The sequence below is a fragment of the Kogia breviceps genome, chromosome 14 (assembly GCF_026419965.1).
Source record: "Kogia breviceps isolate mKogBre1 chromosome 14, mKogBre1 haplotype 1, whole genome shotgun sequence".
Lineage (NCBI taxonomy): Eukaryota > Metazoa > Chordata > Mammalia > Artiodactyla > Physeteridae > Kogia > Kogia breviceps.
Genome location: NC_081323.1, coordinates 52,971,186 through 53,093,081, shown reverse-complemented (window position 1 = coordinate 53,093,081; position 121,896 = coordinate 52,971,186). Strand labels below are relative to the sequence as shown.

At 46.2% G+C, this 121,896-nt stretch overlaps 4 protein-coding genes across 14 annotated transcripts; 1 reads left to right on the top strand and 3 right to left on the bottom strand.

Moving 5' to 3' along the window:
- Window positions 1-478: 478 nt before the first annotated feature.
- On the bottom strand, window positions 479-41,678 carry HM13 (histocompatibility minor 13). Of its 10 annotated transcripts, none has more exons than XR_010836611.1 (15): window positions 41,349-41,649; window positions 34,167-34,265; window positions 33,700-33,828; window positions 28,538-28,620; window positions 21,864-21,952; window positions 20,162-20,247; window positions 19,944-20,069; window positions 19,058-19,115; window positions 15,842-15,925; window positions 10,737-10,773; window positions 8,034-8,136; window positions 3,677-3,762; window positions 1,760-1,962; window positions 1,040-1,202; window positions 479-918 (listed from the first exon to the last, which is right to left on the bottom strand). XR_010836611.1 is itself a non-coding variant. In XM_067013642.1 (15 exons), exons 1-15 carry the CDS (start codon window positions 41,529-41,531, stop codon window positions 913-915), a joined length of 1,479 nt encoding a protein of 492 aa, XP_066869743.1. In that variant the 5' UTR covers window positions 41,532-41,674; the 3' UTR covers window positions 479-912. The 10 variants fall into 10 exon arrangements, 6 of the variants coding, with proteins under 6 accessions (XP_066869743.1, XP_058894786.1, XP_066869744.1 ...); XM_067013642.1 differs by having other exon boundaries at window positions 1,816-1,962; window positions 41,349-41,674; XR_010836612.1 differs by lacking the exon at window positions 33,700-33,828 and having other exon boundaries at window positions 41,349-41,678.
- Window positions 41,679-65,729: 24,051 nt separating this feature from the next.
- On the bottom strand, window positions 65,730-74,264 carry REM1 (RRAD and GEM like GTPase 1). Of its 2 annotated transcripts, none has more exons than XM_059038811.2 (5): window positions 74,170-74,264; window positions 72,743-73,322; window positions 71,605-71,693; window positions 67,596-67,797; window positions 65,730-66,317 (listed from the first exon to the last, which is right to left on the bottom strand). In XM_059038811.2, the coding sequence occupies exons 2-5, from the start codon at window positions 73,080-73,082 to the stop codon at window positions 66,046-66,048; spliced, it is 903 nt and encodes a 300-aa protein (XP_058894794.1). In that variant the 5' UTR covers window positions 73,083-73,322; window positions 74,170-74,264; the 3' UTR covers window positions 65,730-66,045. The 2 variants fall into 2 exon arrangements, with proteins under 2 accessions (XP_058894794.1, XP_058894795.1); XM_059038812.2 differs by having other exon boundaries at window positions 72,743-73,293; window positions 74,170-74,263.
- A 2,841-nt stretch (window positions 74,265-77,105) lies between these two features.
- DEFB124 (defensin beta 124) lies at window positions 77,106-79,973 on the top strand. The gene is made up of 2 exons (XM_059038832.2): window positions 77,106-77,163; window positions 79,819-79,973. Exons 1-2 carry the CDS (start codon window positions 77,106-77,108, stop codon window positions 79,971-79,973), a joined length of 213 nt encoding a protein of 70 aa, XP_058894815.1.
- Window positions 79,974-97,498: 17,525 nt separating this feature from the next.
- Window positions 97,499-117,045, bottom strand: DEFB123 (defensin beta 123). The gene is made up of 2 exons (XM_059038833.2): window positions 116,921-117,045; window positions 97,499-97,716 (listed from the first exon to the last, which is right to left on the bottom strand). The coding sequence occupies exons 1-2, from the start codon at window positions 116,976-116,978 to the stop codon at window positions 97,571-97,573; spliced, it is 204 nt and encodes a 67-aa protein (XP_058894816.1). The 5' UTR covers window positions 116,979-117,045; the 3' UTR covers window positions 97,499-97,570.
- Between the last annotated feature and the right edge of the window lie 4,851 nt (window positions 117,046-121,896).

The following is a 121,896-nucleotide window of genomic DNA, read 5'->3' as shown; positions in this document are numbered from 1 at the left end:
CAGAAGACTTCTGCCAGCCTGGGAATAAAATCCAGACTCTTTCCTGGTGCTCACACGGCCGTGCCCATTTCCCTGGCTTTACAGATAATGATCCCCTTGCTGAGTCAGGTCAGCCTTTTGGTACCACGGCCTCCTCCCTGCAAACCTTTCCTCCAGTAGGTAATGAATGCATCCAGCACCTGTCCAACACCCTCACTGCCCCCAAGTATTGGGAGCAGCGTGGCAGGAAAACTGGATGTCAGGGGAGAGGGCTCGAGGGCCCCCTCTTCTGGCCAGAGGGTATCCTGGGGGTGCTGAGCTGGCATACTGGCCAGGCACCGGGTGGGCATATAAGGAGTGGCCCAGAGGTCAGGGCCTCAACACAGGTTGCGACAGTCCACAGTCCCCTTTCTTACAGGAAAGTCTCTGGGTGGGAGGGTGAGACCTAGTAAACCCACTGTAAGATACTGGGTAAGAACCTTCCAGAAGCACAGTGGGCTGCCTGGGGAATGGGATGAGTTTTTAATATGAGGCAAAAGTCAGTCCACAATACAAAAGTCTAAAAATCAGACCCACTTTTCCCACCTGGCACCTGGGGAGGGGTGGGGGCAATTGGGGGCTTCCTTGGTGGGCAGGGATGGGGAGGGGCAGAGCAAGGCCAGAGAAGGGGGAGAGGGAACCAGGCCCCGGAGGCCCCGTTGGAGGGAGCCTGCTGCCCCCTGCCCCGCTCCTGGAGCTGCCGTTCCCCTTCAGCAGGACTGCGGCCGTGCGGGCCCATGTGGGGGGACCACCCCGCCACCCCGTGTGTCTGGCCCTCACAGGGTCAGGCACCAGCCGCATCATTTCTCCTTCTTCTCCAGCCCCTTCGATGTCGAGGCCTCTGTTCCCTCTTTGGATTCTGTCGCTGCTGCTGGATCCTTAGGATTTGACTCCTCATAACTGACCAAAAGAACAAAACAACAACGACGACACATTTAGAGGAGGGAAGAGCAGAATCTTTGTGCCCCACCTCCCACCATCACGGGGAAACCCCTGGGCGCACACATCCTCGGCCCAGCACCTTCCAGGATTTGGCCCAGCCCCGCTGTGCGCCCTCCTCAGACAGGCTGTCTGCTCCGCTTTCTCTGTGCCTGGTGGTGCCAAGAGGTGGCAAGGGCAGCGGCAAACGGGAGAGGTTGGACTTGGGCTTGTGAAGACCAATTTTAAGCTTCTTGAACCTTCCACTGGAGAGAATGGGGGAAAAAAGGGGCAGCCAGGATGAGGCTACGGGAGATGCGCTGCCTCCCAGGGCACACGGCAGGAGTCAAACAGCTCAGCCCCAGGGGTGCGGGCAGGCAGGGGGCTGCTCTCCTGGCAAGTGGCAGGGTGCCACTCTCCCCGGCGGACACCCGGCTTAACTCTTACTATGGGTTCCACTTATTGAGCAAGTGAGCTCAGGCCAAGGACAATACATTTTCTTACCAGATCAACCCCACAAGGCAGGCACGTGCCCACTTACGGATGAACAGAGAGGTTTCCGAGAGAGGAAAGTGACTTGCCCAAGGCTATACGTATACAGAGAGTGGTAACAGCGTCTACTGCTGTACGACAAGGGCTGCTGACACCCACTCTCACATGAGTCCCACCGTACGGGTGAGGACACCAGGGTTCTGAGGCCCTGCTCCCCCACCCTGCGGCTGGGCACTGTGACTGCCTGGGGGTGGTGGAGGAGCTGCCTCTTGCCGCCTGCCCCTGGCAAGCCTCCCTGCCCTGTACACTGGAGCTGGGGTGTCTGCCCTACCTTGGGCCCCAGGGCAGTGGGGGGAAGTGGGCAGGTGGGCACCCGCTGGGCATTACATGGCGCTGGGATTCTGCGCGCGCCGGCGGTGAGGGCCAGCTAGCTTCTGCTGCATGGAGTCCGCCAGGCTGGCTGGGGAGCCAGAGACTGTGGGGAAGTGGGTGAGCCTCGGGGTATGAGGCAGGATTTCCGCTGAGGACTCGTAGCTGTGTGAGAGACAGACAGAGAGACAGAAAAAAGAGATGGAGAGGAAGAGACTAAGGGAGGACAGAGACTTCTCTTCCAAGGAGCAGGGAGCAGAACTGGGTCTTACTTTTATCTATCTCTGCACTTTCAGGCTCTGTGGAAAGAAGCCAGTGTTACTTGGAGAACAAAGGAAAAAAAAGATGCACCTACATAGGGGGACACTCTGCAAAAGAACTAGGATGCCCTAGATGTATACGTGCTGCTGCGGATACACCCTTGTGTGAAAGATCAAGATGCAGAATGCTCCAAGAATGCCACCATCTGCACAAGAATGTGTACACACATACGTGCTTTTAGGTGTAGAGATGTCTCTGAATGTCCAGGGACAGAGCTGGCCTCTGGGGGTGGCTGAGGTCTGAGGGGTTGTCCCTCTCATGCTCTGGAAAAATTTTTTTTTTCATGCTGTGGAATTTTGACCGATGTGCATGTGTTACCTATTTTAAAAGAAGTAAATGAATTTTTTAAAAAAAGGAGAGGGCCAATAGAAAAGTAAAACCAAAGATAAGGTGGAGAATTAGGGAGAGAGATGGGCAGAAAGAGAAGAGAGAGACCATTTGCTTTATCACCTCAATCTAAGAACCTCCTGGGGAGTGGGGGGGCGCCCATGTGGACGAACATTTAGAGAAACAAAGCACCAAGGGGTTAAAGGTAGGCACCCTCTGTCCTGGCTGGGGAGGTGACCCCAAGTGGGGGCTGGGAGCTGAGGGTGAGGGTAGGGACTGAGCTCAGGTCCCACCCCTGCCCCCAGAGCTCCCCCAGATCTGCCCCCAAGTTCACCTCCAGCCTTGCCTCAGAGTCCACAGGGCTTTGCCGGGCCAGGAGCCACGAGCAGGCAGGTTGGGAGCCTGGGGCTCCTAGGAAGGGCAGAGGCAGGTACGGGGGAGGGGTGAGTCACAGGTTCCCCTGCAGGCAGCCAGGTGCACAGAAAGCTCTGGCAGGCGCTCGAGGGACAACCGGGAGGCCAGGCAGGTGGAGCTGGGTGGAAGGCCCCTGAGTGGGCAGCTTCAGTTGCAGCTGGCAGCTATTTCTGGGTCCCTGGCGGGCGGGTCAGTGCTGCTGGGGAGCAGACACCTGTCGGAGTCATGCAGGCCTTGGGGTCAGGGAGGGGCTGATCATCGGTGTGGCGTGTGTGCGGATGGCCATGGGGAAGGGGTATATGTGCGACTGAGACAGAGAGAAGGCAGCTAGCTGTGGGTTACAGCCCCAGAGGCAACTGGATGAGGATTGACACTTGACTTCTAACAGGGCATTTCCATCACACTAGGGTCCCTTCTATTACTCACCTGTAGAAACTGAGGCCGGAGGAGGGGAAGGACATGCCTGAAGTCACATGGCAGCAGAGTCAGGAATGGGAACGCAGGGTTCCCAACAGTGGGGCAGTCTGGGGGGGAATCTACACCAGCCAGTTCCCTCTCAAGACTCAGCTGGCATCTGGGTGTGGGGGCTGCCTCGAGAGCCCCAAGGCCTTGCCCTCCCCTGGCTCCTGGCCCCCACGAGGGTTCCGCTGGTGCCCACGGGCCTGGCCCCCATGTGCTGGTGGAAAGGGCAAGGGGTGAGGCCGGTGGTGGGAACAGTGCTCCCCTGGAGACATGTACCAACAGCCCTGGCAGGCTCCACTAGCTGCCTGCAGGTGCACCTGTGCCATGCAGACTTCTGCCCCCTGCTGCCTCTTACCTGAACATCTCTGTCACTTCTCCCTTGGCCAGTGCCACCAGGACAGGAAAGCCGATGCAGGCGGGGACCAGGTACAGGAGTGCAGGCTGAGAGAGAACACAGGCTGGTGAGGCAATGATGGGCAGGGCACAGGCTCAGGGCTGTGCCCATCACCCCAACCCTCTCCCGGGTGTGACTGAGGGACACTGACTGCCTAGGTTCACAGAGCAAGTCAGTGGCTAGGCCCAAACCCAGGGCTCCTGACTCCAGACCAGGGCTGTTCTTCTCTGGGAGGGAACACAAGAAATCCAAAGAAACTCAAGTATGCAGGGCTTTAAGGGTACACATAAGTCTGGATGGCAGCATCCCAACTGCCCAGGACATCAGGTTCAAACTTGCAACCTCCTGAGTTGGTCCTATGCCCAGAGACCCTGCTTGCCTAGGTCTGGGGCTGGAAGTCTGCACTTTTAACAACGCTCCAGGAGATGCTGTTAGAATGACAATGATTACGACATAGCTGCTATGGATGGAGTACTTTCTGTGGCCTGGATTGAGGTCACCCAACTGGTCATTGGCTCCACCGGGATTCATGCCCAGGTGGTCTGGGCCCAGAGCCTGTGAGGAAACTCCTGGTGAAGCTGGGTCTGGAGGACGGGACAATTACACTTAACAGGCCCTGCTCCCAGAGTACCTACTGTGTGCACCGAGCTCAGCCTCTGGGGAGCGCTTCAGTCCAGCTCCACACCCACTGTGACCATCCTCCTTGTGTATGGAAGGAAGGCTGATGCTTTGGGAGGAGAGGGGGTAGCCCAGGCCTTGGAGGCCTAAATGGCGAACTGGAGGTTGAACTTGGGCACCCCCCAGACTCCAAAGCCATTCTTCTCCTTGCAGCATCTGAAAGCTGGACCTCATGCTACTGATAAACCCTCCGTGGCCCCCAATGCTCCCAGCAGTCTGAAGTCCCCATGAGATGTGACCCCTGCTTCCTTCTCCAACCTCACCTGCCCTGCCCTACTCTGGCCACACTGGTCTCATTTTGGTCCTCCTTGTCACCTGAAGCTACAGGACCTCTGCATGTACCGTTTCTGGGATGTTCTTCCCACCTGTACCTAGGTTCCTCCTCCATCAGACCTCAGCTCAGCTGTTACTTCTGTGGGGCAGCCTTTGCTTCCATGGAGTCAGGCCCTCTTGCTGCATACTCTCAGCCCCTCCACTCCCCCCGCAATTCTTCACAACATTCTCTGGCAACCTGGACTGAAACATCCCTGTGCCATTATAGCCTGGAGTTTCTCTCCTGTTTCGCTGTCAACTCCATGACGGCAGGCTCCACGGCTGTCTTGTTCACTGCTGTATTCCTGGTACTTAGAAGAGGGCCTGGTAAATACTAAGCCAATGGTTTCCTCACAGATGCTCACAAAATTAAGGAGGTGTTCTGGAGATAACTAGGGTGAGGGTGAAGGAGACATTATTCCAAAGGCAAAGCCAGCCCCTGGCTAGAGAACAGGGCTCCAACAGTCTCCAGAGGCTGACCATCAGACCATTTCCTGGCTCCTGGCATGGGTGAGCTGTGAACTACCCCACTTCATATACATTATCCTTGAAACTAATAACAGCCTAATCATTTGGATCTGAGTTTTACAGATGATGCTGTTGAGGTTCAGAAGGAAATGACTTGCCTGAGGTCACACAGGGTGTTAAGTGGCTGAGTTGGGATTTGAACTTGGGCAGCTGAGCTTCTTCTCCTGCATCAGGTCTTTGCTATGAGATAGGTTTTGGGCCAAGAATGACAGAAATCACAACGACAAAGGTGTGCACCAAGGCTTGTGAGAGGCAGCCAAAGCAGTACTCAGGGGAAAATGTGTAACCCTAAGTATATTTACTAGAAAGACTGGAAATAAACAATCTCAGTTTTCAAATCAGGAAGCCAGAAAAAGAATAAAATAAACACCCCCACAGTAGGAAGAAAATAATAAAGGCAAAGCAAAAATTAATGAAATAAAAATAAAACAAATACAAACTGATTAAAATTTAATTTCTGAAAAGTAGATCACTTTTATAGATGGAGACTGAAGATCAGAGGAGAAAAAAGGATCTGCCCTAAATCACACAGTTGGTCAGGATACAGACCCAGGTTCCTCTGTCTCTAAGTCCAGTATATTTTCTTCACCAAGGCCAGGCTGGGCAAAACAGAAGGCTTCCCAGGAGGAGGGTGCATAGAAGTCTGGCCCCACCATGGCCTGGCTCACTTAAGAGCTGGCAGCAACTGAGGGGCTCCTTTGGGAAGAACTGAGTTTGCTTAGTACCACAGGCATACAAACCTATTCTTTTTTTCCCTCTCAAGGCACAAGGGAACCTCTCCAAAGAAAGTCAGTGCTAAGGAGAGGATGGGATGTACAGCTCGGGGCAGTGAGCTGGGGGTCAGGACTCCTGCCTCTCCATCTTGCCTTGGCTTTGCTGTGTGACCACAGATAAATCACTTTCCTGATCATCATTAAACACCTTTCTAGGAGGCTGCTAGTCCTGGCTTGGAGTGCATTTTTGATAGAAGCCAAATGGGAACACAGAGGCAGAGGTGACTCCTACCTAGGGAACTGCTCGCACTGGGACTGCCTATGTCTTGGAGAGGGAGAAGGAGCTCAAAGAACAGGTTCCCCTTGTGTCCCAATCCCCATCCCAAAAAACATTTTCAGAGAGATGCCCATGTGGATGACTGGGGAGAACAGCTGGGCTGCTGCTGGGGAGTAGCAGAGGCCTGAGACCGGGAGTCGAGGGCTCCAGCCAGGTCTCAGCTTGACTTGCTGTGTCACCCAGGGAAGGCTCCTTTTCTCTCTCCCACAGAGAGGACCACCTCTCCCACCTCTGCCCTGAGCCTGTGTGAGAGCTCCCAATGGAGCCTTCGCTGAGTCCAGCCCAGGAAGAAGGCAAGCCTGCCACCTGGTGGCCCTCTGTGGAATAGCTCTGGGCTTGGACTCTCATGGGACTGACAGCTGGAGAAGAGACCTCCAAGGAGGCCCAAGCACTCCCTGTGCCCTCTTTGCCAAGTGCATGTCCCTCTCAGCTTGCGGAGCTTCCAAGGCCATTTGGGGCAGAAGTGAAGGAGAGGTGCTTCCCCACTGGTTCTTGGTTTCTCTATGGGCCAGGGGACCTTGGACCTTCTGTAAAACATTAGTTTCAATTTCATAGACATTGTAGATATGAAAATATTGTAAGGACTAAATGAGTTAATGAGCGAGAGGGTTTAGCACAGTGCCTGGCACAGAGTAACTGGCCAGCAGCTCTTATGATTAATTTAAATGTGGCTTCTCTGTGGCTGGTGCCCTGGGGAAGGGGGAAGGGAGGAGGAGGAGGGGAGGATGGAAGGGGTACAGTAATACTAACTGGGCCAGGCATGCTTCTGAGCACTTTACTTATATTAACTCATTTCACCCTCAGACGACCCCAAGGTGGCTACTATTATTTATCCTCATTTTCTGTTTTCACGAATCAATGAGGAATCCTGAGTATAACTTCAGCAACTTGCCCAGAGTCCTGCAAAAGCAGACGGTGGAACCTGGATTCACACCAGGGCTCCCTTAGCCTCCACTCCACACTGCCTCTCCCATGGCCGGGGGTTCAGAGCCTGGGCTTGGTCTTCACGTGACACAGGTTTGAATCCTGGCTCCACCACACACTTGCCACGTAGCACCTGAACTCCAGTTCCCTCATCTGTTCACAGGATCCTTGTGAAGTACTGAGCAGAGCCTGACACATGGGGAGTGCTCTTATTTCCAGTAGAGAGCAACCCTGTCTGCTGGCTTTCCCCTCCCCAGCTCCTCTTCTCCAGGCCACAATAACAGCTTTCAGCCCCAGTCCAGCCTGGTTCACTCTGTGGCAGCTCAGTACCCATCTAGGTGGGAGAAGGGAGCAGAGCCTGGCCTGCTTGGGGAGTAATGGAAGGGGGACCCTGACATCCTATCACTTACCTGGTGGGTGGACAATGGGCTGAGACCATCAACACCCACCTGATCCCGTTCTTCTGTCTGCTCCCACTACCGAGGCTGAGAAGCCGTGGCCACATTACAGCTCGGGCCCAGTGACACTGATATGTCCCAGGAGATGTGGGCAAAACTCTGCTGAGAGGACTCGGAGAAAGGTGTCGCCTTCCTGATGAAGGCGACAGGCATGCTGGCATCCTTCCTCCTTCTCCTCCTTGCCACCCGTGTGCATGTGCTGCCTGAAGTAGGGCAGTCACCTTGCAACGACCACAGGTGAAAAGGCCCAGAGAATCACAGACACGCTTGCTCTACACCACTGGACTGCTTGCATGTGGGACAAGTAAGTGCCCATCACTTGCAGTGAAAGCACTCCTGATACACCGAGGACAGTCAGTCGTGCTCACCTGGGCGTGCTTGAAGATGTGCATGATGAAGATGGTCAGGCCCAGGCCGAAGATGTAGGCTGCAAAGCTGGTGTAGAAGTAGGTGTGGGTGTTCTTCTTCAAGCTTCAGTGATGGTGTGGGGAGAGAGGAGGGTGAGATTGAGGCACTGCAGAGCAACAGTGAGGAGGAGGGGAGGTGCGGAAGACCCTGGAGGCTGTGTGGGGTGGCTGAGAGCTCTGGGCCAGTGGCTTGGAGGTGGGCATGCACTCTGATTCTGCCCCAGCTAAGTGTCTTTGGACCAGTCACTTTCCTCCTTTCAGCCTCAGTTTACTCATCTGCAAAATGGGAAAACCATGAGCCATCTCCCTAGTGGTTGGTGAGTTATCAAATGCTATAACCTAGGAACAGCGGCCAGGAAGCTCAGGCCAGCATAAAAATCACCTGGACAGCATGTTAAAAAAATACAGAGCTGTATGGGAGTTCCCTGGTGGTCTAGCGGTTAGGATTCTGGGCTTTCAGTGCCATGGCCGGGTTCAATCCCTGGTCGGGGAACTGAGATTCCGCAAGCCACGCAGCACGGCCAAAAAAACAAAACAAAAACAAAAAAACCCCAAAGAAACACCCCACCCCCCCAAAAAAGAAACACCCAGAGTTCTAGGTCCAAATCCCAGGGAGTTGGATCTAATAGGTCTGGGGATCTGCATAGTTTTTTAATTTTAATTTTGTAATGACTTTATTTATTTTTGGCTTTTTTCTTTTAAATTGAAGTATAGTTGATTTATAATATTGTGTTACTTTCAGGTGGAAAGCACAGCGATTCATATATATGTGTGTGTGTGTGTGTGTGTGTGTGTGTATATATATATATATATATATATATATATATATATTCTTCTTCAGATTCTCTTCCCTTACAGGTTATTATAAAATATTAAGTATAGTTCCCTGTGCTATACAGTAGGTCCTTGTTGGTTTGGCGATCTGCAATTTTTTTTTTTTTTTGCGGTACGCGGACCTGTCACTGTTGTGGCCTCTCCCGTTGCGGAGCACAGGCTCCAGACGCGCAGGCTCAGCGGCCATGGCTCACAGGCCTAGCCACTCTGCGGCATGTGGGATCTTCCCGGACCGGGGCACTAACCCGTGTCTCCTGCATCGGCAGGCGGACTCCCAACCACTGTGCCACCAGGGAAGCCCTGGGGATCTGCATTTTGAATCTGATACAGGTGGATCATGCTTTGAGGAACACTGATACAGAAAATGTACAGCTAAGTTCTTTTAAGCGCAGTGGAGCTAACAGTTCAGTAACCCGCTGTGAATACTGAATGGATGCTGATTACATGGATAGAACGCCAGTGGCTTCCTGGGCGATTCACCAAAGATCGGCTTCAGAAGAGCTGACCCGTGCAACCTGGCATTGCCATCACTTGATGCCCTTTCACAATGCCAGCTCAGGACCTTTGCCTGTGTCCAGCAACATCTGTGGAATGAATGAGTACTTCTGATGCCCTTCCCTCCTTACCCTGGCGGCTTCTGAGCCTGGAGCTGCAAGTACACTGAGACCTGTCCTGTTGTGCAGTCTGAAGGGTAACGGATTCCCTTTGGGAATGTCATGCAGATTCTGGAACCATCTCGGAAGGACTTGCTTATCCTGCAAGTCCAGGCCAGGAATGAGATCCTTCCTCTGCGGGTGCTGCCAGCTGAATCTGTATCTCTAGCAAATGGCCTGGAGACTCTTGTGGGTTGCTCTTTGTATTACCTCTGAACATCTAGGGGCAGAGCAGCTGGCACAGATGTGCTTCTACTTACAGACTGGCCAGGTCCCTTCCAAAGGCTCCACAGTGGCACTACCCAAATAACCCAGATCTATGTCACTGAGGAAAAGTTAAAGTTTCACATGCAACTTGGATTTCCATGACACTGGCACTGAGTTTCTCACTACCACTTTCAACACTATTACTGTTTTGGCAACTACTGGGCACAAGGAGATTAAGAAAAGTTCATAAACCACCTCAAAATTAAGCGCACACATAGCACGCCCTCCACTGGGAAGACTAAGCACCACCTAGTGGTGGCAGGCCCAGCTGACCAGGTGCATTAACTCAGCGTGACCTTTTCTGAGTTTAAAGGGGTGGCTCAACTTGGCCCCCTTCCCTCACCCTTGTGCTCACTTTCTACAATGGACTGAAAATGTCTGAGTAAGGAGAGGGTGCGGAACAGCTAGAGCAGCTGGGACACGGTGACCTGACCCCGGGCTGATAAAAAGCGATAATGATGACAACGGTGCCTGCAGCTGGACTTCCCTGGGAGCCGCTGAGGTCAGCCTGTGCTCAGCACTCCCTCCACATCTTCTCGGTCAGCCTCAGGCAGGAGCTTCTGTTTACTACTAACTTAAGGATGAGAAACCTTCCCTCAGAAAGGTCAGTTCACTTGCCAAGATCACATGGTGAGAAAGCTCTATGGGTACCACCAGGACCCTCTGGGTTTAAATCTCACTCTGTGATTCATAGCTCCCCCACCCTCTCCAGGCTCTTTGAACACTTAGAACCTCAAGATGCAAAACACAGATAAAATCAGAATTGCCCTGGCTGCTGTGGGGGTGGAAAGTGTGGTCCCGAGTTACCTCCTTTGGGCTCCTGGAAGCTGAAGAACCCCAGAGAACCTCCCTGCCCAGGGGAGGCCCCTCACTTGTGGAATCTGAGCATTAGGGTGCCTAAGCGGCTTACCTGATGTCAAAACGCAGCAGCAAGGCGATGAAGATTCCTGCGGGGAGAAAGCCAGGTTAGACAGTGGTAGAGGAGGAGCAGTGTAGTCAGCTAATATGCAACTGGGTCCCTACTTGTTCTCAGCCACGGAGCAATCATCAGGGGCCAAGGGTGTGGCTGACACTGCTAACTTCCAGCAGAAATCCCGTTTCTCTACCTTCAGGCCCCCTGGAACAATGAGACGGTTCCAGGATTTTGCTTTGGTCTGGGACTACGCTGACCTGGCACCTCATAGCACCACAGTGTGGCACACTGGGCCTACCCTCCCAAACATTTATAGGGTGCCTAAGCACTAGGCACCATACTCAATACAGGGGGAAGCAAAACCACTGCTCTCAGAGCCCAGCCGAGGGGGCAGGGCATGCTGATCGAATATTAACAAAAATCAATGTAAGTAATCTGAAAAGAAAAAGTAAAGCTGTCACCGTTTGCAGATGACATGATACTATACATAGAGAATTCTAAAGATGCTATCAGAAAACTACTAGAGCTAATCAATGAATTTGGTAAAGTAGCAGGATACAAAATTAATGTACAGAAATCTCTTGCATTCCTATACACTAATGATGAAAAATCTGAAAGAGAAATTAAGGAAACACTCCAATTTACCATTGCAACAAAAAGAATAAAATACCTAGGAATAAACCTACCTAAGGAGACAAAAGACCTGTATGCAGAAAACTATAAGACACTGAGGAAAGAAATTAAAGATGATACAAACAGATGGAGAGATATACAATGTTCTTGGATTGGACGAATCAACATTGTGAAAATGACTATACTACCCAAAGCAATCTACAGAGTCAATGCAATCCCTATCAAACTACCAATGGAATTTTTTGCAGAACTAGAACAAAAAATTTCACAATTTGTATGGAAACACAAAAGACCCCGAATAGCCAAAGCAATCTTGAGAAAGAAAAATGGAGCTGGAGGAATCAGGCTCCTGGACTTCAGACTATACTACAAAGCTACAGTAATCAAGACAGTATGGTACTGGCACAAAAAGAGAAATATAGATCAATGGAACAGGATAGAAAGCCCAGAGATAAACCCATGCACATATGGTCACCTTACCTTTGATAAAGGAGGCAAGAATATACAATGGAGAGAAGACAGCCTCTTCCATAAGTGGTGCTGGGAAAACTGGACAGCTACATGTAAAAGAATGAAATCAGAACACTCCCTAACACCATACACAAAAATAAACTCAAAATGGATTAAAGACCTAAACGTAGACCAGACACTACAAAACTCTCAGAGGAAAACATAGGCAGAACACTCTATGACATAAATCACAGCAAGATCCTTTTTGACCCACCTCCTAGAGAAATGGAAATATAAACAAATGGGACCTAATGAAACTTAAAAGCTTTTGCACAGCCAAGGAAAACATAAACAAGATGAAAAGACAACCCTCAGAATGGCAGAAAATATTTGCAAACCAAGCAACTGACAAAGGATTAATTTCTAAAACTTACAAGCAGCTCATGCAGCTCAGTATCAAAAAAAAAAAAAAAAAACCAAACAACCCAATCCAAAAATGGCCAGAAGACCTAAACAGACATTTCTCCAAAGAAGATATACAGATTGCCAACAAACACATGAAAGGATGCTCAATATCATGAATCATCAGAGAAATGCAAATCAAAACTACAATGAGGCATCACCTCACACCAGTTGGAATGGCCATCATCAAAAAATCTACAAACAATAAATGCTGGAGAGGGTGTGGAGAAAAGGGAACCCTCTTGCACTGTTGGTGGGAATGTAAATTGATACAGCCACTACGGAGAATAGTATGGAGGTTCCTTAGAAAACTAAAAACAGAACTACCATACGACCCAGCAATCCCACTACTGGTCATATACCCTGAGAAAACCATAATTCAAAAAGAGTCATGTACCACAATGTTCACTGCAGCTCTATTTACAACAGCCAGGACATGGAAGCAACCTAAGTGCCCATCGACAGATGAATGGATAAAGGAGATGTGGTACATATATACAATGGAATATTACTCAGCCACAAAAAGAAATGAAATTGAGTTATTTGTAGTGAGGTGGATGGACCTAGAGTCTGTCATACAGAGTGAAGTAAGTCAGAAAGAGAAAAACAAATACAGTATGCTAACACATATATATATGGAATCTAAAAAAAAAAAAGGCTCTGAAGAACCTAGGGGCAGGACAGGAATAAAGATGCAGACATAGAGAATGGACTTGAGGACACGGGGAGGGGGAAGGGTAAGCTGAGATGAAGTGAGAGAGTGGCCTGGACATATATACACTACCAAACGTAAAACAGATAGCTAGTGGGAAGCAGCCGCATAGCACAGGGAGATCAGCTCGGTGCTCTGTGAATACCTAGAGGGGTGGGAGGGATATGCACGAGGGAGGAGATATGGGGATATATGTATATGTACAGCTGATTCACTTCGTTAAACAACAGAAACTAACACACCATTGTAAAGCAATTATACTCCAATAAAGATGTTAAAAAAAAAATCAGTGTAAGACTGTGCCTGTGAAAGGGTGCTTCCTGTGTCATGGGAAGGTCTATCAGGGGATGAGACCCAGTCTGGGGGGAGGTGGGGAGGAAGGAGGGCTTCTTTGAGGAAGTGACACTTGCCAGGGAGAGGGAACAGCGTGTGCAAAGAGGAAAGAGGGCTCAGGAGGTGTGGCAGCAGTCAAGGAGCCAGTAAGGCTGCAGCCTAGAGCAGGAGATGCTGGGGATGGACCAGCCATGCAGGGCCCCATGGGTACGAGAGGAGTGGGAGTAAGGGGACACACTGGAAGAACTCTAAGTGGGAGAAGAACCTAAAAAGATTTTGAAAAAGACCCCCATGGCAGTTGCTTGGCTGGAGGGAGAAAGAATAGGAGCAAGCAGAGCACTGGGAGGTTCTGTAGGAGCTGAGGCAAGGACAGTGAACTCTGTCCACCCACTGCACTATTTGCACTTCAAAACCGAGCCCAGTCACGCTGGAAACCTGAGTCCCTGAGACACAGCCAGCCAGTCCGGCCTCTGCATGTTGCACACACGTCCATCTGTGTGCCTGTCTCCCTGACTTATCTTTGGGCTCAGACAGAGTAGGGCTGAACCTCATTCAGTTGAGAGCAGGTTCTCAGGAGCCAAAACATTCTGTGCTCATCAGAAGCACTGACTGGCAATGTGATTAATTTCAAAGAGGAAAATGAGTTAGTCCTAAGACTGGGAGTAGGGAGCTGGTGGGTGGTGAGGACAGACAAATGCTGCCGTTCTGGAAACAAAACTGGGAACCCAGTGGCCCCTGGCAGCTGAATTCTACAACTGTTCTTCAACTAATCCACGGGGCATAGCTCCCAAGAGCTTTTACTCACAATAATGCATCTGATCCTCAAAGCAACACCCCACAACCCATTCTTCCTTCAAGATCATCCCCGAGGCTCTGTGAGGGTGCACTAACTCACACTGATTGTGACTGCAGAAAAGACTCAGATACACAGGAATATGGGGATACGCAGAGATGTCCCATGCAGGCCTCAAGCCCAGAACCACCCAACAAGGACAATGGGGAAGTCTGCGGGTGCCTGTGACAGACTCTCCCCTGCAGGGCGAGACGAATGCTTTATGGGACTCAGTTGCTTCAGTCTGATGGAGCTGCTTCCCTCCTCCCAGCACCACAAGCTATGGGAACACCTGGCTTCAAGACCATGGCCCCACGGCCTTAGGCAAGTCTCTTTGAACCTCAGTTTCCTCATCAGTAACACGGAAATACCCTCTACCTCATTGGGCTGCAAGAAGTAGCAAAGATAACATATTAAAAAACACCCAGCATAGTGCTGGGCCAACAACAGGTGCCTGACAAATGATAGTTCTGGGACTATCTTATTATTGTTATTACTGTCATAAAAGCAGTTCTGATAATATAACCTTTTTTGCAGTCAGACAGACCTGGTCTGAGTCTTGGCCCTTTTGCTTCCTAGTGTGTGAATTTACCTTAAGTCCCTACATTTCTGAGCCTCAGTTTCCTCACTGGCACAAGAGAGAAAGCCTTTGCTTCACCATCATACGCATCAAAAGGAAGGTATCACAACACAAGTGCCTGTACCATCCCAGCTTACTAGCAGAATTGCTATTATGTCCTACACTGGAAAATAAATTAGCTTTTAATTGGTTCCAAACTTTCTTGTTTTAAGCAAGCACCAGGGGTGCTTCTAATCCTCTGACTCAGCCTCTGGGACTAGGGGAGTTAAGAATGCTCTTTGGATGTTCCATGGCCCTGTCACCAGGCCTGGATCTCGCAGACACACAGCATCCAAGCCTCAGCCACTTCAGCTGCCCTCAGAGAGGCAGCTCAGCTTTGCCCCCAGGTAGTTCGGGCTGCAGGCCGCCAGGGATGTATGCCCACGCTCAGACCTTCACACGGGGCACCTGTCCCTGTATCCACAGGTACGCTGACTAGCACCCACACAACGAAATGGGCTCAAAAGCCAGCTCGTGCAGTCGAGCAGGTGCGTGCCACCTGTGCCTCTGCTAAGACTGCAGACAAAGGAGCCCAGAGCCATGGTGCCCCGTGTCCACGCACAGTGCATGTTCTCCCTGGAGCCCTCCCAGCACTGGGGAGAGGAGGACCAAGGGGACTGTGGCACTTCTAGCACATTTGTGTTACCCAAAAACATTGGGAAGGGGTGTGTACACGTGCAAGTGTGTGATGGGATCAGATTCCTTTAACACTGCCACAGTATGTCCCTTTTTAGAGTGTATTTCAGTCTGTCATATACATTTATTTCTGTAGTTCTTGAGTAATGTCTGCTCACCGAGTCCGAAGCTCCGTGAGGGGCAGTCTTGCTCACCACTGTCCCTCCAGTGCCCAGCCCATGGCCTGGCCCCGGACCGGCACCCTACAATGTGTGCTGAGGTGGACCCCTTCACCAGACCCCCGGGCAGGGGGCGGGGGGATCTCCCAGCCTAATCCTTTCTCCTTCCCTCTCCTGGTGGGTAAGGCTGTGTTTCACAGGACTCCTCCTTGTCCAGGGAAGCCCCCTCCACCCTTTGCACTGTGGCCCCCACCTCAGCCTGGTCACCTGGAATGACGATGTCTCCGAGTCCCAGCATGGCAAAATTGTCCGCTTCCAGGCCCTTCTCCAGCAGATCCTGGGGAAACACCACTGCAGGGGGAGGCAGGGATGCGAGGAGGTGGTGAGAGCCCAGCTCACTCTGACTCCTAGCCCTCCACCTCTGGTGTATGGAACTTACACACCTGCATTTCTGGGTGGGGGGGATGGGAAGGGGGAGCTGAGAGGATGTTGAAGGGCTGAAGGGCAATGTCTCCACGTGGAATCACAGCTGGTTAGAGCAGGGAAGAATCTAGGATCATCTAGGCTAAAGGTTTAATGCCTTTATTCACCTGCAACTCATGGGTCATACAATTTCAATACCCTTTTATAGCTAGAACTCTGGTTAAATGGGATTGACCCTAACGCCTAGTATATAAAAGATGAAACAGCCCACACGGTGCTGGCATCTAATAGGCTTTGCATCTCACTGCAGCTGGGGTGTGGACAGACCCTTGTTCTGAAGCAGGGAGAGCTTGGGCTACAGGCTGTTTCTGTATCTGCTGAGGGTGAAGAGGCCACATACCTATGAATTCCTTGCTTAGAGCCCCTTACTCAGAAATCCTGCTGGCCAGCTTGTTTGGATAAGTACAGATTGAGAGAAATGCCTCCCTGTATGTCCAGTTATGGCAAGAGGCAGCTGTAGCTGGATTTCATCCATAGGGGCCTGGAGCAGAGAGCAGTTATGTGTGGGCTTCAGGGTCAGACTGTGTGGGTCTGAATCCTGGCTCTGCTGTGTGACTGCACAGTTTACTTAACTGCTCTGGGTCTTGGTTGTCTCACCTATAAAATGGGTATAACAGCTGAACTGACCCCACAGGGATGTGGTGAGGATTAGGTGATTTGCACACATTGTTAACTGCTACATCACGCCTTCTTTACTAACCCAGTCCTGCTTTTGTGTGGGGCCGCCCTCCCAGGGGATGAATCAAGTGTGGCATAAGGCTACGACAATCAGGACAATCTGGTCCCCAAAATTCCTGACTTCCCTTGCAGCTAGGAGTGGTCATGTGACCCAGCTCTGGCCAATGGTATGTATGCAGAGGTATGTATGCAGAGGTAAGCTGGGGGTTCTGGGCAAGCTTGTGTTTCCCTAATGAATTGTACAGAGGCCCTTCCTTGCCTGCTTCTTCCTGCCTTGAATGCACAATCAGTGATTTACAGCTCTCCTCATTTGATCCTCCCAAACCTGGTACCATTCAATTCTGAGTGGCAGATGTGGAAACCAGGGCCCAGGGTGGTGAAGTCTCTTCCCTCGGGCCACGTAGCCAGCGAATGTCACATCTGGGATTCAAGTCCAGGCCTCCTGACTTCAGCATCTGTCCACTTAACTACTCTTGTTAGACTGCCTCTGAGCTCTACTCCTAGCAGTGAAGGGCAACGGACTTTCTCCCCAAGCCAGAAAACCAAATTTCAAGCACCAGAAACCAGAGATGACTGTCATTTCCCTGTTCAGAGTCTTCCAATGGCTCATCCACTGCCTACTGGGCAGTGTCCAGGCTCCTTGACATGCCATCCTTGGCTTCCCCGTATCTGGTCTCTTTTCTGCTGCTCCCCTAAACTCAGCCACATTCCCTCCCCGATTCTCTGCTCCCTCCATGCATTTTCCTAATTGTAGCCCTTGGCTGTACTCTCTCTTTCAAATGCCCTTACTGCCCCTGTGTGCTTGGTTAACACATATTCATCCTTTGTGACCCAGGAAAGCTTTCCTGACACCTTGGCTGGGTGCATCCATCACAGCACGTAGGGCATAGCTGCTCTTCTTTCTGGCTTGCCCAGCATCTGTTCTCTTGCTCTGAAGAACTGCCCTCACCTTACACCCTTGGTTCTGGGAGGCTGCTGATTCAAATACTCTGCCCTCAGGCACTGGAGAGGGCAGTGACCCTGGCCTTTCCACCACTCCCAGCTGGAATGCCTAGCTCACGGGCCACGCCAGGCTCCATGGGTTCATCCAAGCCAAAGCTGGGGGAAACTTGTTTTCCTCTAGGGTTGCTGAGCTGTGATTGCAGCAGCTAGGAACAACGAGTGACCACCATCCTCTCTCCAGCTCACAGAGAGGAGCTGTGTGCACCAGGGGAGAGTCAGACCGTGAGGAGGACAGCCATTTCTTGACTCCTGGGGCTGACTCCACCCCATCTGCCCGCTGCTCAAGCAGCACTCCTCGTGGAGCTGTGATGTCTTCCTGACAGGACCCCCCTGCTTCCTTCCATCATGTCTGACTGATTCCGTTCCTCCTTTTGGGTCTTGTGATGCCAGGAGGTGATTCTTGATTAGGCTAAGGCTTAAACTCCAAGCTCATCATGCTTTTCCCATCCCCCTTGATAATGAATGACAGAATTGGGCCTGTGACCCAGTTCTGGCCAGTGAAATGTGAGAGAGGCTACAGGGGGAATTTGGGGAAAAACATCCCTCTCTGATGAAAGAGAGACATTAAGTTCCCCCTTTCTGCCCCTGAACATGCTGAGAATGGTGAGGTGGAGGGCTGAGGTGACCTTGGCTCTTGGCAATGCCACTGAGGGTCAGAAACCCAACTCTATAGATGCTCTGCCACTGGGCTTGCTGCAGTGTGAAATAACAACATTTCCACTTTTTTTTTTTTTTTTGCCATGCAGCACGGCATGCAGGATCTTAGTTCCCTGACCAGGGATTGAACCCGCTCCCCCTGCAGTGGAAGCGTGGAGTCTTAACCATTGGACCGCCAAGGAAGTCTCCACATTCTTTACAGATGCTTGTAGGTAGGCTTTCTAATATTTATAACAATGGATACACTGAAGAACAAAATCAGGGCAGTGTGAGAGGCATGGGGCAGACAGCACCTGATATTTATGTGCCAAAGGGATCCAGGGAGGGGGCTCCAGGTCTTGGCGTGGGGGATATCCTCCTCCGGAGGCCGCTGCCTGCCCTGCACAGGCTGCCCTGCACCCCTCTCTGTGCTTGCCCCCATTCCAGCTCGTCCCACAGAGCCATGCATTGTGACCAGACGGCTGGAGGCCAGGGTCTGGGAGGAGGATGGCTGTGCAGGAACACAGTGGATGAATCAAAGGGGAGAAGGAAACCAGGCTGGAGACACAGGGAAGCTTGGAAGAGGAAGAGCTAAGGGAGGGTACGGACCAAAACAGGGACCACGAGGGGATGGGCCACCAGGGTGGGGGCAGACGGGCTCCCCATGGTGGGGTGGTCACTTACATTTTATTGGTGCCTCAAAGGACTTGGCCACTGTCACCATCACATTGGTGCCAAATACCTAGAAGGAGGAGACAGGAGTCTGGAGGGAGGTGAGGGCTGGGTGGGAAGGAATGGCTGTGCTTGGGCTTCTCAATGTGCTGCTGCCTGAGACGGGCGGGAAAGGGGCAGAGAGCCAGGAAGGGCTCCAGAGCAGATGTGAAGTTGAGATGAGGTGGCCACCGACACTGGCCATGTGGACACTTCACAGGGCTCCTTGTTCTAGGTAGCAATGAGGGGCAGTTCCAAGGAGTTGGTAAAGGGCCGCTGATGGCCCCGGCCAGGCATCCTATGTTAGTTCAGGGGTCTGCCCCTCCCAAGACAGAAAGTCCTCCAGCACCACACACTTAAGGGGAGAAGAGGCTCCCTGAGGCCAGGGAAAGGGTGCCTGAGTCAGGCTGCCCTCGATCCCTCAGTGGGGCCCCTCAGAGTGAGCGTGGCAGGTCTTTTAGCCCAGGGCTGGCACACAGCCTACGTCCTCACAGTCAGTGCCTTGCTCACCAGCGTCCACTCACCTGCTTTAACCACACCTGCCTCAACGTCTCTGAGCCTCAGCTCGCTTGCTGGAGAGACACAGGATAAGCAATACCCCTGCTGGGGCCACCATGAGGAAGAGAGGGTGGCTGGAAGGCACTGGGCATAGGGTGGGCTCTCAGCAAGTGAGGACTCTGCTCTCTCATCCATTCCACAGCTGAGGGCACTGGGCCCAGAAAGGACCTGCTCTGGGGTCTTACTTCCAGGTCAGGGCAGCTTCCCTCTATCAGATGACCGCTGCTTGGGCCAGAGACAGGGGAGGAGGAGGCGAGGGGGCCCGGTAGCCAGACATCCTTTGTGTCCCTGCCCAACTCACCCAGAACACATCGTAGATGAAGAGCCCGCCCAGCAGGATGCAGCCGGTGCTGACGTTGTTCAGGTGCAGGAGCTCCACCCCGTTAAGGGAAAAGGCCAGGCCGAAGAGGTTGTTGGCAATCCAGTGCTGGGGAAAGATGCGAGTGAGACCAGCTCTCCTGCCCCCACCCTGCCCCTCAGGTGCTTCCTCCAACACTGCCCCGGGCCCTGGCTACTTACCTTCCTCAGCAGGTACCAGACGCCAACGATGCTGCTCAGGCCCAGGCACACCAGGTCCTTGGTGTCAAACTCATAGTTGATGATCTCTGGGCAGAGAGGCCGGGTAAGTCCACTCCCCGGGGCGGGGCTGCCCCTCCCACCTGTCAGCCCCTGGACGGAGGAGGGCATGGCTGTGGGCTCTGTCAGAGATCCACAGGTCGGGGGTGCTCACTGGAGCCCCCCCACCCAGCCCCTCCAACTCCCTAGAGGAGGGAATGGGGGGCCCAGAGAGCACCCAGGCCTGACACAGGGTCAGTGGGAGGTGGCTTGTGATGCTGGAAGCACGGGCTCTGTGCTTGTAGCTGGGCGGCCTCGGGGAAGGCAGTTCCCTCTCCGAGCTTCAGTTTCCTCATCTGTAAAAAGGGGAATCGCAGCACCCCCCTGATAGGACTGCTGTGGGGAGCAGGTGAGATGGCCCATACACAGCGCTCAGCATGGAGCCTGCACACAGTGGGTGCTCAATCAGTGCTGACTGCACTGAGCCCAAGGCTTTCACAAGGTCCCAGTTCATTCAGAAATCTTTCTACTGTGCCAACAAAGGAATCAAGAAGCTTGCTGGCAGCACTGTGTCAGCAGCACAGGAGGAGGAAGGTAGGAGAGGGAGGCCTGGAGAAGCAGCAGGCGGGAGGCCCCCAGGCTGCTCTGGTGGGGAGCCTGTGGTAGACGTCCTGATGTTAGACCCCTTCTCCACCACCTCCAAGTGTCCTACTAAGGAAGCCCAGAGAGGCGGTGGAGCTTGCCCAGGGTCACAGAGCGCAGCATTTCCTTTCAGATTCCAGACTGTAGCCGACTGCTGGTTGGCCCCAGTTGTTCTCTCCTTTGTGCTAACAATACCTGATGATTTTTACCTGGACACAAGGCCAACTAGCTCTCGGCCACATTTTCTAGCTTCCCTTTAGCTAAATAGGCCCGTGATACAGTCGTCTCTCCTTCCTTCGGGAGGGCCCATGGAGCAACGGTGCGCTATTCTGGACGTGCGGGCCCCCGAGTGCCGCAGAGCACAAGACAGGTGAAAAAACTCAACAGTCACTGACTGGGCACAGATGCCTAGAAATGCACAAAGGAATCCTGCTCTCCAGGGACAAGGCAGAACGTGCTAGGCACATTCACAAGTGCGACATTCACGAGCTCAGACTTTGACACAAGAAATACCTTCCATCTGGCCAAGCCGTTGATAATCCTGTCACAGCAGTAGAACCCACAACCTAACTAACCCACGTGACCCAGGCTTTTCCCAATTCCCTGCGGTTTTCATTTTTTCGAAAGCCACGGAACTCCCCTTTCAAATCTTAGGTGGGAAATAATCACACTAAAAACTGACATGATAAAAATAGCCATGAGAGCCAACTGCTTACTATAAGCCAGGCGGTGTGCTGAACGCTCTCTACTCATCACTTACTCACAGTCCTAACTACATGCCTATAAGGGAGGTACTAGATTATGATGTTCATTTTACAGATGAAAAAAAAAACAAACACAAAAAACCCCCAACAAAACCACGCAAGGCTCAGAGAGGTAACGGTGTGCACCCAGCGGAAGAGCTGGGATGTGATCCGAGTCCACCTTTTCCATCACTCGCTGTACCGGGGAGTCCCAGTATCGGAGAGACAAAGGCGGGGGTGGGGGAAGACACCCAAAGCAGGGGAAAGTGGGCAGCACTCACCTTCCTTGTTCTCCCCAGAGCCCTGGGTGAAGAGCAGCTGGTACTGTCGATTTGGGAAGTTGGCTGGAAAAAACTTATTCATGAAGGGGCTGGAAGGAAAGACAAAGCAGGTTGGCAAACAGAGCCCCCATGGGCAACAGTCACTGATGCCCTCCCCAGGCATCTGTTTACAAGCTGTTATCTCCCAACAGCCTCAAAGCTGCCCTGAGAGGTAGGTGTTATTGTGCCCATTGTACAGATGTGGAAACAGAGGCCCTCAGAGGGCAAGTGGCTGCCCAGGTCACATAGGAAGTCAATATCTGAGCTGAGACCTGAACATAGGTCTCTGGGCTCCTAGTGCTTCCATACCGCCTCCTAGTTATCACCCAAGAAACACAAAGCAGAGGCAGACTTTACATAAAACACAGTTTTTATGAGAGCAATGGATTCCAAAGTCTAGTTTATGTACCATCTGTATCAGAGTCCCTTGTCAAGAATGCATATTCTGGCTCAAGCCTGAGTAGGGCAAGTCCCCATTCTTGAAGGAGACCCACTGAGTCTAGGCAGATGGCAGAGCTGAAATGAGGTGCCAACGAGTAGCCTGGGGTGAGATCTGACTCCTTAAAGGGTGAGCATGCCTGGGCCCCATACTGCTTAGGAGGCTGGAAGGCTAGCAGCTGAGAGGGGCTCATTAACCTCAGATGGTCCTAGATAAACCACTTTCTCCTTGCCAGCTCCCCACCCAGCCACAGGCAGCTGACCTGGCCTGGTCCAGAGTAGAGCAAAGGATGCGCCAACCATGGCCAGGCCCACAGAGGGAAAGAAGATCTGCAGCACTCTCTCCTGGGCTGGAGGTAGAGAGGTAGATGGGTGAGGAGGCATGAACTGTTTGTTTTTTTAAAAAAATAAATTCATTTATTAATTTATTTCTGGCTGTGTTGGGTCTTTGTTGCTGCGCGTGGGCTTTTTCTTTAGTTGCTACAAGTGGGGGTTACTCTTTGTTGCGGTGCGTGGGCTTCTCATTGTGGTGGCTTCTCTTGTTGCGGAACACGGGCTCTAGGCGCACGGGCTTCAGTAGTTGTGGCACACAGACTCAGTAGTTGTGGCTTGCGGGCTCTGGAGCACAGGCTCAGCAGTCGTGGCGCATGGGCTTAGTTGCTCTGCAGCATGTGGGATCTTTAAGGACCAGGGCTCAAACCCGTGTCCCCTGCATTGGCAGGTGGACTCTTAACCACTGTGCCACCAGGGAAGTCCCATGAATTCTGCTTTTGACTCTAGGAATGGACAGATAAACCCCTTGTCCCAATTCCTCCGAAGTCTCTGTTTATTCCCAAAGCCATTCAGATGTGTTCAATGTGGCATATCAAAGCTGCAGCATTTCTTTGCATTTTGAGGCTATTACAGACTTTCCATTAAAATGTCCATCCAATCACCCTTTCAAAGATAGCCTATTAAACTATTTTAAAGTTTTTTAAACCCCATAAAAATCTAGCACACTCCTCTCTCTCTCTAGCAGTTAGCAGACCCAGAGCCAGCTGGAGTTAACTACAAAGTACACTATTCTGGTTTGAGGGGATTTTTTTAAACTATTTCCTTTAATTTTCAGTTTCCCAGAACAGTTAGCTATGTTGACATGAGGCAATTCCTTCTAGGTGATCCCTTAAATATTATATAAACTATGCCAACACAGATAAAGCATAAACAGTATAATGTGAATTATTGTTACCTGCACCTCTTACTTCAATAATAAGCATGGTGTCAGCTTTGTAATCTAAATGAAAGGAATTAAATATGGGAAAAAAAAGAATGCATATTCCTGGACTCCCTTCCAGACCTATTAAGTCAGATGACCTGTTGGACACCCCACTCCATGACCTGTCAGGCCTGGGATTTTTAAACTCAGCCGGACTTGATCAGCTAGATGAATCACAGCCCCTTGGGTGGAAGCAACCTCACATTCACTCCTTCCGTGAGGCCTCTGTTGCTCACGACGGGCTTGGCGTCGTCTCTGGAAGCATTCTCTCTGATTACTCAGCATGGTCCACTTCCTGGCCAGGCAGGGAGCAGAGACTTTCTTTTCTGGATCACCGTCAGAGCAGGAACAGAAAACCAGGGGCTTCTGCTCAGCCTGGCGTGGCAGCATGGTGGAGTGGACACAAGCTTGTGGGGCCCAGCCCCGACACATGCTCTGCCACATGAGGCCCTGGGCGAGCCACTTTAGTGGCTCAGTCTCCTTGGTTATATGTGGGGATAATACCACCTGACTCAAAGGTTGCTGTGAAGGTAGGAGAGAAGGTGGGGAGAAGTTTAGCCCAGCACTGGATCCTCAACAGGGGTCACAAGAACTGTGAGTGTCCATCATCGCTGGCACTTGTCCAGAGCCTGAGCTCGAAAGCACGTGGCAATACCAGATCAGACCAACAATGACTGATGGGGTAGGCAAATCCAGAATGGTGCTCCCAGCTGTAGGAAAATGGACCCAGGCCGAGTGGTACCCAGGGCACAGTGGTAAAGGCAGGGAAAAGGGAGCTGTCCAAGACCCTGGGGCTTGGAGAAAGAAAATATGGATTAAGAACCATCTCTGGGCCTCAGTTTCCCCACTTGTCCAACAGCCAATCCCTCCCAGTCTGCAGGGCTGTGGTGTGAATGATGAGAGGGCTTCGTGATTATGTGGAGACATGGTCAACACAAGGATGCAGTTGGGAGGGGGTTTCTACAAATGGGCTCTGAGCAGGTGGGAGGCAGCAGCTGGGATGGACGAGGCTGGAAGCTACTTTCAGCTCAGTTTGCTGAATCACTTTTAGGGAGTTTGAAGCCAGAGGGTGTGTGCAGAGGCAGAGAGAAGGCCTGAGGCACTAAGCCCTTCACTCCAGCCTGGCACCTGCCTTAGGAGCTCAACCAGCAGAATGCAGTGGTTAAGAGTATGGATTCCGGAGCCAGGCTTCCTGGGTTCAACGCCTGGCCCTGCCACTGAGCTGTGTGACCTTGGCAAAGCTACTTAACTGTTCTGTGCAACTGTTTCCTCATTTGGAACACTATAACAATATCTTTCTCATAGGGATATTAAGAGGATTATACGAATGCTTGGCACCCTGTAAACTTAACTGCAGCTTCAACTCCAAGTAGGAAGTCTCTAGACTGATGTCTCTGTTATCTCGAGAAAAGAGGGGCTGCTGGGTAACACATGGTAAGAGTCAAGCAACCTGGCCAGTGTGAGCCTCCCTTGAGGGCAGGGGTCCCGACTTATCGCCTTCACTACACTCATGCCAGGCTTGGGGCCTAGGAGGCAGCTAGTAAATGCTCGTGGAACACCTATGAACGCTGGCTTTTGTAGCAGGCAGAGACTCCTTCCGGCCCTCGATGGCTCATGCCAAGCCTAAAGGTCACTGCTTCCTGCTGGGAAATCACATCCTGGTGCCCTTTTCCCCTGGGGGTGAAGGCAAGGGTCAGTGAAACAGGTGATGTGGCCTCACCCCCCCCCCGGGGTGGCAGATTTGGGTCTTATGAACCTTTTCGTCTAAAGGTCATCTGGATGGGATATGAATTCAAGAAGTGATAAAAATAAGCTGTGGTTCCCTTGGCAGGAAGGATATTGGCAGGGGCTTGAGTCTTGGTGACCGTACAAGGTGAAGGCAGGCTGTGAACCCTTGCCTTCCTCCAAAACCTCAAGCTGTGCTATCTTTCCAGGGAGGCTTGAGGTGGCTGGGGGAAGTGGAAGGAATCCCATGAGCGTCTCTGCCTGGGCTACCCAGCTCCGGGCTCAGCTTCTGCAGCCTCTCAGTAGGCCTCTCCTCTGCCAGGCCTCGGGAGACCACAGGTCCACCAGAGAGGGTGCCCAGGCCCCTGTCTTTTAAGTTCTCTCTCCCCTTCACTTTTGCCAGACCGGAAAGAATACCTGGCCGTGGAGTTAGACAGACCTGGGATCAAAATCTCACTCTGCTCCTAGCAGCTTCAAAGCTCTCTGAGCCTCAATTTTCCTGTCTTGAATCTTTAGACCTTGTTTGGATCCTGAGGCAGGTCTGACTGAGTTTGTGGATACATATAAACAATTCATCAAAACTGTAGACTTCTTTGAGAAGATATTTAAGAAAATTCAATTTGATTGAAGAAAAGCAAATTTAATTCTTAGATCAACTACCTAAATAGCATGATTAAACTATGCCCTTCCCCTCTTCTACTAAAATTATTTTCATCGGATTCAGGTCTTTTCCATGTACATTTCACAGTAATGATTTCTTTCATCCCAGCTTTTAGCCCGTATCAGTTTTTTTCAGAGGATAGCTTAGACCCTGAATGGTGAGTATCCGTTATGCCCATGGCCACCCATTATTTTCATAAGGTCTAATCTTCCCAGGCCAAACTGTGTGCTCTAAATCTTATCAAGAAAATGATTCTTCTGTTAATTTTTAGTCACTAACAAATTTTACCATGTGCAGTTTTAGTTGCTTTGGTTCTATTTTCTTTGATAATTTCTAACAGTAAAAATTATGAATTGGTTAAAAGACAGACAACTGTTTCTTGGTTAATCCATGGGAAATTTGGGACAATGTTCCTCAGTTACTATTCTAAAAGGGAAAAAAAGGTCTCTGGTGTCAAAATGACACAGGTTCAAAATACCCTGCTCGTATTGATTGTAGGATTGTTGAGATAAAGTGAAATAATCAACTCCTCAGCACATGGCTGAACAAAATATACTGGGTTCTTGCACTCTGAGGTGGTGGCTGGGCTGTGGGGAAAACTTGGGTCTCAAGGCTCTTGTAGATGCTGGGGGGTGGAGGGAGATGGGCTAGAATTGGGGGGATCCAAACCAGCATGGGAAGTGACTGCTCCCACACGGGTCCACCAGGAAAGGAGAGGTCTGTCCTTTGAGGAAGGGTGACTGGGTCTGCCACTATCTTGCTGGGTCCTGGTCAGTCAGGCTCTCTGGGTTTTCACCCTAAAAGGATGGCGGGGTTGGCGGGAGGAGGGGTGCTAGAACAAGGCCTTGTGGGTGAAGGTAGGTGTAGTTGGAGACAACACTGAACTCGGTCCCACCTGGGTGAATTCGGGCCAGCCGCTCAACTCTCAGTGCGCTTGGCACTTGCTCTGGGCATGTCACAGACGTGCTCACTTGATCCTTCCCACGCCCCTACAAGGAGGTACTCACAGCATCTCCAATTTATAGGTGAAGAAACTGATGCTAGGAGAGCTTGAGTAACTTGCACAAATAATAGAGCCTTGGTTCCAGGGCCATGTGCCTTTTGAGCCTATGCTCCTGACTTCCAGGGTCCTGCTTAGGGGAACGAGGCCAAACTCCCCCTGGCTCTCCATGCTTCCGCGAGGATCCTGCTCTTTCTCTCTGACTGTTCTGGGAAGATCCCACCTGCACTGTCTTTTTTTGTGTGTGTGGTACACGGGTCTCTCACTGTTGTGGCCTCTCCCCTTGAGGAGCATAGGCTCCGGACGCACAGGCTCAGCGGCCATGGCTCACGGGCTCAGCCGCTCCGCAGCATGTGGGATCTTCCCGGACTGGGGCACGAACCCATGTCCCCTGCATCGGCAGGCGGATTCTCAACCACTGCGCCACCAGGGAAGCCCCCGCCTGCACTGTCAATGTGCACAGACCTTCCAGCTCCTGGCCTGGCATCTCCCTCCGACACCCTCTTCCGGGTTTCCTACCCTTTGGAGTTGAGTCCCAGTTGTGTTCCTGCCTTCTGGAAACTTTTCCTGGTCTGCTGACCACCTCTGTGGTTCTCAGCCCGAGGCTGTACCTCCTCAAGAGACCAGATGGAAATAAGATTGGGATGCTTTTGTAGTCACAGTGAGGGGGTGTGCTGGGGGCACAACTCCCATTTGGTAAGCAGCCCCACCTGAGGACCAGTGGCTTAGACCCTTCATCCCCACTGAACTGACACAGCATGTGGCAATGTGAGCAGGGTGGCAGTGAAAAGAGGATGGGCTCTGGGGCCACAGAAACTTAGGTTTGAATCTTGGCTCTGCTGCTTATCAGCTGTGTTGTCCTAGCAAATTTCTTAACCTCTCTGAGCTTCAGTTTCTGAATGTAACAGATAATAATAATAACAATAACAACAACAACGGCTAACACTTATTGAACACACTGAGTGCCAGATACTGTGCTGAAAGCTTTCCACATGACCCATAAGGAAGGTACTATCAGTTTTCTTCAGGTTCAGGTGAGGAAATTGAGCCCAGAGAGATTAAGTAAACTGCCCAAAGTCACAGGGCTATTAAGTGGCAGAGTCTGGATTCAAAGTCAGATAGTGAAATTCCAGAGCCTGTGCTCCTAACTTCTCTCGATACTGCCTCGCTCTCTTATGAGCTGAGACCACGTGGGAGAGGCCAGCTTAGTGCATGTGCAGCAACTACGACACCTCGCAGGTGGCAATGGCATTAACTCTTCTCAGTACTGTGACAACTACCATGACATTACTGTTCACAAATAACTTTCCCAACAACCATGGTGGGAAATACCCTCTGGATATTCTTACCATTCCTTGTAAAGAAACTGTGGCCCAGAGAGGTTATGGCTCTTGTTCTAGGTCACCCACGGTATAACACAGGGGAAAGATTCCCTTGGATTTTACAGCCAGGATTCAAACCTGGCTCTGAATGACGCCAAAGGTCATGTTCTCATCCGAGACCCTGTACTTGCTCTTGAGAAAGCTGCTTCAAATGTCGCAGAGATGCCTTCTGACCTGATGGTGTGGGACAGGGCCAGGATTCCCAGCACGAAGAAATACATGGACAGCAAGAGGTTGATGTACTCCTGGGAGAATATCTGAGGCAGAAATACAAAGAGAAACAGGAAGTCAGGGTTGCCAGTGGCTATGAGGAAACCAGAGTACACGCTTCTCTTCTGGAGTTGTGGAATGGTGTCAGAAAGACTCTCAAATGGTACTGGGGGAACCTTCTAGTTTCTATGGCAACGGGAAAAAGGGAAGGAACTTCAAGCCCTCAGATGCACCTCCCAAAGGAGTCTGTAGGTTTGCGCTTAGTGGCTCCATTATTTGCAGACAGGCAATACTGTGTGCGTGTTGAAGGTCCTGTATGGGGGAGGGGAGTCTGAAGTTCAGAGTCCCAAGAGAGCCGTCTGAACCTCAGAATGCACTCTTCCAAGCTTCCTTCTCTCTGCTCAAAAATCTAGGGAGCCCCCTACAGTGGCCACCCAGTTATGAGTCATCTGCGCCCTGTTTCATTCTCCATGCTCTTCTGGACAACCCCTCCCACAGTGATGCTGAAGCTCTGACGGCAGAGGCCCTCACAGCTGCTTCTTGGTCCTGTTATTGTTAGGTGAGCCCAAGGAATGTTGCCTCTCACAGGGCTAAAGCCAGCAGTCACATGTCGTTAATTCCGGACTTCAGGCAGGCTGCGCCGTATGGCTCCATGGTTGCTGCACTGTCTTTTCTTTCATAAATTTATTTTTATTTATTTTTGGCCGTGTTGGGTCTTTGTTGCTGTGTGTGGGCTTTCTCTAGTTGCGGCGAGCGGGGGCTACTCTTCGTTGCGTTGCGGTGTGCGGGCTTCTCATTGCGGTGGCTTCTCTTGTTGTGGAGCACAGGCTCTAGGCGCACAGGCTTCAGTAGTTGTGGCACGCAGGCTCAACAGTTGTGGCTCATGGGCTCTAGAGAGCAGGCTCAGTAGTTGTGGCGCACGGGCTTAGCTGCTCTGTGGCACATGGGATCTTCCCGGACCAGGGACTGAACCCGTGTTCCCTGCATTGGCAGGTGGATTCTTAACCACTGCGCCACCAGGGAAGCCCTGCATCGTCTTCTAATTTGTTATCGTGAGGCTTTCTAACTGGGAGGGAATAATGTGCTGTAGTGTGGGGTCTGGGGCCACTGGCCACTCTCAAGTAGGGACCTGTTTAAACCTGTCGGAGCCCTCGATCCTCCCCTTGGCCTCTCATGCTCTTGTGGTGACCACCGCAGGCCTCCTCAGCTGCTCCTCTCGTCTCCGTGCTGCGGCCACACTGGCCTTGTTGTGCCACATTCCCACCCACCGGCAGCCCATGTACATGCCTCTCTGCTGCCCAGGACGCTCTCCTCTCCTCACCCAGGCTTCCAAGCAGTTTTCCTTGACGTGACCTCCATTAATTCAGCTCATGTTTACCGACTGTCTGCTACGTGCATTGCGTCGTGCTCAGCACTGGAATAGGCAGAGAAGTCCCTGCTCTCATGGAGTTCATGTGCCAGTGGGGGAGAATCTCAAGAGATGAACATGCAATACACTGTCCGGTGGAGATGGGCGCTAAGAAGAAAAGCAAAGCAGGGCAAGGAGGCCAGGGAGGGGGCCGCATCAGACAGGTGGCCTGGGAAAGCCTCTGACACTGACTTCATTTAGGAGTAGACCCCTTAACAAAGTAAGGGAGCGGCTGTGAGGATACCTGGGGGAAGAGCCTTTGAGGTGGAGGGAAGGGTGAGTGCAAAGGTCCTGATGTGGGCATGCGTTCACATGTGCAGGGGATGGTGAGGGCCTGTGGCCAGGAGCCAAGGTAGGAAGGAGAGTGTCAGGAAACGAGGCTGGGAAGGTAGGAGGGAGATGGACCGTGAAAAAGGCTTTAGCTTCGTCTGGGTAAGACAGGCCAGTACTGCAGGGTTGAGGGCAAGGCTGTGATCTGATCTGACAGCCTGAGAGGATCCCTCTGCTGCTGTGTGGAAGGCAGACTCCACAGGGCAAAAGTCAAGGCTGACAGCCCAGCGAGGAGCGAGCTGCATCCAGGAGTATGGTGCCCTGGGCTGGGGGCAGGAGGGATGTGATGCGCCGGGGTCAGATCCCTGATCAGCTCTGGACTAGCGAAGTGGGTTGTGCCGAGGGCTGTGTGCTGAGAGGAGGGAGGAACCCTCCTAGGGTTTTCGGCAGAGCAGTGAGGTGGCTGAGGTGCTGCTGTCTGAGACGCGGGCGTGGGCAGGAGCAGATTCTTCCGTGCTCTTCTGGTGCTACAGACCCCGCCTTCACGCCACTTTCTAGGACTGTCACTTCGCATTTATCTGTGTGACTGCTTGACTGGTGTCTGTCTCCACCACTTAACAAGAAGCTCCTTGAGGGCAGGGGTGGGCCAGCTGTTTTTCTCACCGCAGTGTCCCCAGCTCCCAGCACAGGATCTGGTGTGTGTTTGTAGAATGACGGAATGGACGAGCACATCAGTGGCTACGGTGTGAATGCCCCTATCCACACAGGCGCGTGGACCGTGTTTACCTGTGAAGACATGGTGTCCTCTCACATAGTAATCTTTCAACGTGGGCCCTGGGGAGAAATTTCTCTCTGGCCACACCTTTGAGCTTCTCGTCGGCTTGACTGTGCGGACTATGAATTGTGCACCAGGTCTCACTTTCTTTGTGCTTTGGCTGCTAGAAAATCAGAGTCACGCCTGTGTCAGAGGCACTTTTGGAAACAGTACAAGTCTTTAGACTTTAGAGCATGGGGTCTGGGTATGGTCCTCACCCAAAGCTTCACTGTTTTTTCCTATTTTTTTCTCCTTTACCCCAGCTTCTTCCTTTATTATTTTTCTTATGCTGTTGGATTTAATGTTTATAAGCTGCCTCAAAGCAATCAGTTTTAAATGAAGTGGGATAAGGTAAATTTTATGATTTTGAGAAATGCAACAAACTCCAGTGCCCCAACCAGGAAAGGAGGAGGAAAGGGGCAGAGTGAGAGCCACTGTTAAGCAAACCACAACCAGCGGTCAGTCTGGAGTTTGGGAGGGATCTGGTGGCTGTGTTATCCAGGCAGCTGCTTTTCAGACATCTCAACAAGGACACTCTGGTGACTTGGGAGGAGGTACGCTGTGTCCTCTGGCACAAGGCAGGCTGGGGCTTACCTGCCTGGAGAGGAGGACAGGCTGAGCAACAGGCGTCCGGAGGCTTAAATAAAAATGTTCACACCCTCTGCTGCCAGCAAGTCCTTTCTGGGGAATCTAGCCTAAGGAGAGAATCCTAAATACTAAAAATGTTAGATGGTCCTGAGGCAAAGGCCTGGGTGTATATTTCTAGCACGTAGCACAGCAGAGACTCGAGAAATATCTGCCAAAAGCCAAGTCGGAGGCAATGAGCTAGATGTGTACAGAGCCACAGAGAGATCTCAAGAGCATAGGGGAGAGGAAAAGGAACACAGTTCTACTTATGGAAACTAGACTCTCACTAAATACACACAGATACATTAACACCATATATTTTATAAAAAGACACACATCCAAGGACACAAATCAAACGTGTTAGGGCAGGTGCCTCTGGCGAAGGGAAATGAAGGTGGCAAATGGAGATGGGCATCAGGGTGAAGGTGGTGAAGGAAACAAGGAGGGGGGCCTAGCATGGGCTGATGCCAGTGCGCTGTGAACCAAAGCATGTGATAAATTCACCTCTCCTCCCGAGGTCCAGGAAGAAATAAAATCAGTGCATACCTAACGTTATTTGATGCACTCTTACTTTTAAGAGTTAAAAATCAGAACGATATTTTCTGTTTAAAGTGAGGGGGATGCTATAAGTCAGTCGTGATGTACCTGCTTGTGGGGATATTCTAAAATCATTAAGAAGAGCAGTTCTGATCCAATAATGAGGGAGTGATGGAACAGGAAGCAGGCGTTAAAAATTATGTTTCTGACTCACTCACAGACTGGTCAAAATAAAGAATTTTGATGCGAGTCAGTGTAGGTGGGAGTACAGTGAAGCCAGCACACTTGTAACTGCTGGAGGGAATGTCAATTGGTACAATCAGACCGATTTGGCACCAACTATTCCAGATGCTGTTTGATCTGGTAATGCTGCTGCAGGTATACTTGCCAAGATACTTACATGAGGATGCTCGTGGCAGCAGTGCTGGGACATCCCACCACTGAATGCCCCTCAGGGGCACATCCACGAAACACAACCACAAGCAGCTGTTACAAAAAAGGAGGTAGCTCTGACTGTGCTGATACAAAAATATCTCCCTGGTAAGAACCATATGTTCGATACATATATTTGTTTTAAAATTTTTACGTAAATGTAGATCTATGCATAATAGAATGAGTCACAAGAAACTACGTTGGGGAGAGGATTACAGCTCATTTGCACCTTCCCTTAGATTGAAAAAAATTTTTTTAAACTATGTACATGTATTTTTTTTTTTTTTTTTTTTTTTGCGGTATGCGGGCCTCTCACTGTTGTGGCCTCTCCCGCCGCGGAGCACAGGCTCCGGACGCGCAGGCCCAGCGGCCATGGCTCACGGGCTTAGTTGCTCCGCGGCATGTGGGATCTTCCCGGACCGGGGCACGAACCCGCGTCTCCTGCATCGGCAGGCGGATTCCCAACCACTGCGCCACCAGGGAAGCCCTACATGTATTTTTAAAATGTGAATTAAAAGTTATCCTTGAGGAGGGATTTCCCTGGTGGTCCAGTGGTTAGGACTCTGAGCTTCCACTGCAAGGGGCACGGGTTCGATCCCTGGTCGGGGAACTCAGATCCCATGTGCCGAGCAGCATGGCCGGGGGAAAAAAAAAAAAGTTATCCTTGAGGAATTTTCAATGACCAGGAAAAAAGTGCTTATAATGTATTATTAAAAAAAATTAGTTATAATAAAATGATTATAATTAGGTTAAAAATACGATTATGAAAAGCCTGAAAGGAGACATGCCAAAACATTAATAGTGATTACCTCTGTGTATTTTTCCCTCTCTTTAAGTTTTCTGCATATATTACTTTTATAATCAGAAAACAGTACATGTTATATTAAAAAAAAAGTTTTTTGAGAGTTTGCAGTTACATGAGAAAATGCTCACGATGTAATTAATGTGAAGTGAGAAAAGCAGCTACAGGACTGAATACACCACATGTTCACAGCTATGGAGGAACCATGCACAGGGAAAAGCAGAGGAAGGACACACCTCCAAAGGGACTCTGTGACTGTCTCTGGCAGGGGGGTTTTGGATGGTTGCTGTTTTCCCCTTTTTACTTTTCTGTGTTTTCCAGGTTTTCAACACTGAGCCTGTGTAACTTTTATTGGGAAAATAAACCTCGATAAATTAAAAAAAAAAAAAAAGCAATTAGTATGGTAGAGGTATGTCTGAGACATAGCTATACCCCACCCCAATATGAAGAGTACAATGAAACCAAACCAGTATCAGGAAAACAAAACAGAAAGCTCCTCGAAGAAGGGAAATAAAGACTGGTGGGAAGGGGCCCCCGATATCACAGTGGGGTCTCTGGGTAGTGGGCCTAAGGGTAAGTTGTTATTTTTCCTGCTCTTTATTTTCTATAAATGAACATGCATGTCTCCTGTGATGGGAAAAATAAAACAAAATCAAATAAAGTTATTCAAACCAAATGCTACAACAGGGGACAAAGGACTTACTTTGAAAAAGAGGTAGAGCCCCAAGAGCGTGCAGCTGGCGATGATGGGGAACCGGGCAGCGTCCCGGCTGGTGATGGTCTCAGGCATGTCTGAGGCATTCTAGACGAGAGAAGAAAGGCCCTGCTGAGTGCGGGGAGTGCTTCTGGCCTCTGAGGGCTGGATGCTGGCGGGAATTTGGTGCCCCAACAGCTCGTTCATCTCCTTCCCCTCCTACCATCACTGAGGTGCCTCAGGGGTCCCCATGTTCTCCTGACTCAGGGCTTTGCAAGTGCTGTCCTCTCTGCCCGGGCTGCGGACCACCCAACCTGGGGCAGGACGCTCTGATCCCATCGTCTTGCTATTGAGGAGACCTGGACTCCAACAGGGACAGTCCTGGGAGGACCCAGGGCACATGTGGCAGAGGCAGTGGGTACATAATAACTGAAAGAGAAAACCCTGGACACCGGTGACAAGAGGGCAGTTCTGGGCCTCGTGAGGACTACCTCCAGTTTTCTTATGGATTAGCTGAGGTGTAAATATGATCGGTCTTTTATCCAGTAGGCAGTGAATATTATGAGTGGAAACAAACCAACAACACACAAAACTTAACAATGGCTAAAACCGAGTATGGGAAGACACCAACTGCAAGGAGAAGCAAATCTGGACAAAACTCAAACTCAAGAAGTGTGACTGCGAAAACGGAATCTGGTCAGAGTAAAAGCCACAATTAAATTCATAATGGCAGATGCAATAGTTGGCAAGAATGTGACCTAGGTAAAGAGCTGATGGAGGATAAATATTTACCCGAAAACCAAATGAAGGCAATCAAAATCATCTCAGTATTATCAAAATGGAAAAAAAATTGGAAATAGAGTAACAGTGCAACTTAGAAAATTAAGTCAGCTCCATAGAATTCATGACAAAAGACTTTTGAATGAAAATCCATCATAGTAGTATAATTCTGGTTTAAATTTATATTAAAAATGTTTTTTAGTCAAGTGGGGAGGCCCTTAACCAAACCCCAACATATGCATGGCTGAGGCGGCCCAGGCACAGGGCTGAAGGGAGACCCGCCCTTGTGGAGGGACGAGGTATCTCTGTGTGAGTCACTCTCTGGCAGCTTTGCTGGGAGTGGGGTGGCAGTGGGTGAGCAACAGTGACATGGAGAGGCAGGGTCATCTTCCTTCCCTCTTCTCTCCCAGCCCTTGGTTTCTGCTTTTGGCAGCACTGTGCTGTGGGGTCTGGGCAAATTCATCACCCTCTCTGTGTACCTCCATAAAATCATTATATTTCCTGTGTAGCAGCAGGGTGGGCACAAAAATAAATGAACTCCTGACCATAAAGAGTTCACAGGCAGGTAGGCCAAGACCTTGACATTTAAACAGAGTATCACCGCAGAGTGTGACATGTGACAGAACAGAGACATGCATACTGCAGTGGTACATGGCATGAGTGCCCAGTGGTGGAGGGAGGGCTCTGATGTCAGCAGGCCCAGCTGCACTCCCAGCTCTGCTTCTTTCCAGGTTTGGGACCTTGGGGAAATTATCTTCCTTCTCAGAGCCTCAATTTCCTCAGCTGTAAAATGGGGTGCCAGGATTTGATGATTTTTTTTTTCTTTTCCCCACAGCACTGGAAGTATTTGTGTTGTGCCTTGAGCTTCCCATGAGTTGTATAAACTATCTGTATTATTCTTATGTATAAGGGAATCATGAGAAAGCAGACAGGACACTACTTTTGCAAGGAAGCAGGGGAGTGTCAGAGGTGGTTAGAGCAGATATCACTTAAGCAAGGCCTTGAAGGCCAAGCACAGGGGCTGGTATGTAGTAGGAGCCAGAAAAACGCTGACTAAGTTGAGCAGTTTGCTTTGTGTACGAGGAAGGGAAGCGCTTACCAGGCAGAGGGACCTGTAGATGCAGGCAGGGCACGTGGTATGAAAACATTCACGGACTCTGGCTTCACCTACAAACCAGTGTTACCACTCATTTCCACATAGTCATTTCAATTCAGCCCAGGATCCTGGGCGGGGAGAGGTTTAATATTATTCGATGACAAACCAGGCTGGACAGATGCTCCATCACACAGAGGAATCTGGTCTCCTCTGTGGGTGACTATTAGAAATATCCCACGTGCAATGTTGAGTCAGAACGGGAGACTTGAAATCTGACCAATGATGACAGTAACACGGATAACACTTACTGAGAGCTTTCTAGGTGCCAAGCACTGTTCTAGGTGCTTTACATGATTTCATCCTCACAGTAACCCCAGGAAGCAGGTACTGTTAACAGCTCCACTTTACAGATGAAGAAACTGAGGCTCAGAGAGGTGACATAACTTGCTTTAAGGTCACACAGCTGACGAGTGGCAGAGCCAGGATTCCCACTGACGCAGTCTGGTTCCAGAGCCCAAACTCTTGGCTATTACCCCCTAGACGTCCTCTACCTTTTCTATCTGGAAATTTCTGCTGGAAAGTTGTGACAAGATGCTCAAGAAGCCTGCGACCTTTCTGAGGAATAGAATCCTGAAGGCAACAGAATCTTTGTAGTTGGAAAAATACAAAAAGTTGTCAGGATTCTCCACTGATTCAATCTGGATTTTTAAACTAGACGTTCTTATGCAAATGCAATGGCTCCTGAAATGCAAAACATACTTGGGGGCGGTGGGAACTGACACAAAGAGCAGAAATAAATTCAGCTTCCAGTGACATTCTGCACGCTCAGTTATCAGGGCGGAAGCAAAAGCAGCGAGGGATGATGGCTTGCTCAAGTCGTTGGCTCAGCTGGAGCTCTGGGAGTTCTGCTTCCAGGCCATGCCCTAGAAAGGATCTGGAATTCGTGGGTCATTCTGCTACCCCAGGGTCTCCTCTCCTCACTGCCACGTGCACCCACTCACCTGAGCACCTCCTGAACTACCCCCCACCCCAGCCCTTTGCCCCTACTGCAGTCTCCACTAGCACCACCTCACCAGCCCCCTTCCTGCCTGTCACCTCCCCTATCAGGTCTTTCTGAAGGACCTGATCACATCCCACAACAGCTCAGAAACCTCTGGAGAATGGACTTCCAAGCAGCCATCAAACAAGAACTGCGGTCACTGTGGGTGGGAGTATAAACTGGTACCACCTCTATGGTGGATAATTTGATAAAATCCAGCTAAATCTAACATGCACAGAGCCTCTGACCCAGCAAATCGATTTCAAGGAATTTATCCTACAAATACACAGAAAAGTGTAAAGTAACAAATGTATAAGGAGGTTAATTTCAGCATGGTTTGCGATAGCAGAAGATTGACACACCTAACTGATCAGTGGAGGACTCCAAATCAGGGGCCCTTACTGTTGGGCTCCTATCAGAATCGCCAGGAGGGCTTGTGAACAGATTTGTATTTCTAACAAGTTCCCAGGCGATACTGATGCTGCTGGTCCTGGGATTACATTTTGAGAATCATGGCTTGGGGGTACAGGTGGATACCACACAGCTGTTAAAGAGCACAACTGTGCCATGTGTACTGACATATTAGATCTCCAACATGTAAGTGGTGAAAACAGCAAGGTGTAAAAAAGTGTGTATCTATAACAAAATGTAACAGTTATGTAGCAAAAAATGGGGGGAAAGCATATGCTTATTTATTTGTAAAGGCACAGATGCTCTGGATGGATAGCCAAGAAACAGGTTAACGTGCTGCCTCGGGGGAGGGAAACTGGGCAGCTGGGGTGGCATGTAGATTTCACTTTGTCCCCCTGTACCTTTGGAATTCTACACCTTGGGTGTGCGTGACCTACCCTCCCCGCCATAAAACAACAAGGTACATCTACATGTACTGACATAGGAAAATGACCAAGATGTATAGTTAAGGGAAAAAAAAAAGAATCAAGTTTCGGAGCAATTATGTACTGCAAAATCCCACATTTATAAAAATAAATTTACATATGTATATACACACAGGCACATACACGTTTGTATATATACAGAAAAAGGTCTGGAAGATGGCACACCGAACAGCTAACTGGGTTACTTTCACGGAAGTAGTACTGGGGGGGGGGGCTTTTCCTTTATACTTCTGCGTTGCTTGAATTTTTACAAATACAAACATGTAGTAACTATGAAGATTAACTGGTGCGTTGCCCTCAGGATTCTGTACCTCAGAAGGGCCGCAGGATCCCAGAGCATTTTCCTGTTACATCACCCGAGTACCTGTACTGGGCTCACATCAAACTGCTCACTGCCTCCTGGAAATCACCTGTGGGCCTATGCCTCCCTCTCCTCCTGTCCTGCTTGCTGAGCTCTCATCCACCTGCCAAAGATCACTGCTGCCACCTCTAGCAGTCGGCTGGTCAGTTACACAGCTGTTTCTCCTTGGTGACTGCACTCTGTGACGGGAGGGCTTGGCCTTCTTTGTCTGGGCACCCCTGGTACCCAGCCCAGAGCAGGAACCCAGTCCAGCTGGCTGAGGGGCTCCTCTGAGTTACAGGCCAAAGGCCTCTGAAGCAATGATGAGTAGCTGTTGCTGGGATTTGCTCCCTTCTGGGAACAGAGGTCTCTGACAGGAATGGGCACTGCTCTCCGATGGCTCTGCCCATGGCTACTTCTTCCCAACACACTCCTGGACTTCTCCTCCCGTGATTTCACAACTCACCCTGCCTGTCATGGACAACTTGCCCCCAGGGAGAATTCTGTCCTCACATGCCCTCTCAGCTGGCTGTGGGGGGTCTAACACTAGTGGAAATCAAAACTCCTGGGCCCCCACGCTAACTTTTCTCTTCTTGCCAAGTGATTAAGGAAACAACTCAGGGTAGAAAAAGGGAGTCGTTTGGCCTGTCCTCTCCCTAGGCCACTTGTATGGGTCTTTAGAGGCACCTGCATCAAGAAGAGAGCCCCGGACTAGGACCAGGGACACCTGGTTCTGCCCCTAATTGGCAGAGAAGTCATTTCTTTGACTCTCAGTTTCTCTGTACAATGGTGTTAATAAAACTGGCTCTGCCTGTCTCACTCAGTTGCTGGGAGAATCAGAGGGCGAAGGCTTGTAAACTTTAGAATACCTTGGTTACTGGTGGTGGGAGGCTATCAAGGGTCAGGCTGTTCGCAATTCCATGCAGTCTTCCAGCCCCCCTATCTTGCCGGAGATGCTGGGGAGAGGTATTTAGATGCTTCAGTAGATCTAAAGCTCTCTTCTATCCCTACCCTCTGCTCCAGCCACTCCAGACCTTCCACCATCACCTAAACTGCCTCGTACAAGTGCTTTCCTGGTTTCCTCTGCCTGGAATGTCTTCTGGGGGAAAATTCGACCTCTACATCAAGGCTCCAGCCCACCTTCAGCACAAAGCCACACTGCTCTGCCCCAGGTGTGCTCAATCTTTCTCCCTAAAGCCTGCAGCACTAGCTGTACTACAATCACAGATCTAGTTATTCCTCTCTCATCCAGACACCTAAACTCCTTGGTGACAGGGCTCTGACCCACTCATCTTTGCAGCATCCGTCTGTCCTGGACAACAGTGGAGGTTCAGGAAATTCTGTTGTCTGGAAGGTGTTTTCTGAAGAGATTACTAATCCATGTGTAGATGGTGCCAAGGACAATTTCTCAGTATAGGGAGCCCCTCACATCAAGTGCCCAGCTCACTCCTTGCTGCCCTTCACCTTCTTCGTCCTGATCTATTTCAGAACATCACCCTGTACCAAGTGTTTGCCCGAAAAGCAAAGGCAGGAAGGATGAAAGCCACCAGAACTCTGCTTAGAAGAGGCAGAATAGTAAGAAAAATGGGGCCACCTAAGCCCTGCATGACCAATCCCCTTTGCATCTGACCACAGAGGGAACCAGCCTCAAGTTCTCTGATCTTGAGAAAGGAAGGTGGCAGCCCTCGGCCACTGCTCAAGTTGGATAATGTTTTGAGAACCTGGGCGTGAGCGGTTTCAAAAGTGGCAGCTCCTCTATGGGTCTGCCCTCTTTCGGCACGACGGCTTCCGCTACGGTTCAACTTCAGGTCTGGGTGGGGGAGGAGCAGCAGAGAGCTGCAGATCAGGAGGTGGTGGAGGATGATGGGAGAGGCTGCCAGGAAGTGAGAAGCCACTGGTGCAACGGGCTAGAGAGGGCTTAATATAGGGAAGAAGGGTGACAGAGAGGAAGTCAAAAGGTGGAAGGCCCTGGGGTCCTCTTAGGTATCCAATGGGACAGATGTTGAAGGACAGGGATGAACTCTGGCCCAGTCTCACAAGAGAGGCCTACAGCAGCTCAGTTACTCAGCAGGTAAGCCTAATTTGGTGGAAAGACTGTCTCAAGGGGCATGAGGAGAAGAGCTACTTTGAGGTAGGGTCTGGAGTGGGAACAGGGTTAGGGTTAGGGGTTAGGAATAGGGTCTGGGCTCAGGCTCGGACAGGTCTGAGCTTGGGTGTAGTCAGGGAGAGGAAACCAGCAAACCAAGGGTCTATGGCTGGTTAAAAAGAGAGGCACCAAAGTGCCAGGTCCTGAGGAGTTGGCTGACAGGAATTGGTTCGAAAAAGTGATGCAAAAAACTAGGAGCTGAGCTGGGGGTTCCAGGAGCTAATATTCCCGTGTTTTTTTTTTTTTTTTTTTTTTTTTTTTTTTTTTTTAATGTGGGGCAAAGGCTTGATCTGGGGGTTCTAGGAGAGCACTCTACGGGTCACAGATTCCAGCTGGACAGGTGTCAGAGTCTAGGGATGAGCCTGGGTGCCAGAATTTGCCCTGGGTTAGGGTGAGGAATGATAAGAAGCTGTACCATTCAGGAGGAGTCAGAACCAGTGCCCCATAAGATACGGACGGATGCTGACCCGGAGCCTGGGATGGGGTGACTGTCCCAGATGGGATGAGCAGCCAGAGCAGAGGGTGGGGCTGGTCTGGCTGGGTCCAGCAGGCTCAAAACAATTAGTACCCGAATCACAGTGTCAGGGTCGGCTGACAGTGCTTCCAGCATGGTGCACATAGGGAGGGATGTGTCAAGGTCCGAACGGGGGTGGAAACCGCTATTTGAGAAAGGTGTCAGTACCTGGTTCGCGGATCGGTGCCCAGATCCTGGGGCACCTAAGGTCAGCCCCCGGATGTGGGCCCAGGTTGGGGATGCGGTGGTGAGCAATGCTGGGAAGGGTCAGTGTGCAGGCAGAGGAGGTGTCTGTCCCGTCCAGGGCGGGAGGGGAAGGGTCCGTGCCAGCCGTGTCAGGGTGGGAGGTGGACAGCGCCCGGCTTTGCCGCTGACCCTACCTTGCCGCGAGCGCAGCGCACGGAGCGCAGGGCGCCGAAGAAGATGGGTAGCAGCGCCATGAGCAGGAGGCTGCCATAGGCCAGCGCGATGCCCTCGGGCGTGGAAGGCGGCCGCGTCGTGCCGTTGGTTTGGCCGCCTGCCTCGACACTGCCGTTATGCGGGTCGCTGAGGGCTGAGTCCATGGCAAGGCTGCACTCGGGGTCCGACTCCAGCTCCGGCAGTTGCAGCAGAGACGCAGACGAGAAGACGAGCGCTGTGGGGAAAGCCACGTTCCCCTAAAGAAACAGGAAGTGACGTGCTTTCCTCGCCGGCCTGCGCCGCGCACGCGTGCGCGTTCACATCTCCCCGCCCGCGCGCCCTCTAGCGGTGGCGGAGGGACAGGCGCCCGGTTGCTAAGCAACTTGCTGGTAGCAGGGAGAGGAGGAACACTGGACCGCTGCCATGGTTATCCATCCCTAGGGAGACCTGAGGACCCCATTCCCCAGTCCCAGTCAACCTCCTTAATCCCAGGATGTCCCACTCCCCGCAGATCCTAATAACTAAGAATTTGTTTACTCATGCAGGCATTCATCCAATATTAAATCATTCCCTCACTCCTTAAGTATTTGAGTATCCCATCATATCCAGGCACTGTCCTAGGCTCTGGGGACACAGATGGGAACAATATAGGCAAAAGTCCGTCCCTGCCCTCATGAAGTTTGCACTTTTAGTGCGGTGGGGGTGGGTTGTTGGGAGGATAATACATAAAATGAATAAAATAAATAAATCAAAGTCTATAGGATGTTAGTGTGTAGTTATATGTTACATAGCATGTTTTTTTTTAAAAAATTATTTATTTAATTTATTTTTGGCTGCATTGGGCCTTTGTTGCTGTGTGCGGGCTTTCTCTAGTTGTGGCGAGCGGGGGCTATTCTTTGGTGAGGTGCGTGGGCTCTCTCATTGCGGTGGCTTCTCTTGTTGCCTAGCATGGGCTCAGGCTTCAGTAGTTGTGGCTCATGGGCTCTAGAGTGAAGGCTCAGTAGTTGTGGCGCATGGGCTTAGTTGCCCTGCGGCATGTGTGATCTTCCCAGACCAGGGCTTGAATCCGTGTCCCTTGCATGGGCAGGCAGATTCTTAACCACTGCACCACCACAGAAGCCCTACATAGGAGATTAAGTAATTTAGAGAGAGATTAGTAATTTAAGTAAATTAAATTAAATTAAGTAATTTAAGGGAGATTAGTCATTTAGCGAGACCTCCCTCTCTAGGAACCTAGTGAAGTTTTGTATATGGCTTGGGCCAGGGTGGTTCCAGCTAGTTCCAGAGGACAAAAGTCAGGTGGCTTGCTCTGCAGATGGCCAGCTCTGTTGGGCTCCCAGTGTATGTGTGTCCAGGAGTGAGGAGAGGGTGTGGGTAGGAGTGACCTGAACTTGTGTGCAGGCCCAAGCTGTCTGGGGCTCCTGGCTATGCTACTGATGCTCTAGTTAAGAGCTGGAGAAAGTATGTAGCAGACAAATTGATGAAAGCTGTACCCTGCAGGCACCTAGCACTGGAGAAACCCTGTGCCAAGCAGTGGGAAAAAAGCATGCTCTCCAGGAACCCAGGAAGTGAGCCAACCTCAAACCAGAAAGGGAAGGTCCATTCTCCTTCAGTGTTCCTCTAGTACACTCTACCGAAAAGGCTTAACGTATGTCAGCTGGCAAGGAAGAAGTATTTACGAGGTCTGGCTCCATTATCACAGAGCTGGCAAAAAGAGTGGTTTTAGAGCAGAGAGGCAATAAGTTGAAAAGTGACACTGATAGTGTAAAATCACATGGCCTGGTCCAAGCTGGACAGGTGGTGAGGTGGAATTGGAGTATAGGGTTCACAGTGAGAGGAGACAAAGGCAAGGAGTCAGACTATAAAAGTTTGCATAATGGAGTTTGGCTAGTTCATGCCAGGCACTGTACTGGTAACTTTATAGGTGTTTTCTTTGATCGCAATAACACTGGTAAGATATGATTAGTCCCATTTTGCAGATGAGGAAACAGGCTCACAGAGGTAAACTAGCCAGCCAGGTCACACAGTCCAGCAGAGGAAGAGGAGAGACTTGAACTCGGGTCTGTAGGGCTCCGAAGCCTCTGCTCTTTATAATATTCAAGCTACAAAGAGGGCTAAGGAGTTTGGACCAGAGTGACTTAGTTCTGGGCAGACGGTGTACAGTTTCAGGCTCTGTTTTCCAATAAGCTGGATATGACCTGAGTGGATGGGTGAAGGCAGTGTGCCTGATGAATTCATCCATCAATAATTCAGGCCACAGGATTTGCCCAGCAGCTGGGCCTCATGGCTCTGAGCCTTTTCATCTGAGAGCATACAATTGGAAATCAGAGACACTCCTGCTTCATGCAAGGCTGAGCACTTGATTTAGTTTGGTCTGGGGCAGATCTGGCCATCTCCCTTTACACTCATGGGAGACTGTGAATATGACCCAGGGAACTGAGGGGTCGACTCAAGTTCAGAAAGCTCCTGTCAAGGCTTCTGGAGGGTTGGATTTCTGGCTTGGAGCCAGCCTGTCTTGGTATTCTCTGGAGACAGGGATAAGACAATCTTGTGCGGGGGTGGTGGTGCCCCGAGGCTTCATCTGCCAAGCCTCCTGTATGGTGTTACTTTCCCAGAGGAGATCTGAGCTGAGGTCAATAATGGAGCCTGTTTAGTGTCTGGGAGAGTTAAATTACCAAACACTTGTTCCAAAGAAAGATGCAGACTTACTCCCACCCCATTTCTCTTATTACTGTGTTCAGTGACTGTGAATGGATTTCAGTTTTTCCAATTATTTTCTCATATATGCGCACACACGTATACACACAGACTTACACACACACTATTACATGCTTAAATAATTCTGAAAATAGTAAGCAAGGATCATTAGTGGATGCTAACCGTTGGGAGAAAGTTTTTTTCTGAGGGACAGGATAGTCACACAATTTACCCCACAGATTACTAGTTATTTATAAAAGGAAAAACTTCCCTTTAAAGTGGAGTGACTTGGTGGACACTCCCTTAACCAAGCGATCAAATTTAGCATCACCGAATGGGATGGGACAAAATGACTAGACGTGATGCAATGCAGAGGACACATCACCTGCGTAGTCTTCTGGCCAAACATGTTTAACCTGCATCTACTCATGAGGAAACATCAGGAAAAATAAGAAAAAGCCAGACTGTGGCATATTCAGAACAACTAGCCTGAACTCCTCAAAAATGTTGGTGCCATGAAAGAGAGAAAAAAAAAATAATCCATGTTGTAGATGAAAGGAGAATGAAGGGAGGGGAAAAGCAAATGTAATCTATCATCCTTGAGTGGATCCTGGATCACAACATTTAAAAAAAGCCTATAAAGAAAATTTTCGGACACGTGGGGAAATTTGAATGTGGATTGTTTGGGAGTGATAATGGTATTGTGGCTCGGCAGGACCTTGCTAATCAGGGTGTGATCCCCAGACTAGCAGTAGCAGCTGGGAGCCTATCAGAAATGCAGAATCTCAGGCCCCACCCAGACCTACTGGATGTCCCGGTGATCTAAGTGCACATTTACTTTGACAAATGCTGGTGTAGGAGACCCACTATGTTTGTAGGAGGTATAGTCCTGCCTCAGGAGCCCAGGTGATCCTGTTGTTTTGTTTTTTTTTTTAACATCTTTATTGGAGTATAATTGCTTTACAATGGTGTGTTAGTTTCTGCTTTACAACAAAGTGAATCAGTTATACATATACATATGTTCCCATATCTCTTCCCTCTTGCATCTCCCTCCCTCCCACCCTCCCTATCCCACCCCTCTAGGTGGTCATAAACCACCTAGCTGATCTCCCTGTGCCATGCAGCTGCTTCCCACTAGCTGTTCATTGCAGCTCTATTTACAATAGCCAGGACATGGAAGCAACCTAAGTGTCCATCAACAGATCCTGTGTTCTTGATTCTTGGGAGAAAATGGGCAGGGAAGCAGTAAAACTTTGTGTAAATGTTTACTGTTAAATTACCTACTGAGGCTACAGGACCTTTAAATATATGTGCTCAATAAATATTTATATGTGAATGAATGAGTTTATTGTTCCCTCCATCTAACCATGTTTATCTTTCCTCACAACACTGGTTAACCCCTACTCATTCCTCAAAGCTTGAGTCAAATGTGATTTCCTCAGGGAACTTCAGGGAATGCCTGTATTTCTAGCAGCGTGGAGCCCGAAGTAAACACCACAGAGGTTTTACTAAGATAGAAGAAACAGGGAGAAACACTCTCTGTGCCCCTATACCTCCTTACAGTAAGACTGGAATTCTCATTTGGGAAGATATTTTTGGAGGCTAAAACTGCTCATGTGGCTTGTGTTTTCAGTTCCATCATCCTAGAGAAATTCTCACACAGGTCTATTAGGGAACATGTCTGAGGATTTTCCTGCAGTATTTTTTTTTTTTTTTCCTGGTGGTAGCAGGAAGTTAGAGTGAACCTAGGTGTGTGTCCCTGAGGAACAAATAGACAAAATGTGCTGGGTGTATACCATGGGGTACTAGGCAGCAATGAGAAGCAACAAGCCAAGTGCCTGCTTGGTCAGTGCAATCAGGACAGTCATGGCTTCTGCCCTTTGCCCTGGACGAGTTTTTTTCCCAATATTTTTTATTTTTATTTTTTTCAATATTTTTTTTCAATATTTTTTATTTTTATTTTCAATATTTTAGTTGATTTACAATGTCGTGTTAATTTCTGCTGTACAGCAAAGTGATTCAGTTATACATATATATACATTTTTTAAAAAAATATTCTTTTCCATTATGATTTACCATAAGATTGCCCTGGCTGATTATTAATAGAACCCCTTGCATTCTCAAATGTGTACCAGTTTGGATGATAATGCATGGTCACTCTTATAGGTCAGAGAGCCAGAGATGAGGATTCTTGTTTAACTGCCTTTGGTGAGGAGTGTCCTTAGGAGGAAAGGAAGAAGGAAGGCAGGCAGGAGATAAAAGGCCAAGTGAGGATGGGGTCTCTGCTGGGGACTCGCTCCAGCATGACCTCATGGGGACCTCTGTGGCACAAACTGTGCCACAGACTTCTTCCCGCCCTGAGGCCTCTTATAACCCTGTATCTGTCAGTCACTGGCCAAATCTAGGGGTCAGGGAGGGAGGTGGGGAGTCTCCCTGGCCACTTGGCTTCTGTTTGACCAAGGGCAATTCTCCAGAGAAGGTGGCAGCTGTGAGTGTTTTTTAGCCAATACTCACAACAGCTGGTGGTCAGTCCACTATGTCTCGTAAAGGGAATCTAGGTGGGGCAGCAATTGCATCCCTTATAATCCCCCTACTCTCATCAACATGTGTAGATCTTTAAGACATAGAGCTGAGCATTAAGAAAAATGTGTGATATGATTTATGTAGATTAAAAGCACATATCAGGGACTTCCCTGGTGGCGCAGTGGTTAAGAGTCTGCCTGCCAGCGCAGGGGACACAGGTTCGAGCCCTGGTCCGGGAAGATCCCACATGCCACGGAGCAACTAAGCCTGTGTGCCACAAATACTGAGCCTGTGCTCTAGAGCCCATGAGCCACAACTAATGAGCCCACGTGCCACAACTATTGAAGCCCACGTGCCTGGAGCCGGTGCTCCGCAACAAGAGAAGCCACCGCAATGAGAAGCCCGCGCACCGCAACGGAGAGTAACCCCTGTTTGTTGCAACTAGAGAAAGCCCACGCACAGCAACAAAGACCCAATGCGGCCAAAAATAAATAAATAAATAAAAGACAAAATGTTTTAAAAAAAGCACATATCACACTGATAAACCCTAATGGAAAAGAATATGAAAAAGAATGTATACGTGTATAACTGAATCATGTTGCTGTAAGTAGAAATTAACACATTGTAATCAACTATACTACAATAAAATAAATTTTATAAGTACATATTACACAGCAACATTGCAAATCTAACAAGGATATTTACATATTAAAGAATACACATTGAGCACATTAGAATGGTTGCCTATAGAGGCATGGGATTGAGGGTGGGAACTGGTAATTAAAACAAACAAAAAATATGTACATAAGTAAAGTAAAATAGGGGCCTTGAGGAAAAGAGTGATTATGGTCTACTATGAAGGAATGAGTGTGATGAACCCATCCCTCTACTCCTGACATTCAAAAAGGAAATAAAAGATCTTTGAAGACTAAAGAAAAAGTTGTCACTTACAGTTCCCTTTCTTTCTCGCTGGGTTGGGGACAGAGGCTGGGTTTGCCAAGGGAAAGGCAGTGCCTCTCTGACGGTGAGTCAGGGCGCTGTGGTTGGTGGAACCAGGAAGGCCAGCCGGACGCACTTTAGGCAAAAGCGGGAATGTGTAGGCTCCAAGGAAAAGGTGAAAAACCAACCCGTGGACAGGACAGGCAGAGACAGAGCTGGACTTCAGTTACCCCCCGAAAACCAGGATGTCTATATCGCCAGGATCCTTTCTCTGCATTGTGTCTTTATTTTCTTCCACAGCAAACCTGTGCGCTACAATGGCAGCCCCCATGAGCTGAGTTAACATGCTGTGATTTGCCTCAGGAACCCGGAGGCTCCCTTGTGGTCAGGGTGTCCAGTTCTACTGACACAAGTCCTCTGTGGGGTGTGAAGCGTCCATTACATGGTCTGAGTCTGGGCTCAGCGAGGATTTCAGTAATCTCAGGCCACGCCATAGGATGTTGGAATGATGGAATGTTAGTCATAGAATGTTAGCACCACGCTGTACTCAGGTGAAAATGTTATTGTCTTGGTATTGGTATTTTTCCTAGGGAGGGAACTGTGTATATGTATAGTATGGGAAGATAACCTTGACAATCTGCTTGAGGGGAATGTGAGACCCCAAGAGCCCCCGCTGGCAGGTGGCAAATAAACAGAGATGGCAAATGTGCTTTGCATTAGAAATGATAAGGAATTTGTGGGAGGGAGAGAATGAGACAGACAGAAATGAAGGGGAGGATGGAGGAAGGAGAGGAGCCAGTGAAATGGTGAGGCTGGGACACCACGTGGAGAGGGGGAAAATTCCCAGTGGTGGGCGGGCAAGTGCGTTTCGGATATGAGCACTTCTATTTTCCTGAATCTTCATACGATTTTCCATGGCTGCAGAGTGCCCAGGGTGGATGGGGCTGTGTGTATATCAGGGATTTCCCTATTTGGTTCAACATTGAATGGTATGAGGAGCTATACACTGAGGAGAAGGATTTTGGAGTCAGAGTATACTATGAGCACTCTGCCTGCTGAGTGGGAAATGGATTGGCCAGGACAAGAGTGACAGTGAACAAATCGGCCAAAGAAGAGATAGTGGTGGCTTTGGCTAGGGTGTGGCTGGTGGAGATGGAGAAAAGTGGACGTGATTAGATATATTTAGGACATTTCTGATTTAGGATTTTATTCAGAAAATAGAGTCAAAGGGACTCCCTGATGGGGAGTGAGGGAGAAGGAGGAACTGATTCCTGGGTTTCTGAATTGAGCTACAGGATGATAGAGATTCTACTAACTGAGACGGGGAAGATGGGTGCTGGCGAGGTACCCTCTTTTAATTGAGAATTGTGCAGCTTTGGGAAGCAGCTGCTCCCCTTGTGCTAGTGCCCTCTTCTGCCAGCAGAGGGCAGCTGAGGCCAGTTAACAGATTCAGCTCAGGTGAAATGGGGATGTCCAAGACGGGCCTGGGGGACCCTGGCTATGGGAAGGCCACTACCTGGCTGATGTAAAAGCAGCGGGTTTGCTTTGAGCCTTAAGTCCAGCTTCTGATTTTGAGGCCAATCCAGACTCAGAAATCTGGGGCTGTCCCCGTCCAAGGTTGCTGGCCAATCCAGGCCACATCGTCTCTCCCAGGCTATTTTAACAGTTTCCTAATTTGTCTCCTGAAGTCAACTCTATATCATACCTCTTTGCTTGAAACCCTTCAATATCTCCCAATTGCCCTTAAAATAATCTCATGCTCCTCACCGTGGCCTTTGAGGCCCTGCATGTACTGCCCCTGCCTACATATCCAGCTCATCCATTACCACTCTCCTCTTTTGATTAAGCTCTTTTCTGCCTCAAGCCCTTTGCATAGGCTGTCCCCCCACCCCCCCACCACCCCCACCATTTTCTCTCTTCCTGATTGTTTGTTAAGCTAGCTCCTTATCATGGGTGACACCTTATACATTACCTTCCCCACCACCTTTCCTATTCTTTCTTAGCTACTTAAAAAAAAAAATTCCTCATAACACATAGCACTTCAATGTGCAATGTGCTATCTACCAGGATAATTTGATATGTTAATTTTTTCCCCTCCCCTTTCTGTATCTCTTGTCTAGGAGAGGTTTGGTCATGGGGTTCACAGCAGAAACTACCTCTGACTCCTTTCTGGCTTCATTTTCTATGTGTTCAAACATCATAGAGCAGATATTGCAAACTGCGTTTCTTAGGCCCTATCCTGTTCATAGATGTGTTCTGTATGCCCTTCACCAAGGTTTAACAACTGTCTTCAATCAGTTGCCAAAGTTAAAAAGCAGCAATTTCGAAATAAAAATTTGGTCATTTGGCTTTTCTTGAATATTTAGAAGATCTGGCAGTCTCAGCTCTGCATTTTCATGAGATGAGCACTGATATTTACTGAGTGAGTACCTACTAACGTCAGGCACTGTTCAAAGTGCTTTCTCACAAGAAGTTGTTGTACAGGAGGTACAAGTATTTCTTATCATGGTTAAGGAAATGGGCACAGAGTGGTTAAGTGACTGGCCTAAGAACTCACAGACAGTAAACAGCAGCATCAGAATTTGAACCCAGGCAGCATAGCTCTAGAATGTGGACTCCTGACCACTGGGCAACACTGCCTTATGGCTGTTTGGTGAGCTGAGCTGTGCTGCCCCCTTTAAGTGGGACCTGTGCTCTCCGGTCACAAAGTCTCACGCTTTTTTTTTTTGGTTACCAGTTTGTCTCCTGGAGACTCAGAGTTTGCAAACCTTTGGTGTAGAGAGAGTGCCCATTTCTTCTGAGGTCAAGGACAGGGGAGAGGAAGGAGCTCGTAGAGGCTGTGAACTGAAGGAAGGTCAGTGGAGTCTGGGATGAGAGGATCCTCCCCCTTCTTGGCCAGACTGTGGGGATGAATGGACAGGGTATGGGGAGGCTGGACCCAGTCCTGGTGATCCCAGCCTCCAGCAAGACTCCCAGGTCCCTCCTTGGCTTAGAAGCAGGGGCTGCTGGACTCAGGTGCCCTTGAGGGCTTGGGCACTGTGGTTAGAAGCCTCACATGGTCCAGTGCTACTGAGAGCCCCCTGGCTTCCCTCCTTGTCCCCTGGCAGGAGTAGCCTCCAATAAGGATGAAAACTGAATTTCCCTCCAGTCCAGAAGGATAGGGGAATAGTAGAACTTAACTTGGTTTTTGAGAAATGAATATTCCTTGCCCACCTGAGTTTGGGGGTTAAGATTTACATCTGATTGTAACAATTTGTAATTATTTTTATTTTTCTGTTTTTATGAAGTTTTCTGTTTTCGGTTTGTCTCCTCCATTAGACTATGAGCCCCTTGAGGGCAGAATAATGTACAGTGTTTACCAGTGTTCACACTGTACATCTACTGTCTAGAGGACTCCAGGCACATAATAGATGCTCAATAAACATCATAATTATAACGCACATTTATGGAGTACTTATTCCTATGCACTGTGCTTAACATTTACATGTATGTATTAACTGACTCATTTGAGCCTCACACCACCCCTTCTGTGGGCGGTCATCTTCACACAAGAGGAATCTGAAGTGCAGAGAGGCCAAATAATTTGCACAAGGTCACACAGCTCAGTTTGTGTCTAACAGATACTCATTGAATGAATGGATGAATGGTTCCCTGGTATAATACACCTTGCTCTCTTTGCCTCCAGGCTGTCCCTCATCCTACATAGTTGTATCCCACAGTATTGGAATTATGTGGGTCAGACCCAGGCAGGGGATTGTCTCAGAGCATTCAGTGAGTCCCTGAGGCCCATGGGGCAATGTCCTCACACCTGGGACTGGTGTGACTGATCCTTTTCAATCACCTCTGGCCTCTCCTTGTAGCCTCCTCTCTTCATTCCCAGCCTTACACCCTACACTTCAACACACAAACTACTCATAGGTTCCTAGATTCTTTTCGGCCTCCCTGCTTTTGCTCAAGTTCTTCCCTATGTGGGGACCATCCTTCCAAACCTGAGACTCCATTATTCTAGAAGAAGATAACAGGAAGGTAGGCAAGTTCTTTAAACCACACTACCTCTTGTGTGGTGATACTACGATGCCAGATTTCATCTGGTCCCCAGCAGCCTTAGGATGGCGGTGGTAATGGAGGCGATTATAGAACAGTATGCTCATCCCCATCTCTCTGGAAGGATACAAGTCCCAGAGAAAAGAAGGGACTTGAAAAAACCAAAACAGGGGTCAGACTCAGAGCGGGGAGGGCTAGGATCCAGGCCATTGGCCTCCCAGCCCAGAGCTCTCTCCACAATAAGGCAGCTCTGTCTGGCATCACACAGGGCCTGACTGTCCAAAAAGAGCTCCTCAATTCTGAGCTAACAGTGCCTGAAATTCCACCATTGGAGATCACTTCCTTTGCGGGGGGGCAGAGGGTGTTGAAGGCTTTTCAGTCTTCAGGGAGCCCCAGCTAATGATGAAAACCCCTGTGATGGGTCCTCCACTAAGCTCATGTCAGCCTGTTCCCAGGAAGATGAGTGGCTGACAGGCAGCCAAGGGTGAGATGCCGTGGGAAGGAGATCCTGACCGAGGGTGAAAGGAATATGGGAAGCACTAAGGCAGGCAAAAAAACAGGGGTGGGGGTGTCAGCCACAGAAAGGGTGGGGCAGCTGTGAGCCTTGGGCTGGGGACACAGGAAACCTGGCTTCATTACCAACTTGCTGTGTGATGTTGGGCAAGTTTCTTTCCTACTCGGAGCTCTGATCTGGGTCAGTGCTACGGAACAAACTTGCTGCTGGGTTTATCTTAAGGTTCTTGGTGTCAGGAAGTTGGGGCCCTGGCTGGTGGTTGCCATGACAACTATCTCTGTGGCGATAGTGACCAAGGAGACTGTTGCCAAGACTATAATCACCAGGTACAAGAGTCAAGTGATTGGTTATCAGTTCTGTCTTAGGACAGGTTCCTCCTCCCTGTCACCTTCTTCCATCACCTGCTAAAGTTTAGTGTTTGTGGGGCCAGATGACTTGACACCCAGGGAGTTGTCAGGAGTCTGGGACCTGTGTTCTATTGTCCTCGCTTATGCTGACAGGCTGTGTGACCTTGGGCAAGTCTCTGCTGCTCTCTGGGCCTTAGTTTCCTCATCTGGAAAATGAAGAGTTTGCACAAGGCCCTTTCACCTCTAAATTTGTATCAGTTTGCCTTTAAACAAGGGACAAAGTTATAAGCGAAGGGTTGTTTCTAGGAATGATATGAAAAGTGTTAACCACTGTTATGACTGTCACTCACCAACATATCCACACAGTCCTGGACGGCCCTGCTATGGCAGGTATTACCCCTTCAGTGGTTGTAAGTGGGGAGGTCTGCGTGGTTCCAGAGGAAGCTCTGGAGTGGCCATTACTTGGGGGATACTTGGGGGACATTCGGGACAGGGGTTCTTAACAACTAGTAGGAATGTATCTAAATATTTTGACAAGTGGTACAGCCATACTTTGCATCCTGGCTGAACACCAGCCTCGGTCAAGTTTTAAGGGTGGAATTGCAGGCATCGTGAGTAGCAAAGGGAGATTTTCCAGGCAGAGTGGCTGCACGGATGAAGCCAATGGCTTTCAAGCGCAGCCCTGGTCAAGATCTCCGAGAGTAAGACCGTCTTTCTTCCTGGCCACTGCACCTCCCTGAGTCAGCTGTGCACAGTCCCCAGAGAGTTGGGTTTGCCAGTGTCTCAGTTCTAGGATGGCTGATGCCCAGACAAGTGGGCAGGGAACAGCAGGAGCTGGCAGAGCGAGAGAGCCCAAGGAGGAAGTGGGGAGCTCAGGGGACGCCTGCTCCTCCTCTCCCAGGAGATGAGGCCCTGGGCAGATGCCAGATCTTTGGCCTCCCGAGGCCCTGGGCAGATGCCAGATCTTTGGCCTCCCGGGTCTACTCCCCCTCCCCCTGCATTCCCCTCCTTGCATCTCCCAGCAGGACTTTGCAAACAGCCTCTCCGGATGGGGATGGACGCGGCTGCCGCCTCCTCCCTGCACACTTTCCATTCCCAGCCCTGAGCCTCAGCCAGGGTTCCTCAGGAAAATTGGCTGAAAGAGACATTTTCCATGCTCTTGACTCCTCTGCTGGGTGGCTGTCCCTGCCTCCACTCTCTTGTCTCTTCTGCAGCTGGTCACCCAGACCTGGAAGGAGGGGAAATATTTGGTCAACTGGTTGCTGCTCACTCACCATTTAATTTTATATGTCATTTTGTCGCCTTGGGCTTCAGTTTCCTAGTCCGTGAAATGAGCTAGCTATGCTGGGAAGCAGGCTTGGGAGTCAGACATTGTTGTTTTAATCCTTAGCTCTGCAGGTTACTAAATGGGTGACTTTGAACAAAATACTTAGCCTCTTGGAGCCTCAGTTTTCTGCATCTGTAAGATGGTGTTGTCTCTTACTGTTGTGAAGATTAATGAAACAGCTCTGGTATATGGAAGAAAGAACGCCCCTCTACTCCAGGCAGATAATGAAGAGTGGAGTAACCTAGGCTAAAAATTTAATCTGGTGCTTGGAAGCTGTAATTTCAAAGTTTCACTGGGATTTTGGGCAGCGAATAGGCACAGTCATTGAGAAAAATATTGCTCAACTTCAGAAGAATCAGAGAAATGCGAAGTAAACAATGAGACATCTTTTTCCCCCCAACCTTCCCTCATCCTGTCCCTGAGAGAATGTCAAATGAGAAAAGACTGGTCTTTTGGGTTGGGTTCCTAGACCCAATTCCAATGTGTGTGTGTGTGTGTGTGTGTGTGTGTGTGTGTGTGTGAGACACCCTGCTGGTGTCAATCCTGACACCATCTTCCTGGAGATAGCATCAGATCTCCTAGGTACAGGGCTCAGTCCCACAAGACAGCCCTCCACTACAGATGCTGGGTTGCTAGCTGTACTTCTGGCTGACTGGCTATAAATCAGAGGTTCCCATGACCCCTTCCTTGGGTTTGATTAATTTGGTAGAATGGCTCACAGAACTCAGGAAAACCTTTTACTCACTAGATGACTGATTTATTACAAAGGATATTAAAAGGACACGAATCAACAGCCAGATGAAGAGGTGCATAGGGTGAGGTCCTGAGCTAAGGGCTTCTGTCCTCGTGGATCTTGGGGCCCGGCACAGGGACACGTGGAAGTGGTCTGGTTCCCCAACTTGGAAGCTCTCCGAACTCCCTTCTTTTGGGCTTTCACCTGGGCATGTTTGATTAACTCATTGGCCATTGGTGATTGATTCAAACTCCAGCCCCTCTCCCCTCCTTGGAAATCACGTGGTGGGACTGAAAGTTCCACCCCTCTATTCAGGGTTGGTTCCCCTGGCAACCAGCCCGATCCTTAGGTGCTTTCCAAAAGTCACCTTTATGAACACAGTTGTGGCAGAAAGGGGGCTTGTTATGAATAACAAGCCACCCACTTCACTTTTATAGCTCTGAAGCTAGTTTTCTGGAACTGAGTACAAGAGACCAAATATTATAACAAAATATGCTCCCATTGCTCTTATCATTTATATCAAGGGGTTTGGGAGCTATGAGGCAAGAACTGTGGATGAAGACCAAATACATGAGGAATGTATTTTGGTTGTCTGAATGACCAAACATATATGTTTCCTATAAATTACAATATAGCAACTGGTAACATCTAATGTGGGGAATTGGGCACTGTTGATATGAATATAAACAAAAAGAGCCCTTTTGGAGGGCAAGTTGGCACTCTGTCAAAATGTAAAATGTACATGCCCTTTGACTCTGAATGTGAATTCAGTAATTTCTCCTCTAAGTGTAAGAATATTCACTGCCTAAAACAAACAAACAAACAAAAACAAAAACAAAAAAACCCCAAAGGGACTTCCTGGTGGTCCAGTGGTTAAGACTCCATGCTCCCAATTCAGGGGGCCGGGTTCGATCCCTGGTCAGGGAACTAGATCCCACATGCCGCAACGAAGAGGTCGCATGCTGCAACTAAAAGATCCCGCTTGCCGCAATGAAGACTAGGCACAGCCAAATAAATAGATAAATAAATATTTTAAAAAAAGAATATTCACTGCCACACTGTGAAACAGTTATACTAACCTAAATTCACTCACCTTCGATTGGTAAAATATGTAATCCATATTGTGGAATATTTTACAGCAGTGAAAAGAACAAGTTAAAGAAAAAATGTACAGACTGAAAGGCGAAAAAGACATATCACAATTATATTTGAAGATTTCAACACTCCTTTCTCACAAATTGATAAAACAAGTAGACATAAAATCACTAAGTATATGGAGGACTTGAACAGCATTTTCTTTTTCTTTTTTCTTTTTTTGCAACAAAATGAATTTTTATAAGAACTTTCCTTTTAGGCTATAGTATTATTTCAACATCTCATTGGTTTTTTAAAAAAACTTTATGGAGCATAATTGCTTTACAATGGTGTGTTAGTTTCTGCTTTATAACAAAGTGAATCAGCTATACGTATACATATATCCCCATATCTCCTCCCTCTTGCGTCTCCCTCCCATCCTCCCTATCCCACCCCTCGAGGTGGTCACAAAGCACCAAGCTGATCTCCCTGTGCTATGCGGCTGCTTCCCACTAGCTACCTATTTTACACTTGGTAGTGTATATATGTCCGTGCCACTTTCTCACTTTCTCAAGAGTAAGTTCCAGCTTACTCTTCCCCCTCCCTGTGTCCTCAAGTCTATTCTCTATGTCTGCATCTTTATTCCTGTCCTGCCCCTAGGTTCTTCAGAACCTTTTTAATTTATTTGTTAGATTCCATATATATGTTAGCGTACTGTATTTGTTTTTCTCTTTCTGACTTACTTCACTCTGTATGACAGACTCTAGGTCCATCCACCTCACTACAAATAACTCAATTTCATTTCTTTTTGTGGCGGAGTAATATTCCGTTGTATATATGTGCCACATCTCCTTTATCCATTCATCTGTCGATGGACACTTGGGTTGCTTCCATGTCCTGGCTATTGTAAATAGAGCTGCAATGAACATTGTGGTACATGACTCTTTTTAAATTATAGTTTTCTCAAGGTATATGCCTAGTTGTGGGATTGCTGGGTCATAGGGTAGTTCTATTTTGAGTTTTTTAAGGAACCTCCATACTGTTCTCCATAGTGGCTGTATCAATTTACATTCCCACCAACAGTGCAAGAGGGTTCCCTTTTCTCCACACCCTCTCCAGTATTTATTGTTTGTAGATATTTTGATGATGGCCATTCTGACTGGTGTGAGGTGATGCCTCATTGTAGTTTTGATTTGCATTTCTCTAATGATTAGTGATGTGGAGCATCCTTTCATGTGTTTGCTGGCAATCTGTATGTCTTCTTTGGAGAAGTGTTTATTTAGGTCTCCTGGCCATTTTTGGATTGGGTCTTTTGTTTTTTTGTTATTGAGCTGCATGAGCTGCTTGTAAATCTTGGAGATTAATCCTTTGTCAGTTGCTTGGTTTGCAAATATTTTCTGCCAGTCTGAGGGTTGTCTTTTCGTCTTGTTTATGTTTTCCTTTGCTGTGCAAAAGCTTTTAAGTTTCATTAGGTGCCGTTTGTTTATTTTTGTTTTTATTTCCATTTCTCTAGGAGGTGGGTCAAAAAGGATCTTGCTGTGATTTATGTCATAGAGTGTTCTACCTATGTTTTCCTCTAACAGCATTTTCAATCACCTAGGCCTAATTGACATTTTTAGAAGAGTACACCAAACAATGGCAGAATGCAGATTATTTTCAAGTGTACATGGAACATGGATTATGATAGACCCTATATACAAAATGACTCTCAAATTTGCAATTGGATTAAATTAGAAATCAATAACAAAAAGCACCTATAGGAACCCCTCAAATATTTGAAAATTAAACAATGTATTTCTGAATAACCTATGGGAAGAAGAAATCACAGGGGAAATTGGAAAATATTTTAAACTGAATGATAAGGAAAACACAACATACCAAAATTTGTGGGATGCATCTCGAGCAGTGCTTGGAGGAAAATTTATTGCTTGATATAAATTATATAGCTTTTTTTTTCGAATACAGCTTTACAGGCTTGTATTATAAAAGAAGAAAGGTCTCAAATAATTGATCTAAGTTTCTATGTTAAGAAGCTAGAAAAAGAAGAACAAATAATAAGGTAGATTTATGTGTACTGGCATGGATAGGAAGCCAGGAGAAATTAAGTGAAAAAAGCAAATTATAAATAATATGTACAGTATCGAGGCAGCAATTGTTTGCTGCCCCTTGCTGTTCTTCTACTTTTCCTTCAAACATAGAATCCCTGATTTTGAGCTGGCACATGGCTATTCAGAATAAAGTATTCTAGACTCCTTTGCAATTAAGGGTGGTGATGTGACTAAGCTCTGGCCAATGAGATGTAATCAAAGGTGATATGTACATCTCTGAGGGGCTTTGCTTCTTTTTGAGCTCCTAACTACTTCCTGCTGGCTGAAATGTGGATGTGACTACTGCAGCTTGGGCAGCACAGTGGATTGAAGATGGTGGAACCACAAGATAGAAGGAGCCAGGGTCCCTGCACTGTGGAATGCCATGGCAGCCTTGGACTGCCCGCTTCTGGACTTCTTTTGCATGAGGGAGACAAATACTTCTATTTTGTTTCCATCACTGCTAGTTTGGACTTCATCTCTTGCAACTTTTCAGTCCCTTGTAGCTTTCATCCCTGTGTAATTGAACACATATAACTATGACCCCATTTATGTGAAAAAAAGCAAAGAAACCTATTTATGTGTACCAGATGGATGATTTTGACTTTGGCACAGAAACCCCAAGGTAATTTGCTTCAACACCGAAGACATATTACCTTACATAACAAGTCAGAAGTGGGACAGCTTCAGGGTTGGCTAATTCAGTGGCTTGACTTCATCACCAGCTTTGCCATCTTCTGACTAGATCCTGTCATAATTGGCAGATGGTGGCTACAGTTCCAGGCAACTCGTTCATGTATTTCAATTACCAGAAGATAAGGGACTCCCTTTCTGCTGCAGCTCTTTCTGTTTGTTTGTTTGCTTGTTTTTCATCTCTTTTTCAAAAGCAAAGAAACATTTTTCTAGAGCCCTCCAGCCAACCTTCCCTCACATTTCATTGGTCATATAGTTGGTTTGTAAGTCCGTCTTTATTTTATTTATTTATTTATTTGGTTGCACTGTGGGGCTTGTGGGATATTAGTTCCCATATCAGGGATTGAACCTGGGCCCTTGGCAGTGAGACCATAGAATCTTAACCACTGGACCACCAGGGAATTCCCAGGATTTATTCTTGATCCCATGAAAATGAGAACAACAGAGCAAAATTGTGACTCTGTCAGTATGGAAGAAAACAAAGATGACCAAATATCTGCTACAATATATATCTAAGTGTGCAGAAAAATCGGGAAGGATACACCCCAAACTGCTAATGGTGGGTACTTCTGGGGAGAGGAGTGGGATGGGGGGGAAATGAAAGGAGTTCTGTGGAAAATACTAAAATTGCTATCCAACAACCCTTACCCACTTCTCTGTTGCTCACAAAAGAGCAGCAAAGGGATGAATCATTATTGGCCCAAGCCAAGTGTGGCGATCTCATTCCTTTTTGCCTGATAGTTGCTTTCTCAGCCTCCCTTGCAGCTAGAGGTGGCCATGAGGTTCCGTCTGGCCAGTGAGATAGGAAAGGAAACTGCTGGGAGAATAATTTCCTCCTCGATAAAAAGAAAACCTCTTTCTGACCTTTCCCCTCCCATTCTTGTTGTAATACTGGTGTGAGGATGTGATGCTTGGAGTTGTTGTAGCCATGTTGCAACCGTGAAGGAAATGCCTAGAGAATTATGGAGATGCAGACCCAGTGTCCTGACATTTTAAGGCTGATGAATCAACCTTAGAATTGCCTACTTCTGGACATTCTGTTAGAAAATATCCTTATAAGGGTTTCTATCATGTGTAGTTGAGGGCAGCTTAACAGATAAACGCATTTTTACTTTTACCATATATTTTCTGTTTTTCTGATTTATCCTTATAATTACAATGTATTATTTATGTAATTCAAAGTGCAATTTAAAAAATGTACCACTTGGCATTGGGCACCTTTGGAATCCCAATAGGCCTGAAGAGGCACTCTGGGAAAGGGGATTGGGAGGAGCGGAACAAAAAGAACAAATCGTTCTTTATAATTAACTACTAACTACATGGTATGAGGGGAGACCCTGCAGACGGGGGAATGGCTGAGAATACAGTTCTCTCTCACTATTTGGGTTTAGACCAGAGGTTACAAACTGTCAGCCTCTGGTCAGAACCTGGCTGGGGGACATGTTTTGCTTCTCCTGTCCAGGGCTTAAAAAAATTGGAATTAGCAAGAGTTATTTAGGAATTGGGATACTTCACATAAATATCTGGCTTGCTGCTTTTCTTAGAAAAAAATGAAATATCTGGCAACACTGGCTTCGTATCCTAACAGGAGTAACAGGCAGCTTAGTGCTGTCACTCCTTTTAGGTAGGAAAGGACTTCCAGTTTGCCACAGACCTTGATGCTCCCTAACGTCTGTCACCCAGTCTACGTCACTGATTTATCTTACCTGATTCCGTGAGCATTTGTGACCCCTGGCTTAGGTTTTGGATTCAAAGTGCACATGTGCGTACGTGCACGCATGTATGTAAGATTCACAGACAACTGACTGTGTGGAAAGGCATGCAAACTTTTTCACACAGGTGGGCAGACCTTGAAGAGGCCTGAGTTTGGAGTGGTCACACTTACTCTGGACTCTTCTGTAAGACTAGAAGAGCTAAGAAGAGCTCAGAACACCCTTGACTGCTCTGCTGAGGCACCTGGAGTCTTAAGCCAGCCCCAATAACTCAGACTTCTGAAGATTACTGCTAGGGGTGGGGGATAATTCTGAGTCAAGACCTATATCTGTTGGTAAGGAGTAGGGTTTTCTGAAAGGTGGATGGAGATTTGCCCAGTGCAGGCTTGAAGAAACTGGCGCTCCTGGAGAGAAGCATGGGTTTGAGGAAGGGAGGCAAGGTCAGACTCTGGGGACAGTGTCCCAGTGCCCCCGACATCCCACTAGGAAGGAACCCCTTTACCTTAGGGCCTTCTCTCTGTACGCATTAGAACAAGACTGAGTTTGTGTGTTGGGGGAGAGTAATGACCCAGCCACAACCTTCCTTCAGCCTCCACCTTATCCTGCCATGGGTTGGCTCCCCCAAATGTCCACATCCTAGTCTCTGGAACCTGTGACTATGTTTTGTTTTTTTTTTTTTTTTTTTTGCGGTTCACGGACCTCTCACTGTTGTGGCCTCTCTCGTTGCGGAGCACAGGCTCCGGACGCGCAGGCTCCCCGGCCATGGCTCACGGGCCCAGCCGCTTTGCGGCATGTGGGATCTTCCCAGACCGGGGCACGGACCCGCGTCCCCTGCATCGGCAGGCGGACTCTCAACCACTGCGCCACCAGGGAAGCCCTGTGACTATGTTTTTTTTTAAAAAAAATATTTATTTACTTATTTATTTTGGCTGTGGCAGGTCTTAGTTGCGGCATGCATGCGGGATCTAGTTCCCCGACCAGGGATCGAACCTGGGTCCCCTGCATTGGGAGCACGGAGTCTTACCCACTGGGCCACCAGGGAAGTCCTGGAACCTGTGGATATGTTATGTTACACGGCAAAGGGGAATTAAGGTCACAGATGGAATTTCAGGCTGCTAATCTGCTGACTGTAAAACAGGAAGGTTATGCTGGATTGTCTGGATGGGCTCAATGTAATCACAAAGGTGGAAGAGACAACCAGAGAGATGGCGGCATGAGATGGACTTGGCTCGACATTGTTGGCTTTGAAGATGGAGCGAGCAGTCATGAGCCAAGGAAAGCGGCTGGCTTCTAGCAGCTGAGAAAGGCAAGGAAACAAAAGCTTCTCTAGAGCCTCTAGAAGGGAATGCAGCCCTGCAGACACCTTGGTTTTAGCCCAGTGGGACCCAAGTTGGACTTTTGTCAGAACTATAAGATAATAAATTTGCTGTTTTAAGCCGTTAAGTTTGTGGTAACTTGTTACGGCAGCAATAGGAAACCAAAGCGCCAGGACATTTAGAGAGTCCACGTTGTAGGTGAGACTCCACTTTACTGCCAGAATCAACCTCCAGACATGTGAATGATTTCAGCTTCAGACATGTGAGATGATCCCAGTCACTCCAGTCTTTGTGAGTTTCCCAGCCGAGGTCCCAGAGAAGAGCAGTACCCACTTCGCCCTGCCCAAATTCCTGACTCACAAAATCTATGAGTATAATAAAATGATTGTTTTTATGCCACTAAGCTTTGGGTGGTTTGTTATGCGGCACAGAAACTGGAACAGCGATCCATCCTAGCCTTGAACTTGAATCAGATGGAACTGGGAAAACAACACACACTGTTGAACCCAGAGCTCCCGTCCCATCATTAGTATTATTTTTAACTAAACCCTGAACTGAACAGACGGAAACAGTGCCGAAATTGAAACTGAACTTGTATATTTTTTCAAGCTGTTGAACTAGAATATTCAAATATTCTTGAGACAGTCGCATAAAGAATTCTACCCTAACCCCTTCACTCCGTATGTTTTGATTTGCCTAAGGTCACATGGTCATGGCGGAGCTTAGAGATTCTTAATCTTTGAAAACATTTTGTTTTACAAAGCAGCCAGCTGTGACTCTCTCTACCCTCCTTACCTTCCTTCAGAGCACACACCCTTGTTAAAGTTTGCTGAATACAGGAAGGACTGAGCTGTGCCTGGGAGATGTGAATTTCTCACCATCCAAGGACAAGGGAGTTCCAGCCTGAACCCAATTCCCTGGGCGTCCCCGAGTGGAAGCTTCACGCCCTTGGCTGAGAAATTGGAACTTTCCGTCAGGGCCAGTGATCCTCAGTATTTGAGCAGTCAGGCTGGGGTGTGTTGGGATCCAGGTGGCCTTCATCTCATCTGGATCAGGACGGCACAGTCTGTGGCCTTCCCCCAAAGCAAAAGGAGGGGTGAGACTCTGAGGAGACTTGGGGCCCCTGGGGAGGCATTCCTCTTTCCAGAGCTTTATCACTTTTTCCATAACAGTACCCTCCCTTCAAGGTGGAAAGTCGCAGCTGGCGGCTGAGGATACTCCCAATGTGCTTTTGTTCTCCACCCTGCCCCCAGCCCAGGCAGCAGGGTGCTGGGCGGACACCAGCTTGCGCTGGACTTGCTGTACCGTCGGACAGTGCGATAGAGTTGAGCCTTTCACACCACGGGTCTAGACTTCCCTGGTTCGAATCCTGGCTATTTGCTAACTGTGTAACCTTGGCAGGGTATCTGCTATAGTTTCTCCATCTGAAAACTGGCCTGGTGATAATATGAGCAGTTTTGAGGATTTAATATGCAAAAAGCACTTAACACAGCAGCTGATACATGGTAGGAGTGATGGAACTGTTTGCTGTTGTTATTACATGACCCTGGGAGATTCTCCTTTCTCTGGGCCTCAGTTTCCCCAACTGTACAATGAAGATGGCAGTTCCTATCTGCCTCTTGACAGCTGATCTGCGTGTGAATCCTGACTACCCTTTCTTGCTGTGTGGCCTTGGACAAATTTCTTGTGTTCTCTTAGCCTCAATATGCTCATCTGTTCTCTGTTAAATGGTACCTATTAAGTAGATGGTGATGATGAAATGAGAGAATGTGTACCAAGCATGGAGCATGGGGCCTACTACATAGAAAGAGCTAAAACAAAGATAGCTTTTTGCTTTTTTTTGGTTTGTTTTTATGTCTGAGAAAGAACGTTCTACACTATAATAGGCCATGTCCCTGGGAGGAATATTGTGGTTTTCTTACATGCTTTCCCAGCCATGCCTTATTTACAGACTCCTAGAATCAGAGAGATCAGGTTAGGAAGGTCCCTTTTACAGATTGGTTAATTAATCCATTCCACAAATATTTAGTGATCCCCTACTATGAGCCAGGTACTGATGCAGGTGTTGAGGAGAGAGCAGCACCAAGGGTCTTGCCCTTGCGGACCTCTCATTCCTGTGGGGGAGGCAGACAGCAAACGTGTGAGTACATGAGTATATGCTACAAGTTCAGATTCAATCCCTTTATGTTACAGATGGGAAAACGGAGGCCCAAGAAGGGAAGAGAGTTTCATAAAGTCCTCCAGTGTCTTAATAGGGCAAAGACTCCCAAGCGAGTCTTCATGGTCTCAAAATATCTTACCCTAAACAAACTCTGGTTTCCCTAATGTTTTAAGATATGATAGCAGGAACCAGCATTTCCTGAATCTTCCTAGACACAGGAACTGTCATACGTACTTCACACATCTTAAGTCATTTAATCCTCACATCAATCCCGAGGGAGGGAATTGTCATGAATCCCATTTTATAGATGGGGAAACTAAGGCACAGAGAGATGGAGGGGAGCAGGGGTTGAATACTGACCCCCTGGTTTAGGGCCCATGCCCTCCACCACTGTGCTGTCTTGCTGTGTTGGCTGCATACTCACCCCTGCATCTAGTCTGCACTCTTTCTTTCTTTCTTCCCTCCCCTGCCTTCCCCCAATCCTGGTCTCAATGATTTCTTCCACAATCTGAGTAGCTTTGGGTACTCCCTTTCTGGCCCTCAATTTCCCCATCTGTGAATTAAGAGGATTATTTTCATGACCACCCTGATTTTTAGTGCCTTATCAGTTTGTAATTATTTTAATCATCTATGTGTTTTCTAGTCTGTTTTCCCCACCAGACTGTGAGCTCCAGCGAGCAACACCCTACTCCTTCTTCACCACTATCTCCCTAGAACCTGGCACTGTGTCCTGCACTTAGTAGGCCCTCAGTTAATATCTGCGGATGAAGAAAGGAAGGAATCACGCTGATTGTCTCCAGGTTTTTCCAAACCAGCTCCTGCACTCTCTCCCTGGCCCTCTTCCTTTCTCAGCCTGTGGGGCCTCCTCCCTCCCTCCCTCTCACCTCCCAGGGCCGGCTTGGGCCCTCCATCCGGCCTGCATTTTTCTGGGTTTGATATCATTTTTTCCACTCTCCCGGCTGCTGCCGGCTGCCTCTGCCAACTTTCCACAACTATAGCCCCTCCCCCATGACCACAGGCCTCCAGAGACAGCTTAGGGTGGGGAAAGACCCTCCTCCTTTTCCCTTCCCCGGGCTGAAGTTGGGATAGGAAAGTAAGTGCCATCAGTGCCCTGCTGGCGAGATTGGGGGGTCACAGTTGGAGGATGGCTCGCCTTCTTGTTGCTTTGGTGTTCCTGGCATCAGGGACATGGCCAACGTGGGGGGCTGAGGCATCTGGGCAGGCAGCTGGTTGGGGGCAGGGGTGTCAGGCATCAGGGACACAATGGTCCAAACTGTTTGCATCATGTTCTCCTCTCAAAGTAGTGACACCACTTCTCCTTATGCTGGAAACTCCTGACCTGACCCCCAAGGCCCATCCCCAGCCACGATGCCTCACTACCTCCTACTTCCCACACAGACATAGGAGGACGCTGGGCCCTGAGGTCTGGTCCTTACCCTTACTGGCTGGGCGACTCTGGGGTGCTCACTTCCCCTCTCTGGGCTTTAATTTCCATAGCTAGAAAACGGAATGAGTCGGACTAAATCAGGGGTCCATCCTGGGGACTAATGGGTTGAGTTTCATGGAGTCCATCCGCCCCCTTTAAATTGTGTGCAAAACTGTGTTTGAAAGTCCATTTCCTGGGGAGTCTATAGTTTTTTGTCACATTCTCCAAGAGAACTGTGGATAAGCTGGCCACAGACTCTAGTTTCACAAGTCTGGGCTGGAATCCTGGCAACTTCACTTATAGCTGCTGTGTGATCTGGAGCATAAGCCTTCACTGTTCTATGCCTCTGTTTTCTAACTAGTTTAACATGGGTCGTGAAGATTAACAGTTGTGACAGCTTAGTACCCAGTCAGCTCCCAACAAACACCAGCTATTATATTGCTAGGATGAGGGCGAAGATCTTTTTTTCAGAGAATATTCTGAGAATTTATAATCTAAAAAAACGAGTTAATGAGCGAATAGGAGGTCATCACACCGAACTGCGGTTGTCTGTGCTCCACCGTGTCTCCCTCAAAGTCGTGGAGCAGGGGCTGTGCTCAGTGGTTCAGAGAAGGGCCTGAATGCATAATTGGTCCAGTGATTTTACTGACTAACCCTGACACCCAGGTCAGCAGGCCAACCCAGTCTGCAGCCCGTGTTCATGGAAAAGCGGGAGGTGGAGACGCCTGGAAGATCCCAAAAGAAGAGATCTGGGCACTCAGACAGGACATCCTTCTGTTCTGGTTTATTGTGGGGGAATTTCTGAGGGTTGGCCAGAGCCCAAGGACAAGGAAGACTTTTTACAAAAAGACACGCACCGCATGAAAACCCCAATTTAGGCTTTGGCCCCATGGTCTGTCCATCACTTGCCCAGGGCAGAGAGGTCCGTGAAGTTGCGGCTGGGGAGATGCTCTGTACGTTGGGGGAGTGGGCGGCCAAGGCCCACGATGCAGACTGCAAGCCACAGAGACTCTGCCCCTCCGTGGCCATGGTGGAGGCTAGAATGCACCCCCAGTGCCCCCCACCCACAGAGTAGGCGGGTGGCCTCAGAGCACGGCCAGGTTGTGGCAGGACTTGGAGCGGGCCTTGAGTGCCCGGCGGCGGGCGCTGCGGGCAGTTAAGCGTGCCAGGAAGTGTCGAGCGCGCTGGCCTAGGCTTGCCCGTCGTCTGGGGGCGGGCGGCTCCCGGGTTGTGCAGTTCCTGCGGCGCAAGCGCAGTTGGCGCACTACGCCTTCGAAGAGCTCCGCCACGTTGTGCTGCAGTGTGGCTGACGTCTCGATGAATTTGCAGTCGAACACCACAGCGCAGGCGCGGCCCTCTGAGGGGGGCGGGGTCAGGTGAGCCAGGGTGGAGCCACAACCGGAAAAAGGAGATAAAGGTAGCAGGAGGTGTGTTCAATCTCAACCGGAAACACGATTTTTCCTTTCCCCATACCTTGTGCTGCGTGCCAGGGGACTCAGAGATAAATCTGGCTTTGAGGAGTTAGTTCACAGGTTAGTGATTGATACTGATAGAAGAATGAGGCTGGGAAGACTGGGAGGTCCCACGGAAGGGTCTTGACTGCCAGGGAAGGGGTCTAATCTGTGCATCAGAATTGTCTGGGGGAGCTTGTTAAAATGCAGGTTGCTGAGCCCACCCGCAGATATTCTGATTTAGTAGGTGAGGCCTGGGAACCAGTGATTCAACAAAATCTCCTGGGGATCATATAGCAGAATTTGGGGACGTCTGCTCATAAAGCATATGGTCTTCCATCTCCAGGATGCCACTGAGCTGGATGCAGGGGCCTGGGTTCTAGTCCTCAGTGGCTGGTGACCCTGTAGAACTGGCCTCCCCACTCTGGGTCTCAGTTTCCATATTTTTTAGATTTCGCCCCGTGAGTAGGGCCATTTTTAGATCTTTATGGGTCCCACCTGATACATCAATTGTATTAAAATATTCCCCATCCCACTTTAAATACAATTTAAGTATAACTTTAAACATTTTGGTTTGCAGTTGCTGGCTGACACAATATTATGTTTTGTACACAAAGCTCTGTGAAATTTGAATGTATAATTTTCTCACTGTATTTTGGAGTCAATAATTGTCTTTTTCAGGTCTCAGATGTAAGCCCTTGAAAAGCTTACAGGCACTGGGCCTATCATGCCTGGTGAATAAAGCGTCTCAGACTAAGGGCATTGGGGCACACAGGGGAATTTTTAGGCAAAGAAGTGACAAGGTCAGCTCTGGTTCAGGAAGACTCTGGCAGCTGGTGAGGAGAACCGATTGAGTGGGGATAGAGAAGTATGGGGGTTGGCCCAGGCTAAAGTGGAGATGCCAGGATGGGGCAGAGGCTCTGGGCATGGGGACGGGAAGGGAATGTGGGGTTAAGTAAGGGAGGTGGACCCGACAAGGTCTGGGGACTTGTTTGAGGGAATGAGAGAGGAGGCAAGCCAAGAATGGTTTCTGGCTTTCAGGCTTAGGCAAGTAGATGCAGGATGGAGGTGGCCGGGGTGGGGGTGGTGGGGCACGAGTCACTGAGATGAGGAGCACTGGAGGAGATACAGTGACAACAGGGCTAAGAGAAAGATGGGGGAGGAGGGTGGAGTGGAGGGCTCACCTTCCACGGAGACTTCCCGGCAGCGTGCCAGGTCCGCCTTGTTGCCCACCAGGATGATGGGCACGTGGTCCGCCTGATATGTGCGCCGCAGCTGAATGCGGAGCTCAGAGGCACTCTCGAAGCTGCCCCTGTCTGCGATGGAGTACACGATAACGTAGGCGCTGCCCACCTGCAGGCACGACTCCTGGCTGCAGCTTTCATCCTGTAGGGGAGGGAACCCAGGCCCATCCTCAGATGGTACCTAGGCCCTGGCTGAGAAAGGAGGGGCTGGGATGGTCTAACGGGTGGGATGGGGCTGAGGTTGATACTTTGGACCGGTTGGGGGACAAATTCTGCCGTAATTCCCTGTGTCACCTTGGGAGACCACCGATGCTCTCTGAGCCGCAGTTTCTCTGCTTGAAAAATTGGGCTAATGACACTACCTCACTCCATTCTCTCATTCATTGGTTCCTTCTGTAGGCCGGGCACTGGAGACAAAAGATTTATTGGGTTCTGCTAAGGAGAGTTCTGGCTTTGCCTTTTCAGCTCTTTTGTCTGGTTTGAGAGGGGTCTGGTCTTGCTAGACAGCCCTTTCGGCTTTTTGCAGTCCAGAGTTAAGAAAAAAAAGGAAGGGAGAGAAGTTGGGACAGGAGGCTGTCTTCCAGGGGAGGTTTTTTTCTGGATAGTCTTGAAGAGAGAGTTGAAGAAGCAACTGTGGCGTGTAAGGGAAGCGGGTGGGAGAGGCAAGGGGCATTTTAAGAAGTGGAGTCCCTTCGAGATGTTTGACAAGGAAAGGAAAGAACTGGAGTAATTTTGATATTGTTTTGGATGATGCTCTTTTGTCAGGGACAGCACTCTGAGACTGAACCACCTAGGTAACAGCTTTCTAAGTATATCTAAGTGTTTAAGGAGACACAGTTCCTGCCCTCCAAAAGCTCATGATTAGGAAGGGATGCTATGAAAATGGAGAGATATAATGCAGTGTGATAAGTACCATTAAGAGAGGCATATGCAGGAACGTCCCTGGCAGTCCAGTGGTTAAGACTCGTGCTTCCAGTGCAGGGGGTGTGGGTTCGATCCCTGGTCAGGGAACGAAGATCCCACATGCCGTGCAGCTCGGCCAAAAAAAAAGAGAGGCATATGCAAGTGGCTGGAGGACCCATGGTGCTTGGGGCGGGGGTAGACCAGAAGAACTCAACTGGGCAGAGTGTGGGAGGGCTTCACAGTGGACTGGTGAGTGGGGTTAGAAAGGATGAGCAGGCTGAGTAGGAGGGAAGAGAGTGGGCAGGAGTGAGCAATGCCAAGTGTGGTGGAAGTGTTGTTTGCAAGTGGAAAAGAAGCCAGAAAAGTTTTCTGATAACCAGATAAGGTAGATAAGTAGGAAAGCATCGGATCCATGGTCAACATCATTGTCAAAAGGGGTAAGTTCTTAACAGCTGTACTGATCCTTCCCTGGGGCCAAATAACCCTGAACTGAGTCAGACAGATGTGGGTTCTTATTCTGGGTTCTTAGCTTTGACTATGGACAGGTTCCTTCCTCCCTCGGAGTCTGTTTTCTCATTTGTAGAATGAGAGGGTGGGTCTTGACCATTCATTCATTCATTGCACAAGTATTTATGGAAGATTTGCTATGTGTTAGCGTCACAAAAGCTGGTTGGTACGTGGATTGGTGGGTAAGAACCCCTTGGGGGTGTGATTAAAAATGTAGATTCCAGAACCCCACTTTTTTTTTTTTTTTTCGTGGTACGCGGGCCTCTCACTGTTGTGCCCTCTCCCGTTGCGGAGCACAGGCTCCGGACGCACAGGCTCAGCGGCCATGGCTCACGGGTCCAGCCGCTCCGCGGCATGTGGGGTCCTCCCTTCCCGGACCGGGGCACGAACCCGTGTCCCCTGCATCGGCAGGCGGATTCCCAACCACTGCGCCACCAGGGAAGCCCCAGAACTCCACTTTTATAGGTTCTATTTCATTAGGTCTGGGGTGCGACTTGAGAATCTGATTTCTAATACTCTTCAGGTGACCCTGATGGTCAGCGAGGCTGGGGTACTACTGGATGAACCAAAGACCCTCCCGGTTCTGTCAGATTTTGCCTCTCTGACATCAACCTGGACCCTCTGTGCATGGACCCTCTTTGGGAACTGCCTTCACAGACACTGGCCAGGGAAACTGTAGGGAAATCAAGGGCCAGAGAAGAGAACACTTTCTCAAGGCCACACAGCCAGCTGGGCGCAGAATTCCAATTCCTGCCTTCTAGTCTGTCTCCCAAATGGGACTCCCAGTTTGATCACTCTTCTTAATTCACTAGACTCTGTCCCATAGGATTCTCAACTGCATCCAAAAAGTAGACCCTCCTTCACCAGTCTGTGAGCTCCATGAGGGCAGGAGGCACGTCTGCCTTAGGCACTGATGGGCCTTCAGTGTCCTGGCCCATTATCAATATCCAGCCAGTGTTTCTTTTTTCTTCCTTCCTTTCTTTTTTTAAAAATAAAGCTTGGGTGTGAGCCGGCCACTGGATCCCCAAGGCCTTCCGCTGGCCCTGGGATGTGGGACCCTCAAGGCTGCTGCCCTCAGGCTGGCCCTGAGGCTGGCTGTGTGTGATGGGCCTGCAGGGACCTGACATCGGACCCCCGGGCAGGCCTTGCATATCTGGGTTTGGTCATGGTGCCCTCCCTTCACCCTGGCTGAGGTGGGGACCAGCCAGCCAGTGTTTCTTAATAAACAAGTGAGTGAAGGAGTGGAACCTCAGATGGAGGTTCAGAAGGTGATGCTCCCAGGGCGGGTGGTCCTAGTGCATAAGAGTATAAGCTTTGGGCTATTATAAATCTGGGTGTGAATCCCACTTGCTATCTGAGAACTTTGGACACATAACCTCTCTTTGATTTCCTCATTGGTAGAATGGGAATCAAATACACTCATTGCATAGTTTTTGTCTTGACTGAATGTCAAAATATATGTCTAGTGTTTAGCACAGGGGCTGACACTTAGGAAGAAGGTGCTCCATAAACGTCAGCTGCTCTTAGGAGAACCGTCATCATTATTATGATGCTCATTTGGACCTGGGTTCCCTTTTATGCTAGTTAAAAGGAATTGGTCTCATAGCTCCTTCATCCCTAAATTTGGGCCTATCTCTGGAGCTGTCAGCCATCCTTGTCAATCACCCAACATTGCCCTCCTAAGCTCCACCCTGTGGGCAGGGCCTCCCTGAGTGTTAGGGGAGGGGCCTACCCCTTAGAGAGATGGGATCCCAGGTGATTTTTAGATCCTTCTCTTTGCTTAGCTGTATTTCTTCAAAGTTCTACAATGAGCATATGTTACCTGTATAGCAAGAAAAAAGACTCAACAAGATAAACAAAGGTGAGAAAACTCAAGCAAGATAAGAAAAGCATAATGGGGACATGTCCCTGCCCAATGCTCTCTTCCTGCTTTGGAATGGGCTAGGGAAGGACATCTTTGGTGTCCTCTTTTTTACTAGCTATGAAGTCGTGATTGATAAGAATTATCATTATTTACAATTCTTCACTCACGTTCAGCATTTTTTCATGCTCCAAACTGTGCTATCTCTGTGAAACTGCATAAGAAGTTTAAAAAAACCAGCTGGTAAGGAAGGCAAGAATGATCCACCCATTTATTAGGTGAGAAAACTGAAGCTCAGAGTGGGTAAGTCAATTGCACAAAGCCAACTGGTAAGAGAAAGGAAGAGGGGGTTCAACCTCAGGCTAAATCTGGTGTTCCTTTTTCTGTACAATGTGGGTGGGTGGAATGGGATAAGGGTGCTCATAAGGGGAAGATTTGCAGGGGTAGAAGCACATCCTGGGATGGCTGTAAGGAGAGGATGAATGGAGTGAGAAAAGGGGGTCAGGGTCATGAGGTTCTCCTGGCTTTGGTTGGAAAGGCTGCTTAGGAGTTGTGGGTTTGGGGAGGTGCTGAGGATGGGCCCTGCCCTGTCCCTGCTCTGTAGTGTCCTAAGAGGGGACAGGAATCTGGTACTAGCCTCAGCACCCCTCCCCCCAAATCCTGCTTGTTGTGCCATACCAGTTTCTCAGCCTCCCAGGTGTCCATGACCAGCAGTGTGGTATCCTCTCCATCCACCGTGAGGGTCCTCTCGTACACATCTTCCGCAACTGAGGAAAGACACGGATTTCAGGGAGGAGATGCAGGCCTGGGGAGGATGCAGGCCTCCCTAACCCCTCTTTCCGCCCCCTCCACTTCTCCTTGAAGTGCTCACCATATTTGTTAGATGTCTGTCTCTCCTGATAGGCCAAGAAACACCATGAGGAGCCCATGTCTCACCAGCTGCCAGCACAGTACCTGGCACACAGTAGGTACTGAGAAACGTTTTGTTGGTTTGGTTGATTGAATGAGTGTGGGGCGGTGGGGTTAAAGTTGGGCTGGGATTTCTCCCAGTCCTGCTCTGTCCCTGGCTTAGTGTATGCTTCAGGCAGGTCCCGTTACCCTCTCTGGAACTCTGTCTCCCTATCTGTCATACGTACCAGTGTACGTGTGTACATATGGGTTCACACTCTGAGCAGTCAGGGCTGGAGAAAGGGCGTGGTCAGAGTGTCCCCACCTCCTCTCTGCCTTTAACCTCCCCTCTCCCCACACTCACCCTGGGTCCTCTCTGCCAGTCCTGCAGGGACTCATCCTTCATTTCCTCTGTCGGGTCCCTGATCCCCATCATTCTGGGACCCCAGGCCCTCTCAGCTCACTGCACCTCTTGGGAATAAAGGAACCCAGGGCCCAACTTAAGAGTCTGGGAGTCTCCATTTTGGGTAGGATCTTAGTTTGGCTGCAGGTTATAGTGGGCATGGATGGTCGTCTGTAGGGCAGGGTCTGAGAGTTGGGAGGAAGTTCACCATTTCTTTATACTTGGGACTTGTGGAACTCAGAATTGCTTCCCTTGTGACATGAAAATGAATCACACACCTCTCATCCATGAGAAATTAGCAAAATTCTCATTCACTATACAAGGAATTTCCCTCCTGTAGATTTGTGCAGGCTGTGTCCTGCACAACTCCAGGGGGTTATCATTCACTTCATAGTCTATGTGAAACATGCCCCTCAGAGTTGAGCAGTGCATGAGTTGTACTACTGTTCTTGGCAGCATTATGCCCCAGATAACAGGGATTTCACTCCATCGACCGCATCCCTTCCCAGCCCACAGGGTCCCTACCTCCCAGCTGTTCATGGAGATCCCGCTCTTGCTTTCCTGCAAAGAGGTTGGCCAGGCTGGTCTTCCCTACACCAGGATCTCCAAGCAGTACCACACGGTAGAGGGCCTCCCAGGAGCCTTCAGAGTCGCTGGATTCAGAGGACCAACCACTGGGGGCAGATGAAGGTTGCTGGGTGGGGGTGTTGAGGGAGGCTGATTGGCCCAGTCGGGGATGCTGGGACTGTGTAGAAGGTGCTGTGCCCAGGAGGCCAGGCCGGTGGCCCCGGGTGGACAGGGGCAGTGGAGTACTGGCTCGGCGACGCAGGGGGGTTTTTGCCTCTTGCTGAGTATTTAGTGTCATCCTTGGGAAGGGGGTTTCCTTTTTTCCTTCAGTAAGAATGGGGAGTGGGTGGTGAGCCAGGTGCTTTGAGCCCCTTCTTCTGTAGGGTCCTGATGAGCTGCTGCGATGGCTTCCTCCAGAGGCGTCCTTCTAGTCCTTCCAGCCGTCCTTCCTTCTTCAAGTTCAAATGGGAGGAGGAGGCGCCTCAGATCCTCCCGTGGGGGCTTTCTGGCTTCAGGCCCAGAGAGAACCTGGGTCAGGCTGGGAGGGGTGAGTGCGTGTGAACACACACATGCATGCACACCCAGAGGCCATTTCCTATGCCTTGAGGATAACCCACTCCCTCACGATACACAGATAGGCAGAGGGGCAGCAGCCAGATAGGATGTCCACACAAGCATGCACACAGAGCTGCCCCACCCATTCAGAACATGAGACCCACGTTCACGAAAGACACCTGAATTGCCCCCTCTTCTTCCCCACAGGTCTCTTCCCCACGGTTCGGTTCCGGGTTGGGAGGTACGGAGGAGGGTTGAGAGCCCCGGGGGGATTCACTTCTGCTGCCCGATCCCACGAGAGCTGAGGAAGAGGCAGGACGGGCAGCTTGGTCCTGCTAAAGGCTAGGGGGTCTGGGGGTTCCCTCCGGCTGAAACCTGAGAGCCCCGGTACCATGGGAACAGCGTGTCCGGCCCGCCCCCTCCGTGAAAAATTCAGAAGCGTCTGGCACTGCGGCCTCCAGCTGCTGTGGGGGCGCGGGGGCTTCGAGGCGGCCGGACCCCAGGTTTGGTGACAGGAAGGGGTCCCGGTGGAGAGGGGGGTGGAGAGGAGACCTACAGGGCCCAGGAGGGCATGCCATTCCCGGAGTCCGAGCTTCCCCGGCCCGGGGGTCCTGGATGTGAGTCCCCAGATCCCGGGAGGGTTCCCTGTCTCAGGGAACAGCCCTCCGGGCCCGAGATCCGGGGGCCCTCACCCCGGAACGCAGGTTCGAGGCCCCCCTCTTCCCTGCTTGTGCCGCAGAACCCCCTCCTCCCCTCCCCGCCCCATACGGGCGCCTGGCGAACTCCACACCAACTTGACTAAGTTGGTGGCGGGCTGCGCGGGCCTTTACCTCGGTGTGGGGAGGGGTCCAGGGTCCCCGGCCGCCGCAGCTGCCGGGTGCTCCAGGCTGTACCACTGCCTCGCAGCATAGCCCCTCAGGCCGGTCCCGCCCCGCCGCCCGGGCCGGGGGAGGAGCCGCGACCCCGCCCCGTCCAGCCCCGCCCCATTAGGGCAGCCCCGGGGTCTCCGCCCCAAGGCCTTGGCCGCTGAATGACTCTTCGCAGAGCTCAGCTGACCCGCCGCTTCAAGTCCTTAGCCAGGGGTGGGGGGCGAGAGAGCGGAAGGATACGGGTTCTGAATTCCTGGGCCTGGATCCCCTCTGCATTCTGCATCCATCCATTCCAGCAATGGGGCACACCAACTTTAGCCTTCACAAAAACCACTTGGGGAACTTGTTAACTCTTCAGATTCCAGGTCCCACCCTGCAAGAGAGGCAGATACAGCAGTCCTGGCAGAGAGGGTCGGGAATCTGCATTTTAAACAAGTGTCCAAGTGAGCCTGACGCAGAGTTCATAGACCCCACTTTGAAAAGCTCTGCTTCGGATTGAGAATTAATTTGGGGAAGTGGCTTGAGGGGCGGAGGCGGAGGGAGCCCCGGAAGTCTGCACTGAAGGGTCTGAATGTCTTGTTTTGGCAGCGGTCATTCATTCATTCACCAGATTCTAGGGTAAGCGCCCCTTATGCAGCTAGGGCTGTCCTGTGCCTGGAAGAATGGCTGTCCCCTACTTGATGAATATTTACTGGACTCTTGTGCTGTGCCTGGCATGGTTTGAGCACTTTGCCTGGCTTATTAGCTCATTTAATCCTGATACCACACTAAGAGGATGAGCAAACTGCGGCTTACCTGGGCCTGGCACTCAGGTCTCTGCCTATTGTCCCTTTCTATCACGGTCTGTGCTTCCCCTGCCACCGCCCCGCCCCCCCAAGTCTTCCCAGGCCTGTAGGAGGAGAAAAGAGACATTGTGAACTTGGTACAGAAGAGAAGTTGGCTGTAGGGAACTTGTGATTTTGGCCATCCATGGGTCTTTGAGCAAGGTGCTTCCTTTTAGGTCATGATGGACTGGGGCAGGCATGTATGTGGGCCCCACGGCGACCAGCCTGTACCTGTGTGTGGGGCTCATTGTCATGGCTGAGGGGGTCCAAGTGTCCAGCTCAGAGCAACTCCCACAGCAGCCTGGTTGACTAGCTCAGCCCCTGCAGGGCTTTGGGCAGATGCTAAACCCCGTCACGCCTGGTTTCCTTCTGTGGCTTGGCCCTCTAAACTTTCCTTTGCCACCTACAAGATGGGCTGTGAGTGGTGCAGCACTGTCTGGGAGTGAGACAGCTCAATTGCTGTATGGCCTTAGGCAAGTGCCCTCCCTTCTTTGGGTTTCAGTTTCTCTATTCAAAACTGAAATCTGAACAGGTTACGTCCTTGCTACAAAACCTATAGTTGTCTACACCTGAACTTGGCATTCAAGACCCATTGTGCTCTGGCTCCGGTCCTCTACAAGGTCATTTCCAATCTCTCCCAACAAACTCCTTGCTCTAGCCAATACCCTACTCTTTCAGGCACATTCTGTTCCTTCTGCCCGAATACCCTCCCCGCTACTCATCTTTCAAGATGCAACTCAGATGCCTGTGTACCAGACACTGTTCTAAGCTCTGTACCCATGTTATCTCAGTGGCCTCAAACTTTAGTGGTGCATTAGAATCACCTGGAGGGCTTGTTTAAACCATAGCTTGCTGGGATCTACCCCCAGAACTTTTGATTCAGTGGGTTTGGATTGAGCTTGAGAATTTGCTTTTTTTTTTTTTTTTTTTTTTTTTTTTTTTTTTTTTTGCGGTACGCGGGCCTCTCACTGTTGTGGCCTCTCCCGTTGCGGAGCACAGGCTCCGGGCGTGCAGGCTCAGTGGCCATGGCTCATGGGCCCAGCCGCTCCGCGGCATGTGGGATCTTCCCGGACCGGGGCACGAACCCGTGTCCCCTGCATCGGCAGGCGGACTCTCAACCACTGCGCCACCAGGGAAGCCCGAGAATTTGCATTTCTAACAAGCCCCAGGTATGGCTGCTGCTTGCTAGTCTGGGTACCACACTTTGAGAACCATTGTATTATTTTCTTTAATCCTCTAAATGAGCTAGGTATCCATTACTTTCTGTGAGGTTTGCATTATTACTCTTCTCATTTTCTGAGTAGGCCTAAATACAGCTGGCCCTTGAACAACACAGGTTTGAACTGCGCAGGTCCACTTAAGTATTTTTTTCAGTAGTAAATACTGCAGTACTACATGATCTGAGGTTGGTTGAATCTGCAGATGCAGAACCTTGGATATGGAGAACTGCAGATACAGAGGTCCAACTATAAGTTATAGGTGGATTGTTGACCGCTGTTGAGGGTTGGCACCCCTAACCCCTGTGTTGTTCAAGGGTCAACTGTGCATGCTTGTTTGAACGCGTCAGTGAGTTCTGGTCCCGTGCCTTCGGCATGGGAAGGGAACCTCCATGTATTTAGTCTTGCAAGGGAGGCTTGTCATCACTTCCTAGATGACAACCTGGAGCTCAGAGAGGCTAAGTGACTTGTCCAAGGTATCATAGTGATTAGAGGGAGATGCTGGCATTGAGCCAGGTCACTCTGAAACCAAGGCTTTCCCCACCCTCTCATGTGGGGAAGAGGTACAGTTTCTGACCCCAAGCATTGCTTTAGGACATTCTGTCCCCAGCTTCAGAGCTCAGCAGCCTCCAGATGGTATGGCTCATCAGTTCCCCACGCAGCTGGCTGAGATCCACTATATCCTTGGGACCACAGGGCCTCAGACTCCCACTTAGGTCTCCTGCTAACCACACTCCTGCCTTGATCTGCAGCCCAATAAAGCCTGGGCCATAGGCAGCAAGACCCCGTGTGCTTGATTCCTCTTCTCTTGTGTTCTCCTCAGTGGCCCCCTGCTCCCCTCTAGAGCCCTGTGGCCATGACACAGCTGCTTCTGCTTTTTGTGGCTCTCCTGGTCCTGGTTCATGTGCCGCCAGGTAACATCACCTGTGTGTGTGTGTGTGCGTGTGGGCATGTGTATATGTGTATGTGTAGAAATGAAGGATAGGTTCTCAGCTTCTGGGGGACAGAGGAGGCCTAGACCAGCATTTAAGTTCTGGCCTCACTACTGACTTGCTGGGCAGCTTAGAGTGAGTTGCTGAATCAGCCCATACCTCTGGTACCTCATTTTAAAAATGGGATTCACTCAACAAATATTCATTATAAAGATAGTTACTGTGTTCCAGGCACTATTACAATGTCTGGGAATCAAGCAGTGAAAGCAAACAAGGTTCTTGCTTTCATGGAGCTGATATTTTAGTCAGTAGAGACAGAAAATAACCAAATAAACATATAATATGTTAGAGATAAGTATTGGTACTATGAAGAATAAAAGCAAGACAGGAGGTTAGTGTGTCAGGTGCATGTGGGGAGTGACGGAAGAGCTGATGGGGATGGTTGAAAAGACCTCTGATACTTTTTTTTTTTAAAGTTTTTATTTTGGAACATTTCAAGTGTACATGAAAGTAGAGAGAATAATATAACGAACAAGGCAAGTTAAAAAAAAACTTTTTACTATGGAAAAATGTAAACATGCAAAAATGGAGAATAACGTAATGAGTTTTTAAAAGAACCCTTCTTATTTTAGAAAATTTCAAACATAAATCAAAAAATAGTATAAAAACCCCCATGTATCCATCACCTAACTTCAACAATCATTAACTTGAACCAATGCTGTTTTGTTATTCACCTGTTCCCTCTTCCTCGGTGAATTATTTTGAAGTAAATTTCAGATCTCTTATTTTACATGAGGTGAGTTTGAGCAGAGATCTGATTACAGTGAGAATACGAAGGAGATCATTGCAGGCAGAGGAAGCAGCAAGGACCAGGGGGCAGGAGGGGATAGATGTGCTTGAGGAGCAGTGAGGAGGCCAGGGAGGCCGGAGGGGGGAGCACGAGGAGAAAAGTGGATGGAGGTGAAGTCCAAGATATGAGGAGGGGACAACAGATCATGGAGGAGAAAATAATAACTTCTGTATCTCAATGTTGTTGGAAGTTTGAAATGCAATGGTGTGTTAAGAGTAGTTGTTATAGGAGCTGCCCTCACCTGGGAGTCAAGGTCTTGGGTTCTGGTTCCAGACCCACCGCTTACTGGTTAGAAGAAGTTGGGCAAATCCCTTCCCTTCTTTATCTGAATCATGAGAGGGGTTGGCCTAGAATGAGCCCTGGGTGTTCCAACTCTCTAAGCTGTCATTCTGATAACCTTACTTTCCATTTCTTGAGTAATGTACTATGTGCCTGGCACTGCGCTACAAGTGATTAATCCCCTCTAAGTGCCCTCTGAAAGAGAGTTGTACAGAAAATGAATCTGAGGCCAAGGTCACTCAGCTGGGAAATGGCAGAGCTGAGATTTGGACACAGGGGGTCTGAGCTGGGTTCACACCACACCGTTAACCATTGCACTATGTGCCCCCTTTGGAGCGTGGATTCTTTGCCTCATAGAGATTTGGATGCCAGCTCTGTATCATTGTAAGATTCCCTACCTTGGCAGGATGAGGATAGGCGGAATAACACTTATGGGTAGGCCCAAGGTGTCATGTGAGAATTCCTTGGGATCTCTTTTAATCCAGGGTGAGGCAGGGAAGCTTTTTCCCTCCACCTCCTACTCAGTCCCAGTTCTTCCGAGTTGCTGGGTCATATATCTAGAAATATCTCTGTGACAGGCCTAAGTGGTCCTCCTCTCTCCTCACTTCCCACACCTGCCCTAATTGCATCACAGCACCCTGATCACTTATTTCAGGGTGCTTACCACAACTCTACTTATTGTATTTACTTGCTTGGGTTTTAACCCCCTTCCCTGTCAGGTGGAAGCTCCTTGAGGGCATGGACCATGGCCACCTTGTTCACTGTGAGACTCCCAGGGCCCCATGTTTGCTGAATGAATAAATGAAGGAGCTGCCCCACACCATGCTGTGACCCTTGGAGGGGATATTGACCCAAAGCCTCACCTTTTTCATGGCCCATGGTTGGAAATTTCTTCACTAAATCCTAACATTAAACAGGTCCCTATGTGTGCAATGCAGTTTGAATAATGGTTACAAGTCTGGACTCTGGAGCCAGATGGCCTGGATTTGAAGGCTGGCTCTGCTCCTTTAATGGCTGTGTGACCTTGGGCAAATTTGTTAATCTTTCTGTACCTTGGTTTCCTTAACCCATATACTGGGATTTTAATAAGAAAAACTATAATCGAATACTGTTTTTATGAAAAGCGCTTAGAGTGTACTTGGGGTGTGGGTTAACCTGGATGAGAAATTCATCTCTGATTTGTAACCAGTGGTTTAAATTATGATGTGTGGGTTAACCTCGACTGACATCTGTGGTCTAAGTTATAACTGATTGTATTATCTATGGCTAGTGGTCTAGCCTGTTACCTCTAGTCTAACCCTTGACCTGTGGTCATAGCTCTTGTTTTATGGCCTAACTTATGACCTGAGGGCTGCTCTACGACCAGAGTCTATCTAACAAATGACTAGAGAGCTAATTGGTCTAACTTGTGGTCAGTGGTCTAATCTGTGACCTTGTTAAATCTGTGGCCAGTGATATAACTTGCAACCCCTGGGTGGCTCTGTGACCCGGGGTCTTTCCCTGCATAGGGAGAAGTGAATTCAAACGGTGCTGGAGGGGCCACGGGGCCTGCCGGCCTTACTGCACGAAGCACGAAACCTACATGCACCTGTGCCCGGATGCCTCCCTGTGCTGTGTCCCCTATGGACTTAAGCCTCTGGCCTCCAAGCCTGAAAATGTTTAGCTGGTTCTGGGGCAGACATCCTTGCTCTCCAATAAAGCACAAACTGCCAGCTGTCTCCTCTGGTCATTGCCTCGCTACCCCTGGGCCTGGGGTGAGGGGTGGGGGAGGTCCAGAATGTGGGAGGGATGGAGGGATGGTTGATGGAGGGAAGTGAGGTATCTGAGGAGAGTGGGCATTAATGACCATTGTAAGTGGTTCCCGTCCAGCCTGTATCACTTTCACTCTAACTCCGGAAAAATTACTCAACTTCCGTAAGCCTTCCCAGTCTCCTCATCCGTAAAATGGGGATAATGATAATATCAGGAGATTAGGAGGTTATAGAAGGAATGCAAAAAGAAAGGTAGAGGTAATAAGAGTTAATAGTAATGAAAACAAGTTAATAATGGTAATAATTAGTAATAATAATAGAGTTAATAATAAGCCTCTGGTATTCAGAATGAGATTGTACGTTCGGCTTGAAAGGCAGGGCCTGTTGAGAGTGAAAGGATTTTTCTATGTTCATTTATCCTCTACGTTAGTATTTCAAGAGGCTGTCCAGGTAGAAAGGACCATGAGGATTTTATGGAAGCGAAGTTTTCACATATGCGGGGAGGGGTGACAGAGGAAAAGTCTGCTTCCCCCAGGACCAAGGAACTGGGAACAGCAAGGCAGGGAGAAAACATGAGCAGAGTCCGGGCAGTAGGTAGACAGACATGCATTCTAATTATCCTGTATCAGGATTGTGTTTGGCTGAAAAAAATAGGAAACTCAACTTGTAGGGGCTTATGTTTCTTATATTAAAAGAAATCGGGAGGTAGGCAGCAACCATGTCAGGGCAAACATCTGGGATCCTCTTGGGTAACAAATGGTTACCAAAACTTCAAGCGTAACGTCCTTGTTTAAAGCAGGAAGTTGGGGAGGGTTGGCATGGGCTAGTTCCTCACTTGCACCAGGAAAGCAAAAACTTTCCCTGGAATCCCCCTCAGCAGACTTCTGCTTACTTCTCATGGGCCAGAACTGTGTCACATGGCTACTCCTGATGTAAGGGAGGCTGGGAAAGAAATTATCCAGCTGTTTTAGCCTCTATAGTAAACTTGAGCTTGGGAGAAAGGGAGTTGGAGAAGACCCTCGGTGTTGGCCCAGCTATTCTCTGGGACTGAGCCCGGAAAGGGGCAGGCACATTGCATAAGTTGAGGGGAAGGCCAAAGGCAGAAGGGCTCTTGTCCACTGTCCTTTGAGAGTTTTTGGAGAAGGTCAGGGTAGCCTTAGAATAGGAGAATGGACCTTGCATGGCCAGGCTAAGAGAGGAGTGGTGAATTTCAAAGTACTTAACCTCAGAAGGGATGCTGAGCCTGAGGCTGGAGCACAGTCTTGGAGGTTGCCTGCTGTGCCAGGTGTTAACTCTTTAGTTTCTGATACGAGAGGGATCTGGGGATCCCTAGGTCAGACAGAAGCAGCTGGAGTGGAGGAGGAGACACCCAAGGGCTTGGGGCAGCACCTTTTACCAACCAGGAGGGAAGCACTGCATTATTAATAACAAAGCATACCGCCGGAATATCAGTCCCGCCTCTGCACCTTCCTTAGTTTCTGGGCGGCCTAGACATTGAACTGATTGCCAATGAGCCTGTTTTAGGACCCAGTGTGGTGGGGGTGAGGTGGGCTTGATGTTTAGAGCCTAGAAAGAGGATAAGAACCCCAGACAAGACCACAGAATCACAGAGAGCTGACATGAAGTGACGTGTCAATCTCCTGTCCCACTAGGCCTCAGTGAGTCTGAGGGATGCCAGACCAGTTCACCAGCGACTTGACCTTAGCTGGAAGCAGTGGGTGTTCTCAGTGACAGACTCAAACTACCCAGACTCCAGCAGATGCCAGCCAGCACTGGACCATCGAAACTCCTCATTCCCCGGCCACCATAATTGGGAGGAACAGGGAGAGGAGAGGAGCAATCCGAAACCCTGAGCAATTTTAGCAAATAGATTAAGTCCCTCAGAACTCAGGAAACCTCGAGACTATTTAAATTGTTGAATTAAGCTGGATTGAACTAAATTTAGTTGTGTACTCAGACCCCTTCCCCCTCAGCTGTTTTACAAAGAATAAAGAAGCTGTGTTTTCTTTGTGTACTCCCAGATGTAGTGCAAGGGGATTCGTGACCTTCATGCAGTGGAGATGGTAATGATTTCTAGGAGTGAGGAGTCAGACAGACTCAAGTTCATACTCCGATATGTACAGGCCACAGGCCGTGTGATTGGGGCAAGTCACTTCCCCTGTCTGATGCCAGTATCCTGCTCTTGAAAATGGGCATAATGACAGCTCTTTGTGGGGTAGCTGTGAGGTCAGATGGGAGCATCTGGCACTTTATAAGTGCTCAGCAAGTGAGAGCTGCTGCAATCGCTATCACTTCTATGGAGCAAGAGGCACACCACTGGCCTTCTCCATGGAATTTCAGACCTACCGACAATCTGCAAGAATAGTGCAAAGGATTCCTGTAGATCTTTCACCCAGTTTTTCCAAATATGAATATTTTACCACTATAAACTTTTCATTTCCTCCCCATATATATATACATATACACACATACATATATAATTATGTGCGAATATAGTTTCATATATATATGAATACATATATATACACACATACATATGTAATTATACATGAATGTAGTTTCATATATATATATATATATATATATATGGCAGATATGATACCCTTTTATACCTAAATAGTTCAGTGGATTTTTCCTAAAAACCAAAGGTATTTTCTTATATAACCACAGTACAATTATAAAAATCAGGACATTAACATTGACAAATTTCTATTGTTTAATCTTTAGATTAGCTTCAGAAAATCCCTGGATCACATATTCCGTTCAGTTGTCATGTTTCTTTGATCTCTTTTAATCTGGAATAGTTCTTTAGTCTTTCATGACAGTGACGGTTTTGAGGCATCCAGGCCAGTTGCTTTGTGAAATGTCCCTCAGTTTGAGTTTGTCAGATATTTCCTCATGATTGGCTCCAGCTTTGGCATTTTTGGTGGGAATTCTACAGAAGTGATGCCGAGTTTCTCTCAGTCATGTCAGAGGCAGCCATTGTCCTTCTGAAGGTTGAAACAAGACAAAACAGACGAGATAGTTTTCTGAAGCTTACGCATTTGCAGGGCTATTTCCCTCCCAGTATCCTAACAGACCCTCATCTAAGCCTATGGCCAACCTTCTAAATCCTAAGAATATATCTAAGAAGCCAAGGGAAACAAGGCAATTCTAGGGTGGAAGATTCCTCAAGATAATTTACAGATGAGGCTCCCAAGCCCAGAGAGGGAAAGTGACTTGTCTAAGGCCACAGAGCTCCCAAGGCACAGAGCTAGGACTTGGACTTAAAGCTTTGGAACTCAAGTCAAGACCAGTTCTGACACAAAAGACCCCGAATAGCCAAAGCAATCTTGAGAAAGAGCTGGAGGAATGAATCAGGCTGTCCTGACTTCAACCTATACTACAAAGCTACAGTAATCAAGACAGTATGGTACTGGTACAAAAACAGAAATATAGATCAATGGAACAGGATAGAAAGCCCAGAGATAAACCCACACACATATGGTCACCTTATCTTTGATAAAGGAGGCAAGAATATACAATGGAGAAAAGACAGCCTCTTCCATAAGTGGTGCTGGGAAAACTGGACAGCCACATGTAAAATAATGAAATTAGAACACTTCCTAACACCATACACAAAAATAAACTCAAAATGGATTAAAGACCTAAATGTAAGGCCAGACACTATAAAACTCTTAGAGGAAAACATAGGCAGAACACTCTATGACATAAATCACAGCAAGATCCTTTTTGACCCACCTCCTAGGGAATGGAAATAAAAACAAAAATAAATAAATGGGACCTAATGAAACTTGAAAGCTTTTGCACAGCAAGGGAAATCATAAACAAGATGAAAAGCAACCCTCAGAATGGGAGAAAATATTTGCAAATGAAGCAACTGACAAAGGATTAATATCCAAAATTTATAAGCAGCTCATGCAGCTCAATAACAAAAAAACAAACAACCCAATCCAAAAATGGCCTGAAGACCTAAATAGACATTTCTCCAAAGAAGATATACAGATTGCCAACAAACACATGAAAGAATGCTCAACATCATTAATCATTAGAGAAATGCACATCAAAACTACAATGAGATATCATCTCACACCAATCAGAATGGCCATCATCAAAAAATCTACAAACAATAAATGCTGGGAGGGTGTGGTGAAAAGAGAACCCTCTTGCACTGTTGGTGGGAATGTAAATTGATACAGCCACTATGGAGAACAGTATGGAGGTTCCTCAAGAAACTAAAAATAGAACTACTGTACAACCCAGCAATCCCACTACTGGGCATATACCCTGAGAAAACCACAATTCAAAAAGAGTCATGTACCACAATGTTCATTACAGCTCTATTTACAATAGCCAGGACATGGAAGCAACCTGTGTCCATCATTGGATGAATGGATAAAGAAGATGTGGCACATATATACAATGGAATATTACTCAGCCATAAAAAGAAACAAAATTGAGTTTTTTGTAGTGAGGTGGATGGACCTAGAGTCTGTCATACAAAGTGAAGTAAATCAGAAAGGGAAAAACAAATACCGTATGCTAACACATATATATGGAATCTTAAAAAAAAAGAAAAATGGTCATGAAGGACCTAGGGGAAGATGGGAATAAAGATGCAGACCTACTAGAGAATGGACTTGAGGACACAGGGAGGGGGAAGGGTAAGCTGGGACAAAGTGAGAGAGTGGCATGGATATATATACACTACCAAATGTAAAATAGATAGCTAGTGGGAAGCAGCCGCAGAGCACAGGGAGATTAGCTTGGTGCTTTGTGACCACCTCGAGGGGTGGGATAGGGAGGGTGGGAGGGAGGGAGATGCAAGAGGGAAGAGATATGGATATATATATATATATAGCTGATTCACTTTGTTATAAAGCAGAAACTAACACACCATTGTAAAGCAATTATACTCCAATAAAGATGTTAAAAAAAAAAGAGAAAATATTCTAGTTCTGAAGTAGAACAAGAGCCACCCATTGGTAGGACAGGCCAGAGTGAAGGGGAAGCTTTGGGAGGAAGGGAGCTCCATGGCACTGGAGATGTGCAAGGTGAGCCAAGTGGATGGGGGATGCTAGAGAGGAATTTTTACTCTGTATAGGTGCTTAGAAGTACTACTCAGAGCATAGACATTCCCCAGAGAATCACTGAATGGCTGAGCTAATGATAATAATAGATCAGTTAGCCTTTAGTAAGTACCAACAGCTTTACATACATCATCTCACTTAATTCTCACAGTCGTAGGATATTATTACCCCCTCTTTTTCTATAAGGCAACTGAAGCTCTTAGTTAAGCAAGTGGCCCAGGTTGTACACCCAGTAAGTGGTGGAGCTGGCACTCCACCCTGGTCCTCTGGACTTGATTTTGTCTTCCATGCTCATCCTTTTTGTACTTTTAAAATAACATCTTTCTTCTAATTGTAAAAGTAATATATATTCAATGGAGAAAACTTAGAAAACAGAGAAGCACAAATAAGGCAAAAGTCATCAGTATTTTTGCTATACATAAATACCCACAAATTTAAAAATACATAAAATGTGATTTACAAATAAAATGGAATAAAACTGTACATTTTTTTGTGTCTTGTTTTTTTTTTAGTTGCCAGTGTATCATGAACATTTTCCATATGTGCTTAGTCTTCCAAAACAAGATTTTTAGCGCTAAAATGCCTCCTGAAAATTTTTTAAAATTTCCAATTTTTATAACTTGAGTAATATGCTTAGAACACAATATGGGAAAATAAAACATAGATGAACTTCAAAATATTCACTACTTTTTCATAATCCCTGTTAGCTTTTGTTACATATTTTGTCAGAATGGATATATACATTTTTATATAACTTTAAAAATGTTATATGTATATTTTAAAAAGTTACAATATATGTTTGTGTATATATAGTGCTCATATATAAAATATGTAATATTCATATATATATGTATTTTCACATGCTTCAGAGTTTCTTCAATTAGAATAGAGGTTAGAGGAATTTCTTATCCTGCTGATCAGCTGGATCCCTTTGGGCTTACAAGAAAGGAAAAGAACAAAGTTACAATGATGGATACCGTAGGAGGTTCAGGGTGGGTTTTTGTGACTCCCCACCCCCTTCCCCACCTGGGTTCTTGATGGCAGAGTGTTGAGTGGAATTTTTTATTGTGCCAGGGCTACATTTAAGTCTGAGAGCCAGGCAACAATCACATATGGCCCAAATTACTCTTGAAAATGGTTCAGGAAGTTGCCTTTCTGGAGACTGACATAGAGAGCTTTTCTCCATCAATGGAGCACATTGTGTTTCTCTGGTGATAACACCAAAGGAAGTTATAGTTTATGTTTAGGGGCCATTTTTATGAAAGATAAATATCTCTGTGCAGTGGAATCACACAATGAAGCATGAAGTCTTCATTGACAGGTACCTTCTTTGTGTAGGGATTGAGACAATTCCCTTCTCCCACTCCTGCAGCCACTGGCTCAAGGAGGGATTCTCCTGGTTTGTTTGGACTGCTATTGTTCATATTTGCAAAACATTTATCTGACAAAGTACTAATTTCCAGAATATATGAAGAATGCCAACAAATCTGTAAGAAAAAGGCAATCTAATAATGGAGTGGCCAATATTTAAACAGACATTTTACAAAAGAAGATATACAAATGGCCAATAAGCCCATGAAAAGATACTCAAAATCATTAGGCATCAGGGAAATGAAAATTAAATTCACAATGGGATGCCATTACATACCACCAGAATGATTAATATAAAAAAGACTGACCATAGAGAGTGTCGGTGAGGATATGGAGCAACTGGAATGTTAATATATTGCCGATGGGAATGTAACATGGACAACCATTTTGGAAAAATAGTTGCAGAGTTACTGACAAGAACAGAAATATGTATATACAAAGACTTCCCTAATGTTTGTAGTGGTTATATTTATAATATCCCATAACTAGAAATAACCCAAAAGGATTGTTTTTATTTATAATATCTCATAACTGGAAACAACACATGAATAGATAAATTGAGTTACATCCATATGGTATGATAACAGTAAACAACTATAACAATACACTGAAACATACAACATGAATTAATCTCAAAAACCATTATGTTAAGCAAAAGAAGCCAGATACAAAGGTGTACATACTGAATGATTCCATTTATGTGAATATTTGAAAACCTCCCAAGTGCCCATCAACAAATGATTGGATTAGGAAGATATGATATATATCAATGGATTATTACTCAGCCATGAAAAAGAACGAAATACTGCCATTTGCAGCAACATGGGTGGACCTAGAGAATATCATGCTTAGTGAAATAAGTCAGACAGAGAAAAATAAATATTATATGATATCACTTACATGTGGAATCTAAAAATTAATACAAATGGATGTACATACTAAACAGAAAAAGACTCACAGACATAGAAAACAAACTTGTGATTACCCAAGGGGAGAGGGAAGGGGGGAGGAACAAATTAGGGGTATGGGATTAACAGATACAAACTACCATACTTAAAATAGATAAGCAACAAGGATTTACTGTATAGCACATGGAATTATACCCATTATCTTGTAACAACCTATAACAGAATTTAATCTGCAAAAATACTGAATCACTATGCTGTACACATGAAACTAACACAATATTGTAATCAATTATACTTCAGTTAAAAAAGAATACTGCTTGAAGGGTCAGGTAGACAAAGGAAAAAAAAAGAAGGCAAAATTAATTTGATTTAAAAAGGAAGAAAATATCAGTAAGTTGAATAAAAAAGCAAAACCCCCCTTGTCTCTTTCTCTCTCTCTGAGCACGTGTAGTTGAATTTGGGTAAGTTATCTTGTTTATGATGCAGCTCCATTTGTCTCAAAAGAATAGACGATCCTGGAAGAGAGGACTCTGTTCATGGCTAGATTCTCAAAGGGGAGATACTGCCCTCTAGGGGTTACTTTGGGAATTTGCCGGGGGCATTTTTCTGATCATCCAAATTAATGGACCCCCTAATGGAATTTGTAGATTGGGGACCCGGGAAACCAAACGGAGGGGGAAGGGTAAGCTGTGACAAAGTGAGAGAGTGGCATAGACATATATACACTACCAAACGTAAAATAGATAGCTAGTGGGAAGCAGCCGCATAGCACAGGGAGATCAGCTCTGTGCTTTGTGACCACCTAGAGGGGTGGGACAGGGAGGGTGGGGGGGAGGGAGACGCAAGAGGGAAGAGATATGGGAACATACGTATATGTATAACTGATTCACTTTGTTATAAAGCAGAAACTAACACACCATTGTAAAGCAATTATATTCCAGTAAAGATGTTAAAACAAAAACAAAAACAAACGGCATGCAACATGCATGACTGTCCTGGAAAATGAAGTATTGATCCATTTCCTCCCCAAAATTCAAATATCCTATTAGGTATTTATGTAGGTGAGAGCCCATTTGTAATTCTCTGAGCCCAGAATCTAAGGCTGTTTTGCAAGTATTTTTTGCACATTGAATTTTCCTGGAATGAAATTACGGTGTAAATCAAGGAATAATTATATTTTGTTTTGGTTAGAACTTTACCGTTTTGGAAAGCTGCTCACCGTTTTGGAAAGTCAGGACACAGATAGCAAGCACTTTAGGTTGTATTTGAATTTGCACACGTAACACACCCATTGGGGCCTGCATTTGCAGCTGTTGCACTCACACTATGTGCAAGATCTGACTACTTCATTACATTTTTCAGTGTATGTACACAATGAAATACATATTATTATAAAATAGGTTCTTTTCGCTCCTTTTATATTGTAGTTAATTTTTCTTGAAATTTTGTGAGTAGATAGGTTACAATATTTATGAATTTTATTTTTTAGGACAGAAAATATTTATTATAAAAAGGAGCACTGGGTTGAATAGGAGTGAACGTCAAGCTCTTGCTTAGTGGGATTTCACGAGGGGGATGAAGAGAGGGGCCATCCCCTTCCTCAGAATTCCATCAAGAATCCCATGTTTCATTGATGTTCATTTCTCTCTAAGCACAGGGACTCACTGTTTCATGGGGAGAGGAGCAGACATACGTATTCCTCCCTATAGAAGTCATGGCCAGGATACAGGGAAATGTGAAGATATGGGACACTGTGCATGTGCCATCCATTTATACTCTTCTCTGCTCACAGCCTTGGCTGAAGTGACAGTCACATGGATAACACAAGGTCCCCTTCCCCTTGCTCCAGACACAGTTGATTGGACATGAGATGTGCAAGCCAAGCTAATCCCATAGGCTGGCCTGTGACCTATGAGATGGGTTGGTACAAAATGATTAACTGGACCAATCAGATTCTCTGTTACAAGAATTTTAATTGGGAAATAAAATAATGCAGTTTATGAATGGAGTTGAAGCTGAAAAGATGCTTCGGGGAAAGTCAAGACTGAAGAGTCGGGGGGAGGGTAGTGGGAGCAGGGACGGGGTAAAGCATAATATGAGGAAAAGCAGGAACTGTGAGGAAACAAGTGATTGTAGAGAAGGCAGACAGTTCTCTACTTTAAAACATAAATTTGTTCCTGAGCTTTTTTTTTTTTTTTTTTCCCCGGTACGCAGGCCTCTCGCTGTTGCGGCCTCTGCCGTTGCGGAGCGGAGCACAGGCTCCGGACGCGCAGACTCCGCGGCCATGGCTCACGGGCCTAGCCGCTCCACAGCATTTGGGATCCTCCCGAACCGGGGTACGAACCCGTGTCTCTCAACCACTGCACCACCAGGGAAGCCCCTGAACTTGTCTTTTAAATCCAATTATCAAAGTATTGTGTGATCTACCAGACTGCCTGCCTCTCAGATCTCATCTTGTATCTCTCTTCCCTTGTACACCTTGAGCCCCACAGCCATTCTTTCAGTTTCTGGAACAAGCCACCCTTCCCTCAATGGCCTGAGCACACATGCTGCTCTACCTGAAATACTCTTCTGCAAATCCCCTCCCAACTCTTTGCAAGCACGATTCCTCATCCTACAGATCACAGGTGAAATGCCACCTCCTCAGAGAGGGTTACATTCGTTACTCATGGAGATCCACCTCCCTCACAACCTCCCTCCCTTATTCTCAATCACTATACTCTTCATAGCCTTTACCACCATATGTAATTTGAATTTATTTCTTGTCTCATGTCTTTTTCTCCCACAGATTGTAGACTCCATGATGGCAAAGACCATGTTTGTCTTATTTACCAACATGGTGCCTGGCAAATAGTAGGTGATCAATAAATATTTGTTATATGACTAAATGAACAAATGAATATATGTTTTATGGAGATTATGGTTCAGTAGATCTAAGACATGGTTAAAAAAATCCTTAGTTTCCCAACATTTTAGATGCAATTTTCAATGATATATTTCAGCATTATGTACATGTTCATTAATTTTGCTTCACTTTTTCCTAATTTGAACTCACAGTCCAATGATGCTAAGGATCCCCTGAGTTTGGCATGCCTAATGATTTCCATTGTCCCAGTTGTATTAAGCTTATGATTCCAATCTTTCATATCACTAGCATTAGCACTCTATTTTCTCTGTTTTCCATTAATTCAACCAATATTTATCGAATACCTACTATGTGCCAGGCATTATTCTACCTACTGAGGATTCAGCAGGAGACAAAACAGACAAATTTCTGCTCTTATGGGAAAAATCCCTTACTGATTTGCCTCAATAGAGAATCATGGCTTCTCCCTTAAATTCGCAGACCAAGAGGTCCTTGACTGAAGTGGAGACTGGTCCCTTAGAGGAAGGAAGGACTCTGTAACAATGCTACAAGTATATACTGAAAATCTTCCGTCAGGCTAAAGCACCCGTGGCCATTTACCAGGGTGATTTTATACTCAGGAAAGGCAATGCTGTTTCTGAGTTGACACTAATAACTAGGGACCCAAAATGCCATGTGTCAGAATTGGAGGATGTATGGAGGTCAGATGATACATACATTTTTGGACCAAGAATATCTCACAATTGAAGCATTGAATCCCCCTGAACCCTTCAGTGAGTCCACTCCATTTCTGAATGTATAATTAGAATAGACATATTTTGTAGTTGGCAGAATTTCACATTGGCTCCCTGACCTATGGAGTGAGGGCTACTATTGTAGAAATGGACAAGTGGAAGCCACTGAAACTTTCTCTACATCCTATAGTAGAGAACCAACAACAATATTGTTTCCCTGGGGAATTGCAGAGATTAGAGGCACCATCAAACACTTGAAGATGCAAGGGTATTGATTCTTATCACATTCACATTTTATTTTTCCCATTTACCCTGTGCAGAAGGTAGATGGAGCTCAGAAAATGACTGTGAAACATATCTATATATCTATCTATATCTAGATATCTAGATCTATCTATCTATCTATCTATCTATCTATCATCTATCTGTCTATCATCTGTCTATCTACCTAAACAAAAAATGATTTATTTTCAACATAGCCCAGTCCTCATCACTTCAATACAGCATAGGAGTAGAAAAGAGTCACACTGCAAGGAAGATAATTAACTAATTCATATGGCAACTCGCAGAGACAGAAGTGGTAAATACCTGGACTTCACTCTCTCCTCCAAAAATCTTGCTGAGATCACCCCACTCCTTAAACCAAATGGGAGGCCAGAGGCAGGAGATCCTATTGTTGCAGTCCTTCCAGGGTGTCAGACAGCTGGGTGGAGAAAGGTGGGGAATGGAACTGGAAGAACTGGAGGACAGAGGGAAGGGTCTCCCGGCCTTAAGAGTTGTGGCCCTTTCCTGTAGTTACTAACAAGTGGATAACTTCAACTTCATTTCTGGGTTCAAGTGTTCCAACAAATGTGTGACCAATTTCCTGTATTAAATCCCTTTTTGGAAATACCTACTCTGTTTTTTGTTTTCCTGACTGTACCCTATCTTTAGGTAAAATAAAATATTTATTTTAATGCTCAGGTCTTTGACAGATAACTGTAATGTGTATTCAGTGTACCTTTATCACATTCTCATGGGGAGCAATAAACACAATGAAGAAAAAAATATGGTAGATACTGACACATACTGTGGAGAAATTCAAGCCCAAAAGAAGGAAGGGAGAGCAGTTTTTGAAGGAAAATTTAAAATAAGGTATTTAGGAGAAGGCTGCAGTGAGAAGGTGATATTTGAACAAGAGACCCAAAAGATGTTCGAAAGAGTCATTCAGAGGATTGGGGATGAGAGTGCCGGTGAGAAGGAACAGCAACTGCAAAGGTTGTGAGTTGGTGAAATGGAGCAGGACCCTATGGTCCTTGCCCCCCATGTCCTCAGCCTGCCTTTTGTCTGTGGAAATACTTTAGCCAAAGGATAAGCTTAATCAGAGAAGTGAGAGAATGCAGAAACAAAGGAAAACAGTCCAACAAGACTAAATAATAATAGTTTCATCATTAAGCATAGTCAAGGACATTTAGTTCCTCCTCAAGGGCTATAGATAATATTCTGAGCCATATCCTGGGAGCTATCTTGAAAATACTGAAACCCCCCCAGTTGCCAGCATCCAAAATAAAATAAACTTTCCTTTCCGCCAAGCTTGCTCTTTATTAGCTTCATTGGCTTTTGAGCGGCGAGCAGCCGGACCCCACTTATGGTTCCATTTGGACGTTGCCTGGTGCGTCTGAGGAATAGCAAAGAGGCCAGGATGGCCTGAGTGGAGTGAACCAGTGGAAAAGTAGTCGAAGATGAGGTCAGAGAAATAATGGAGTCCAGACTGCGGGTGTGCCTTGTAGGCTATTGTAAGGGCTCTGGCTATACTCTGTGTGAGATGAGAAATCACAGGACGGTTTTGAGGAGAGGAGAGCCAGAATCCCTCTCGTTACTCTATTGAGAATAGACTGAAAGTGGTAAAGGCAGAAGGAGGGAAATCAATTGGAGGCCAATGTAACAATCTGGGTCAGAAATGATGGTGGTTTGGACCAGGGTAGTAGCAATGGAAGTGGTGAGAAATGGTTGAAGACTGGATGTGCAGTAAACTGCTATAATGTGACAAAACATCAGCAGGTAAAGTATGGGTCTCATCATTGAAATGAGGAGTGTCTGTGCAGCTAGCAGGCTGGAGTTCTCGTCCTGTGCATGAGGTCCAAATTTGTCTTTGTGATAGCTGGCATATCAAGCCATCATGAGGCGGTGTGGCTTCAGTTTAAATATTGATGGTGAGGATCCTGAGTGAGGGCAGCGGGGGAGTAGGGGGAGTGGAAGGGAAGGACTGGGTGAACCTTCCAGGATATCAGCAGTGATTCCAGGAGTCTTCCAGTTAGATGGTGCCCAATTACCAAATGGGCAATAGTTATCAGGGAAGATTGGGCTGAAGGAACACTGAAGATTTGGGGATGATCTGTTGCCTGAAATGGATTGTCTGCCATTTGTATCTATATTTGCAAAATAATTTTTAACTTGGGAAGTCCTCCAAGATCTAGCCCTTGTCCACCTCTTTGATTTCATCACATACAATTCAGTTACTCTATCTCTTTTCAAAAATATCTATTTTCCTTTAGCCTTTTTTTCTCCTAAAAAGCATTGTTTATTTCTTTATTTACTTTATTGAGGTATAATTAACATATAATAAACTGTACTAATTTAAAGTGTGCAATTTGATGTTTTATCATACATCTGCACCCATATGAAACTATCACCAAAATCAAGATAATGGACATATCCATCATCCCCAAAAGTTTCCTTGTGCATCTTTGTAATCCCTTCTTTTTTTTTTTTTTTTGTGGTACGCGGGCCTCTCACTGTTGTGGCCTCTCCCATTGCGGAGAGCAGGCTCAGCGGCCATGGCTCACGGGCCCAGCCGCTCTGCGGTATGTGGGATCTTCCCGGACCGGGGCACGAACCCGTGTCCCCTGCATCGGCAGGCGGATTCTCAACCACTGCGCCACCAAGGAAGCCCTGTAATCCCTTCTTAATACCACTCCCTGTTTCTCCTCCTCTTGCCCTGTTCTAGTACTGATGTACTCTTACTACATATTAACAGTTTCTAGAGTTTTTTACAAATGGAATAATACAATATATATTCATTTTTGTCTGTTTTCTTTCACTTGGCATAATTATTTGGAGAATCATCCATAATCATTCATGTTTTTCAGAGTTTCAATAGTTAATTGCTTTTATTGCTGAGTAGTATTCCACTATATGGATACACCACAATTTGTTTATCCATTCACTTGTCAATGGACGTTTGGATTTTTTCCAGTTTTTGGCTACCACAAATAAAGCTGCTGTGAACATTTACTTATAAGTCCTCGTGTAGACATGTTTTCATTTCTTCTAGGTAAATACCTAGGTGTGGAGTGGTTGGATCCTGTGGTGCATTAAACTTTTTAAGAAACTACCCAATTGTTTCCAAAAGGGTTGTATAACCATTTTACATTCCCACCAGCAGTGTACAATAGCTTCACCTGCCAACCCTTGTTCCTCATCAGCAATCATTATGGTCAATCGTTTTAGACACTCTGATAATGTGTGTAGCAGTATTTTATTGTGATTTTAATGTGCATTTCTCTAATATCTATCCATTTTCTTGTGCTTATTTGTTACATGTGTAACTTTTTTGGTGAAGTGTCAGTTCAAATCTTTTGCTCATTTTGTTATCAGGTCGTTTTTTTTTTTTTATTGAGTTTTAAGAGTTCTTTACATATTCTGAAAAAATATTTTATAGGATATGTAATTTTCAAATATTTTATTTTCTAGGATTTTTAGCTGATTTAGTTTTTGCATTTTTTTCTGTTCATAACTTTTATCTCCTTTTTAAAAAGCTTGATTTTATTATATATTGAGAAACAAAATAATATTTTAAAAATATATAAAAGTATGAAAAGCAATAAGACAACAAACATCTCTATAACTACCATCCAGATAAAAAAATAGAATATTAGCATTACCTTTTGCAATTCCTATATTCTTAGAGTAACCGTTATCCTATATTTGTGCTTTATTGATATTTTTGTCATCTACGTCTATGTCCCTAACAAAATATTTGTTTATATGTGCACAATTTTGAACAGATTCTGGAAAAAATTTTGTTAGTCTTTTGACTGGAATTTCAATGAATCTAGGAAACAATTAGTGTAGAATTGACATCTTTAAGATACTGACTTATCTAAGTTGTGAAATATTATGTCTCTATTCATTTAGGTTTTTTATAGTGTCTTTCAATAAGGGCTTCTAATTTCCTCCATTAAATTCCTGAACATGTTTTGTTTGAAATATTCACAGTTATCAGGAAGTACTTTTTCTTTTTATTGTTAAAAGTTTGATTATGCTATGCTATTTTGATTGTCTTTGTGTCTATCCTGCTTGGAGTTCCCTAAGTTTCTTGAGTCTGTGGATTAATGTCTTTCAATAATTTTGGAAAATTTTCAGCCATTATCTTTAAAAAATACTTCTTCCCCATTCTCTCTTTCTTTTTGTTCTGAGACTCCAACTACATATATGTTAGACCATTTGATATTGTCCCATAAGTTTCTCATGCTCTGTTCTAGTCTGCATTTCTTTTTTCTCTCTGTGCTTTGACTGTATTTCCTGTTGATCTGTCTTTGAGTCACTGATTCTTTCTTCTACTATGCTCAGTCTGCTGTTAAGTGTAACCAATAAATCCTTAATTTTAGGTTTTGTATTTTTCAGTTTAGAATGCCCAGTTTATTCTTAGAGATTCCATTTGTGATAGACTGATACACCAGTGATCCCCAGTGAATCATGCCTGAAGTATTCATGTCCCTGTGCAGTTTTTTTCCATATTGACCCTGGGTCACATGACTTACTTTGGCCAATAGGACTTAAGAAAACATAATAACAGAAGTTTGATAAATGATGCATATTGGGGCTTACCCTCTTAGACCTAGCCATCATGTTAGAAGCCAAGGTTAACTTCCTTGAAATGGGGAGGCCATATGGAGAGAGATGTAGTTACATCAGTGACCCCAGATGAGAATATCAAAGAACCACTTAATTAACACACATAATTCTGAGAAATAATGAATCGTTGTTATTTTAATCCACTGAGTTTTAGAGTGCTTTGTAATGCACTGATAGAAAACTGATACACTATTTTTCTGTGTATTTGTTTAAATTATCCTTTCAGTCAATCTTTTCCTCTAATTTCCTTGAAATATTTATAATAGTTATTTAAAGGTTGTCTGTTGCTTCTACAACTAAAGGTATAAAGAAGGAAACACAATGAGATGGGTAGGAGGGGTGGAGTCATGGTAGAGTCAAGACCCATACCCCCTGGGGTGGGTGATCCACCAATAGGAGAGTAATTACAATTGCAAGGTTCTCCCCAAGGAGCAAGGGATCTGAGTCTCACATCAGGTTCCCCAGCCCAGCAGTCCTACATCAGGAACATGAGCTCCCAGAATGTTTGGCTTTGAAGGCCAGTGGAGCTTACTTTGGGGGCAGCCAGAGCACTGTGGGAAATAAAGACTCCAGTCTTAAAGTGTATGCAGCAAATCTCACACACTCTGGGACCTGTGGCAGAAGCAGTGATTTGAAAGGAGCCTGGGTCAGACCCACCTGCTGATCTTAGAGAGCCTCCTGGAGCTCACCCTGGGACACAGACACTGGTGGCAGCCATTTTTGTGAGTTAATCCTAGCATGTGGACACTGGTGCTGGCAAGTGTCATTTTGGAATCCTCCTTCTAGCTCATTAGTTCTGGGAGACCTGGTTCCACCCACTAGCCTTTTGGCACTAGTACTGGGACACTTCAGGTCACGCAACTAGCTGGGCAGGGACACAGCCCCACCCCAGCAGGCCTAACTGCCCTAAGGCTCCCTGAGCCCACAGCTGCCTTGGGACATGGCTCTGTCCACCAGAGGGCTATGGACCCAACCCTGCACACCAGTGCACTAGCACTAACCCTAAGACCCCAAGAGCCCTACAGCCAGAGACTCTGGGATCCTGCTCCACTCACCAGTGGGTGGGCACTAACCTTAGGTCCCCAGACCTGGGACTCCCAGATCCTGTAGACAACAAAATGTTTTGAGTTTTTGTTGTGTTTCTACATAGGTAAAAGGAAAATTTTGGAATTTCAAAGCAGTGATTTATTAGATGATAAGGAGCTTCCAGAGATTAATAATATAGCTAAAGATAGCTAATAAGAGTACCATAGAATTACTGAGAACAACCTGAGTTAATCTCTGAAAATGAACACATTTATACCTTAAGGTTCTATCTTAAAAAATTCTAAAAACATAAGGATCTATAAGCACACCTTTCATTAGCTGCCAGAATGATATTATTGTGTGTCGTGTAGATTCCAGAAAATTTCACACTTGTGAGAAAGTGAGATAAAATGGCAAATAATGTCTTATTATTATAATGAAAATAGTTTTGACTTAACGGACCACCTGTAAGAGGACTTCCTGAGAACTGCTGGATAGACTAACAGGCACACACAGGGGTCAGCCAGAAGTGTTTATTTTGACAGAGTTTGAGAATCCACTGTGGTCAGACTCAGCGTAGCTTCACCTGCCTTTTGATGACCTTAGGTTTCAAGGAACTTAAACTTTCCATGGAAGGTTTCTTGGCTGGTACCTGGGCTTCACACAGCACATTTTATTATTTGTGCAGTAAACATAGACCCTTTCCTTCTTGAAACATTTCTGGCGGCATTTGCCATGAAGATTCCAGCATTTTCGGGTGCTACCTGAAAAGAAAGAAGAACAGAGACAGTGTCAGTCCTAAGAAGAGGTAAATTCTGGATTTGAAATGTCTGTAAAAGGATTAAAACAGATGTGATAGAGGGTGCTCAGTTTCCTTTGACTCTGACCCTGGTCCTCTCTTTTTTCCCTTCTTCTCCCTTTTGAAAAATTGTGGTAAAATACAAATAACATAAAGTTTATCAGTTTAAGTATTTTAAAGTGTACAGTCCAGGGGCATTAATTACACTCACAATGTTGTGCAACCATCATCACCGTCTAGTTCCAGAACTTTTTAATCATCCCAAACAGAAACCCCGCACCCATTAAGCATTTTCAGTACTCCTCTCCTCATCCCTGAGCAACCACCAATATGCCCTCCTTGCTATAGACTTGCCTAATCTAGATATTTTATGCCAATGGAATTGTATAATGTGCAGCATTTTGTGCCTGACTTCTTTTTACTTAGCATAATATTTTCAGCATTCTTCTGTATTCTTTTTAATTAAAAAAATTGAAGTATAGTTGATTTACAATATTGTGTTAGTTTCAGGTGTACAGCACAGTGCTATAATATATATTCTTTTCAGATTCTTTTCCCTTATAAGTTATTACAAAATATTGAGTTTAGTTCCCTGGGCTATACAGTAGGTCCTTGTTGGTTATCTGGGTTTTTTTTTTTTTTTTTTTTTTTTTTTTTTTTTTCAGTACGCGGGCCTCTCACTGTTGTGTCCTCTCCCGTTGTGGAGCACAGGCTCCGGGCGTGCAGCCTCAGTGGCCATGGCTCATGGGCCCAGCCACTCCCCGGCATGTGGGATCTTCCCGGACCGGGGCACGAACCGGCATCCCCTGCATCGGCAGGCTGACTCTCAACCACTGCGCCACCAGGGAAGCCCCTGGTTATCTATTTTGTATATAGTAGAGTATATATGTTATTCCCAACTTCCTAATTTATCTCTTCCTCCACTCCCTTTTCCACTTTGGTAACCATAAGTTTGTTTTGGAAGTCTGTGAGTCTGTTTCTGTTTTGCAAATAAGTTCATTTGTATCATATTATAGATTCCATGTATAAGTGATATTATATGATATTTGTCTTTCCCTATATGGCTTCACTTAGTATGATAATCTCCAGGTCCATCCATGTTGCTGCAAATGGAATTATTTCATTCTTTTTTATGGCTTAGTAGTATTTCATTGTGTATGTATAGATACACACACACTATACATATATATATATTTGGCTAAAATTCCATCAATTTCTTCATATCCTTATTTTTGTTTTGTTTTGTCTTTGCCAAGGCCTATCATCAAGAAGGTGGCTGGGGGCTTCCCTGGTGGCGTAGTCAGCCTGCCAATGCAGGGGACAAGGGGTCGTGCCCCAGTCCGGGAGGATCCCACATGCCGTGGAGTGGCTGGGCCCGTGAGCCATGGCCGCTGAGCCTGCACGTCCAGAGCCTGTGCTCCACAACAGAGGCCACGACAGTGAGAAGCCCGTGTACCGCAAAAAAAAAAAAAAAAAAAAAAAGAAAGAAGGTGGCTGTACTTACGTTTTTTCAAATTGTGGTAAAATACACATGACATAAAATTTATGTTAACTATCTTAAAGTGCACAGTTCCGTTGTATTAAATATGTTCATATTTTTGTGCAACCATCACTACCATCCATTCCCATAACTCTTTTCATCTTGTAAAACTGAAACTCTATTCTCATTAAGCAATAACTCTGCATTCTCCCTTCCTCCTAGCCCCTGGCAACAACTATCCATATTGTTTTTGATACCTTTCCTGACCCAGAATCTTGTCTAACTGACAAACTCAAGACTTGCAAAAACAGCTCTCAAAAGAACTGCTCTGACAGTTTTGGGGATGGGATTGCACCAATGGCCTCAACCAAGAGGCACAAAAATCTGGAACAGTTTCTAATTATTCCAAACACAAGTTTTGCAGTAGTTAAAGATGAAATCTGCTACTTGACCCAAACAAGAACATGCACGCTTCTCTCCTCTTTATTCTATAAAAACTCCAGGCCTGCCCTGACTTGGGTCTTCGGCTGCTCCTTGATGTCCATCAGCTGAATAAAGTCTGTAACCTCTATTTGTGTCAGTGAAACTACTTTCTTTAGGCAGTTTGGTGCTGTGACTATTCTTTTTTTTTTTTTTGTGGTACACGGGCCTCTCACTGTTGTGGCGTCTCCCATTGCAGAGCACAGGCTCCGGACGCGCAGGCTCAGCGGCCATGGCTCACGGCATGTGGGATCTTCCCGGACCGGGGCACGAACCCGTGTCTCCTGCATCGGTAGGCAGATTCTCAACCACTGCGCCACCAGGGAAGCCCTGTAACTATTCTTTATTTCATTAATTTTTTGTTTATTATTTCCTTCTTTCTGTTGTAGGTTTAGACCAAGTTTATTTTGTGATTAGGAATAAGTTTTCTTGGAGATTATTTTTTTGACCAGTATGGGGGAGACTAGGGAAAATTCGTGTTTTAGAGGAAAACTTGGCTCAAATAGGGAAATTTTGCTCCCCAGGGGATGTTTGTCAATGAAATGTCTGGAGACGTTTTTAGTTGTCACAACTGGTGTGGGGTGCTATTGGCAATTAGTGAGGCCAAATATTCTGCTAAATATCTTACAATGCACAGGACAGCCACAATAAAGAACTGTCTAGCCCAAAATGCCAACAGCGCCAAAATGTCAATAATTGCCAATAGTGTCAGAAGTCCCTGGTCTAGACAGATCACAGACTTCAGAGTTATCTGATTCTGATTATGTGGGAGTTTTACCTCTCTATGAGCTCTTGACTAATGATAGTAATGCAAAAATAATTATCTCCTATATATTCAAGTAAATTCTGTTCCACAGGGGTTCAATTGACTCCCTCCCTTCTCCTGCCCCATGGGGGAAAAATGAACCAGTTTCTGTCTTGTAAATTCATTTCAAGATTCCCTTACTCCATTAATACCTTTATGCTTTTTAAAATTTTTCTAAAAATTATTTTATTAGAGTATAGTTGAGTTACAATATTGTGTTAGTTTCAGGTGTACAGTAAAGTGATTCAGTTATACCTATACATATATTCATTCTTTTTCAGATTCTTTTCTCATATAGGTTATCATAGAATACTGAGTAGAGTTCCCTGTGCTATACAGTAGGTCCTTGTTGGTTATCTATCATATATAGTAGTGTGTGTATACCTTTATGCTTTAAACCAGTTACAAAATCTGCCTTGTTCTCTCATGAGTTAAATTAAATCTTTAACATGTGTTCATTTTTATATCTGTATGAGAATCATTAGTTTACTTTAAAAAATTATCTTTTACAACTTCTCTGGAACCTTGAGCAAACTGCCATCACAAGCACCAGATCCTAAAAAAAATAAACTGAGAGAAATCTGGGGTTTTACTTCAGTCAGATGGATTATGGAGACACTAAAATGGCTATAGGGTATTTCTCAACTGCCTGAAATGAAGCTTGGTAAAAAATTTGACCCATCACAGTCTTTTTTAAAAAAATTAATTTATTTTATTTACTTTTATTTTTGGCTGTGTTGGGTCTTTGTTGCTGGGCTCAGGCTTCCTCTAGTTGTGGCGAGCAGAGGTTACTCTTTGTTGCCATGCGAGGTCTTCTCATTGTGGTGGCTTCTCCTGTTGTGGAGCACGGGCTCTAGGCGCACAGGCTTCAGTTGTTGTGGCACAAGGGCTCAGTATTGTGGCGCACGGCTTAGATGCTCTGGGGCATGTGGGATCTTCCCGGACCAGGGCTCAAACCCGTGTCCCCTGCATTGGCAGGCGGACTCTCAACCACTGTGCTACCGGGGAAGCCCCCCATCACAGTCTTTAAGTTTCTTTAAAACTTAAAAGCTATTCTAAGACAATATTGGTATGGAAGTTTTAATTTGATAGTGGGGATTGCTCCAGGAACTGTCCCACCTACTGAAACCCCCAAAGTCTGGATTTGAAAGCTGGCTCCACCACATGTAAACTGGGAGATCTTGAGCAAGTTACTTCCCTTCACAGAGCTTCATTTTTCTCTTTTGAAAACAAAAGACATGATAGCACCTATTTTAGAGAGTTGTATGTAGTAAATAAGATAATATAAAATCCACCGGCATTAAAAATTTCAGAAGTGCAGTGACAGATATAATTAGGAATTAAAGAAAATTCTTTTCAGAAAAAAGTCTAACCTGAAAGGGATACACAAGCAAATAATCTCAACGGATAATATTTTAAGAGAAATAGAAGAGAAAAATGTAAAAATTTTAAAAAAGAAATGGGATTTCTTCTTCAGGCTGAGATGGAGTGACAGGAGCCATGTTTATTTTCCTGCTTTAAACAACAAGATAATTGGACAAAATGTATATGAAACAATGATTTTCAAACATGATCCCGGAGAGAAGGGAAACAAACAAGATGAGCCCTCTGGTTGTACCAGTTTATGGACTAGAAGCAGTTTCTGGGCTGTAGTACAGGAAGAGGAATCCAAACAAAGCCTGGTGATCTTACTGAATGGAGGCTATAGAAATTGAGGTTCAAGGAGTTCAAGGAGGTCGAGTCAGCTAGAATCTGTGGGTCACAGAATCAAAGAAGAGGGGGCTATACACAGACACACAGACAGAAAGACACACACACACAGAGTGGGCATACTACAGAACTCTGCAGAGCATTCCTCTAGTCTTTAGGTATTATCTGTGCAAGTGTAAGAGGAAACTACCAAAGGCCTAGGAAAGAACCACCAAAAAGAAGTAGGCAAAACAATTCCCAGTGATCACACAGGGCTGGGAATATCTTGTGTCCCCACCTGCCTGAGTGGAAAGACCTTGTAAAATCTGCAGCATGGTGGGGCTAAATTAGCCCTAGATTAAAGGCTGTCCCATACCCATCCTAAAAAGATTAAATGTCAGTCTTGAAAGGATTCATCCGATTCCAACTAACTTACTGCATACCAGAACAAAAGCCAATACTCTTTAAAGGAAAAAAAAATCCAGTAACCAAAAGTATAAAATCCACAGTGCAAAGAATCCAAATAATTTTCCAGGCATTAAAAGAAAAAAAAGCAGGAAAGTATGAACCACAGCCAGGATAAAATCAATCAACAGACTCAGAAATGACAAAGATTATGGAACTAGCAGACAAGAATGATGAAACGACTATTATAAATACACTCCATAAGCTTAAGAAGATTGAGGAAAACATAAACATTATGAGGGGAGAAATAAAGATGTAAAAATTTCACATGAAAATATTTGACAGATACACACTACTGTATGTAAACTAGATAAACAACAAGAACCTACTGTATAGCACAGGGACTTATATTCAATATCTTGTAATACCTATAATGGAAATAATCTGAAAAGTTACATATATAGTCATAGATATAAAACTGAATCACTTTGCTGTATACCTGAAGCATTGCAAATCAACTATACTTCAATAAAAAATATTGGAAAAAAAGAAGAAAAATTTTCTAGTTTATCCAATGGTAAATTTGTTCAAATGAAAGCTATAAACAGTAAAAATCAGACAAACAAAACTGAAATAAACCCCTAAATGATTAAAAAAATTTGAGATGAAACATTAAATAGTAAATGAAAAACATACTTAGTGATGTTAACAATAGACACTGCAGAAGTAAAGATAAATGAACTTGAAGACATAGCAACAGAAACTACCCAAACGGAAGTAGAGAGAAAAAATACTGGGAAAAAAACCCCCAAAACAGAACATCAGTGACCCATGGGACAATAACAAGTAGTATAACTTACATACAATCAGATTACCAAAAGGAGAGGAAGGGGGAGGGACAGAAACTTTTTAAAAAAATTTTTGAATTTTATTTAATTTATTTTTTTATACAGCAGGTTCTTATTAGTCATCAATTTTACAAACATCAGTGTATACATGTCAATCCCAATCACCCAATTCATCACACCACCACCCCCAGCCCCCCGCTGCTTTCCCCGCTTGGTGTCCATATGTTTGTTCTCTATATCTGTGTCTCAATTTCTGCCCTGCAAACTGGTTCATCTGTACCGTTTTTCTAGGTTCCACATATATGAGTTAACATATGATATTTGTTCTTCTGTTTCTGACTTACTTCACTCTGTATGACAGTCTCTAGATCCATCCACATCTCTACAAATGACCCAATTTCGTTCCTTTTTTTGGCTGAGTAATATTCTATTGTATATATGTACCACATCTTCTTTATCCATTCATCTGTTGATGGGCATTTAGGTTGCTTCCATGTCTTGGCTATTGTAAATAGTGCTGCAATGAACATTGGGGTGCATGTGTCTTTTTGAATTATGGTTTTCTCTGGGTATATGCCCAGTAGTGGGATTGCTGGATCATATGGTAATTTTATTTTTAGTTTTTTAAAGAACCTCCATACTGTTCTCCACAGTGGCTGTATCAATTTACATTCCCACCAACAGTGCAAGAGGGTTCCCTTTTCTCCACACCCTCTCCAGCATTTGTTGTTTGTAGATTTTCTGATGACGCCCATTCTAACTGGTGTGAGGTGGTACCTCATTGTAGTTTTGATTTGCATTTCTCTAATAAGTAGTGATGTTGAGCAGCTTTTCATGTGCTTCTTGGCCATCTGTATGTCTTCTTTGGAGAAATGTCTATGTAGGTTTTTTGCCCATTTTTGGATTGGGTTGTTTGTTTTTTTAATAGTGAGCTGCATGAGCTGTTTATATATTTTGGAGATTAATCCTTTGTCTTTTGATTCGTTTGCAAATATTTTCTCCCATTCTGAGGCAGAAACAGTTTTTAAAGAAATACTGGTTAAAAAGTTTCAAGTTTGATGAAAATTATAAACCCATAGAATCCAGAACCTCAGTGAACCCCAAGCAGAATATAATCTAAAGAAAGCTATGCAAAGCCAAAACATAATCAATTTTTTTTTTTTTTTTTTTTTTTTTTTTTTTTTGCGGTACACGGGCCTCTCACTGTTGTGGCCTCTCCCGTTGCAGAGCACAGGCTCCGGATGCACAGGCTCAATGACCATGGCTCACGGGCCTAGCTGCTCCGCGGCATGTGGGATCTTCCTGGACCAGGGCACAAACCTGTGTCCCCTGCATCGGCAGGTGGACTCTCAACCACTGCGCCACCAGGGAAGCCCCATAATCAAATTTTTGAAAATCACGTTAAAAATCTTAAAACCAGCTAGAGGAAAGGACACATTATGTACGTGGGAAAAACGGTAAAAATAATAGAAGACTTATCAGAAACCATACACGAGAAGACAGTAGAAAGATATCTTTAAAACAACAAAAGGGAAAAAGACAATCCAGAATTCTTTACACAGCAAAAATCCTCCCCAAATGGAGAAATAGATTTTTCAGATTTTTAAAAACTAAGAAGATTTGAGGAGTAATGTCAGCAACATTACTACTCTCCTCCTACAAAAACACCAATTTGGCAACCATCCAAACATGAAGACGTAAAACTTAGAGCAACCATTAAAAAAAAAGAGGTATAACTATTGAGGCATTACTGGATACAAATTGGAATCATAAAAAGACTCAAGTAATCTGAAAGAGGGGAAGCAAAGAAGATAAAGTGAACAAAGAAAGGATAGGCAGATAGAAAACAAATAGAAAGATGGTAGGTTAAATGCAACCATATTGATAATTATATTAAGCATAAATGGTCTGAACATCTCACTTAAAAGGCAGAAATTGTCAGATTGGATGAAAAAGCAAGACCTAATCATATGCTGTCTATAAGAAATTCATTCTAAATGTAGAGACATAGCTATGTTAAAAGTAAAAGGATTAAAAAAATACCATGAAATCACTAATCAAAGGAAAGCTGGAGTATTATTAACATATTAGCTATGCGAATATTTAAAAAGTAGATTTCAGAACCAACTAAATTACTAAGTATAAACAGGTCATTTCATGATGACAGTCTCAATTTATCAAAGAGACATATTAACCCTCAATCAAATACACCAAAAAACAGAGCTTGAAAATACATGAAAAAAAAGCTGAAAGAACTGAAAGGAGAAATAGACAAATTCACAATTATAATTTCATATTTCAACATTCCTCTCTCAACAATTGATAGAACAAATTAATAGAAGATATAGAATACTTGAACTAATGAGTTTATCAACTAACTTGACTTAATAGATATTTGCAGAACACTCCAAGTGCTCACAGAATATTCACCAAGATATACCATATTCTGGGTAATACAGGATCTCAATAAAAATGGAAGGATTGAAGTCTTACAAAGGTGATGTCTGTCCACAATAGAGTTAAACTAAAAATCAATAATAGATATGCACCTGGAAAATCCCTAAATACTAGGAAATCCCTAAATACTAGGAACAATGTACTGGTAAATAACTAATGGGTGAAAAAGAAATCAGAAGAGAAATTCGAGAAGTTTGCATTGACTAAAATTAAAAGTACAATACATAAAAATATTTGTGGAACCAAGATAAAGTAGTAATTAGAGGGAGATTTATAATTTAAAAAGCGTATTTTACATAGAATGGTCTTAAATCAATGATCAATGCTTATATCGTAAGAAGTGAGAAAAATAAGAGCAAAGTAAAGCTAAAGTAAGGGGAAGAAAAAAATCATTAAGATTGGAGCAACAGTAAATAAAATAAGAAATAGAAAAATAATAGATAAATTAAAACCAAAAGCTGGTTCTTTGAAAATATTTTTTTAAATTGCTAAATTTCTAGCCAGGCAGGCTCACCAGGAAGAAAACAAAAGAGAAGACATAAATTTTTATTATCAAGAATGAAAAACAGAGGAATTCCCTGGCGGTCCAGTGGTTAGGACTCTGCGCTTCCTCTGCTGAGGGGCCGGGTTTGATCCTGGTCAGGGAAATAAGATCCCACAAGCCCTGCAGCACAGCACCCCACATCCCACCCCAAGAAAAAAATGAAAGAGAGGAGGACCTCACTATAGATTTTATAGATATTGCAATGATAATAAGGATATAATTTAAAAATTTTTATGACTATAAATTGAACAACTTACATAAAATAGACAACTTACTTGAGAAACACAAACTACTGAAGTTCATATATGAAGAAATAGATAACTCTAAGACCTCTAATTTTGGAAAGAAATTGAATATGTATATAAGTACCTTCCACAAAGAAAACTCTAGGCTCAGATGGCTTCACTGGGGAATTCTACCAAGTTTTTAAGAAAGAAATAATATCAATTCTTTTCAAAGTCTTCCAGCATTACCTTGACACCCAAACCAAAGACATTCCAAGAAAATAAAACTACAGACTAATATCCCTTATAAACTTAGATGTAAAAATCCTTACAGACTAATATCCCACATAAACTAGATGTGAGAATCCTTAACAAAATATAAACTGAATCCAGAAATGTATAAAAAGGATAATACATCATAACAAGTGTGAATCATTCCAAGAATGTAAAGGTCAATTCAACATTTGAAAAATCAATCAATATAATTCACCACCACACCCCACCCAATCATATGACCATTTCAATAGATGCAGAAAAAGCATTTGACAGAATTCATCACTCATTAATGATAAAAGAAAAACTCTAAACTGACTAGGAATAGAAGAAAATTTCCTCAACCTGATTATGGACATCTGTGAAAATCCTGCAGGTACTATCATACTTACTGATGAAAGACAAACAGATTTTAAAGGGAGAAGTAAAATTGTTACTGTTTAAAGATGACATGATCATCTATGTATAAAATCCCCCCAAAAGCTATGAAACCTAACAAGTGAGGTTAGCAAGGTTGCAGGATATAAGATTAATATATAAAAATCAATTGTATTTCTGGATCATATGGTAGTTCTATTTTTAGTTTTCTGAGGAACCTCCATACTGTTCTCCATAGTGGCTGCACCAACTTACATTCCCACCAACAGTGTAGGAGTGTTCCCTTTTCTCCACACCCTCTCTAGCATTTATTATTTCTAGACTTTTTAATGATGGTCATTCTGACCAGTTTGAGGTGGTACCTTGTTAGAGTTTTGATTGGCATTTCTCTAATAATTAGTGATGTTGAGCATCTTTTCATATGCCTACTGGACATCTGTATGTCTTCTTTGGAGAAATGTCTGTTAAGGTCTTCTGCCCATTTTTTTATTGGGCATATACCCAGACAAAACTATAATTCAAAAAGACACATGCACCCCTATATTCATAGCAGCACTATTCACAATAGCCAAAACATGGAAACAACCTAAATGTCTATCGACAGATGAATGGATAAAGAAAATGTGGTACATATATACACTGATACTACTCAGCCATAAAAAGAATGAAATAACGCCATTTGCATCAACATGGATACAACTAGAGATTATCATACTAAGTGAAGTAAGTCAGAAAGAGAAAGACAAATACCATATGATATCACTTATATGTGGAATCTAAAATATGGCACAGGGCTTCCCTGGTGGCGCAGTGGTTGGGAGTCCGTCTGCTGATGCAGGGGACGCCGATTCGTGCCCCGGTCCGGGAAGATCCCACATGCCGCGGAGCGGCTGGGCCCGTGAGCCGTGGCCGCTGAGCCTGCGCGTCCGGAGCCTGTGCTCCGCAACGGGAGAGGCCACAACAGTGAGAGGCCCGCGTACCGCAAAAAAAAAATAAAAAATAAAAAAATAAATATATATATGGCACAAATGAACCTATCTACAAAACAGAAACAGACTCATAGACATAGAGAACAGACTTGTGGTTGTCAAGGGCAGGGGTGCGGGTGGGGGGATGGACTGGGAATGTGGGATTAGTAGATGCAAACTATTATATACAGGATGGATAAACAAAAAGGTCCTACTGTATAGCATTGGGAACTCTATTCAATATCCTGTGATAAACAATAATGGGAAAGAATATAAAAAAGAGAATGTCTGTATGTGTATAACTGAGTCACTTTGCTGTAGAGCAGAGATTAGCACAACATTGTAAATCAACTCTACTTCAATAAAAAAAAACTGTATTTCAATACACTAGCAACAAACAACTGAACCTTTAAAAATATCATTTACAACAGCTTAAAAATACATAACAGTGATAAATTTAACAAAATACATGTGTATTAGTTTCCTATAGTATTGCTGCTGTAACAAAATTACCACAAACTTAGTGTCTTAAAACAATACAAATTTATTGTTTCACTGGGCTAAAGTCAAGGTGCCAGCAGGGCTGGTTCCTCTTAGGGCAGAAGCTATTTTCTTCCCCTTTTCACCTTTTAATGACTACCTGTATTTCTTTGCTTGTAACCCCTTCCTTACATTACTACAACCTCTTGCTTCCATTTTCTTATCTTCTCCACAATCTGATCTCCTGCTGCCCTCTTATTAGGTCTCTTGTGATTACATTGAGTCCACCCAGAAAACCAAAGATAATCTCCCCATCTCAAGACACCTGCAAAATCTCTTTTACCATGTAAGGTAACATATTCATGGGTTCTGGGGATTAGGACTTGGACATCTCTGGGGAGTCATTATTCATCCTACTACAATATGCAAAATATAAAAACCACAAACATTTCAGAGAAAGAGAGGAAGACATAAAGAAATGGAGAGAGATACCATGTTCATGGATTCAAAAACTTAATTTTTAAAAAATATTTATTTATTTTTGGCTGCATTGGGACTTTGTTGCTGCGCATGGGTTTTCTCTAGTTGCAGCGAGTGGGGGCTACTCTTCATTGAGGAGCACAGGCTCCAGGTGTGCGGGCTTCAGTAGTTGTGGCACATGGGCTCAGTAGTTGTGGCTTGCAGGCTCTAGAGTGCAGGCTCAGTAGTTGTGGCGCATGGGCTTAGTTGCTCCACAACATGTGGGATCCTCCCAGACCAGGGCTTGGACGCATGTCCCCTGCATTGGCAGGCGGATTCTTAACCACTGTGCCACCAGGGAAGCCCCAAAGACTTAATTTTGATAAGATCTCAATTCTCCTTAAATTGATCAATGCAGTCCCAAGAATATTTCCAGCAGGCTATTTTGTAGAATTGAAAAGCTGATTCTAAAATTTATATGAAAATACAATTGACCTAAAACAGATAAAACAATCTGAAAAAGAACGAAGTTGGAAGACTCACAGTACCTGATTTTAAGGTTTACTGAAAAGTAATAGTAACCAAGACAATGTGGTATTGGCATAAGAATAGACATGTAGATCAGTGGAATGGCAGAGAGAGTCCATAAACGGATCCCAAGCTATATGGACAACTGATTTTCAACAAAGGTGCCAAGGTAATTCAAAGGGCGAAAAGGAAATTCTTTTCATTAAATGATGCTGCACATCCATGTGTAAACAAGTGAACCTCAACCCTTACCCCACACTGTACACAAAATGAATCATGGACCTAAAATGTAAGAGCTAAAACAATAGAACACCTGGAAGAAACCGTAGGAGAAAATGTTTCTGACCTTGTGTCAAGCAAGATTTTTTTTAGATAAGATACAAAAACATGAGGCACAAAAGAAAAAATGAACACATTGGACTTCTTCAAAACTTTAAGTTCTTACCTTTCAAAAGACACTGTTAAGTAAATCAAAAGGCAATTTACAGTCTGGAATAAAATATTTACAAAGCATACATATTTAAAAAAATGTTTACCTAGAATATGTAGAACACACAACTCAACAAAAAACCTGATTAAAAGTGGGCACTACACCAAAGAAGACATATACATGGCAAACAAGCACATCAAAGTGTGTTTAATATGATTAGTCATCAAGTATTTTAGCCATCAGTAAAACAACAGTTAAAACTACATACCCACTAGAATGGCTAAAATTAAAAGACAGACAATACCATGTGTTGACAATGATGTGAAGCAACTGTAAATCTCTTATTGCTAATGGGAATGCAAAATAGTATAGCCACTTTGGAAAACAGTTTGCAGTTTTTTATAAAGTTTATCATAGCCTTATCATACAACCCAGCAACTCCACCCTTAGGTATTTACTCTAGAGAAATGAAGACTTCATTGTACCATTCATAGGAGCTCTATTTATAATAGCTAAAAACTGGAAACTGCTCAAATATCTAACAGCTAGTTAATTGATAAACAAATTGTGGTATGTATTCATACAATGGAATACTACTCAGCAACACAGGGTAACAAGATATCAATACATGAACAACATGGGTGAATTGCAAAAGCATTATGCTAAGTTAAAGAATCCAGGCATAAAAGCATTCCTGTTGTTTAATTCTAAAAGGCCAAACTAAAGTGACACAATGTAGATTAGTCATAGCTGGTGGCTGGGGGACTGGGGAGGTGACTGCAAAGGGGCATGAGAGATCTTTTTGGGGTAATGGAAGTGTATTATACTACAACTGTGGTAGTGGCTACATGGATGTGTACATTTGTTGAAACTCATGTTGTATACTTAAAATGTGGACATTTAGGGCTTCCCTGGTGGTGCAGTGGTTGAGAATCCACCTGCCAATGCAGGGGACATTGGGTGGAGCCCTGGTCCGGGAAGATCCCACATGCCGCGGAGCAACTAAGCCCGTGCGCCACAACTACCGAGCCTGCACTCTAGAGCCCGCGAGCCACAACTACTGAAGCCTGCGTGCCTAGAGCCTGTGCTCCAACAAGAGAGGCCACCACAATGAGAAGCCCACGCAACACAACAGAGTGGCCCCCGCTTGCCGCAACTAGAAAAAGCGCGCGCGCAGTCAAAAATAAATAAATAAATTTTTTAAAATGTGAACATTTAATCTTATGTAAATGCTAACTCAATAAAACTGGTGAAAAAGAAATGATAAGGAAAAAAATTCGATAGAAGGTGAAAAAAAATCGATAGAAGGTGACAAATACTGAGGATAGGGAAAGGAGATTCAACAGAGACAAGGTGAGGCCTTGAGAAAGAAAATCAGAGCAAGATGTCAGAAAAAATACTACAAACTATAATTCAAGAAAACCTTCTTCAAATAAAAGATGACTTGAAAATGTCAAAGAAGTCCTCACTTTGAATAGGAATTATCAATATGAATTCATGAGGTATTTCATATATAATCAATGTGTTGATTTTCTCACCTGCTCTGAAAAGATGTAGACAGAACGGCTAATTTAGTAGCATTAATGTCTCTAGCATCTAGATCACAGGTTTTAAATACCATTTTCCTACTTAAAAAATTAGGGCTTTTTGAAGAAATGGCTAATTCAAGGTCTGGTGCAGGAGATGTACAAGATGAGCCCAGAATATCTTGTCACACCAGATAACCAGTTGTGTACCAGTGAAACTGCTTTTGTAAATTAATAAAAGGACAAAGTGCTAAGAAACCCTGTTTTCTCAAATCACACTTATCAGAAACTTTGTATTTGAAATCATATCGGCAAGGCTGGAATGTTACATTTTTTCCCTGAGGAATTGAGTCTTTTTATACAGAAGAGCAACCTTGATTTCAGAGCCAGGGACAGAGTGTCAGAGAAAGAGTTTGGGGATATAAAATTCCACATCTCTCTTAATTTTGTACGTTCCATGGAAATGGGACCTAGAACAGATGCTAACCTCTTTACACACCATCCTGTGGCCCTTGACGTCTATCGACCTCTGCTTCATTTACATTTTATCTCAAACTCTGCTATTCTCCTTAATCCTGTAGTAACCCTATTTGTTCCTTCATTTGGTGAGATGTTCCACAGTTCCTTTGGTGTGTATTTTCCTTTGTTTCAGTAAGTTAATATGTTTGACTTTGTCAGACTGCAGGTGTGTCCCTCGTGGTGTTTATAAGATGGACTTTCTCACAAGGAAACTATCAAAGACTAACAGGGATATGTAAAATAAGGCTTAGGCTTCCACTGGCTGAGTTTCAGTAAGAAAAAAGACTGCAGTGGAGACTTCCCTGGGGGCACAGAGGTTAAGAATCTGCCTGCCAATGCAGGGGACATGATCCAATCCTTGGTCCGGGAGGACAAATAAGCCCATGCACCACAACTACCGAGCCAGCATGCCACAACTACTGAAGCGCACGTACCTAGAGCCCATGCTCCGCAACAAGAGAAGCCACCGCAATGAGAAGCCCACGAACCACAACAGAGTGGCCCCCACTCGCCGCAACTAGAAAAAGCCCGCGTGCAGCAACGAAGACCCAAAGCAGCCAAAAATAAAATAAATAAAATAAAATAAATAAATTTATTTTAAAAAAGACTGCAATGAATGAAAAGTCATCAAATATATTTAAATCTATGAGTTTATGATGATATTAAAAACTATTTTGTCACATTTGGTGGATGATAGGAAAAGAAATCATTATCTTGCAGATTCATATGTAAAGAAAAATCACCAAGCATTTATTCTGTCTTTCTTATATGAACTTTACTGCTGAGTAACCAAATAGTAGATGGTGGGGAGTGTCTTTATTATATTAGTATTCCAGCTAACTAGTGAAAATCACATAATAGAATACCACCGTTTTGCAATAGGCAAAGAATTAATGCACCTCAGCTTTGAGCATTAATTTGTCACTAAAAGAGAGATAACAAACATATTATTTGCCTTCTGATGAAAAAGGCAAACACCATCCCCCAACGTTTTGCCAAAAAGTGTATGTAGAACTTGAGCCTGATCAAACCTCTGGATCCAGTCACCAATTTGCAGGAAATACAGAGGTCCGAGGAACACGTTGAATTCACTTTGAATACGCAATTAGCAAAATCTGTACTGTGGGAAACTATGGGTCAAATGACCCAATAGATAAATTATAGAGACAAGAAAGGGATGAAGATATAACCAGTAAATTAAAAAACTAAAAATCTTAAGAAATGTTCGATTTTAAAAGTGCTCATGGCAAAAATAGGGTTTCTAGGGATGCAGCCCTAGCAATGAAACTATAAAGATGTGCAAATAGTTGATTGCTATAAAAGTCAGGAGAGTACTTAATTTGGGGAGAGAGACAGTTGTGATGGGGTGTAGGTGGAGGGGTTTTTGAGGTGACTCTCAATGTTCTGTTTATTGACCTGGATGGTGTTACAAGGATGTGTGCTTTACAACAGTTCATTAAGCTGCACATTTGTCTTATATGGTTTTCAGTATCTGTAATTGTGTTTTATTTTACGAAAAAGGCAAGAAAAAAACCTCCACCATTTAACAATGAAATCTCAATTTTTAATTCAAGAGTGTCAAGATGAATTGTTGTTGAGAGTGAGAGGAAAGATGGTCTCATACATTTTGTTTTGGCCTCTCTGGAGGCTACTTAGCACCTTTTCAGATTGTGCAGTCTTGATCATGCAATTGCCTTTCTAGATGTCTATCCTAGGGAAATACATGTGTAGACTGAGAAGCCTATACACTGGAGATATAATTATGAACAAGTTAGAGACAGATACCTGCCCTCAGAGAACTTCCAGTCTAGTTGGGGAAGGGAGATGAGAAACAACTATTCAAGAAATAGCTACGCAGATATTTGATTGACTGGAGTTACGCTGAAAATTATAAAGGAAGAAATCTGGGTGCTATGAGGAGGTATAATGGAAAGGGATGTGACATATCACACCTAAATCTAACCTCTGCTGGGCTCTTGGGCTTTATATATATGTCCCGAATTCCACAATGAACTAAAACATTTGAAAATATTAAAGTTATACATACTTCATTCCCCTTTAATCATGAGGCCCTTTGGTTGCTGAAAAGCAGAAATGGGCAGAGTTTCTGGGCTTTGGGGTAATAGTAAACAACAGTTAGAATGACAAAGTCATTGCTCAGCTTAAATGAGATGAGTTGTTTTAGTTTATAGCAAGATAATACTTTTAAGAACTGAAATTTATCTAGAAAGGTCAGGGATTTCCAAATTTCAAAGAGCTCCTTTATATATTATTAGCTGAGCCTGGTGGATTCAGATAATACCACCACACCATAAGCCACAGGAGGCAAAGGCTTGAGGGTCCGGCCAAAGACACTTCCATTTAATATCCTTTACCATCACCACACCCAATAGGAAGTAGAGGGAAATACTATCCCTAGGGGAAACTGGGGTGCTTAAATCCACTTCCTGCAGCAGCAGCAGGAGGAGGCCTTAGAGCTCCACCAGAGCCCACACCTTGCCTCTGCCAGCCAGGATGCTGGTGGACCCACCAGCAAGCTAGAGACAGAGGCCTTCCTCCCCTCCCCCACTAAGGCCTGATGGTCGACCTGAACACCTAGGAAGTAGAGATAAGTAATGTGAGAAGGGCAGGGGCAAGAGAATCTCTTGCTACAAACACCCAGATTGGTCTGGAGAAACTGCCAGAGAAGAGGGCATTTACTTTTTGCCCTCAGACCGTAGCCCAGGAAAATTGCTAACAGCATCGGGGCACAGCCCATTATGGTGACACCTGGAGGGGAATTTAGAAATAGCTGAGGGAAGTGGCTGAGTTTCTCCCTCTCCTCTCCTGTGGCATAAAATAGACCCAGAAGGTCCCCAAGTTCCCTTGTGTTCTAGTGAAGATAAGAAAACCAGTGATGAGCTGCGAGCCTGAGAGACCTGTCAGGAGTAGATCCCTATGCAGAAGGCAGTGGGAGGGGCTGTGTGTGAACAGCCTAAACCTAGGGATCAGATGGAAGATTTGGCTGAGATGAAGGCCTGAGTCAGTGGGGCTCTCGACAGGACCAAGGGGTTTCATCAGTCACGGGATCACACACAATGAGGGACATCGTCCTAGAAGTCAGTGAAGGTCCAGCACTGAGCCCTACCTCCTCATGCTCCTGCCCCAGGACCTTTGCACTTCACGTTCCCGCCAGCTTGAATGTTCTCCACAAATCCACATGGATCACCCCCTATTCTCTCTCAGGTCACAGTGACCCATTCCACGAGCACCCCTTTGAAACAGCAAATCCACATCCCCCTGGTATTTGCTACCCCCTTTCCCACCTAATTCTACTCATTATACTCACCACCTGACATTTTGTATGTTTCAGTTACTTAAAAATTTTTTTTCTGTTTCTCTCAGTAGAATGTAAACTCCGAGAGGCTGAAGACTTTGTTTACCTTGTTTTGTTCTGATATGTTAACTGTGCTACCTCTTGCACCTATCAGAGTGCCTAGAACATGAAATCCATTCAATCATGTTTACCTGAATGAACCAATAAATTAAATCATGACATATCAAGTTACCTTCTCCTAAACCCAGGTGCTATCCTGGGAAGGAGCAGGGGAGCAGGAGGAGAAATGCTCAAAGACTGACTATTTATTCAAAAGAGACTGAATTAACTTGAAACTGTTTTAAACCAGGACTGATGAATATTTATTTAACTGCTGAGTTTAGGCACCGTCCCTAAGTGCCCTCCACCACCCCTCCCCCTAAACTGTCCCATCAGCCGGATGGAAGTTCCTGGGAAAATTTAGATGAGTTATATTAAATGAAGAAGTTACACTTCTTCATTTACACCACTTTTTTTTGCATACCAAAATTTCAGTGTGTTCAATGTCGTTCCCTCAAACTGATATTACTATACACACGCCTTTGTTGCAGCAGATTGAGAAATGAGGGAATTGCAATTCTGAGCCGCTGAGCTGCTTGCTGGAGGTCACAGTTAGAAAATGGTTGAGCAGTTTCTAACCTGGGTTCTAAGGCTTTCCTCTCTATCCCCAGCTGAGTGGTGTTTCAGGCATTTGCCACAGGCAGATACAAGGGCTGAGGTGAGGAAATACACACCTTCTGACCCTGTGGACAGGTGAGCTGAAAGCCTTGTCTGGGCAGAAATTTCTGCCAGGTGAGCAAGAGGGGCCAGATAGGTATGCTAGAGTTGGCGGAATGGGCAAGTCTGACCATGGCCCTCCTCTGCTTCAGCCTTCCCATGGCTCCCCCACCTGGCATTCAAGGCTCACCAAGACCCAGACCTTGAGTGCTTCCTCAGCCTTACCCCTTGCCACACCCTTAACCCACCCCTCCATTCTGTGCCAGCTCCCTGAAGGCACGGTTCTCTCTCCCACATCCGCACTTTTGCATTAGAACATTTCTGCCCCGGACACCCTTCCTCCTTCCACCTCTTTTCCTTCCCCTTGTAATTTCTAACCACTTTTCAGGAGTCAAGAGTATCCCTCCGGAAGGACTCTCTTGGCCCTCAGCTTGGGCTGGTCCCTCCCACCTGCACCCCAGGACCCTAGATCCCCTCTATCACAGCTCACAGCACTCTGGGTTGTAAATGCTATTTCATCCCCCCCGCCCGTGGGATTCCGTGACCAGGTCTCACCCTCCACACTCTCCACACCCTCCCCCTCCCCTGAAGAGGTCCAGGTTACCTGGAGTGAGCTGGGACAAGAGCAGCAGCGCGGCCAGAGCCAGCAAAAGGAGCTTCATGGCTGGAAGTGGCCAAGTGAAGCTGCAAGTCCGATGCGATGGCAAAGCTAACAGCGGAGAGCTCTGGCCTCTCTGGCTCCCGTTCTCTTGGTCCAACCGGAACAGATGTCACCCGCACGTGCCCTCAGCCGCCCGTGGGTACAGCCCCCGCCTCCCCTGAGCCCCACAGAGTGCAGCCACAAGCCCTGAGGTTGGCACGCTTTCTTTTCTTCATTTAGGTCAAGCAACAAGGTCCGACCTCCAAGCAAGGGACCACAAGGGGGCGCCACGCACACGGAGTCCGGAAGGTCCGGAAAAACTTCGCCGAGAAGATGGCACTGAACCGCGCTTTGAGGAATAAATACCAAAACGCCAGGCAGATGAGCCTAAATGGTTTTCCAGGCAAAGGAAAGTCTGTACAAAGGCTTCTGTTGGTGTTGAATATGAGAAATATGATGTAACTGGGGCTAAAACCGGTAGGAGAATGGTAGTAAGAGATGAAGCTCCCCTGACCAGCCTGGCTGTGCCGTCTCAGAGCAGCCGCAGCCCCCTGTCATCTGAGGGCTACCCATGGGGTCAGGCCTTCTGGGCGCCAGGCTGTGCCCCTTCCTTGGAGGTCCAAGAACCAGCTATTGGGGGGGGGTCCCTCCTCTGAACTCTTAGGTTTTGAAAAAATCTGTTCTCTTCCCTCAATTCCTGCAGCCTGAGGGTGCTAGCTGCATTCTGTGGTTACTAATATCTGTTTCCTCAGGGTCCTCTTTTTGCTGTTTCTGCCTTCCGACAACAGTGTAACCAATTCCCTATATTAAATATCCTGTGTGGCTTCCGTTTCCTGATTGGACCCTATTTGATACAGAGGTCAAGGGTATAAAAGCATATATAGGGCTTACAAGACAAAATAACATTGAAAAACATTTCTGTAAGGGCAGAAAACAGATTGAAGAGGTTGAAGACTGAAAGGTAAGTGAAAGAGAGAAGGGTAAACAACCCTTTCTAAAAACTTTACAGTGAAGAGGAGACAGTAGCTAGGAAGGGACTCAGTGCCTAAGGCCTAGAAATCCATGACTTGTTCACTTCCGTTAAGGAGGCTAATTTTTTCCAACATAATTAAGACTCAATCAGGGAAGCAGCAGAACTGCTATCAGCATTATGGAACAAGGAATAATTATTATAAGGATAAGATTCTATTCAATTGTGGGAGGAGCTGGGAAAGTAAGGATCTTTCTGGGTAGTAGTGGGGTCAATGAAGGAGCTGGTGTAGAAGTCCATGAAAGGTTGTTTGCTCTTCAAAACTACTGCCTGTTTGAGTTCATAGAGAAGTGTTTAGTGGAGGGTCTGGGCCCTGATCACTTGGTCAACAGGGCTGACAGTTGGGAAGGAGAGCAGACACGCAGCAGAGAACAGCAAGGATAGACTGAAACCCGCAGACACCCCTCACCACCTCTAACCAATGACAACCTTCAGAGAACAAGGATGCTGTTTCATGTCCACCTCCCCAATCTCTTACAAAAAAAAGAAAAAGAAAAAGAAGAGTTTGTGGCAAAGCTTAACTCAATTCCATACAGGGAAAGGAATTGTAAAATGTAATTTCATCCTAGCTTGGGCTGTCTGAGTACCCGTCAGGCTGTGCTACAAAAACATTACCAAATGCATATGTTCAAACTCACTGAATTGTATACATTCAATATATGCAGTTTTTGGTCTACTCAACAAAGCTGTAAAAAAATTGCAAAATGCAATTTTCTATTCTGGTGGCTAGGGAATGGGGCAGAAATGTATCTGTTGGATTCTTTCCTCCCTGAGAGAAGAGACTCTACTGTCTAAAATGTCTGGATAGGGGGACTTTCCTGGTGGTCCAGTGGGTAAGACTCCGTGATCCCAGTGCAGGGGCCCCAGGTTTGATCCCTGGTCGGGGAACTAGATCCCCCATGCTGCAACTAAGAGTTGGCGTGCTGCAACTATGAGCCCGCATACCACCACTAAAAGATGCCACATGCCTCAACGAAGACCCAGTGCAGCCAAAGTAAATAAATACATTAAAAAAACATTAAAGAAACAAGTCTGGATATATATATATATATATATATATATATATATATATATATAGGATTTTGGTGTGGACGGTGGGGGAGGCAGAGCTGAAAATATACAGTCCTGACTCTGTGACTAACTTTCTATGTCATCTTGGGAGAATCACTTTTTTTTTTCTGGGCCTCAGTCTCTTCAGTCAGGTATTTGGGGCAGGTCTGCTGTAGGGAATCATCATGTATACTTCTCTAGATCCTGAAATGACATAAAAAGTAAGAGAATGCAGGAATCTATGTTTTAAACACCCAAACAGGGCAAGGTAATTGGGTTTGCACCCGAGGGTAGTCTGGGTTGCCTTCATCAGTCTCCAAGTCTCTGAAAGAGTTAGGTCAGAGGTCTTTTCCCTTGACCCCAACTCCCAGATACGCTGTGTGGCTCTTGCAAAAACCACAGTCTGCCTCTGGGCCTGCTTCTTGCATAGTCAATGTACTACTTTAGCTCTGGTCTTGAAGCCTTTGTTAGCCTCCCGAGGACCCCCCCAAATAGGTGTAACCACAGTGAGCATCTTAGTCACAGAGGACGAGGGAGGAGGGAAAGGCTCTACCACGTGTGTTCCCCTAGGCACACCTCCGACATCACAGCCTGTCCGCGGTGAGTCAGGAGGACCAACTTCCCAGTCTAACCAGGAATCGAAGAAAAACAAATTCAAATGACAGTGAGGTATCATTTCTCCAAATTGGCAAGAATTCTATTTTATTAATAATTCCAGAATTTTCTATGATATAGGGAAAGAGTAATATCTTGATCGAAAATGCAAACTGGTGCAACTTTTTGGGGAGCGTGTTTGCCAATACCAAAATCCTTAAAATATGCGTGCCCTGCAATCCAGCAACTTCACTTCCCGGACTGTGTAGTGGCCACCTGCATGCTCAGCAGTGATTTCCCTTTCTTCTAGTGACAGCCCCTTGATTTTCCTTTAGGGGACCACCTCTCCTTCACTCTCATATTCAGGCAGGGCTTCTAACCTTGCTTTTGGACATTCCATTCTCCACTGATCAGAATCATCATTTAAAAATAGAAATTAGATAATGTTGGTTTATCTGATGACTATCCTTTGTAATTCAGGATAAAATTCAAATTCTTCTCGCTGGCTTCCCTGATCCAGTTGCTGTGTACCTCTCTGGCTTTATCTCATACAAATTCCCACTCATTCCCTACTCTTCAGGCATGCTGGCCTTTATTCTTTCCATTGAACACACGAAATCTGTTTGTGCTTTGCTATTCCCTTCAGCTGAAATATTCTTCCTGATTTTCTTGTGATGGGCTCCTTTGTTCCACTCATGTCACTCTATTTTGATTTATCGAGCCCCTACTGTATACCAGTCCAGGATCATGAACTTTCAAGTCCGATAGACTTAGGTTGAGTCCCTGACCTTCAAATTGTAAGCTTTCTGATATTGTATAAATAACTTAACCTCTATGGGCTTAAGGTTTTCACAGATAAAAAGGGATCTTAATGTTATCTGGCTCACTGAATTGTTAAAAAGATCAAACGATTAAATACATAAAGTTCTTAGGACAATACTTGAAAAAGAGTAACTTCTCATTAATTGTTAATGATCATTACACTATCACATATCATAATCACTTAATTAATCCCCAAATGTAGAGAAAACAGCATCTAATAACAATGCCTGGGGCTTCATCTGGAAAGACTCGAAGCTTTTCCACTCATGGCCGGCACCTGAAGGCTAGGCTAACCTGGGAATGTCAACCAAAGCATCTATGTGATCATTCCATATGATTGGGCTTCACTGAAGTCCTACATGGGACCTCAGGGCTCCAAGAGTAAGTGCTCCAGCAAACTGGCAGTAGGTTTTGTTGTTGTTGTTGTTTGCGGTACGCAGGCCTCTCACTGTTGTGGCCTCTCCCGTTGCGGAGCACAGGCTGCGGACGCGCAGGCTCAGCGGCCACGGCTCACGGGCCCAGCCGCTCCGCGGCACGTGGGATCTTCCCGGACCGGGGCACGAACCCGTGTCCCCTGCATCGGCAGGCGGACTCTCAACCACTGCTCCACCAGGAAAGCCCCAGTTTGGTGAATTTTGACACCTGTGTTTAGAACAGTTTCATCATCCTAAAAGTTCTCTCATAACGGTTTAGTAGTTACCAAAAGGGAAGAGACAAAATGTGGAGGGGAGGGCAAAATGCGTAAAGTGTCTCAACTGTATGGTGATGGATGGAAACAAAACATTTGGTGGTAAGCACGGTGTAGTGTATACAGAAGTTAAAATACACGTAAAACTTACGTAATGTTATAAAGCAACGTTACCTCACAAAAAAGATTTGGGGAACCAGACACAGAAAGACAAATACTGCATGATATCACTTATATGTGGAATCCGAAAAAAAATTTTTTTAAGTCCAACTCATAGAAACAGGGAATACAGTGGTGATTGCCAAGGGCTGGGGGTGGGGTGGTGGGACAAATCAAGAGAAGCTGGTAAAAGGGACACATTTCAGTAATAAGATAAATAAGGCCTGAAGAGATAATGTGTAACATGGTGGCTATAGTTGATAATATTGTATTGTATAATTGAAATTTGCTAAGAGAGTAGAACTTAAATGTTTGTACCAAAAAAAAAAAAAAAAAGATAAAGATGTGAGGTGTTGAGATGTGAGGTGATGGGTGGATGTGTTCATTAACTGGATTTTAGGAATTCTTTCATAAGGTATATGTATATCAAATCATCACTGTGTACACTTTGAATATATTACAGTTTTATTTGTCAATTATACCTCAGTAAAGCTGAAAAAGGTAAGCTCTCTCATGCCCCATCCTAGTCAATATCCAGCTCCTCTCACCAGCTCCAGGCAACCACTGATACATTTTTTATAACTGTAGATTAGATTT

What these genes read in the sequence shown, in the direction of transcription:
- HM13 (XM_067013642.1), bottom strand. Translation starts at nt 41,531, where the DNA reads ATGGACTCAGCCCTCAGCGACCCGCATAACGGCAGTGTCGAGGCAGGC. An exon ending in TCATCTACGATGTGTTCTGG is followed by an intron (nt 19,116 to 19,943) that starts GTGAGTTGGGCA and finishes TCCTCCTTCTAG; the next exon opens with GTATTTGGCACCAATGTGAT. An exon ending in CTGCTGCGTTTTGACATCAG is followed by an intron (nt 8,137 to 10,736) that starts GTAAGCCGCTTA and finishes CCATCACTGAAG; the next exon opens with CTTGAAGAAGAACACCCACA.
- REM1 (XM_059038811.2), bottom strand. Translation starts at nt 73,082, where the DNA reads ATGACACTAAATACTCAGCAAGAGGCAAAAACCCCCCTGCGTCGCCGA. An exon ending in CCTGGGAGGCTGAGAAACTG is followed by an intron (nt 67,798 to 71,604) that starts GTATGGCACAAC and finishes CCTCCCCTACAG; the next exon opens with GATGAAAGCTGCAGCCAGGA. An exon ending in CCGGGAAGTCTCCGTGGAAG is followed by an intron (nt 66,318 to 67,595) that starts GTGAGCCCTCCA and finishes CGCCCCCCTCAG; the next exon opens with AGGGCCGCGCCTGCGCTGTG.
- DEFB124 (XM_059038832.2), top strand. Translation starts at nt 77,106, where the DNA reads ATGACACAGCTGCTTCTGCTTTTTGTGGCTCTCCTGGTCCTGGTTCAT. An exon ending in CCTGGTTCATGTGCCGCCAG is followed by an intron (nt 77,164 to 79,818) that starts GTAACATCACCT and finishes TTCCCTGCATAG; the next exon opens with GGAGAAGTGAATTCAAACGG.
- DEFB123 (XM_059038833.2), bottom strand. Translation starts at nt 116,978, where the DNA reads ATGAAGCTCCTTTTGCTGGCTCTGGCCGCGCTGCTGCTCTTGTCCCAG. An exon ending in CTTGTCCCAGCTCACTCCAG is followed by an intron (nt 97,717 to 116,920) that starts GTAACCTGGACC and finishes CTTTCTTTTCAG; the next exon opens with GTAGCACCCGAAAATGCTGG.